Source organism: Sander lucioperca, chromosome 3 (genome assembly GCF_008315115.2).
Source record: "Sander lucioperca isolate FBNREF2018 chromosome 3, SLUC_FBN_1.2, whole genome shotgun sequence".
NCBI classification, from domain to species: Eukaryota; Metazoa; Chordata; class Actinopteri; order Perciformes; family Percidae; genus Sander; species Sander lucioperca.
The window spans coordinates 21,330,541-21,471,266 of NC_050175.1; the positions used below are offsets into that span (position 1 = coordinate 21,330,541).

The 140,726-nt window shown below is 39.4% G+C and overlaps 12 protein-coding genes and 1 long non-coding RNA gene across 28 annotated transcripts in view; 9 read left to right on the forward strand and 4 right to left on the reverse strand.

Annotated features, from left to right (window-relative positions):
* Positions 1-220: 220 nt before the first annotated feature.
* tmco3 (transmembrane and coiled-coil domains 3) lies at positions 221-14,194 on the reverse strand. 2 transcript variants are annotated; one of them, XM_031324386.2, is made up of 16 exons: positions 14,016-14,194; positions 12,645-12,701; positions 11,969-12,062; positions 10,662-10,975; positions 9,344-9,511; positions 8,558-8,737; positions 8,026-8,226; positions 7,719-7,847; positions 7,106-7,198; positions 6,595-6,781; positions 5,342-5,459; positions 5,063-5,258; positions 4,758-4,908; positions 4,567-4,646; positions 4,326-4,475; positions 2,045-2,158 (listed from the first exon to the last, which is right to left on the reverse strand). In XM_031324386.2, exons 4-16 carry the CDS (start codon positions 10,917-10,919, stop codon positions 2,045-2,047), a joined length of 2,025 nt encoding a protein of 674 aa, XP_031180246.1. In that variant the 5' UTR covers positions 10,920-10,975; positions 11,969-12,062; positions 12,645-12,701; positions 14,016-14,194. The 2 variants fall into 2 exon arrangements, with proteins under 2 accessions (XP_031180245.1, XP_031180246.1); XM_031324385.2 differs by lacking the exon at positions 14,016-14,194 and having other exon boundaries at positions 221-2,158; positions 12,645-12,898.
* dcun1d2b (DCN1, defective in cullin neddylation 1, domain containing 2b) lies at positions 12,696-19,504 on the forward strand. Of its 6 annotated transcripts, none has more exons than XM_031324390.2 (7): positions 12,696-12,906; positions 14,913-15,129; positions 15,227-15,395; positions 15,644-15,774; positions 15,916-15,998; positions 16,302-16,398; positions 16,668-19,503. In XM_031324390.2, exons 2-7 carry the CDS (start codon positions 14,955-14,957, stop codon positions 16,742-16,744), a joined length of 732 nt encoding a protein of 243 aa, XP_031180250.1. In that variant the 5' UTR covers positions 12,696-12,906; positions 14,913-14,954; the 3' UTR covers positions 16,745-19,503. The 6 variants fall into 6 exon arrangements, with proteins under 6 accessions (XP_031180250.1, XP_031180249.1, XP_035855366.1 ...); XM_031324389.2 differs by lacking the exon at positions 12,696-12,906 and adding an exon at positions 13,656-13,796; XM_035999473.1 differs by lacking the exon at positions 12,696-12,906 and adding an exon at positions 13,778-13,800 and having other exon boundaries at positions 16,668-19,504.
* A 919-nt stretch (positions 19,505-20,423) lies between these two features.
* adprhl1 (ADP-ribosylhydrolase like 1) lies at positions 20,424-29,630 on the forward strand. Of its 2 annotated transcripts, XM_031324383.2 has the most exons (8): positions 20,424-21,086; positions 22,488-22,652; positions 22,742-22,867; positions 23,056-23,196; positions 23,419-23,546; positions 23,646-23,778; positions 23,869-24,022; positions 25,480-29,630. In XM_031324383.2, the coding sequence occupies exons 1-8, from the start codon at positions 20,873-20,875 to the stop codon at positions 27,605-27,607; spliced, it is 3,189 nt and encodes a 1,062-aa protein (XP_031180243.1). In that variant the 5' UTR covers positions 20,424-20,872; the 3' UTR covers positions 27,608-29,630. The 2 variants fall into 2 exon arrangements, with proteins under 2 accessions (XP_031180243.1, XP_031180244.1); XM_031324384.2 differs by lacking the exon at positions 25,480-29,630 and having other exon boundaries at positions 20,487-21,086; positions 23,869-24,876.
* A 568-nt stretch (positions 29,631-30,198) lies between these two features.
* On the forward strand, positions 30,199-41,133 carry grtp1a (growth hormone regulated TBC protein 1a). The gene is made up of 8 exons (XM_031324388.2): positions 30,199-30,859; positions 32,835-32,986; positions 33,081-33,239; positions 34,855-34,979; positions 36,012-36,108; positions 38,149-38,321; positions 40,128-40,313; positions 40,430-41,133. The coding sequence occupies exons 1-8, from the start codon at positions 30,786-30,788 to the stop codon at positions 40,541-40,543; spliced, it is 1,080 nt and encodes a 359-aa protein (XP_031180248.2). The 5' UTR covers positions 30,199-30,785; the 3' UTR covers positions 40,544-41,133.
* A 224-nt stretch (positions 41,134-41,357) lies between these two features.
* On the reverse strand, positions 41,358-50,931 carry lamp1a (lysosomal associated membrane protein 1a). The gene is made up of 10 exons (XM_031324387.2): positions 50,574-50,931; positions 48,139-48,245; positions 47,824-48,043; positions 46,291-46,452; positions 45,986-46,206; positions 45,740-45,865; positions 45,189-45,255; positions 44,920-45,087; positions 43,254-43,557; positions 41,358-41,791 (listed from the first exon to the last, which is right to left on the reverse strand). The coding sequence occupies exons 1-9, from the start codon at positions 50,626-50,628 to the stop codon at positions 43,418-43,420; spliced, it is 1,266 nt and encodes a 421-aa protein (XP_031180247.1). The 5' UTR covers positions 50,629-50,931; the 3' UTR covers positions 41,358-41,791; positions 43,254-43,417.
* Positions 50,932-52,110: 1,179 nt separating this feature from the next.
* Positions 52,111-62,945, reverse strand: cul4a (cullin 4A). The gene is made up of 20 exons (XM_031324323.2): positions 62,232-62,945; positions 60,885-61,000; positions 60,505-60,608; positions 57,760-57,829; positions 57,597-57,670; positions 57,360-57,522; positions 57,178-57,267; positions 56,908-56,990; positions 56,312-56,379; positions 55,692-55,810; positions 55,373-55,565; positions 55,149-55,253; positions 54,925-55,035; positions 54,620-54,705; positions 54,348-54,455; positions 53,905-54,018; positions 53,717-53,822; positions 53,450-53,622; positions 53,146-53,298; positions 52,111-53,021 (listed from the first exon to the last, which is right to left on the reverse strand). Exons 1-20 carry the CDS (start codon positions 62,371-62,373, stop codon positions 52,926-52,928), a joined length of 2,274 nt encoding a protein of 757 aa, XP_031180183.1. The 5' UTR covers positions 62,374-62,945; the 3' UTR covers positions 52,111-52,925.
* A 1,750-nt stretch (positions 62,946-64,695) lies between these two features.
* On the forward strand, positions 64,696-80,834 carry tgfbrap1 (transforming growth factor, beta receptor associated protein 1). Of its 5 annotated transcripts, none has more exons than XM_031324204.2 (13): positions 64,696-64,964; positions 66,237-66,952; positions 67,625-67,819; positions 70,591-70,745; positions 70,971-71,053; positions 71,861-72,041; positions 72,172-72,332; positions 72,809-72,866; positions 72,960-73,103; positions 73,568-73,711; positions 75,221-75,380; positions 75,749-76,209; positions 77,598-80,834. In XM_031324204.2, the coding sequence occupies exons 2-13, from the start codon at positions 66,256-66,258 to the stop codon at positions 77,784-77,786; spliced, it is 2,628 nt and encodes an 875-aa protein (XP_031180064.1). In that variant the 5' UTR covers positions 64,696-64,964; positions 66,237-66,255; the 3' UTR covers positions 77,787-80,834. The 5 variants fall into 5 exon arrangements, with proteins under 5 accessions (XP_031180064.1, XP_031180063.1, XP_031180062.1 ...); XM_031324203.2 differs by having other exon boundaries at positions 64,697-65,075; XM_031324202.2 differs by having other exon boundaries at positions 64,697-64,968.
* Positions 80,835-81,699: 865 nt separating this feature from the next.
* mrpl16 (mitochondrial ribosomal protein L16) lies at positions 81,700-88,868 on the forward strand. Its single transcript, XM_031276583.2, has 5 exons — positions 81,700-81,948; positions 82,456-82,527; positions 83,111-83,259; positions 84,060-84,353; positions 88,319-88,868. The coding sequence occupies exons 1-5, from the start codon at positions 81,879-81,881 to the stop codon at positions 88,508-88,510; spliced, it is 777 nt and encodes a 258-aa protein (XP_031132443.1). The 5' UTR covers positions 81,700-81,878; the 3' UTR covers positions 88,511-88,868.
* Positions 88,869-89,682: 814 nt separating this feature from the next.
* On the forward strand, positions 89,683-96,969 carry LOC116067797 (centromere protein Q). 2 transcript variants are annotated; one of them, XM_035999477.1, is made up of 8 exons: positions 89,683-90,149; positions 90,262-90,328; positions 90,498-90,606; positions 91,312-91,380; positions 91,703-91,832; positions 94,447-94,566; positions 95,705-95,779; positions 96,198-96,969. In XM_035999477.1, exons 1-8 carry the CDS (start codon positions 90,039-90,041, stop codon positions 96,402-96,404), a joined length of 888 nt encoding a protein of 295 aa, XP_035855370.1. In that variant the 5' UTR covers positions 89,683-90,038; the 3' UTR covers positions 96,405-96,969. The 2 variants fall into 2 exon arrangements, with proteins under 2 accessions (XP_035855370.1, XP_031180238.1); XM_031324378.2 differs by having other exon boundaries at positions 89,686-90,143.
* Positions 96,970-97,071: 102 nt separating this feature from the next.
* Positions 97,072-102,152, reverse strand: LOC116067796 (C5a anaphylatoxin chemotactic receptor 1). Of its 2 annotated transcripts, XM_035999476.1 has the most exons (4): positions 102,047-102,152; positions 100,812-100,949; positions 97,992-98,989; positions 97,072-97,874 (listed from the first exon to the last, which is right to left on the reverse strand). In XM_035999476.1, the coding sequence occupies exons 2-3, from the start codon at positions 100,935-100,937 to the stop codon at positions 98,030-98,032; spliced, it is 1,086 nt and encodes a 361-aa protein (XP_035855369.1). In that variant the 5' UTR covers positions 100,938-100,949; positions 102,047-102,152; the 3' UTR covers positions 97,072-97,874; positions 97,992-98,029. The 2 variants fall into 2 exon arrangements, with proteins under 2 accessions (XP_035855369.1, XP_031180237.1); XM_031324377.2 differs by having other exon boundaries at positions 97,072-98,989.
* A 13,004-nt stretch (positions 102,153-115,156) lies between these two features.
* Positions 115,157-122,701, forward strand: LOC116034046 (ephrin-B2a-like). 2 transcript variants are annotated; one of them, XM_031276631.2, is made up of 5 exons: positions 115,157-115,518; positions 116,418-116,701; positions 117,941-118,033; positions 120,332-120,439; positions 121,231-122,701. In XM_031276631.2, the coding sequence occupies exons 1-5, from the start codon at positions 115,412-115,414 to the stop codon at positions 121,617-121,619; spliced, it is 981 nt and encodes a 326-aa protein (XP_031132491.1). In that variant the 5' UTR covers positions 115,157-115,411; the 3' UTR covers positions 121,620-122,701. The 2 variants fall into 2 exon arrangements, with proteins under 2 accessions (XP_031132491.1, XP_035855371.1); XM_035999478.1 differs by having other exon boundaries at positions 117,953-118,033.
* Positions 122,702-130,345: 7,644 nt separating this feature from the next.
* LOC116067785 lies at positions 130,346-133,229 on the forward strand. The gene is made up of 3 exons (XR_004109313.2): positions 130,346-130,623; positions 132,028-132,154; positions 132,951-133,229. It is a non-coding gene; the product is annotated as an uncharacterized LOC116067785 (long non-coding RNA).
* Positions 133,230-134,899: 1,670 nt separating this feature from the next.
* Positions 134,900-140,726, forward strand: part of gpc5a (glypican 5a) — a 147,846-nt gene continuing 142,019 nt past the window's right edge. The window contains exons 1-2 of one of the 2 annotated variants that reach the window (XM_031324339.2): positions 134,900-135,353; positions 138,800-138,961. In XM_031324339.2, coding sequence (XP_031180199.1) covers positions 135,203-135,353; positions 138,800-138,961 — 313 coding nt within the window. In that variant the 5' untranslated portion in view covers positions 134,900-135,202. Of the gene's footprint in view, positions 135,354-138,799; positions 138,968-140,726 lie in introns of both variants that reach the window. The other variant, XM_031324338.2, reaches the window with a different exon arrangement.

The following is a 140,726-nucleotide window of genomic DNA, read 5'->3' on the forward strand; positions in this document are numbered from 1 at the left end:
AAGTCAGATCATTGACAGAGGTAATTTTACACCAATGAGGACATATTTATGAATGAAGACATTGATTTTAGCTAATAAAATTCTTAAAACACTACACAGTGTACCTTTAAGTCTAAATAACATATGCCATTATTTATTATTTACACGTAGGGTATATTGAGTCATGTCGTTTATTTTTCCAAAATATTTGAGTTTTGGAGGCAGGAGAATAAGAAGGTAAAAGTGAGATTTGTCAGATTACAGCTTTATGGTTGAATGAAGGGAGGTCTAGAAATTCCAGCGAGTTCGGTGATATCCCCGATGCACAGACTTGATCAAGACTGTGACCCTCAATATGAGTTGGCCCACTGACTAACTGGACACAGTTAAAAGCTTCAATCAAAGTAATAAAATAAGATGTGTGAGGAGACATGGATATCATACTCATATCATATAAGAGCTACAAGTTCAGAAAAGTTGAATACAATCAGGAAAATAAAAAGCCCAGAATATCAAAAGTGATGAAATTGCTGAGAAATGTGTATAATTACTAGAGTGACTAGTTTGTTGGAATTGCTTTTGTTTATGAGTTTTACTGCGATTAGAAAATACAATTTCATGTTCTCCAGAGAAAGCACTGCATTCTAAGAACATAGCAAATACAGACTAAATCAAGCAAATATATCTGTGTCATCTTATTTTTAATAAATAAATGAATGAATTCAACAATTAATAAATGTGTGGACATACTGCAGGAAAATGTGAAACATAAAATAAAGCATAACATGTACGTAGCTTATACAGTACATTTACACATTGCACATTATGAAAGATGAAGACATTAACAGCAGGAGAAGCCACCAAGGTCCTCGCTTTTAATGTTTAGTGTTGAGCAGGCACATACATTTGACATTCAATGGTAACTAGTGCAGGTTTTCCTTTTCTGATGAGCATTTTCTGTTCTTGTGAGCTGCTCTCTTACTATTTTTTTTCATCTCCATCACTTACTTTTTACTAATATGTATGAATACAGACTTTGTAACAGGAATTGTTGTAGTTTTTAGGTAACACTGAAGAGTGTCCTCACAGCTTAATTCACAGTAGTACAATGATTACAATAATCTACGAGTGTCATCTATTAAATACAGCAGATAGAAGGTTTGAATCGGACATTCGCAATAGCCTAGCCTCGCATAGCCAGACCTATCTCCACAGCGCTGTGTCAGTGTTTGAGTATGGTCTGGCTACACCTCTAGGTTGTTTGTATTTCTTTAAACCAATCACAATCGTCTTAGGCGGCGCTAAGCCCCGGATGCAGCAACAGTGCCCTTGCATAATCATAGCGGAGATAGCAGAAGGGGCCTGACATCCGGCGATGCACTCTACGTCGGGTAAGTCAGACAAGCAATATCCCAAAAGTCAGTAATAGTAATGTGAGATGGTCAAATGAGGCAATATAAATTACAGAATAATTTCCCTAATAAAAAAAATCCATTTTTTTTACTTCTACATGAAAAAAGAGACAAGATGTGAAGGTAAACCTTTAGATTTGTGATTGTTACAAGTAATCAGAAAAACCTTGGGTTGAAAGTACAGAAACAACTGAGAATCGAAAAAAAAAAAAGGAATTCCACTGAAATTCATTAATACAGACAGTAGAGAGGGAACGTATCGGTTTCTCTTCATAAGTGCATTAAACACATCAGAACTGGAAAGATATCAAGTACTTTTGCGTCTCCACTGGACTGTCGAGCAGGTGTGCTTTTTTATCAATGATTCTTTAAAGTCACAGATAATGTCCAGCTTTTACGAAGAGTGGAGTTCAGCAATGTTGCAATTTGATAGACATTATCTGAATTTATGTTATTATGCGTTATCAAATGAGACCCTATAGAGTATCAGTACTGGGAGGGTCCAGGTTTTATGCCCTTCACTAACAGAAACAGCGGTGGACGGAGTCTGTTAAATGAAGAAGAAGAAGATTTGGTCCAACCTTTCTGAAGGGCCAAATAAGACTCTTTTCGTGGAAGTTACACAGGAACCGTTGGCCTTGAAGCTGGTCTGGTCATGTAATGGTTTTGCGTTCTGTCCGGGAAACCCATTTGTGTGTAGTAACTCTCCACAGCACCGGTGCCAGCAGCAAACTGAGGGTGGTGACGCTGAGAACCAGCAGGTACACCTGAGCAGAGAGAAAGTAGTCAAAAATTGAGAAAATCTAATCATTAGTTATTACTATCATAAGCATTTCCGACCTAAAATGAGCACAATCACTGACACCTACACTGTTTAAATACTGCATATTATACTGTATATGTGGACTATACTTTGTGTATTTGTCTGCTGGGGTCATATTTGATTAAATCTTACTTTTAATAGAAAATAATCATGACTTTTAGATTTTATTCCACGTTGACGACCGTAAGAAGATTTATATGGACATAGGTACACATAAAAAAGAAAATAGAGCTAAGTTTAAAGGGTCTCACACACACACACACACCACACACACACACACACACACACACACACACACACACACAGCCAGAGACGAGGGAGAGCAGCATCTGATAGGCCAGAGAGATACGTCTCTCTTTAACATACTTTTATTTAACGAGGGTTGTATAGAACATTGCTTGCCAAAATTTGCTCAAACTTTTTTATTTAGGCCTGCATGAACAAAACAGGTAGTTTTAAGTAAGTTTACTCGGTCCAGTTCTCCTGATTAGCTCTTATAACGGGCCAGATGGGTAGTGCACTGCCATGAGTCCATGAGGCAAATGTCTGATTACTCCACATTTTACTTGTGATATTTTGTGATTAAATTCGGAATCGGCCATGTTCTCTGTCAGGTAAATGTAGTAGTACAATGCCTCCCTTTGATGTAGAAGTACACAGTAAGTCAGTATTAGGCTATACAGCGGAGTTGCATATTAAGTGGTTTGGGATCCTTCTGTAAGTCATTTTGGGGTACAATTTGGTTTTGAAGAATTCTACAAGCAACAATACCACAGGCGAAGTAATCGGCCCGTTCCAAACAGGCACATTTTCAACGGGCACTACACTAGTACAACATAATTCTCCTTACTTTTATTAGACATCAACTTGATTTTAGATTAAGTTTAAAGGTCTCATCTCACTGTAAACACAGATTTAGTTGTAATTGAACTTTTTAGTGGTCACTACTTATTATATCATATCCATTACTTCATTTACATTAGTTGTTTGTAATAATCAGCTGAAGTATGCAGTGCACAGATCATATTAAGCAGAGATAACTAAGGATCTTAAGTTTCTGCATGGGAGGGGCGGGGGTCATTTGAACTGATCTGTGCTGAAGCGATGCAAAGGCTCATGGGAAAAAAAATGATGTTCTGAACAGTTTCTGTCCTGGTTAAAGTGTGTTTTATTAATGTTCTGTTAATGTTTTGGGTGTGCATTTATGTTTTCTGGGTTTTAGTTTTGTATGGTTGATTTAGTGTTCATGTTTATCTACATTTGTTGTTGCACCATGACTGAGACCCGGGTGGGGACTGATGGGGTCTGGGCAGTGAGGAAGTATATAGTCACACAGATTGGAAGTCTGTATCATTTCCTGAGTGGAATACACCATGCAGAGTACATTGGAAATTGCAATCTGTGCATTGTTATCCTTTCTGTTTTATTAGAACTAATGTATTAAATACATTGTTCTTAAAATATTCTGTTCCAAAGGAACAAAACAACACACACAAGTTTTATTTTTTTAGTTTTGATAAGTAAAGCCTAATGCTTTGTATTTGTTGTATTTCAACATGACTCCAGAAAAAGTAACCTATGTTTACTAATGATTTTTAGTAATGACTACTAATGTAAACTTGATTAGTCTTCTGCATCAACTTACCGCTCTGTGTTAATACAACGTGACCTGTTAAGTTTCACCTTGTGTAAAAACTTAAACAGTTTCAGGCAACGGGTTTTCACGCACATTTCTAGTATTTAAAAAAGATAAAAGCTACAAGGCACTCTTGTGGCAAAAAGTTAAAAATCCTTTATTTAGATGGCTACTTTATGATGAAATTACTAAGACATGTTAAAGTATGTGTGGTTATCTGTGGCTGTTTTTACATAGGCTGGACAAAGAGACAACTGAAAGACTCTGAGCATAAGTATGCAACTAGAAAAGCTTATTTGGGTTACCCTATGGCTAAGCACTTTTATAAAAGTACAATAACAGTAATCCAACCGGAACAAAACAAATTCCAGTAGCGAATATAAAAATGGACTGGGTCACCGACGACCAGCTGAGCCCTTTTCTGTCTGAAGAGTAAAATAACGTATATATATATATATATTCAGTCATCACTGACCTCTCTGGAGATGATGCCAGCACGACGCGCACGGCTGCTCAGCACGAAGGAGAATTCGCTGACCTGAGCCAGACCGGCTGAGACAATCCACCGAATGTGTCGAGAGCCTGGAGGCAAGATGGCCGACAGCACCAGTACGGCCATCACGAACTGGCAGGAAAAATGAGGAGTTAAGTGGAGACAGGAGGGACTAAGAGTGTGGCAAAGGTGAACTGGAGAAGAGCAAAGAAAAGTGCTGTACCTTCATAATGACGAGTGTGAGTGTTAGCACCAGCAGAATGGTGAGTTCATACAGCACAAATGTTGGGAACACGTGGAGACCTGCAGCATCACACAGACACACGAGATGATTCAGTGAAGTCTCACAGGTAATAAAAGTGTAACATGTTAATAAAGCTAGGATCTGTCTTAAATTGACATGTTGGATCTGACCAATAGAGGCAAAGAAGATGATGGCGAGGAAATCTCTGATCGGCTCAATGCATCCCATGACCTCCGTGGTAACCATATGACCCTGTGTGGACAGCAGAGCTCCAGCCAGGAAACAGCCCAGCTCCATAGAAACACCAAAAAACTCTGTCACCTACAGTATCAGTCAGTGATAGAAAAATCAGCAAAAAAAGCTTCTTCACAGGAGGTTTAATAATGCTCCACTGGATGAGAAATATCAGACGTTTGTAGAGAAATGCAGGAAAACTTGGAATAAATAATAAATAAAAAAAAAGCTAAGTGCATACCGTCAGCATGAAAAAGACAAAAGCTGCCATCCCCAGCACCAGGATCTCCTTGTTGCCTTTGCTCTCAGCATGAAGTTTCTTGTAATATGGGCCAATCAGGAATGCTTTGAGTAACAAACACAGAAGCAGCACAGCAGCCAGAGAGACCAGGACCTGGGCCAGGAGGTAAAACACGCGAAGACTTCCAAACAGGAAGCTGTGTTTCACAAAGAGGACAACAGATTTAATAAGCTGCGAGTGTTTTTGGTTGAGGAGAGGACAAAATATAGGCTAACTGACCTGTCCAAGTCTCCACTCTGTGCCTGGATCAGAGTCGGCATGACGGCGACGAAGAGACCGAGCTGAACATCCTGCATCACTAACATCCCGAGGAGAACGCTGCTGTAGTCCAGATCACCTGTCCCAAGCACTCACATTATTGATCATTGTGTCATCACTAAGTGCTCTAAATACAACATGTCTAATGTATGGAGTTATAGTGTGTCACAGCATTTTGTATTACTGATGTAACCTGCTCTACTGTACTTTAAATTCAAGTACTGAGACTAAATGATATTTAACGTTGCTTTAGATGAGATCTAGTCTTCCTATCGTTTAGGCTTGTTAGATAATCACAAATGGCTCCGAAGCAAAACAGATCGAAAGTAGGCTTGGGCGGTATACATTTTTTTTTTTTTATACCTTCATGGAATTTCATCGGGGTATACGGTATATGACAGTATTTGTGTGTAAAAAAACAATACAACTTAAAAGCGGAGCTGCTGGTGATATAAGTCATAGTAGCATGTATGATATTGTCTAGCCTACAATGTTGTATGTCTAATATACAACTAGCAAGAGGAGAAAGAGGAGCGTCTGTATTTTTGGTGGTATTGAAAATCATTTCTAAATACCCTGGTATACCGTAATACAATGATACTGCCAAAGTCTAATCGAAAGTAACAAGAAGTCAGAATTAGAGGTGTTGAAATTAATCAAATAATCGATGCATCGAATCGTGGACATGGACGGTGCTGCATCGATAATCGACCGGGTCATAATCGATTATTTCTGTTTATAATTTAATGTAGGCCTAACAACATTTCTGTTTACATATTCTGTTATGTTTTGCACATTCAGGAAGTGCCATGTGCTCAGTGCTGTAGTTTTATGTATCCAATTTATTTTTGAAGCTTGAAAAGCTATGAATTAAATATCCTATATGGCTTTAATAGAAAAATGTATTTGACACATCATGATGCATCAAGATATCGAATTGAATCGAATCGCTGACATGATAATCGTAATCGAATCGAATCAGGAGATCAGTGAAGATTCACACCTCTAGTCAGAATCAAGCCCCCTTTATCTTGGATATTAACAAGTCTGAATACAAGTGAAATATCCAAGGCAGTTTTCTTAATGTTAAGATTTGTTTGAGAATATGTCATACTGTATAACTGCATGGGAAATACATGCTGCTGTATTACTACTTACTCCTACTTATGCACATCTAAGCATGTTCATTTATGTGCACAGACATACCTACATACCTTCTTTGTCCCCTCTGCTCCCACCTGCCAGGAAGCGGGACACGAGTGGAGTGCTGGACAGAGAGAGGCAAGTGGAAACGAAGACAGTCTGGGTGGGTCGAATATGCAGGACTTGTCCCCACACCAAACCGGCCCCCACCATCAACAGACTGAGGTAGCACGAGCCCTGGACTGATGTCTTCCATACCTACACACACAGCAACAGCAGCATTTGTATGTATCAGGGGTTTCCTTAAAAAAAGTTAGTGTTACCTACAGTTAAAAGTTAAAATCACTATGCAACCATAACATGCGTATTAGGATTATTTAACGCAAAATACTGCCTTACAATCTAACTTGGATTTTTAAAGTCTAAGAGCTTCTGTAACCGAATGCTTTTACAAAAAACAATTTAGCTTCTGAACTGAACATGGCATTATTGCAAGTTGCTTAGTTATGCAAAAACAAGCTTTGATGAAAACTGACGTTGTTGTACAATTTTAATCCTACATTTAAATCCCCCGTTGTTTACCTTTCGAAGTCGCTCAGGTGAGAACTCCAACCCCACCACAAAGAGAGTGAAGAACACACCCAACTCCCCCAGAGTCTCCACCTGGACCATAGACTGCAAGACAGACACTGACATGAACAACTAGCACAGACTGATGCTGCTCGGTAAGTCTGATCTGACATGCTGACACTGCAAAGAAAGAAAGAAAGACAGACAGACAGACAGACAGACAGACACACTTGTTTCACTATCATTGTGGGGACCCGTCATTGACATAATGCATTCCCTAGCCCCTTACCCTAACCTTAACCATCACAACTAAATGCCTAACCTTAACCCTTACCCTAACCCTAACCATAACTTAATTCTAACTCTAATCCTAAAACCAAGTCTTAACCCTCAAACAGCCCTTTAACCTTGTGGGGTCCAGCATTTTGGGCCCCACAAGGCTGTGCAGACCCCACAAGTATACTGTATTCCCTGGTTTTTGGACCCCACGAATATAGTAAAACAAGCACACACACACACACACACACACACACACACACACACACACACACACACACACACACACACACACACACACACACACACACACACACACACACACACACACACACACACACACACACACCTTGATGCTGTTGAGGCCAGAGGGACCAAGCAGGACCCCACAGATAATATATCCAAACATGGGAGGAAGACCGACCAGACTGCAAATCCAACCACAGGGCAGCGACAACATCACCACCGACACCAAGTCCTGCATGTACATGTTGCAAAAAACATGGCAGTAACATTTTGGTACAGTTAAACTCAAAATCAAATATTAGAAACTGCACTCTTCTACGCATTTTTGAGGATTCAAAAGAAATGAATACAGTGTGTCTACTTCTAATGGATTAAATAGGGTCACACATGAGCGGGAGGAATAAAGTGACCTTGATGAAGTGATGGTCGGCTCTTGGCATCGTGGAGTCTCGTGGTTTGGTCAGGACATACTGGTTGTTTTGCGAGTCGATGAGCATGCTCAGTCCCAGGTCATCCTCCACTTCCTTCTGCTTGGACTTATTCTTCCTCTTGCCTCCGTTCTCCTCGTCATCCTCCACTCTCAACACTGCCTCTACATTTACTCCTTTCATCTACACAAACAATGAGTATGGACAGAGGCACAATTTGATCTTTGTCAAACAACAGCAAGACAGCCAGGCTCACCTGGTGCCAAAAAGACATCAAAAGTCTGTTGTGTGTGTGGTGACGGAGACACTGGACAAGTCTGACACATTAACTGGGATCACTGGTCCCACGGGTTGCTATGGGAGTAATTCTCCTAAGGTCAGGGAAGAATTTGACAGGAATAGTCAAACAACCAAGTGTATTTGCAACCACAAACTCATTGGTATCATGACGATTCAGCCTCCAAGTGTCTGAAAAATAGTAAGCAACAAAAGTCTGTGAGTGCTGTTTACTGACCTGTTTGTTGTTGTCAAAGGCGTGCTCCTCAATCTCCTCTTCCAGCCGGTCTGCTGCCTTCCTGACGTCCTCCAGGATCTCATCCAGCATGGACAGAGTCTTATTCTGGGCTAAAGCACTCTTAATAGCTTCCTGCTGGTGCTTCTCAGCAGCCACCAGCTCCACATACTCCTGTTCCTCCTGAAAGGAGAGAGCAAAGCCCGACAGACAGGTGTGTATAAGCAAGTAGCTTAACAGACATGTTAACAGAAATGCCTGTGGCAGCATACACATGAAACTCACACTAAATATGCTTATTCATAGGACATACAATATTACATGACATTACTACCTTTGACATAGGGGTGGACGATGTGGTTGACATCAATATTATTATATTTGTATGACATTATCACATAACACAAAATTACAAATGGGTCTTCAATTGCTTATTTTGTTAGTTCTAAGATTTTGACATTTAATAGACTTAACAATTAACCAATTAACCCAAAAAAATATTGAATTAATGAATGAATAATTAAAATAACCCGATATTGACAACATGTTTCCAAAAAAGTCAAATAAAAAATAATATAGGACGATATGCCACCTCGTGGCATCACCATGCATTCTTTGCCTTTGTTGAGATGTATTTCGATGTACAACATGTAAACATTTATAGACGTATTACTTTGCTTTGTATTAGAAACGGCAGTCTTAGTTCACTTAATTGAATTGAATGCAGCATGTATCAGCCCCTCTCTCTCCTGCACTCTGACTAGTCTCATGACACACTGCAGACCTCACCTTTATGGCTGCCTCCCTGAGGGCCTCCAGCCTCTGTCTGCTGCTCTCCTTCATGTTGACCACATCCCTGTAGTCTCCCTGCAGCGCCCTCTGCAGGCTGTGCACCGCCTGGAACACCAAGTGCTCGCTCTCATTCAGCTCCTTCTGGAAAACTTCCAGAGTGTGAACCTGAAGGCAGACAGGGAGACACCAGTCAGCCATTGAGCTGTAAAATGCTCGGTTTGTGGTTTCTTTAATTTTGAAACACTAGACGAGAGCAATTTAGGTGTCTTCATCAGAAACTAGGCATGATAAATAGGACAAAATAGATGTTACGTAACGTGTTAAAATCGAACAGGCCATTATCTAACCCAGAGTTGAAACACTTAGCCTAGTTGATTAATCAATTAGTCACTTGACAGAAAATCCTCCAGCGACAAGTTAGTTTATCATTTAAAGCTATAGTGCGTAGTTTCTGTCTCCCCCATGAGGAATTCTATGTAATGACAACAATTCTGTCGGCGCGTCCACATGATACAAGCCTTCCGTGATCGCGCACGTGCCCCCACCCCTCCTCTACACAGTTGCTAGCAGCCAAGGAGGAGACGGAGGATTAAAAAAACATGATGGACTCTTCAGAAGAGGTCATTATCTTCACTGGAGCTTCTGCGCAGGAAAGTCACCGGACGAAACAATCGTCTGAACATAGCCATACTGAGAAATACAGAGAGAGTTGTGTGGGGCTGATAGTCTTAATTAGCTTTGTAGCAACTCATTTGGCAATGGCTTGAATGTAACAGACATTAAGTTACGCACTAAAGCTTTAAGCATCAAGAAAAGATGCCAAATATTCTCTTGTTCCAGCTTCTCCAATGTGAGAATTTGCTGCTGTTTTCTGTTTTGTATCATTGTAAATTTAATATATTTTGGTTTTGAGCTGTTGGTTGGACAGAGGGGTTCTGGGAAATTGGAAAAGGCATTTTCCACTGTTTGACATTTTCTAAAGCGCAGGAATAATTGATTAACCTAAAAAACAACTAACTGATTAATGCATAATGAAAATGATTGTTGCAGCTTTAATCTAACCAGGGCATCTCTATGTGAAACCTGAACTGTAAGTATGAAATATGAACAGGTATTATTGTTGAGCTATTGTGTCAACACACAGAGAGACAAAGACCCCACCCTGAAGAGCTGCAGACCTTATGTCTCACACACTACGTACTTCCAGGGGAATAGGGTATACAAAAATAAAGCTGAACAGTCACTAACAAATGGTCGCATTATGATCCAAACAGAGGGTCTTTTCATAATCTGGTATTTATTCTCAGTCCAGTACCTGGAAGAGCCTCTCTGGTTCTGAAAGGGCCCTGTCTCGTCTGACAGCATCAGCAGCGGCTGCCAGTTTCCTGACAACCACATTCTTCTGACGCAGGAGCCCCACCAGCCGCTTGCAGTTGCTGGTCACCCAGCTGTGGCCGTGTGTGGCCCCCTTGCTCCGATAAAGCTTGATGGCGTGCTGGGCCACTTGGTCCTTCTGCAGCACAGCAAGTGCCCCCGCCGTGCCAAGGCACAGCAGCCAACATACAACCTGCATCCAAACCTCTACTTCTGTCTTCACCCGAGTGTGAAGATTGATGAAGAGAAAAAGATCTGGGAAATGGAAAAAAGAAAGGCATGGTTGTTACAAAGATCAACAACAAAAAACAATAAGGAGGAGAATACTATATGTATATACTCAAAAAGAGTTTTAAGGATATGTCTGGTTATCTTTTGTTTTTCTTATTGTCAACAAATCCCAAGAAAAGACCAAACCAACAATGAACTGCTATCCCTAACAAGTACTATCTGTGTATGAAAAGCCTGATATAGCTTATTTCTTTGTGACAGAGAGCTGCATTGTTGTCCAAAGAACTATTAAAAACACATCAGTGAGCCACACTGCTGCACCGCACTGGGTGAGTTGATATCGGAAGCTGGAAATAGTCCTTAATAATAGTCCCTAACAAATACACTATTTACTCCTGTTTGAGCTTTTTTTTATTAAAGTATATATTTTTGTTTTTAAAGGTCTATGTCTTCAGTAGGGACAATGGGCTTGTTGCTGAGAGCCACAGACAGGGTATGGAAGTGGGAAAGCATATTCATGGGATTTATTTATCCCAGAAAGAAAATATAGAAATACAGGAATTGCCAGTCATCCCTTTAAAGCAGAGATAGTGACAATATTTCTCTTAAATTTTGAGATTATCTATTTTTATGTGAGCTACTCTGTGCCTTTGTGCACTCTGTGCTTTTAGTGTCATCTCAAGAGACAGATTCATCTTTTGATCACAGCTGAAGAGCCTAAACAACAGCTGTGTATACTCACCTGTGGCCTGTCGCTTTGAGTAGCTAATAGCACCTTGTAATTATGTGTTACAGTAATATGCTCTTGACTTCACTGAGCATATCACATAGATAAATTCCAGTAGTGCTTTCTATTTTGCCTACACCTAAAGTGACGTTGCATTTAAAGTCTAAAAACTCATACAATTTAAGAAAAATGCTTTAACGTGAACAGCATGCCAACTCGTACCATCTGTGCTTGCTTACACATTAATGACTGAATGACTGCATTCAACTCACACCCAAGCTGTACCGCACCTTTGTGAGCATGAGTCAAGCTGAGTGATGTTTACTTTCCAAACTCCTTCTCTGTCCTTCCTTCAACTGGACTGCAGCCACTCTGCTACTGATGCTAGAAATCAATAGCACAATTCACACACTATTGAGGGGATTAATCAATAACAATGGGTCATATTTTATTAGCTGATCATAACACTGGTTTAACACTGGTTAATCTGAAAAGTATAGCTGTGAAAGAAATGTAATGGTGTAGAAAGTACAAAATTCCTGTTGTAGTAAAAGTAAAAAGTGGGATGAAATGTAACATGTAAAGTACAAGTAACTCAAAACTTTTTAGGTACATGTATCACTTTCCACCACTGATCTGCACTGACGTTTTGACTGGTTGTCAATGTTGGCTACTAAAAACCTGGAGGTTACTCTATACTAATGCATGTTTAAAAAGTATAAATACAAACAGCTGAATGCCAAACATAAAAATGCAATGTAAATGTGAAAGAAACAACTGAAACTAATGAAAATCAAATAAATAATGGCAGCCAAGAGTAACATTATACAAAGCTGAAAACCCACCCCAGGCATGAATGATGTTTCAGGAAACACCGTGAATTAGCTCCATGTCCCAAAACAGATTACTCATTAAGCACATCCATTTTTTTTTTTTTAAAGATAAATAAAGAAAAGCTGCAACTACCTGCGAAATATGTGCACTATCCTGGCTCTCAACTCCAATCCACGACTGAAGGAGAAGCTGAAGAAGAAGGGAACAATCATGCTGTTGTACCGCACCACCACCTCCACCTCCACCGACACCCCTCCTCCCCTGCCACATAGCTGAAGCCAGCGTCGGTGCAGGCGTTCACCGGTGGCGACCAACTTAATGTTTACTTCGACCTCCAACCGTTGGTAACATTATTCGTGCTAGCAAAGGGGGATGCTAACGTTACTTCGTCCAGGTAGGTGCGACTGCTGTTGATGAAATCCCAGTTGAAGTTGGACCAGTTTTTAACGTGTATAAAGGTCAACCTGCTTTCTATTCTGTAACTGGGAGTAAAAGCTAAGTTAGTCCTCAAATTCCTCAGAGCTGTCAGACCAGCTCCACTCAGCTGAGTTCACACACACACTCCTATGACACCAACGTTAAAGCTAACATAGCTAACATTAGCTAAATAAGTTAGCCACATTAATATCAGCAACTTTTATGGAAACAGCTCATTAAGGCGTGTCACAAAAGAACGCCAACATAAACTGTGGCTGAAACTGAACAACGGCTGCATTGTTTTCTTAATATAATCGCGTCGATATAACTTTGATCCATTTTAAGATTACTTCCGAAACATCTTGATCAGCTTTGATATGGGAGTTGTAGTTTTTCAGAGGTTATGTTTTGTTGCTCGACCGTGTCAAGTGCACTCACAGCACAGTGGCAGCTGCTCCCTGGTTATGTGAAATCTACTATGACTTGCCCTAACGGTTGCTTGTAACACTATACAATTGATTTTGAAAACAATACGAAGTTCAGTTCAGAGTTGAGTTTCATCGACTACCATACACAAATTTGATTGAATTAATGTGGCATCAGACTGTTTAATATAAACTTATAATGTGACAATTTCCTTTAAATATATTTCTGTAGAAGCACTTTAACAAATACATATTTTGTCGAAACAGTAAGAGTGAAAGACATAAGCTGAAGGTGTTTAAAACTCAGGGCCTCTGGGATCGCAGTGCTGTAGAACTACATTTCCCATGAACCCAGTGCCCCTACAGTAGCGCAGTTCTTTTTGCGCATGCGCAACAGGGGTAATTGGATATCAAGTGGGCCAAAACAGCGTATGGTAAAATGGTAGGTAAGATTAAAAATGAGAAACCGGGGCAATTCTTTAGCTCAGTTAAACAAGTCCAAAAACCGATAACGGCTGTCACTACTATTAAGGGGACACACCGATACGGGCATCGGGGTGTCCTCAGCCAAGTGTCGCATTGGGGTGATATGTGTCGGGAATATGAGGGAAATGGAAGGTCAGTTGTTGGTATTTTAAGATCGGACACTTGCCGCACGTACCTTTCCCTTTTTGGTAACTCGCCTCGCTTGTGGTGCTGCCCCGGGTCTGGAGAGAGCTTGCAGGATCAAACGTCCCCTTTCCTAGGGAAACTAGGTCACCAAACACTGGCCTGGCTGTCACGGTGAATTTGCTGTTTGATCATCGGGTGGGTCAGCTCTGCAGTTCTGCAAAACGTGCAATCCTCCCGTTGACCGTATAGATTAAATAAACACGGGAAGGTATTTTTTGTAAACTAACGGAACCATGTGCTGGTGCATTTGGAAGTGACAGTGTCGTTTCCCGTAATGCACTTATACTAATATAGTATATAGCTGTTGCACGCATGGTTTTAAATTACCAGATCTTATAGTCACGGCACGTGTTATTTGAATACAATCCACTTCCAACTGTGTTTGTGTGAAGTTACAGATTAAGTACAGAAACTAGTTTCCAGCTAGGAGGTTTGAATGGAAATCAAATCCTTGCACTCTTATTTAAATGTCCAGAAAGTTTAGGCTGTGGGTTGTGTAAATGTTTATGTGTAGCCTCTCCACATGCATCTCTCTTCATCCCATTTACCCAATACTGGATTACCACCTGTCCCAGGGGTCCAGACCCTCAGGGGTCCTGAAGGCCCCAGGATGTGGGTGTAGCAATTAGTTTGGTAATATGCACTACTCTTCTGCATTTTAACATAACTTTAAAGCCTTTGTTAAAATTCTGCTTTAATAATGTAAATAATTAACTTGATATTGTGCTTCCATGGTGCATATTCTTAACAGATGTGAACATGTTGTATTCTCATACCAGGTGGTTTCTGAGTAAAATGGCTTAGGGGGAATATGTGTGTGGGCTTAATAGGCCCTGACATGCGACTCCAGCTCTGCATTTGCCTTGTGTGCCTGCTTGTTTTACAGCACAAGTTGAAGTCATCGCAGAAGGACAAGGTTCGGCAGTTCATGTCCTTCACACAGGCCGGGGAGAGGACAGCCGTCTACTGCCTGACGCAGAATGACTGGAAACTAGAAGTCGCCACAGACAACTACTTCCAGAATCCAGACCTCTACTACAAAGAATCCATGAAAACCTCAGTGGACCGCAAGAAGCTAGACCAGCTCTACAACAGATACAAAGGCAAGAGTTTCAAAGTCAATTTTAGCATAGTTTGCTTGTCTTGTCTGTTACACTGTTTTGGCACTGTTTTGCTCACTCTTCTCATCTGTCTGTGCAGACCCCCAGGATGAAAACAAGATAGGCATTGATGGGATCCAGCAGTTCTGTGATGACCTGACGCTGGACCCAGCTAGCATGAGCATACTTGTGGTGGCATGGAAGTTCAGAGCGGCCACCCAGTGCGAGTTCAGCAGGAAAGAGTTCCTGGATGGCATGGCTGAGCTAGGGTGAGCAACAGTGATATTGAAATCTATTTGATGCCACTGTATTCTCTACACTTCATTATTTGGAAATAGTAAGACGTTGTGAAAGTTGTTGTTTGTCTTGTTTTGTATGAGGACAAATATTGAATGACATATTCTGTTAAAAGTGAGTCCAACAACAACTTATATGGTCAGAAACCTACCAGTCGTTGTGTGCAGTTCGCCACTACTCGTAATAACAGGATTTGTTATTTTCTTAATGTCTCCTCTAGCTGTGACAGTCCTGAAAAACTCAAGGCGATCCTTCCCAGACTAGAGCAGGAGCTAAAAGACACAGGGAAGTTCAAAGACTTCTACCAGTTTACCTTCAATTTTGCCAAGAACCCCGGCCAGAAAGGTTTAGGTAAGCGTTAGAACTAAACATGTAGAACATAAGAACATGTAGGAAAAGTAAATCTTGTCACTTTCAGTTTTACAGGTTCTTATTTTATAAAAAAAAAAAATCGTATTATAAGAAGTTGAAAATCTCTACTTTGTGCCCTAGACCTTGAGATGGCTGTTGCTTACTGGAATCTAGTTCTCACAGGTCGCTTCAAGTTTTTGGATCTCTGGAACTGCTTCCTGCTGGTGAGAGAGCAAATCTTGTGTCAGCAGGATATTACAAACACAAATACTGTACATACTGTACATTTCCAATGGTTCCTAATTTTTGGCATATCTTGGGAAGCAAAACTATTAGAAACACTCTGATAGAATACAGTCAAATACAGCAACACTACAAACAGCAGCCATCTTTGACACATTGCCAACAACAATAACTAAGTTTCACAAAGGTAGTGTTTATTTCCAGACTTGAATTGACTTTTAATGCACAAGACATTCTAATAATGTTTAACTCCCAATCTTTTCCTGTTACTGTGCTGCATTCAGGAACATCACAAACGCTCAATTCCCAAGGACACATGGAACCTCCTTCTGGACTTCGGCAATATGATTGCAGACGACATGTCAAACTATGATGAGGAAGGTGAGGTTATTAAAGCAGGATACAATAATGTGTATACATTTCAGGGGTTAAAAACAACAAACACTCTGACTGAATTATCAGAAATACAACTGTATGTGATCACAGTCACCCTGATTAACTGACTATGGCTAACATCACATCAGAGTAATGCCTTATAACTTGCATTAAAGTGATCTGTATGTTAATACCACTTGATGAACCGGTCCACTAAGTCATTATTGTATTAGATTACATTGATTAATATTCAGTGGGTTTTTTTCTCTCCTCAGGGGCATGGCCTGTCCTCATAGATGACTTTGTGGAGTTTGCTCGGCCGATTGTGACGAGTAAGCGCACCATGACATAGTGTTTGTCTCGGATTCATGCAGCAAATGGAGTTTGTGTTTCTCCCAGTTTTTTTTTTTTTTTTTTTTTGAATGAGGATTTTTATACAAATGAGCCAAAAAGAGAGTACCTCTCAATAAGCCTGTTTGCAGCTTGTCCTTCAGATTGTTCTTCCAACTGCGTAAGATGCCTTGAGGAAAGCAGGAGGAGAATCAGCAGGAGAGAGATTATGTTTAGTTTTTTTTGGCAAGGACAGACTTTGGAATTGCAATATGGAAATGATGGGTATCCTAAAACTCGTCACTCATGGGCAAATCACCAATGGATGAGGCTTCGAACTGCTGCTGCGGACTTGGCTCACTAACCTGCACCCTCGGCACAGTGAGGAGGGACAGTAATGGTGAACCTTTAGCACACGCAGAGGATAAAGTTATAGATGCAATAGGATGTGGCCTCTTACATTGTCAGTTGTGAATGGAACCGTATGTTCAAATCTGCATGTATTTGTCAGCTAGAAGCAAGGCCATGGATGTTGAGGAGAGGGAAAAAGTACTCTACATTATTTTCACTGAGATTGCGAATGTGTAGCTCTCTAACAATCACACTGAGAGCAGAGAGAGAGTGTGTGTGTGTGTGTGTGTGTGTGTGTGTGTGTGTGTGTGTGTGTGTGTGTGTGTGTGTGTGTGTGTGTGTGTGTGTGTGTGTGTGTGTGTGTGTTGGGGGGGGTAAACATATTGCCTCTTTTACAATATAATGTTAATTGTAGCTCATTTGGTTTTATTATGATTACAAATTATGATCACTTTAACTGAGCAACAGTGAAAGAATTCAGATCCACATTTTGAATTCACACAATTGGAAAGAGCAGCATGCTTTTCAGGCTCAGCACCAGCAGAATCACATTTGTTACAGTTGTAAAATGCTATATCAATAGGAAAGGAAAAAAAGAATAGATTTAACTTTTAGAGGAGCAAAAAATGTTTATCCGACAGGTTATGACATTTATAATCATGATTAATACATAAGAAGCATTTAGGATCCTCATTTCACAAAGAAACTGACTCATTGACTGTTTCTATTATCCAGGTGATATATCAACTTTGCAAACTGCACTGATTTACACTTTTTCTGTTGTAGGTTTTATCAGTTAGCACTGTATACATCTACAGAGCTATTCAGTTTACTGTGGGTTCACTGACATAGACTTTTATATATGAACATCTACATCCCAGCTTAGATTTAACTGTTTGTTTACACTGTTTGAAGTTTTAGTCTGTTGCTTTTCATGATTTAGTGGCTGTAGTGCAAGTATCATTGAACTACCACACAGAAAAACAGGTCACTTTGAGAACAATGGTTGTGCTGCCATCTAGGGGTGCAATGCTTTTCCTCCATACCAGATTTAGTGTTGCTCTATACGTGTAATTATAAACACTAAAAGAATCCCCCTTTCTCAGAAGGTATAGCTGAGGTACCAGTCGTCCTCTCCCAGTCACAGTGAGCAGCAGGCAGCTTCCTGCACTTACGTCAGTATTTGCCATCTAACTGTGCTATCTTGTTTTGCCAATTGTTGTCGTAATGACAAAACCTTTGCCATGTGTTGAAACAAGGATGGATTATTTCCCCACATGAAATTTCTCATCCAACTACAGGGGAAATATTTGCCTTTTTTTAACTTCTGTTTAAGTTCTCATATTTATGTAAACAGAGGTCAGTCATAAACTATGGTAGTGTGCATAACTTAGATCAGGATGGGAATTTATTATGATTTCAGTCTTAGATTGAATGCAGATGAGCGGCAAAAAAAAACAGCTTAATTATGACTGTAAAACAGTCACTGTAGCAGCGGGTAAATGTGCCATATTGTTCATCTTTGTAACCTGGCAAGTTGGATATGTGTTATTGGTGGAATTAAATATCCCATATAACTTTCTGACTGTCAAGGGTGTGCACAAACCTATCACAGTCAAGACAGCGAGATGATGTGAAAACGTTTCCCAGTTGATTGTTGTTGACTTTATTATCGGACGTGTGTGGTTCAGGAGCAAGAAAATGTGACATCTTTCAGTATTCTGTTTGATAATGTGGTCCATTCGGTACGTTTTTATTTGTCAAATGTGTGGTCAACTCTTTTAAGTCATGCAGATCGTTCTTATCAAAATAGTATTATTTTTTCCAGCAAGAAAAAAGGTACAATGGCTTCAGAAAGTTTTCAGACCCCTTCACTTTTTATACACTTCATTAGATGGAATTTTAAATGGATAAAATTGGATAAACCATTTTTCCCCGACAATCTACACTTAATAGTTGTGGCATAGAACATCTGTGGAGAGACCTGAAGATGGCAGTTCACAGACGTTTCCCATCCAATCTGATGGAGCCTGAAAGGATCTGCCAGGAAGAATAGGATCAACTTCAGGAGTACAAAGCTTGTGGAGACTTACCCAAGAAGACTCAAAGCTGAAATTGCTACCAAAAGGGCTTCTACAAAGTACTGAATCAAGGTTCTGAAAACTTAGTGAGAGATTTCAGTTTTTAAATTTTTTTTTTATACATTTTCACTTTGTCATTATGGGTTATGGAGTGATGATTGATTGGCAAAAATGGCATTTTCATCCATTTAAAACACACACACACACACACACAAAACAAAGAGTGCAAAAGGGAAGGTCTGAATACTTTCTGAAGCCAATTTATTTACAGAATATTATGTTTTGTCACAGAAGCATACCGTACATTGTTTTCTTAAGCAAGTTGTCAATAAAGCATGTTTTTAACAGACTTGTAAAAGATGTACCTCTGTCTACCAAGTACAGCAGTTAGTTCACAAATGGTTGTTTTGTTGTCAGAAATGAAGATATTAAATGCTGGTCAGCATGATTGTGTTGTGCTGAAGTCAGTATCCCAATATTAATATTTTTCTGAAGTCAATAGGAATCACAACATGTCAAATGTACTAATGAAATATTGCCGCTAAAATATACAACTTGATCTCCAGTGTGACAACCTGTGTTATTAATTTCATCAAACAAAAGTCTTTGCTTATGTAAAACAACAACATTAGCAACTAATCTGTTTAGTTTTTATTTAGAACTTCCTTGGAATAATGTGGAAAAGATGAATAGCCATTTGTGTTACTATGCTATGCTCTATGCAGAAGTTGTTTATGTCCAATGGAGGCCAAGGAGTCAGCTGGATTTATTTTACACCGACAAAACAAAAAAATTAATAAAACAAAAAAAAATCTGTGTGTGTGTGCACGTGCGTTTGAGAGTGTATGTAAACCGTCAGCTTGGTAACAGTAGTCCCTTATCAGGTTGCATTCCAGCTGCATATCATCATCATCGTTGGCTCCTCTGGTAATACTTTGTCTACTGTTACTTTGAGTATGTTTAAAATAAAGAAAGAAACTGAGAGGGAGGGGAACTCTTGGATGCAGTGCACATAACTGGAGAGGGGATTAATAAAGAAGTTTTAAAATAGTGAGGTAAAGATTAGAAAGTTGGGCTTCAATGAAGATGGAGGCAGGATCATGGAGTGGGGATGGGTGGGATGTCAACAAGGTCCAGCACCAGCTGACATGCTTACACTCCAGCACATTAGCATCCCTTCCAGTGTGTCCAGCCCCCCATCACCATTCCACACCATCCGGCTTTTAGGCTTTGGGGCCATGGGGATTGCCTTTTTAGGAGACACCTGATCACAGCTGAACTCCCCACCGCCCAACACAAAGAAGCTGTGGCTGATAACGTGATGCTTTCGTATGTGTGTGTGTGTGTGTGCCCGCTTGCGCCCACCCTTGGTGCTAAGAATGCTTGTTTGTGTGTGAGACAACTGATGAGAAACTAGACGAGAGCTCTGAGGGTGGGAAGGTGGTAGAGCTGTTATGTAGTGGAGACAGAGGTCTGTAGTAGTTCCACATCATGCTGAAGAAATTGTGAGAGCTGGTGAGGCTGTTCGGGATGTTTTGGGGTAAGAGAGTCTGTTCTATTTCCATTCTTCTGTGACCGTGAGTCTGCTGAGGTGGTGAAGAAGAACTATAGCTGGAACGAGTTCATATTTTGGCATTTGTTTGTGCCCGGAGCCAACTAAATCCCGGGAGAGGTGTGACGGCTTCATTCAAGAGAAGATCTTTTTTTAGCCCAGTATTATGGAGAAATTCAAGGCAGCCATGGTTCTGGGTGCTGTTGGTGATGCTTTGGGCTACAGAAAGGGCCGTTGGGAAGGATGCACCTCAGGCAAGAAGATCCAAGAGGAACTGGCCTCTCTGGGAGGACTGGGGGCCCAGAAACTGGACCCAGATAACTGGCCCCTGAGTGATGCAACGCTGATGCACATCACCACAGCAGAAGCACTTGTAACAGGTATGTTTAGGATTGATGGCAAGAAGAATGACAAAGAGGATTTATGATTGTCTAAAAGGCAGATTAGAGAGCAGAAATAATAGCAAGAGTACACACTTATTTCCTTCTTTCTCCTTTTTTGAAATGTTAAATATCAAATCAAAATTCACTTCAATTTTACATCTAACTTCACACAAAACATTTTGTTCTTTATCTGTTCAATAATATAAAGACACAACCTAATATGTCCTTAAAATATGGACACAACATCAAACCTGTCAACATTGAGAAGGACCAGAATAGCTTCTTCTATACAGTCAATGGAAGCTGCTAATCATTGACTGGCAGAATATCTCCTGCTGACATACCATAATCCATAGATCAAAATCTCAGTAGAAGCCTAACTTCAAATCACTCAAATGTCATCTCTCAAGAGTTGCCAGGACAGAAAAGTCCAAAATAGACTACTTTGGAAAAGCTGATCCTCAGCTCTCCTTTACTGAACAATAGCTGGTCAGACCAGACTCCTCCATAATCTGCTGGTATCATGTTTGGCTGCAGATGGGGGCCAAAGCCAATGACAGCAGTCCTGTGAAATGGTGATGACATCTATTCAGATTAGGAAGCCATATTTAGCCACAATCCAGCATGCCCACACACACACACACACACACACACACACACACACACACACACACACACACACACACACACACACACACACACACACACACACACACACACACACACGCACGCACGCACGCCAATAAAAACGTATTCCATTCCACCAATGGATGTTATGAATGTGAGTGTTTGCTTTGTCAATCTTTTTTACCAGCACAAAGAATTACAGTGTGTAAAAGCAAATGTTTTAGCAAAAATACTGTTATCCATTTTTATCTGAAGCAGAGCATTGAGAACTTAAACCAGAAAGACAAGAATTACTATTTTGTAACAGAATCTGAACCATAGTCCAGTGAAGAGGGTGAACATTCCTGTCTTTCATCAAAATCCTTGAGAACTAAATTAGAGGTGACGCTTCTTTGTCAACATAGTGTCTCTCTCCCTCTCTCACACTCTCACACTCCCTCACACACACACACACACACACACACACACACATATACATATATATATATATATATATATATATTACACGCAAACAAATTCTAGCAGGATGCCTGTGGGCTCTGCTCGTGGATCCCAGTTGACCTCATTGTGTGTGGAAGTGACTCAACTCGCTCCGATGGCATGCTGGTCCTAATCTGTGGTGTGGCAGGCTGAGGCTAAACTTAGCCCACCGCTTAGACCACTCATCTCGCCTTGCATGCCAATTATGAATGACTCTTAGTCACTGTGTGTGTGTGTGTGTGTGTGTGTGTGTGTGTGTGTGTGTGTGTACGTGCATGCGTGCGTGTGTAGATTACTGGTGTCTGGAGGATCTGTACCGGGAGCTGGTGCGTCTCTATGTTGAAGCCATGGTGTCTCTCCAGGGCAGAGCCCCTGATCCTGCTACAGTGGAGGGCTGTGTTCACCTCAAACCTCATAACTTCCTGCTCGCCTGGCATACACCCTTCAATGAAAAAGGTCATTGGTGATTCTGGATATTGTTGTTGTTGTTTTTTTCTAACATAACAACAGTATATGAAAATGTATGCACATGTGTCTATGTCCAGGGTCTGGGTTCGGGGCAGCTGCCAAGGCCATGTGTGTGGGTATGAGATATTGGCAACCGGAGAGACTAGGAAGCCTGGTGGAGGTCAGCATTGAGATTGGCAGAATGACCCATAACCACCCCACAGGTGACAATGTTGTCAGTTTCTAACCTATCCAAACAAATCTGATTAAACTACAGGCTGACTATTGTGCTGCTGATAAACTGTTAAGCATATTTAATTACATTACAACATTGATTTAATACTTGCTTAAGGTGAGTTTGAGTTGTCAGTAGACACAATTGTTGCAGTTGTGGTGTCACTCTTGGCTTCAGGCTTCCTAGGCTCCCTGACAACGGCACTGTTTGCATCCTATGCGATCCAGGGGAAACCTCTTGTGACTTGGGGCCGCGAGCTCATGAAAGTCATCCCTCGGGCTGAGGAGTTCTGCAGGAAGACCATACGACACATGTCAGGTTAGACTGTGTTTCTGTTTGCGTTAGTGAGGGGCACATGGTTTTACAACTTGGTTGACTAATCCAGGTCAACTGAAGCTTCTATGTACAAAAAGAGTAATATCAATGTATGTTTGTCAGTATATAAAGTAAGTTTCTGAGTTCGGTATGTACGCACGTGTCTGAGGGAGCATGACTATCAGATGATACCAGTAGTGTGTGTGATTGTGCATTCATATGCAGAGTATCAGGAAAACTGGTTCTACTTTGAGGCCAAGTGGCAGTTTTACCTGGAAGAGAGAGAGATAGAGAACGAAGGACAGAACAAACCTTCGTTCCCTGATCGCTATGATGCTGAGGAGACAGACAAGGTAAATCCTGACTCTCTGTCACACACCAAAAATAAGTACACCAAACACAACCCCTAACAAGAACTGTGTGCTGCTGTTACTCTGTCCTCGCCCATACAGCTGTATAAGCGCTGGAGCTCAGAGGGCCGTGCGGGCCGCAGAGGTCATGATGCCCCCATGATAGCCTACGATGCCCTTCTGGCAGCAGGGAGTGACTGGGCTGAACTGTGTAAAAGAGCCATGTTCCATGGAGGTGAGAAGACATTTTAAATCACAAACAGATCAAACACTGTCTGCTCACTGTGACTTCTGTGAAAATGCTCTGTTTTTTGTTTTGTTTTAGGTGAGAGTGAAGCCACGGGCCTGATCGCGGGTTGTCTTTATGGCCTCATGCATGGCTTGAGTCAGGTTCCCCCAGGCCTGTACCAGGATTTGGACAAAAGAGAGCGTCTGGAAGAGCTGGGAGAAAAGCTTTACAAATCAGCATCTGCAGAGAGGTGCATAGACAAGTAATCCTGCTCTTCACTGGTCCGAACCCTACTGGCTATCAGAGGAACTGCACGTGATTGTCAACTGCTTCCCTTTGTCCCACACTGCCCTCTAGTCGGTCTTGGTCCCCTCCTTGCCTATCTTCCCCTTCTGTCCTTGATTTGTCTATGCCTATCTGTTTTGATTTGGACATGTTGAAGCACCTGTCACTGTAAGCGTGAGGCAGAGGGACATCAAAAGGGAGACCATTTAGGGTACTGAGTTCAGCCTTTGTCTGTCATGAATACTTTCTTGTGAGATCATCTCTCTAGAGCTACATCTGCAATCAGTTTGCATACATTTCATGTTTTGTTGATCGCAGGGAAGAACATCCTGTCTCCACCTAATATTAAATGACAGAACTGTGGGGCAATAAAAACTCTTCTGCTAAACTAGTTAAATTCTCAAAATGAACTAACAAAAGATAATTTCCTTCTATGACCTTTTCCTTTTCTAAAGCTAAACTGTATTAACATGAAGCGCACAGTATTGTTCTTCAACACATTGTGCAAACTTGATGAAAGCCTTACTGACTTTAAGATACTCCTCTCTCCACAGTAAGTTTCAATATTTTTTAATATACATACATGTTGGTGTTTTAATGCATGTAACATGTGGTGGAAATTTTAAAATAATTTTAACTTTTATGCATAACAATATTGAGTTGTGGAATAGTAATCGTTTTTATCTTCTACGGTGATCAATTATTATTTGCACTGTGATGCTCTTATCAGGTATTAGTGCTATATTGTAAAAGCACCATTACATGGTGAATATTAACATGATATGGATATTAAAATGGACCCAGATATATATACTATAATGCATGAAGTGCCTCTCTCTCTTTAGCTTAACTACAACATTTATTTTAAAGAGCGGCTTGTCTCCTATCTTAATTTCCTACCAGATTTCATCGTCTTGCTACACAACCCTCCTTTACAATCCCCCGCACTAATCACCTATAACAAGTTCACACTGCTGGAGCACTCTTCAAGTCTGAACATTTTATCTCCTCTGCTTTGCTGCAGGAGCTGAATGAGTTACAGTATATCCAGTGAAAGAGCTGTTTATTTATTTATTTTTTTAATGCATTTTTATTAGGTAGTACAGAAACCGGTAAGATGGTGTAGTGCCATTATTCCATTCTGTATGGTAAACTCTGTCTAGGCACTTCTATTTACCTACATACTCAAAATAGTGAAAAATTTGAAAGAGAGTACTTCAGGGTTAAGATATAACTTACCCAAACAGTATTTACAATTCTAACAATTATACATCCAGCACAGCCACTATTTTCATGCAATAGTAAATTTACTAATTTGCCAATTATTATTCAACTCTGTTGTCAATATCCATAACTATTCAGGTATGTTTAGCTGCAGATGGCTACAGGGATTCAATTTTGCATGTCCTCTATTCTCCATAGACCAGATTCTCGGAAAACCGGTATCAGCCCTGATGCCAGTAAGTTGAGGAAGTTGGTTAGAGACCGCAACTGCCGTCCTGTGCTCCGAGGGATTCTGGAGAGTCTCCTGCATTACCTAACACAGGATCTACCCAAGTGGACCACCAGAAACAGAAACCCGGAGACCCCAGGGTTAGATATTGTAGTTGAAAGATGCACAGATTGGCCTGATCAGAGAGTTGAGGCTTCAGTGAAGCAGACCCAACATCATACAAGTTGCACTATTGTTCAGCTCCCTGAAGAACATAAAATGACCAGTTTCAAGATCCTTGAAAAATGCTGGTCAGATCCACAAAAAGACAGATTTCCAAGCAGTTATGGAGGAGATAAAAAAGTGGGAGGCTTAATACAACGGCGTCTTACCACATTTCAGCTCCTTCAATCCAAATTCATACGGTCCACACCCAAACCTCCCATCACCCACCAAAGGGAGGTAGGTACTCTGTCCTCCAGCAAAGGAGTGGCAGGTAAAGTGAACCACTGCCAAGACAGTGAGCATGACATTCACAAGAAGGGCCGGACTAGAAGAGAACACGGACTAAAGACAGGGGGCAGTGTGCAAGATATTGTAGCCAAGTTTGCTGTGGCTGAGCAAAAAGAAAAGGGCAAGAACATGCCGAACAAACAGCCAATCAAACCAAGAGTTGTTGGAAAAGGGATCCTCCTATCTTCCTTGATGGAGAGGTTTGAGACCATGGCTACTGTATGTAAAGGACGGGACTTGAAATGTTCACATGAAAAGCCTTCTGGAGGAGTCAAGGTGACAAATAGTATAAAACAGAGGGTAGCCTGTCATGAAAGATGGCACCAACAGGCGCTGGATCAAAGTGTTCACAAACAAAACCAACAGAAGAAAATGAAAAGTAAATCTGCAGAGCAGTTGAGAGGAAATCAAACACATGTGCAAGAACAAAAACCAGAGCAGGCAGTAGATGCATTATCAAAACTAAACCTGGAAGAAAGAAAGAAATTGAAAGCAGAGCAAATGAGGCAAACGGGGGAACGTCATTCAGATCAAAAGTCTAAAGGCCATTGCTCATTAAACCATATAAAAGATCAAACTTGTGATAACGATGTTAAGGATGGGAGGTCAGGGAAATATGATGAAATTCAGGCTACAGTAGAAGAAACTAGTATCATCAGCAAGTTAAAATATGCACATCTAGAGCTAGTCTGTTTAACATCTGTCACTGAGAGGTCACTCCCAGAGCCTTACAGGCTTTTTCCACAGTTAGAAGCCCAACTGAAGTGGCATGTGGCGACCATCGTGACCTGCTCTCCAGTGTGGTCAACATGTGTAGATTCCTCTCCTAAACTATATTATCTGGAACCATCAGAAAGTTCACACTTGGAAATGATACCTAACTTGAAGACAGAAGTTCCTCGTAGAGCCCTACAATACGCAAGCACAGGTGAACCTTCCACTGCACCAAATGAAGGGAGATGCCCTTCAAAGCCCAACGTTGAGGGACTTTCTACACATACAGGCTGCGACCCCTTGGAGAACGGAGCAGCGGAAGAGCCAACCAAAGCTGTTACCATCCAAACAAGGTTGCCCAAGTATGTCATCCCATGTGTTTGCAGATTTGAACAAGATGCCAATGATGAGACTGACTCTTCCCCTCAATCAGCACCGCACCCAGAAACTATGGCTCCTTTGATTGCAATGCCACCACCACACTCTAATACGTCTATGACTGCTTTTAACACTGGATTAGTGACAATGGGAATTGATCTATGTCCTCCTAATAACAAGAAGGCACAAACTCTTATAACAACAACAAATAAACTGGCAGATGGTAAACCACATGAAAAAGACAGGGAGGCCAAGGAGGGAAGAGAAGAACTAACAGCAGTAGACATTGAAGATACTAGTGTGCCGCAAAGTTTTAGACTTTCTGAAGCAAGTGCCAATAAGGCTACATTTGAAGACAGCGAGACATCTGCTGTAACATTACCAAAGATTCAACCTGAGAGAGTCAATGCAAAACAGAGACCAAAGTACACAACAATCAACTATGGGGATCCTTCAGTCAAACAAACATATAAACCCAAAACCATACGATTTACTGACACCTTTACTTTCTAGGTTGCTACAATCTCAGAACTGTTTCCTTGCATGGATACTGTAAGGAATTCAAATCAAGAGTTCAGTTACTCTCACTGTACCATCATACATCAGCAACAATACACAGTTACTGTAATACAAAGTTACAGCTACAAAAACATAGTGGAAGCAACAAGTAAAACTGCTGTTTTTTCATCCATGAGCTAGTACATACTGGACAAAATATTAGGCCGCATTGCTCAGGCAAAACCCATTGCAAACACTTACGGTATCTGTGTATTAATCACAACACTGTTGATCAAAGATTATTTTTCTTTTTAATAGGCTTGTTTTAAAAGTCATTCAGTGTATTTGCATAGAGATTCACAAAATGGCTCTACTGTATCAGGAAGAAGAAGAAAAAAAAAATATCACTGATCGTCCACTTTAACATTTTGTAATAAATAATTCCACTGATAACCTCTCAACAATCTACAACAGTTATACTAACTGGCCAAAACCTTCTGAAGGTTGTTGCAAATAGTGCTGCCAACTTATTAACAAAAATCAGGGTCATCCTCTTTTATACTTGCAACACTTTAAATAATGTTCATGGTGTCAACAATGTTAACGGTAGGCTGGCTAAAGTGGAGCTTAAACAAGTAGAGCACATTTCTGCGTGATATGATATGAAGACTGGGTATTAGAAGACTAGTTTAATTTTAAAAGGTGTATTATAATTGAATTCAGGATAATTATATGTTAAGCCATCCATCTATCCCTTTTCTGCTGCTTATCCGGGGCTGGGCAGAGTTCTCCAGCATTTTCCAGCTCCTCATTGTCAGGTGCATGCTGCTCAAGTTTAACTACAGTGTTATGCATCATGCAAAATTCCTCTTCTCTTTCTCTATAACAGTCAAGATACAGCACAATATTCTTTTTTTAAATAAACTTCTCAACACTTTAACAGCATGCTATTAATGCTGACTCATTTATTCCTTATTGTCACAGTGGAAAATGGTCATTTAGTAGATTTACAAACCATGGATTGAGCTCAAATGTATGAGTACAATTAAAAAAAAAAACCAGCTGCTGTGTATATTGATTATTTTGTGGGGCACTGGCCAAATACATGGTCACAAGGCTTTTTCATGTTCTTCAATCAAATCTAAAGAGGACAAAGTGACGATTGCCTAGAAAAGATGAATGGTTGCACACAGCAGTGCCAAGCATGTCATTGGTTGGAAGAAGCTCATCCTGTTCACACATCCACTCCCCCCCCACTATCAGGATTACACTACTGCTAAAACATGAGTCTGCATTTGGACTTAATCCGGTATTTTCACAAGAGGATAAGAGATCGAAGCCTACATGACCCATCATCTGTCCATCCCAAGCCTTATCCTGATAGGCAGCAGTGGAGACGAGGACTATTACTGAGTGTCTATGTGTGTATATAGGGCAGAAATGCTTAAATCCAATTTTAAGTAATTTAATTTAGGCAGAGTTAAGCATGACTTTCTACAACTTTGAATTTCTGTATACTCGCATTCTGTTAACAGTGGTTAAAACAACATACAACCTAGTCAAATACACACCCACACACTGAATTATTTAGGATATGAAAAAATCCAAAAAGTGTCACATCAAACACTGAACAGTGTCCTTTACTTGACCTCTTGTGAGTGCAAGTTAAACTAACATATTTTCATCCCCACATGACTTTCCCTTTTCTAAATAAGCTACTAAGAAGTGTTTAAAGACAGCCACCAAAAACCCACCAGGACAACCTTAGTGTCACTTTCCGACAGTCCTTCCTGGAAGTGGATGACAGCGCTGGGACACTGTCTGAGGCTCTGCTCCAGATTCTCTCATTAGCACATAATCAAATAGAAATCTGGTGACTTGATCTTAAGTATGCGTCAAATGTTTCCCTACGTGAAGCTGTGCTGATGGTGGGACAAAAAGAGACAGGTTAGACTGATGTTTATTTAGAATTCATCAATTTATTTTCTTAAACACAAGGCCTTAATAAATAAATATGTGTTTTTCTTCACTGTGGGAGCTCTGAATCACCCATGCAGCAGATTGGTTTGAGTCGGTATATTTTACTGGAGCAACGCTGCCCAGCAGAGGCTCAGGTGAACAGATGGCTGCATATGCATTTACCTGTGCTACGTGGCTGCACTGGAGAGGGCGCGGCTAGCTTGCATGTTTGCTACCTTTACGTGTTATCGGACATAGGCTACTATCCGTTTAGTGGAAATGGGAGGACCCTAGGAATTTTTAATCAGGGAGTTGCCGATGTGACGGTTACGTTGTAGGCTGTGTTTGTGTCAGTAGTTGATATTTACGTTTGTTTTTTTTTTTGCAAAATGTGAAATGAAATGAAATGCATATTGCTTCCTGAATAAACAGTCATGTCAGGATTTTCTTATTTTTACCAGCTTCAACACTGGTTACCAGTTGTTACTAGTACATGTTGAAAGAGATATAGCAGCAGAGACATTATGAGCAAAGCCAACACTGAATTACTTAAAACCTCACACACCTCTGACCTTTTTTCTATCCAAAGCGCCTTGAATGCACCATAGGTAACATTTAGCATTCCCATGAAAGCTCTGAAGTGGGATGTTCCGGGAATCCCTCGAAAGCAGCATTAGGTCTGATTGGCGTGCGTCCTGGGACAAACGTCACGAGTCCGAAATCTTCCATTGAGTAGTAGTTGGTCCGGACAAGAGGAGTGGAAGTGACTTGTATTTGGATTACATTGGGTTGCGTTCGTGTAACTGTTATTATAGCTTGGCTAGTTAACGTTAACACTCAGAGGAGCAAGCAGCAGGTGCATGTGGATGGCGATTAAACTCAATGCAAAGTCCGCTCTCTCCACGCGGCGTATCCATAAAATATTGAAAGAATCGAACTAAAAAAAGTACTTGGTTTCGTGAGAAGCGTAAGAATGCATTTCGCGGCTTTCCCCTTTCGAGAATAGCATGTTAAGCCAAGAAAAAGCAGCGTCTTTCCGTCCCGACTCTCCTCACGCAAACATGGAGAAAAGTTCAAAGTGAACGTTAACGGTAACTTACCTCAACTGTGACGTCGACATTCATGTTAGTTGTAAACTTGGTTTGGTCTTTTTTTTGGAGAAAAACAACACGGCGGATACATGGTGAGACTCTAGCACACATATTCTCAGGCTATCACTGGAGCAGAAGAGGCAATGGAGAAGAAGAACAAGGCGACCGATCGGACCCTCTCCCCGGTTGACGGTAGAGCCAAAGACAGAGTGGACAGGTAACGTTAGCACACGTAATGTGCTTTAACGGTTAACTAGCCGGTATATAGCCTGCTAAAACGTTCAAAGCCATATGTTATCGATTTTGGGAGGTTGATAACCTACCTGATAAGTAGCATAGATGTATTAAGAGAAGTAGCAATTCAGTTGACTAACGTTAATCTGATTTACAGTAGCTAACTGTTAACATAAGGTTACTTTCTGTTGGAGTTGTGTAGTGGCCTGTTGATGTTTAACGTTATACAGTTTTGTTTAGCCTATCTCATTAGAAATTAGACAATTTTTCGTATCAAATAAAACTTGTTCAAAATGTACAAATATAATTATAATGTTTGTATATTAAGGTGGCAGTCCTTAAGATTGCAGTCTTGGTTGATTTAGAATGTATTTGAGTGAAAACAATGGAATTATGCTGAAAATTTAGCAGTCTGGAGCATAGAATGATATTCATTCTATTTCTATGGTCTGGAGCATAGACATAGCTAGTTATGTCTATGGTCTGGAGCTTGTTTATATCTATGGTTGATACATGAGCTTCAAGTTTTCAGAATTGTGTGCACAGTTCCATTTTTTTTCAATGGAGAAAAACGGTACAGCATTTTTTCCAGAGATTACAGCTTTAAAGAAAACAACAACAACAACAACAACACAGTTGCCAGGTTATTTGGTACACCTAGCTCAAATTAATGCAGTGTTACAACAGCCTCATAATAAACCCTACCTTCAAGAAGATGAGTATGGTCACCTTTTGTTGAAAGTGTTTTGGAGAGGTGTTGGTCATTTTAGTGGCTGGTTGTAGTTGTGGCTGGAACTTTAGAGGTGTTTTTTAATATTTTCTACACTCCATTTTATATCAATGAGGCTAGACTAAATATTAATAACTACAGCCTCCGAAATGACCATTAAATTAAATCAACGCCTCTCTAAAACAGCTGCAACAAAACTGACTATAACCTTTATAAAGGTAAGCTTTATTGCAGAGCTGTTGCATTTGACTGCCTTAGTTTTATCTAGGTGTACCCAATAAACTGGCAACAGAGTGTGTTTATCGCGCTTGCGTGGAACTGCACTTGAAATAGTGCAGTTTATTCTGTCTACACGTAAACAGAGGCTAAAGCTTTTTGGCTTTGTTGTACATGTTTAAAATTCACACTCATCTCTGCAGTATATGTTAAATACATCAGGAGCCACGTTCACACACCCCACATCGAATGTGTGCCCTTGCTTTTGTTTTGAAAACAAAGTCATTCTCAGATGAGGAACATAATGCTTGCATAATGATACCTTTATTTCCACCCAGTAATTACAGAGCCACATAAGTTGGAACCTGGAATGTGTGTAGTATGCAGTAGTGAAGGGATAAGGTCTGTTGTGCTTGAACATGTTCGAAACAAATGCAGTAGCCAATCCACATTGCTGGTCTCTATGTGCTGTTCTTCTACAAGGATGACATGCTCTTGTGAAAGGGTGAAGTTGCAGGAAGATTATCCTGTTACCTAAGACATTGGGTTGAGCAAACTACTCCCACAACTGTTTCATGTAGAACCAGACTGTAGATCTATGTAATGTAGATACACATGATATAGATCTACAATTATACTGGTTATATGTATATAAAAGATTACGTTTATAAAATGGAACCATTAGTCTTTCTTTTATTATTATTATTATTATTATTATTATTATTATATAATAATAATAATAATAAATTGAATTTGTATAGAGCTTTTCAAGGACTCAAAGTCGCTTTTGTGCTGTAAAGGCTTTATCCAATCTAGTTAGGCCCGAATTAGGTGCTAAGTAAGGGGGCATGACAAGGCTCTAGCAGTTATATGATACTGGACTAATTAATGACAATAACTGTTTTTTACAAAATATGTTTTGTTTTTTTAACATTAAGTTTATGTCACCTAGTAAAATATAATTGATGTGTTTCTTTAAAGTTGTTAATTGTTTCTAACTTTTTTGGCTCAGCGTGGATCCGTATGGCTTTGAGCGCTCAAAGGACTTTGATTACGAGTCATACGAGGAGCTCATGTCTGAGTATCTAGTTGTGCTCACCCGACGATCCATCAAGTGGTCCAAACTACTGAAGGGCAAACGCAAGGTGCAGAAGAATGTGAAACGTGAGTGTGAAAACTGAACACGCCAGTGTCCTCGCGGAATGAGCGTATATGCAATAAAGCTGAACTAAACTCAAATGCGCTTCCTCTCCTTCAGTAAAGCGTTATGTACGTAAGGGGATTCCCAATGAGCACCGGGCTCTGATCTGGATGGCAGCCAGTGGGGCCCAAGACCAGCTAGAGAGGAACCCAGGATACTACCAGTCCTTGCTCCGAGCCGAGCATGACCCCAAGCTGGTGGAGACCATCTGCACAGGTCGGGCTGTCAAAGGCTTCTCCTTCACCCATATGCTCACTCAGACCTCCTTAAAGGCCCTGACACACAACAAGCCAACATCAAAGAATAGGGTTTCCCCTGCCATTATACGGCTTAGGCGCAGTACCGACGCGTTTTGGCGCATTTCCAAAGTATATTAATGTAAAAACTATGTGGAGAGCATCTGGGTGATGAGCTGACACACAGGTTGGGTGTCCGCTCGTTGTCTTCTGCCCACCGCATGATGGTTAGCGTACACAGTGGCACAAACAGTGTTCCAGCCACACACACTGTCCAGGTTGCACACACAGCGGCAGCTGTACTTACTTACTTAAGTAGGGCTGACATTTAAGGTGGGCCAGCTATTCTCATTTCAGTGATATCTCCCTCGCTACGACCGAAAACAACTTCACTTCATGCAAATGAGCATATGACGTCATTTGCACCTAAGCGCTCTAAAAACCAATTAGCATACCCCGAAGAACCAGCCCTAGCAAAGAATCACAGTGTATTGCCGCACGTCTTCTGTTAGAAGTTGCACTTGGGGCGCCCGGATGGCTCAGTTGGTAGAGCGGGCGCCCACATGTAGAGGTTTACTCCTCGACGCAGCGGGCCCGGGTTCAACTCCGACCTGCGGCCCTTTGCTGCATGTCATTCCCCACTCTCTCTCCCCTTTAATGTCTTCTGCTGTCCTATCGAAATAAAGGCTGAAAATGCCCAAAAAATAATCTTTAAAGAAAAAAGAAGTTGCATTTGAACCTCTATCTGACCCCTGATCAGGGGATATAACAGTTTGTAATCCAAAGATCATCATGAACAAAACAAATTAGCCAATTATCTTTATTATTACATTATATATACAAATACATAGTATTATAACAGATTTCATTTGAACACCCAGTCAGAGAATTCTTTCTCTCTGACTGCCTCCGAGGCTGATGCTGTCAGCGGGCTGATTCGGCTGAACGGTTGCTGATTAATGCTGACCATAGCCAACAGTGCCAGACGCACTGCAAACGCCACAGCCAACAGCCCGCCACACAGGGCATACTGATGCCCGACAGTTTGGTGTTTTCAGAGCCCTTACTCTTGACATTGCAGAATATTTTTTTAGCGTTCAGCGTGACATATGCATGGCTTTGTGAGTAAGTGAGACTGTTCTTCAACCAGACCAGCTACCCTGTTGATGTTTCCCTGACTGAAATATTGACTGGCCATTTAGACAGAAAACAGTGCTGTGTTGAAAGAGATATAAGAGTGAGAGAGTGAGATAAAAAAAGAACAATCCAGGAAGGCCAGAGTAATAGATCCAATTGTATGAAGGCGTATACACGCTAAAACACTCCACAGTGGTTTATAATAATTATGACCAAGGACTGGAAAGTTAGCATGGCGACAATCATTTCGTCCTCTGTCTCTGACATTGCAAGGCAAACATTCCTTTACCCTGTAGTACTCAGGTCACCGTACAAAGTAATCTAACAGAAGTGTGCGTGTGTGCGTGTGTGCATGTGCGTGAGAATAATCCCACCAAACAAAACATGCATTAAGGAGTTTTCCTAGCTTTACCAGCACTGAACATGCATGACTTTCTGTGTGGTCTTTTTTCTTTTAGACTTGAACAGAACATTTCCAGACAACGTCCAGTTCCGCAAGACATCCAACCCATGTCTGCAGAAAGCTCTGTACAATGTGCTACTGGCTACTGGCTACCACAACCCAGTTGTGGGCTACTGTCAGGTAATATTACTGCATAGATCCAGCCTAAACTAAATTTATATAATAATACTATTCCTACACCTTTTTCTTACACGTTTGGCAAAGATGTCAAAGATTTATGATAAAGTATTTCATATTGTTTTATTGTTGTTTGTAGTCCTGTATGACTGAAATTTGCAGTGAAGGATTATGCCACAAAAACATGCAAAAGTGACTTGAATGTGTGCGTATTAAGTACAATTCCAGTGAAATGTAGTTCCATCAGCTCCTTCAATTTGGGCATAATTCATCATAAAGCAGAATGTGATCAGTCTTAGGCAGGGTCCTCATTTAGGATCTGAGTGTTATAATAACGTGATATTAGTCACTGCTAGAGGTGCAACGATGAATCGATGAATCGATTAGTTGTCAACTATTAAATTAATCACCAACTATTTTGATAATCGATTAATCGTTTGAGTCATTTTTTTATTAAAAAAAAATAAGATTTCTCTGATTCCAGCTTGTTAAATGTGAATCTTTTCTAGTTTATTCTCTCCTTTGTGACAGTAAACTGAATATCTTTGAGTTGTGGACAAAACAAGACATTTGAGGATGTCATCTTAGGCTTTGGGAAACGCTGATCCACATTTTTCACCATGTTTTGACATTTTTATAGATCAAACAACTAATCGATTAATCGAGAAAATAATCAACAGATTAATCGACTATGAAAATAATCGTTAGTTGCAGCCCTAGTCACTGCACAATTATACAACGTGTATGTGTCCAAAGAAAGGCTGTTTGTGTCTCAGTATAGCCCTACGTTAATCATTTGCATTTGAAAAGCACATTACATTCACCAGGGCATAAGCAGACTGGTTTGCAATTCAAACAGGCAGCAGGGCTGTGGTGATGGCTACATCTCTTACGACATATATCTAGAACCCATCCGTGTGTAATCGCACTCAAGCAGCCTGTTTCAGTTTGAACGTTTTGTTTTATGTGTCCTTGTTTCGTGAGAGGGCTGAAAGATTCATGTGTGACCTAAGTGTGTCTCTCTTTTGTCTTCAGGGGATGAACTTCATAGCTGGGTATCTTCTTATCATCACAAAAGATGAAGAGAAGTCCTTCTGGCTGATGGAAGCACTACTCGGTAGAATTTTACCTGGTGTGTTCATTAATTTGCTATCGTTCAAGTCTCGTGTGTGTGTGTGTGTGTGTGTGTGTGTGTGTGTGTGTGTGTGTGTGCGCGTGGATACCCGAACCGAGCCCGACGGGTCCTGGCGGGCCGGGCCGGGTTTGGACAGATATTTAGAAATTATGGTTGGGTTTGGGTCGGGTCACATCAGCGCGATAAGGCATTTGTTGTAAAATGGAGCTGCGGCTCCTTTAAAAGAGCTCAGTGTGTGTGTAAAGTGTGCAGAAGAGAGATAGAGAAAGAGGAAGCAGACGTGTAGATGCGACCGGAGCAGAGTTGGTGGAATAAGTTTGTTTTGTACACAGTGTATGCGGTGTCCGAAATAAACCCCAGACTGAAAGCCATGTTCATTAATTTGCTCACCAGAAACGGGATTTTAACCCCAACGTTATTCGTGTTATAACGTCGGCCCTGGAGGTAGTCTCCCCTGGTTTTCTGACCACGGTCGGAAACAAAGCAATCAGAAAAGGTTAACACATTGAACATTTTAAATTAAACAGCTTATTAAAGCGTGAATTATACTAGACGCATCCAAGGTGGCGCGCGCCATCGTGACGTAATATCCTGCCGGCGCGCCCGATTTATGGCGCGCAAGCAGAGGTCGCGCACGGCTTTTTTTTTTTCAGCGGTGCGCGCGACAAAGCGGAAACGGGAGGCCTGAACGGGTTCGCCGACAACCGGATGCCAGGACTCTCACAGTGACTGCAAGTCTCTCTTGTAAACATACTGGGGTAAGATGAGTTCTTTTATGGTGAATGAAAGGCTTGATCCGATGAAGTAGGTCATCGAAGCATTGACGGCAATGCTGCTGCCAGTTCTGCCGTTGTTTACTTTTTTCTTCTTCTTCTAGTCCGTAGAAAGAGCCTTTGCTCATTGGCGCCACCTCTGTTCAGGAGAAGACTGCAACTAGTGTCGCGAGCACCAGCGCGGGTATAAATCCCATGACGTCACATTTGCACGCACCAGCTGGGCTGCGTCTAGTGTATAAGAGCCTTAACGTGCGCTTGTTGCCCCATGTGCGCTGATGCGCTCATCTGTTGACATTTCCGAATGCCTTCCTACATAAAAGCGGGCTTTCCACACAAACAAACGTACATGTGTCATTAGTATGAGAAAAAAAATGAGATTTTAACTGTGTCGGGCTCGGACATAAATATCTTAATGCCTGTCGGGCTCGGGGCGGGTTCGGTCACGGCTCTGTCGGACACGGGCCGGGCTCGGACAGAAAAATTCGGCCCGATCCGGACTCTAGTGCGTGTGTGCGTGTGTCCGTCCCTTTACCCTGACCTAGGAATAATCCTGTAGGACAGGGGTGGCCAACCAGTTAGGTATAAAGAGCCACAAAAAAAAACGCACCATAGCAAAAAGCCACACAACACATGCACGTCCACACTACAACCGCAACAGTGTCTTCCAGATGTGATGACAGTCATAATACGTAGCAGTTTCACAATCCTTTTCAGGTCTTGCTTGAACTCGGTTGTGGCCACTCGAAGCGACTCTCTCACTCATCTGTCACTAAAGGGGCTTTCAAACAATCGGATTCAGCAGTGAAAGGGTTAACGAGGAAGGTGACCTGTGGCCGCTGTTTTTCCTCAGGTTGCAGAATCTGTCCTCAAAACTCTGCTGCATTATTTTCCATTTTAAAATAATTGCCAAATGTATTGGCAGTATTGGCAGATGCATTCAAATGTGTTTTTTTTTTACTTATCTGAAATACTGTATGTTTCAGAAAAGTTAAAGACAACAATCAACCAATGACACATCCCCCAGCCACACAGTAAGAGCCTCACAGGAGCAGGCAAAGAGCCGCATACGGCTCAAGAGCCACAGGTTCGCCACCCCTGCTGTAGGAGGTCACATGGTCTGTTTCTGCCAGTGGCTCAAGACCTGCAATACGTTTTTATTTGTGTCTTGCACTCACTCAAACACGGAAATGTCAATATAAATTAGTGTGTGTGTGTGTGTGTGTGTGTGTGTGTGTGTGTGTGTGTGTGTGTGTGGTTACAGACTACTACAGTCCAGTCATGCTGGGGCTCAAGACGGACCAGGAGGTGTTAGGGGAACTGGTGAAAGTTAAAATCCCCGGAGTCTGGCAGACCATGATGGATCATAATGTCATGTGGACCCTGGTGGTCTCCCGATGGTTCATCTGTCTCTACATAGATATCTTGCCAGTAGAGGTGAGTGTATCTGTGTGTGTTTCACAGTGTGGACAGGAGGAAAGTACTGCCATTGTCACTGCAATGTATTTATATACTCTTTATCCTCAGTCAAAATTGCTTTATTCAAAGTTTTAAGCTTGATAACAGACAGTATGGAAAGTCAGAGACAAATTCTCTCTCTCTCTCTCTATCTATATATATATATATATATATATATATATATATATATATATAAATTAGACAGCAAAGTTACAATAAACGTTAATGTTTTGTTGTTAAAGTGTGCTTCTAATTTCTTAAAGAATAAAAGCTCTGTCAAAACATGCTGTTCAACAACACTGTGTATTAAATGCTTTATGCCAGCGCTGCTTTTAGTGGCTTCAGATAAAAATTTGAAAAAATAATGTTTTTTATTCTTTCAATGTGGAATGGCCAGCCCACCATGTAAACAAGCTTTATTGTTGCTAACTCCCTGTGTTCGCCTAGGGAGGGGCGTGGACTGTTATGTTTGTTGGCGCAGACATGGCACTTCACTAGGAGGGCGTAACACATGCAGATGTTGATGCTACTCCCTCGAGATTCCCCACCCACACACACACACACACACACACACACACACACACACACACAGGCAGTAGGAGTTAACCCTTATGTTGACTTTGGGTCACATTGACCCGTTTTTAAATTTTCGTTTTATATCAGAAAATATGGGACGTAGAAATAAGCGCTGAAAATGTGTAGAAGAAAAAGGCGTCGAAAAAAAAGTGTTTTTTTTTTTTTCAAGGTTGAAGGGAAGACAACACAAGGGTTAAGAATACTGCAGCAACACGGACATGATTTCTCACTAATTTCCCATCCCAAGGGTTGCTGCTGCAGTGTCCAAGTTTTTCCTTTTCTCCACTTAGTGATCATATTATGCTCATTTTCAGGTTCATAATTGTATTTAGAGGTTATATCAGAATAGGCTTACATGGTTTAATTTTCAAAAAACATATTTTTGTTGTACTGCACATTGCTGCAGCTCCTCTTTTCACTCTGTGTGTTGAGCTCTCTGTTTTAGCTACAGAGTGAGACATCTCACTTCTGTTCTGTCTTTGTTGGGAGTCGCACATGCGCAGTAGCTAGGTAAGGACTACTAGCCAGTCAGAAGCAGAGTATGAGGGCGGGCCATGCTAGCAGCTAGGCGAGCATTATAATGTGTGTTAAAGTGACACACGTTCGTCACAGAAGTAAAGGCTGGACTACAATAGAGCTGTTTGGAGCAGTTTGTGAACAGTGTTTTCTGTTGGAGATGATAAGTCCCTTTGGGGTGGACTTTGGACTTTTTCACTTTGTAATCCTATAACGTGCACAAAAAAGATATATAACACAATAAAGGAAAGGGACAACGCCAAAAAGCATAATATGAGCACTTGAAAGAAAAGCACCCGAGTTTTAAATTTCTAATTTTAAGGTAGCTGGTAAGTGCAACGAAGGGGAAGGAAGATTAAGAAGAAACATTTGTTTCTCCCTACTTTTTCTTTACAATGCAAAAAGCATTGCTTTTTCGATGCACTAGAAATACAGCAAGTGATTAGATTCTAACAATCCCATGATGATGATAATGAGAGTATACATGCATTTTCATGCATTTCATTTTTTTCTTGGATGTAATTATTCATACAACATACAACTTACTGGTTGTTGATGTTTTGGAGTTTCTAATGCGGTCTCTAACTGTTACACTGCAACTGAGTTGCATTAGATGTTTGTTAAATGTCCTGTTGTGCAACACCGTGCATGTGCTCGTTGGTGTAATTTTGCTTCTTTGTTGTTTCTCTGCAGACAGTTTTGCGGATTTGGGATTGCCTGTTCTACGAGGGCTCTAAAATCCTGTTCCGTGTAGCTCTCACACTGATCCACCACAACCAGGCTCTGATTCAACAGGCCCAGTCACTGCCGGACGTCTGCCAAAACTTCAAGCAGATCACCCATGGGCCATTTGTTGATGAATGCCACACTTTCATGCAGGTAAAAAAGACAAGGGAGATATTCCATCACGTGACACTAGAGGAAAGACCAATCAGTATCAAACGGATGTTTCCTGTCTTTAATCCTCTAATCCTGGTGTTTCTTGCCTTTGCTAGAAAATCTTCACTGAACCAGGAAGTCTCTCCATGGCAACCTTGACTAAGCTGCGGGCGACAATTCGATCTCGCATTATTACGGAAGAACTCGGCCCAACTGATCCTGAAAATTAATACACATTCCACTAAGGATGAGCACCTTATTTTTTTATTTTTTTTTTACTGAACTAATGGCAGTGACTTCTACGGTACATACGGTCGAGTTTGTGTCTTAAACATTTTCCTTCAGGCTATCATGCTGCCCAAGTGTAAATATATGGTGAGAGGAGAATATTCTTAGCAATGTGCTGTATGAGCTGACGATTCCATTTGAAATGTAGTTTCTTCTTCTTTTGTTAAATAATGCACTTTACTCCAGAAAGTCAGCGACACTGTAGAGAGAAAGCTTGGCAGAGGTCAGCTCAGATAAATAATGTGTTGCACAGTGTGAGGACAGCCAGGAGGCCTACTGCATTTCACGTCAAATGGTTGATTGACAAAACTCCATGCTGGCACTACCTTCTGTGAAGTCGAATGTGAATTCTACTGATTACATGACAAGAAACATATTTTGTTAAACAATTTAAAATCGTTGTACTTATTGGTTGTGTTCAGGTTTTGAGCAAATGTAGTAGTTCCTAGTAGACCTCGTAGACCGTTAATTCAAGTGCACTATGATGAAATGATTCTAAGTATAATTGAAAGGGCTGCTCTCTATAAAAAAATAAAAGATCAAATCAGTACAATTTATATTAACATTTATTTAAGGAGAGAGTCGGGAAAAGCAAGACTGGAAAATGAATCCATGCACCTGTTCACTTGTAATGTTGAATACATTTAAGAAATGCAGAGTCACACTGTTTAATCAGCTGAATTAAACTGTGCCTCAGTGGGACAGTCGCCACTGTGGAGGAATATGACTGGAAAGGAGAAGCTTTCCCTTTTTTTAATATCAATGAGATTATCTTATGCTCATGGTGAGCATGTGCAGGTGCAGGAATAAAACTCCACCTAACTTGAAATGTTTTTATTTGCACACACAAGCCACTGTAACTTAAAAAATGATCTTTGTCCTACATTTGACTCTCTCTCTCTCTCTTTAATTGCATGGAATATTAAATGATTTTTTTTTTTAAATATAAATAACATTGCTAAAAACAACAAACCGCAGGCAAGCAAATTCAACCAATTCTTAGAACTTAATGGAACAAGAGTAAACATCCGACGGTGTACTTGCTACATACAGCAAATTCAAACTGCCACCATCCTTGCTTTTGTGAAGGCTCGGTCCTTCACACAAGATGCAAACTATCTAAAACTACCGGGTCTTTGGCTTCTCATCATCTCACAGAAAAAAAGTGAAAGGAAAATAAAGATATCCAGGGGCCTCATTTATAAAAACCTGTTAACGCAAGAAAAAGTTGCGTGAAGTAGGGTGAAATTTGCCGTGGCAACATTCCTCGCAAAAGTCGGGATTTATAAAGAATTCCCACGCGTAAAAACATTCCCAGTTTTCCGCAACCTTTTCACCACGCGTGTGATCGTGTGTAATGCTCCCAAGGTTTTGTAGACTGCGTTTTAGTGAACTCTGATGGTAACACGAAATATCACATGAATAAAGTACTCTGTATGTGAGCACACTCTAAATTTTAATTTAGTTTTCATAACAATCAATTAGTATATTGAGGCCGTCACACACTATGAATTATAAAAATGGATATTTATATCCAACAAATAAATCTATTTAACCCTTGTATGGTCTGGTCTGTGGGACCAGTTTTCAATGTTTGCTAAAAGAAAAATTATGCTATTTATTATTTCTTCTAACTCAAACTCATTGGCCTTGGCTCATTTTCTGTGAAGAACATAACAAATAACTTATTTTTTAATTACTGCACACGGTACAACCCCCTACACATAACTATTACATATGAGGTGTTCGGGTCTACTGGAACCGAGTATAATAATTGTAGGTACTATGAAACTTAACTGTGTCCTCCTCCTAACTGGGCCTGGGCCTGTCCTAACTGTGTGTGTTTCTGTGTGCATGTCTGATTGTAGGTGTCTGTGTGTGGGAATGTTGTCTTTTCTGCACCTGCTATTCCCACACAAAGTTACAAAATTGTTACATTTCAAGCACTTTCACCTGTTCTGATTAAGTTCTAAGAAATAAGCACCAATAATGATCAAAAATGTTGTTTCTATTTTTTACCTTTTTATAACTGAATTTCCTTGTTTTCTCACAAAAAACGAAAATGATCATATGATCATAAATGTGATCTCACAGGTAAATGGCAAATATGAACCATAAATGATGTATATATCATTGGTAATTGAGCTAAATCTGTTAAGTATTTTTAAATAAATTGTTATGGCTGTAGTGATTTAAAAGCCTAATAATGTGGTGGGTCCACCAGACCCGGGAACATTGACTGTGTAACAAAAATATGAACACCACACAAGGGTTAAGGCTTCCAAACAGGATTTTGTTTCGATGTTCTACCTCTGTTAGGAGCACCTCAATCTCACAATCACTGAATCATGTTTTTTTTCCCCATTTTTCCGTTTCATGATTGGTCATCAAGGGCTTCTTTACAAGGCTGCTATATTCATTGATTGATTAACATGGACCGTATTAGGACAAATATGGGACGACCTTGGAGAGGCTCGTGCACGACCGCATAAGGTAACGCACGTCCGTATTCATAACGAGAAGAGTGCGTACCGGTGTGTGCCGCAAGGTGTTATAAATCAGAATTTTGTTTTTGCCTACGAAAATTCTGACTTTGGCGCACAAAATTTTTCAGAATAGAATCTACGCACAGTTTTAAAAATGAGGCCCCAGAGGTTACATAGGATATGCAAAAACATACACTCGCTACAGAGTAACTACTCAATTATTTCATTCACTACTGCTCGTGTCCACAGTCTATTGCTTGCTCGCTCACAAGGTCGGGTTTATCTCTCCACTGTTCAGTCTGTCAGGTTAAAGTAAAATGAAGGGTCCATTCAGATGGTCTGGTATCCAGCGTGGCTCCTCTTCCTGCCTATTAGATATGCAATGAGGACGATCAGCACCAGGCCGGCAAGGGCGGCTCCAACAATGATGGGGATGAGCATCTGGTCTTGGTCCATCCGACACTCCTCCGCTGGAGACACAAGGAAGAGATGAGAAGGTAACGTACAGTAATAGTGCAGAATTTAGAATCTACAAGCATGTAATTTATGTGTGTGTGTGCAGTAGCTTTCTTTAGATTCTTACAGTAAAACCAAACACCTCTTTGCAACCACAGTTTATTCTGGCTGACCACTTTTAGAGGGATTACTGAGGGATGATTCTGAACCCTCGACCTTGTTGATACTAGCATAGGCGTATTTTACAGGGGGGGGGGGTTACAACCCCTGCAATAATCCAAACTGGCCAGTGCAACCCCCCCCAAAAAACCTATTATCAGAATCAGAATCAGTTAAATTGGCCAAGTATACTTACATACACAAGGAATTTGACTTTGGTAGGTGTTAACTCTCTATACATAGACAAACAGTAATATAGACACATACTGTACAATAGAGACAACAATGTACATATAGGCACATATCAACATAATATACAAAAATACAAATAAGACATAATATCAAAACAAGTACACATGGAGTGGGATGTAGAGTGCAAAAAGTAATATTGCAAAGTAGTGTGCAAGATGCATAGTGGAATGATAAGTATGTAACGTGTAGAGAAGTGGGTGAGTGGCCAAAGTGGGGATGACCCCACTTATCTTATCACTTATATGCAGTTCAGCAGAGTGATGGCAGTGGGAAAGAAGCTGTTCTTATTATAATTTCCTTTACATAAATAAAGACATTTGCACCATAAAGTGATTCAGAAAAGGCACAAATTGTTGCAAAAGAATTCACCAGAATGCAGAAAATGAAGTGTTTGACGTTCAAAATTTAAGTGGAGCTCTCAACACCCCCAATGTTGAACCCAAAGTTACGCCCTTGGATGCTAGACTTCTTTGTTCAAGACTGGCGATTTAAATAGTTCTGGTTTTGTGCTCATTGGAGGCCGATACCCAGCTGGGGAAACAACCAAGCCAATAAGAACTTTGTATGTGGCAATAAATGCCCTGTGCCAGAGCCAAATAGTGACGGAGCCAAAAGTGGGGATGAGCTTGATGCAGCTAAACAAGAAATGCCATTTAAAAGAATAGCTTGTCATTTTGGGAAATGTGCTTATTCATTTTCCTGCCCAGAATTAGATGAGAAGCTTGATACCACTCTCATGAGTTACATTATAAAACTATTTCTTATATTTTCACAGACATCAGAGTGATATTAATCTTCTCATCTAACGCTCTCCAAGAAAGCATATTGCCTAAAATGGCAAACTATTTGCTACCTACTCCTACCAAACAAAATAATCACTATTAACATGAAGGTCAGACGAAGACAAAGAGAACATGGGATAAAAAATGGATAACAGCAGGGATCATAAAAGAAAGCACTTGTACCGGTAGCAAACTGGTTGGTAGTGACTTCAAAGGGTTGGACCTGCAGTCTGAATGTGTTGAGAGAGAAGGCTGGCACCACAGCCAGAGTTTGCTCCGCGTTACACATGTAGGAGCGGCCCAGCGTACTCCGCAGGTAGTCCAGACTGGTGTTACTGGCTGTGACGGGAGCTGTGGAGAGAGATGGACCAGTAATAGTTGAATTAAGCTAACCAGAGCCAGGACAAAAAAAAAAAAAAAAAAAAAAACGTTGCTTGTGACAAATGACATACCAGTCGCATCAGACCAATTGGCAAGCAGAGTTATCCCACTCAGGTGGTACTTGTTGCTCGTGGAGTTCTGTGGACAAGATGGGTTTGAATAATCAATTATCTCCACATACTAGGGCTGCACGATATGAGGAAAATATCAAATTGCAATTATTTTAAATTGATATTGCGATTGCGATATGATTCATTATATTGGAGGAAATTATCATTTTTGTATCATGATTCTCATTTTCATTGAAAATATTAAAATAAAAATAAAATGATTATAGTGTGATTTCTGCGAGGATCTGTACCAAACAAAGATTTTTTTCTTTAGTCTGTAGGATACAATTTGTAGGTCGGGACATCTCTGCAATACCACAATACTTAATTTAAAATGGTTTGACACATATTTTGCCTTTAACAAATATTGCGCCCCCTGCAATTTGGATATTGCACTAGTCCATATTGCGATTTCGATAAAATTGCCATTAATTGCGCAGTCCTACCACACACACAAACAAAAACAAACTGACCATGTAGCTAAATTCTCAAAAGACGAGGGTTGATCTTACCAGAGTGAAGGTGAAGTTGAGCGTGATGGTCTGCTCCTGTGTCAAAACCAAGGAAGCACTGCTGGCTTCACATGATCCTGATGCACTTGTCAGATTGGGAGTCAGGTTGACTAATTCTTGGATAGTCTGGCAAAGTAAACAAAGATACACTTTGTTTATTTCAAGTTTGTTATGCAGAATAGACTGAAAACGTATCTATCGATTATTTTACTATGAGTTGTCCTTGCTTGTGAAGCCATCTTTTACCTTATTCTGAGATAGAGAAAAATAGGAGACGTTGAGCTGCAGTCCCATTTGGGCCAGGAGACATACGGTGTTGTTGTTTTTGATTAAAGAGTAGGTGCCCCGCTCAGGTGTTCCTGGAGGGGTTGGTGCTGGGGCTGCAGTTGTTGTAGTACGGGCAGTAGTAGGTGTAGCTGTAGTAGGTGGAGCTGTAGTGCTGCCCTGATCTGCCATACATACGCTTTCTGTGACAAAAGAAATGATAAAGAAACATGTTATCAACCATAAACAAGCAGGTCAAAACAAGCTAGAAACCCAGCCAGTCGTACCTGTTGGACTCAGGTCATTTCCTGGCATGTACGCCTCCAGCCTCATATCAGAGAAAGTGACAGTTGCTCCACCAAGTCCAAAAGTGGTGGGGCTCACGCAGCGGTAGGTGGTATTGCTCGTCGCCCAGATCCCAACTGAATCTGACACCACAGTGACCACATCTAGGACAAATAGAAACATACAACAAATGAGTTATAAATCTGTAATATGGCACTTGTGGAATATGAGCCCATGTGTTGTTTATTGTATATTTACTAGCAAGTTAGAAATGTGTTTTAGTTCTGATTAATTTCTTTATTTCTGAGAAACAATGATCTTCTGAGATACAACACACCTTAACCTATTAAATCATATGGTAAATTCAACAATACACACTAAGACATTTTTGTTGTGCTCCTATCCAGAGGTGGAAAGTAACAAAATACATTTACTCACATTACTGTATTGAGTAGTTTTGTTGTGTATTTTGTATTTTTCAAGTAGTTTTTAAAGTAGTTTTCGGTAATTTAAAATGTACTTGATTACGTTTTGAGTGAAGTATTGTATTTCGCTACATTACAAATCCCATCCATTACTGAGTAAAAAAACAAACTTCGACTAACGAAAACCGAAAGGAAGAAAAAAATAAAATAAAAATCGCACCCGGAACCACTACAGTGACAAATGATCAGCATCTAGGCTGCCTACCAGGCGCCAAGTCTTTCTGTAGGAGATTGAGAACGAGATGGAGGTGGATCAGGCGAGCGACGACGGTTCAGAGACTGTTTCAGTAGAAATGCTATCTGAAACATCGAATTCTGCTGCCCAAAACGACAAAAATCCTTGGCCACATTTGAAAGAATGTTTTTCATTTCAATTCAAGAGGGCCAATAGTATCATCATGCAATGGCAGATGTGCCTGCCAAAGGTGACTGAACCGGCAGCATTCAATAACTACACATCTAATCTGCGGAAGCATGTTTTGGTAAGTATTTCAAACAAAGTTTTCATGACTAATAGCAAATTTCCAATTAGCAAAACAACATGTTTCGTGGCATTGCTAATTTTTGTCTAGCACTAACAACACGTAGGACAACGTATGTAGGACACTGGCTAAATCCACCCGCCCCATTTTACAGGTTTTTTTTTTATGTAACTAAGTAACTTTTACTTAAAGTACATTTTAAATGAACTACTTATTACTTTTACTTGAGTAATTTTTCTGATAGGTAATTTCACTTTCACTTTTCATTTCATTTTCACTTGTACTCACAAGTATTGGTACTTTTACTTGAGTACAATATTTTAGTACTTTTTCCACCTCTGCTCCTATCATGCTTAAGGTCAAATTTTGGTTGCTAGTGGCTAAGTGCTAAATATCTGCATGGAGTCATTTATTCCAAATTCAATCTACCGGTTTCATTTTATATCAATATGTGCTAATGGTCCTCTCTGTGTTGTAATATTACATTAGTGATCTATTCTATTATGCCTACAGTACCTTCTGTTTACACCTTACACTGTTGATATTAGATTCATGTTTTTGTTCTCACCAGAGCTTTTAGCCTCAGGGAAGATGGAAGTGTCACTGAGGTTGTACTGCAGCGTCAGGTTAGTGACACTGTACAGGCTTCCATTGGTTGAAAAGCTCAGCCTGAGTGCGTGGCCGGGTCCAAACACCGCCACCAGCCATGATGATCTGTCGCCTGTGCTACATGAACTGCTGCCTGTATCCACCGTGGTGGAGTCAGGCAGAGGGACCTGCACTGTTCTCTGGGGAAACACGAGTGATATAACCGGTGTTCACAAGGAGGTACAATCAATATTGATGCTTTCAGAGACAGAAATATTGTTGTCGCTGTACATACCGTGCTGTTGGAGGTGTTGTACGTGATGGAGAACGATGCAGAGAGCTCAGCCTTAATGCAGGTGGAGTTCCCATCGTTCACCTCAAGAGTAACAGCCTGAATGCAACCTGTAGATATGGAAAAAAACATTACAATAAAATCACCAAACATCTTAAAAACAAACTCACTCAAAATGAAAATATACTGAGAAAATATTTTCAGCTGTCTTTCTCCCATATTCTGGAAAAATATATGGCATGGTAATTACACTGGAGTGTTCATTTGTGTACGTCATAGCTCATAATAAAAAACTAAAAACATCCCAAAATGATTAACAATAAATATTGATATGTTGCTTAGCACAAATTATTAATGCACATATGTGAACGGATGATGAGTTAAACTAACTTTACTATATTGATATTAGAATACACACTTGTACAGTATATTGAAAAGGTATTCATTATCCGGATCTTCTGGTTAGATAAAGGTTACAGAATGAGTACGAATGATAGCAGTGATGATGATTACAACAACAACAACAACAACAACAACAACAACATAACCAGTGTTACATCATGCCATGCCCTGCATGCAACATAAAGTTCAGTTCACACAAGCCACCAGCAGAGGTCTGCAGACAGCTAAAAGTGAGAGGCCAAGACCACACAGCCACTCGGACTCTATTCCTTCACAGAATTGTAGAGCTACTTGTAACATGTGTAACTCTTCCTCTCCTGAACAGTAGAGTCAGCAGGAGCCATACTTGTTAGCTCGACCATACTGGCAACTTTCACACTTGCATGGTGTTAAAACCGCCATGCCCCGGAAACTGACAACTCATATCAGCTACTCATGTACATACTACTCATATCCTTAAAATAAAAAAACGTTCTTACACATTTTTATAACAACGCAATATGGGAGTTTCACTGCTCTCCTCACATTTCCCAGAATAGTCAACAAATAAGTTTAGGTAGTTTGTGCTGCTTTTGGTTAACTTTCCAACAGCACAGATTCCTATTTACTGTATTTTATGCTATTAAATTAGATTGTGTTTTATTTATCTATTCTGTTCAGTCAGATATAAGTGATAAAGGACTACTGGTCGTAATTTCATAACTCACTTATTACTCAGTCGACTGACTATGCTCTTCCCTTTTTCTAATTCTTCTCACTTCCCTCCATCTTGAGCTTTCCCTATTACAATAATGTATTGATCCTAATGGAAAGAGCACTATGTTTCTAGTCCTGTGTCAGTCTCTGTCAATCACACACTCCTTCCCATGCTGCCTTGCTGAAACTTGACCCTGATGTCACCTCTCTGTTCACCCTGTAAACACACAGCAGACGGTTTACACAACACTGAAATCTGATCATGAGGTAAAAGCGGCTGTGTGTACAAAGCATGAAGCTGCAGATACTGTAGCAGCGTTAGATATTCGGCATGGAGAGGATAACAAAACAGAGAAAAGTATTCTGATTGTGTTGTGAGGAAATAGTGGTGCAGGCAGGCTTGAACTCTAAGGTCACTGGGGTCTTTAGCAGACGTCCTCAACATGTTGCACATGTCTGAACATCAACATGTTAATACAGTAATCAAATGATATATTTGAGAGTATTAACAGAACCATACTGAAACTACTAGACAACTGCATTGGCCTGTTTTCCTGTATCAGCAGTATTGTGTGTGTGTGTGTGTGTGTGTGTGTGTGTGTGTGTGTGTGTGTGTGTTCAGGCCGTTTAAACTGGTCATAAACTAACATTGTAGGCCTCTGCTGGGCTGTGTGCAACACAAAGCCATCATAGTGGTCACGTGACGCTCTCAAATGACACAATAAAGAGGCCTATATCTGCTGGTCAACAACATTCACAAAGCCTGGGTATTATATTAGAATAGAATAAAGTCCAGGGACATCTCCAGTAACTCAGGCCTGTTTTGGTTTTGACACAACTACCTGAGGACAGATGACCCTTTGGATTTTCTATGACAGGTCCGTGCGAAACTTTGAAGTGGCACGGGTCCAACATTCGCATTTTTGGTCAAATGTAGAGGGATATATCCGTTTCCACTGGCCTATCCCAGGAAATCCCTTATTCATATATTATTAAGTCAAGCCATAATGAATATAACCTGTTTCTACATCTTATGTTAATGGTTCAAGACTACTCACCTGCTTTAATAATAGCCTACCTCATACTAGAGTACATGCACATATGACTATAGCTACATTTAGACACCATGCTAGAACGATTATTTTAATTGTCGATTAACCTGCCGATTTACATCTTCATATATAAATATATATATTGGAGGGGGGGGGGTTGTCACAGTTTGATTAAACTCTTATCTAACTTCTTATTAATCTCTTATCAAAATAGTTTCCTTTAATCTTCTGTCGCTCTATACGATTAATCGACTACTTATTTCAGCTTTAAACCGCAAAAACACTCACCCAAAACCGCAAACCAGGCGATGATGAGCGCGGCCAAAGCGTGAGAGAGTTTCATCCTTTTGTCGTCTTCTTGTTGTTCCTGTAGTAGAGATACAAGCCCGGGGAAGCGTTGTGCGGTGTTGTGTCGCCGCTGCAAGCGCAGGTGGGTCTACACGGCCAAATCGCTGACCGTAATCTAAAACTGTGGCGTCACTGTCGTTCTCCTTCCTGTTGTTGTTTACGTTTCTCTGCTGACTGAAGGTAAATTAAACAGTTGTTAAGTAATCCTAAAGCACGTCCTGCTGGTAGAAACTATCAGTGTGCGCGGTTACATGTCTGTCACAGCCACACCGACTGAATAATAAGCCATGCCTGGTCATGTGAACTGGCAGCACCGAGCAGCCACCTGGTCACGTGAGACCGCCCCTCTTTCGTTCACGAGCTCTATTCAAGGCAGTGCTAATACAAGGCGGTGCAAAAAACACAAATATAAACCACAGGGTAATAGTTTACAAAGTTTTACGCTGTGTAACTGCATGCGAAATGTTTGCTGATAGCTAAATGTTGATATTACAGACTTACATAACTGTACATATGCCGGTTGGGTGTAAAAAGCCACCTTATGAGAAAAATGTGCACTTCCAGGAATATTTCAACTCTCCTTCGGGGAACTCACAAGTGAAATATGTCAAGGCTAATTAATTAAAAATGTAATGAGGGTGAATATAGTAATGCACACTTTAACAACATTCACAATGTTTGTTTTTTTTTGTTTTTTTTAAATGCATGTAAAATATCAGCTATGGTATATCAAATGTACTATCTGGAGACCCTTTAGCTTTCTATAAGTGAAGGTAGAATGTGACCATGTGCTGTGCACGCTGCAAAGTGCATGGTGCATGTTTTGTGGGTAGTCAGCTGACACATTCACCAATTCACGAGGGTGTGCAAAACCCTCGAAGGAACGCAGAGGCTGCTTTAATGCCTCAGCTAAAGACTTATCAGGGCCCTGCTACATTCTCCCTGCATAGTTCAACCACGGTTTTTTTTAACTAAAGGCATGTCGTTTTCTTGAGGCTTAAATGAGACTAGGTTAGACATCTAGCTCTTCTTGACACATTTAAGATCTATTTCTTTAATCATACAAAAACTGTACACTGCCTGCTGTGATAGTGAAAGTATTCCAGTACTTCCATCTTCCAGTAACTTGAGATATTAAAATCCTGAATGGATCATTTCTATTGTGAAAATAGACCGAGTGCCTTTCAATCCTAAATTAAAAATGATTTCATTATACCTCAAAATCAAGTGTACGGAAAGAGAACAGACAACTGTCCACTTTCTTATTGTATCATTTGGGGCTGAGTGATACAAATAGGAAATGGACAACATAGTGTTGTGATGTATAACAGACTATATTTTGGTTTAACAAAAGATTAATTTGATGAAATCAGATTAAAGTGAAGGAGTGATGATGAACTACATAGCAAGCTCAAGCTGACAGAGGCAACAGGGCAAGACATGTGTTCCAATAAAAAAAAACACTACCACTAGCTGGTTGTCTACAAATCATTCATTGAATCATTAAATATCCATTTATTCAGGTTCACTTTTCTCACTCTTACATAGAATACAATCTGTTCTACAAAAACGTCAGCAAATGACATTGGACATTTGGGCATTTTGGTCAAAACATATAAGATACCCAAAGAAATACCCAAGTGGCTTGCCTGCATGTCATTTAGCTTCTGTGTTACAAGCAATAACCCCTTCCCTCTGACCCAAACCCATCTGGCCCACATCATCCTTCTCAAGTCTCTTCTTGTCCTCAACAGCTGTTTCTCTGCCAAATAAAGCGACCAACCAATCAGGTTTACACTCAGCAGTTTATGCAGCCATTCACAAGAAGAACGCCTTGAACAAAACAACAAAACAAAACAAAAAAAATCTTAAAACTCAAGACAAACCAACTATGGTAGAAAATAAGTGATTTTAGAACGACGTGATGGAGGAAAAAAAAAAAAATAATCCAAATCCTGGGGAGGAAGAAACAAAAACAAAGGAAAGTGCTAGTCATTTTCAGTTGAGTTTTGCATTAGCAGATTTGTAAGTCACATAAACCAAGCATCAACAACCCGGGCCTCTCCTCCAGCCCCATCCCACTACAGATGACGCAGAGTGGAAACAGCACAGCCAGGTCCCTCTTGTCTCTCTGGAGCTCTGTGTGATCTGGATGCTGCGATCAGCATTGTGGATGGAGGGAAAGATGGGCACCAGAGGAGAGTCGGGTGGCTGAAGGGCTGCAATGCTGTTTTTGGGGGGCCAGCTGTATGCTTGCTGTGAGGAAAGCATGGCAGTAACAGTGGTATCCCTTCAGGCAACATAGTGGTACTGGTTAGGAGTCTCCTTGTCACGTTCCATGTAGTCTCTGTCTATGAGTGACTCGATCCGCTTCTTCAGATCGCCCGGCTGTTGAGATGAAAGCAAATCACATGCTGATGAGCTCTTTGTGTGTGTGTGTGTGTGTGTGTGTGTGTGTGTGTGTGTGTAGAACAATCTAAATAATGAGAATAAGAAGCTTAAAATACGTCACCTTTACAGGGAACTTCAGCTGGTTGTAAAGCTCTGATACCAGTAGGTTGTGACTAAGAGTCTTCCTCATCTTCATGATGCGCACCACAGCTGCATCGATCTGATACTGCCTGTCTTGAAACACACGCTCTGTGGTGCTTACCTGCTCCTCTACCTGTAAGGAAAATGTGTTTACAAAACGGATAAGAACCATCCTTATGCATAGGAAAAACACTTCTAAGTGGTAAGTACAAAACAGCAAAGTACACCCTGGTTGAGGAGTAGTGTGTTCAGAAAGAAAGAAAGGTATATGCCAGTATTTTTACCGTTTCCTTCATCTGGATCTGGTTGATCTTGATTCGGAACAGTTTGTGTTTAAAATCGTTGTTGAAATTGAAGCGGTCTCCATCTTCCACGTCTTTCCCTCGAGGGTTCTTGTTGAGGACGCGCGCCTTTCCGCAGGCCAGGGACTGCAGTGTGCGCTTAAGCTCTCCCTCCTCTGTGCAAGACAAGAGAGATAATGGTGATGTGATACAACAGGTACCTCTTTTACAATAGAATAGCTGTCCCACATGTTTAAAGACGTGTAAAACCTATGCCAGTGGCAGTGCGAATCTCCTCCACGCTGAATTCCTCTCCCTCATTGAACATCAACAGCACCAGCGTCTGGAACAGCGAGACCTGCACCTCCTTCTTACCCTGCAGGAGAAAGTAGTCATTGTAAGTGCATTTTAGACGTTTTCTCTTCTTTATGCCACGTCAGGCTGCGCCATGCCCTTACCTCTTTAAACTCCGCCTTAAGTACAGCGTGGCCCAGTGTGGGCTGCCACTGCAGCTTCCTCCCACTGTGCTTCCCCAGGTAGAACAGCTTGAACACCTCCTGCAGTTTTACCATCTACCAAAACATAAAGAGAGGAAATTTGTACCAACACAGTCGGATAAGGATCAGGTAATGGCCCTGCCATGTTTAGAGAACGCCAGTAGGAAGATACAATCAGTAAAACACAGTTTTCCTCAATAACTTGAGCAGCAACCATGTTGCTGCTCACGTACTATAAATAAGCACACTAAATAAATGAATATATGAATATCGTTTAAACAAAAACCAAAACCCACAAAAATAAGAACCGTTTCCATGACGCCATGTGCTCCTCAAGTGTGTTTGTCACAAGTGCCAAAGCATAGTGTGCACAAAGAGCAGCACAAAAACATAGAAATGCTTACCTCTGGGGGCAAGTGCACCTCCATGGGTGTGTATGAAGGCCAGTGGCCCATAGTGAGGATGTTGACAGTAAGTTCTATGTTGCTTGGCTCGCTCTGGTTCTGTATATACTGCAAAGAAAGAGCAGAACTTTTACAATTATGCAGGCATAATGCAAGCATTAAATGACACAGTACAGTGGAATGCATACACATACTGTAAACATGGCATCAATTCTTTAAAGCTACACGTGTATGTTTTTAAGTGTGTCTACGTGCACAGAGGCAGAAAGTACCTGTTTGAACTGGATCATGATGTCTTTGGACAGTTCCATGTCCTTGAACATCCCCTCTAGCTTACTGGTGAATGCTGCTCCGCATTCTGGAGGAAGTCAAAACCACAACATAGCACAACTTGTCCTCACACCCACGACAGACGATGTGTAACTTCTTACATTAGTGCTTCATCTCCTATAATACTGGGTAGATGCTTTGGATAAAGTGCTACAATGTTTTTACCATATATGCATGAGCCAGATGAGGATTTTGATGAATGCTAGCATTCAACTTGCTTATTCAAGATACAAGACTTTGGACTCACCATGTTTGAGCTTGGAGAGCATGGACTTTTCAGCGTCAACAGAAGCACTCTTGCCAACCAGCAGACGCTTGGCCAAGTCCTTCTTATAAAAAGCTTCGAACACATCTTTCCCTGGATGGAGACAACAGAGGTCAAAAGGTCTCATCAGAGAGTTCCACGCTTCATAGTGGTTGGTAACACGATTTGACTGAGAAAGCAAACATATATGCAGAAGTGTAACTGACCGTGTATGAAACGGAAGATTATCATTATCTTATCCAGGATTCTCTCCAGCTCCTCCTCTGTAGCCTCCTTGTTTCCTGCTCTTAACTTAGAATCCACATATTTAGCTGAATTGGAAGCAATAACCAAGAGATGCGTTATCACATGCTGGAACTGATGAAAACCACATTAAAATACGAATCTGAGTCACAACTGCCATGGCATGTCATGTATTTGCCTGACCCACCAATAAGTTCAGCAGGTTTGTTGGGCCTCTTGTTGATAAAGGCCTCAAAGGCCTCCTTCATGGCGTTGATGAATCCCTCATTGCGTGTAAAGCAGCTCTGTGCGACGTTGTCCATCTTGTCCTTGAAGTCCAGCAGGTCTTGCACCATGTCCTTGTCTTTCTCTGGAGTACATACAATCTCTCCACCGAAGGACTACAACCAGAGAAAGTTTCCACCACGTGAATATGCATTTCTCAGACATAAAAAAAACATGTTTTTCTTGATGGTATTGCTTTGTGTTGTATGTCTACGTATATGTTGGTTGGGCTATGTGTATACCTTTATGTAATCCCTCCAGAACTGCAAAAGTGTGGGAAGTCCTCCCTTCACCTTGCTGAAGAGCTGGTAGAGGAGGACCAGCTCAGTCAAACGATTCCCATCCAGCAGGATGCTCAAACCTGGTACACAAATATTACACTAATACTGCATGTGCATATGAAAGAATACTGCTAATACCCTAACCCTAATATTTTAACAATTTGTGTGTGTTTATGACAAAATTCCATTCACAAATTAAAAAAAAAAAGTAGTAATGTGTACAGCTGTACAAAGAGTGTAGGTAACATCATGGACTGTGCTCTAGTAAATCTGAATCACAACCATTTCATAGCAGGTCACAAAGCAGATACAGTAAATGAGGTGATTACGATTTAAAGCAGCAAAAAAAAAAAGAGTGCACGGTTTATTGAGAAGGTGGGACACCTTACAATGTCATTTAAACCAAATAAAGAACCCCAAAAACTACAGCCTCAAAATCACCATAGAGTGGAATCAATAATCCTCTGGCACAGTTCAACTAAAATTGTACGCAATAAGCCTCACGACTGTAGTATATATTGCCAAACACAAACACGCATGCTAATGTAGAGGACTTATTAAAGTCTTTCACGCAGACGTACCTTTTTGTAGCATTGCAGTCATGTGTTCTCCTAAAAGTTGTTTCTCAACGCAGCTAATAAGTGGTTTCCTGTAAAATATCATGTGAAATAATGTGTTTAAAACTACTGGAACAAGCAAAAGTGTTTAAATTAAATCTGAAAGTATGGCTTTGCATGTTTCGCAGTGTTGATTGTTCTTCTTTTTTTCCAAATAATGAACAACATGTATTGGATGTGTATTGGACATTTACTGAAGAGCCTTTGTACTGGAAATGTAAGCGGTCAGTTGACACTATGATGCACCATTTGTCTATGAAACAAATACATAAGTGTACTGTATTTACTTTGAGTGACACCTCAAAATTCAAACAGGCCCCCAAGGGTATTGTACTGTATAAAAGGTGCACCCTGCCTTAATGTTTGGAAAGAAATTATAATTGATAGATATTGATTGTTTACTTTACTCATTTTTTTTTTATGAAGGTTGGTATGAACATCTTATTTTTTATTGGAGGAGTTAATCATGGAATAATGTCTATTTTGTCTATGTGACATGATTTTTGTCTCAGTGATATGTTATGATAACATAATTGAACTTTATCAACAAAAGTAATTACTGAGTGCTCTGGTCGAGGTAGCTCATGATACGATCATTCTCCTCCTCCAACCGTCGAGCCACATGGTGCAGGTACTCAGGCACCTGGACACATACAGACGCACATATTCAGAGTATTTGCAGATGAGAAACACATCCTTGATGTTAAGTGTATAACAGGTTACTGGTGAACACATCACAGATCCATTAATAAGTCTTTTTGAAGTCTATGAATGACCTATGCTCCCCAAAGAGCAAAATAGTTTCATAGAAGATTGATAGTCTCACTCACATCTCTCTCCTGCATCAGCCGCTGTCCCTCTGCTGCATACAGGCGATTGGTCTCAATCAAAAATCTCTCTTCAAAGGAATCTTTGTAAACCTTATTAAAAGCGAGACAGGAGGTGAACACGATAACATACACTCATTCTATTTTCTACTGGTTCGTTCAGTAATAAACAGGCGATCAGGTACCTGTAGGTCTGACAGCATGCCCAGCAGGCTCCTGATGAGACTCCGGTCTACCGTCTCTCCATTTCGCTCGAGTTCTATCTGCTCCAAAATGCCATCTACTGTGCGCTTCTGAACTGCACTGTCACTCACAATGTGGGTACGAAACAGTTCCAACCCAGTGTCCCTGCAACATATACATAACATCAGCCTCCTAAGTACACCTTAACAAACAAACATTTGCATAAACTAGAACTTTACCAGATGGAGGGGAGTAGGGAGTTCTGAAGCACATAGGTACGATCCAGGAAGAGAAAAATACTTCGGATCATTATCTATAAAGAGAAAAAACAAAATCAGTCTTAAAAGGACACTTTCCTATTAGTGGAACGGTATTGACTGGCATAGCTGTCAAACTACTTACAGTTTGCCTGCAGTGGTCCTGCCAGCAGCGATTCATTCGCTTCAGGAAGGAAAGGTTGTCCAAAGACTCTGTGAGCTCCATGTTAAGGAAAAATCTTCCATTCACTCATTCCACTAAACCAACATTTTGAATGACATTCATATTATACTGTCGCTAGGCAGCACGGATTAAGACCTTGGTCACACTTCTTGGCTCAAAAAAGATTTGGTGTTCAAGTTGGGTGACAGTAATGGGTTTTTTTGTTTTTGTAAATCTGTACTGTACTTATTGGGAGGAAAAACAAAAAACTATATCTTAAGTCCATAAAGCAAGGCTAGCCTGCCTAAAAACAAAGTCTAAAAACAGCTAGTAAGCAGCTGGAGGACATTGAGTATGATTAAATTAATTAAAAGTTCTTTAATTGGATTGCTTTTAATTTGTGACAATTTTGTTAATCAGTGACTTGTTATATCTTACAATATGTCAAGCATCTTTACATAGTCTGCCAGTGACAGCCACTGCTTGTTAAAGCCCCATTTGTTTAGGATTTGGAAATACTAGTGCAGTGCCCGTTCAAAATGTGCCTGTTCCCAACGAGCCGATTGCTTGGCCTGTGGTATTGCAGCTTTCTCCAGAACCATTGTACCCCGAAATAACTTACAGAAGGCCCCAAGAGTGCTTAATATGCAACTCAACTGTATACTACTGACTTACTGTGTACTTCTACTTCAGAGGAAAACATTGTACTACATTTACCTGACAGAGAAATGGTACTGGTTACATTGCAGATTCAGATTTTACTCACAAAATATCACAATTAAAATAGGATGCATAATGCATTATTATTCATTAAACTATCCAGCATTATATTAGCGTTGAAAGCTCCACCTTGGACATATGGTATGTAAAGTCAATTTGAAGTACATTGTGCTGATAATGCCTCTCTTTCACTCTTCCCTTGAAGTAAACATTTGAATGCAGGATTTGTACTGTGTGGGATTAATAGTTTTAGCATACTATTAATAGTTTTACTTCAGAAAAAAATGTTTTTGAGTACTTCTTCTTCCACTGCCAATACTAACATCGACAACTCATTATGAAAAGTCATTACTTTTAGTCAAAATGTGTTCTTCCTGGATTTTATCAGCTTTTTTTATGTAGGCTTATTCCTGTCACAAATATCCTGTCAGATTATATTGAACATTTCAGTTGATCTAGTCTCGCCAAAACCAATAATTTTGTCACTTTAGTCAAACATCTCATGATTATCCGATGAAAAGGGCTGTGGGGATGGCTCATGAAAGCAGCGCCAGGTGAGTTGATTGACACAGCTGGTGCTCATTGACTAATTATATTCGCCCTTTAAATGCAGTAGTCGTCTGGCACACACCAGCGACAGACAGCAACACTTTTTTAATTTACTACTGAACTGTTAGGAGTTTGGAGCAGCACGACTACTTGCTCCAGAAAAGCCAGGCGACAGAGGCGCTCGGTGAAACGGTTGGCAATATGTGTGAACAGATGTGAGAATAAAAAGTGCCTTTGTCGCGTCTGTGCAGGGAGAAGTCACGGTGGCAGCGAGTCTTGCTACAGTAGTAATTACCAAAGACGCGTGCTAGTCACTTGCTTGGACCAATGCTGGTTATAAAGTTATTTTAAAAGGTAGAAAAGTTGCATAAAGTCGCATGGATTTAAATAGCAGAGGTAATGCTATAAGTGTTATTAGTTAGTATGGTAAACAAACACAGTTTGAGTTGCAACGGTGTTCCTGTAGGCTATCCGCTCATGCTCGTTGACTCCAGGGAAATGAAGAGTTTGATTGTAACATTTGTATATCTAGCATCTGCGCTCAGAAACACACATGGTGAAATACACAGCAGAGGTATTCATTTCCAAATAGTTGTCTGTTGCCCGCTGCAGACTGTCACTCACAGACAGAGATTCCTGACTTTATAGATAGATAAAGGCTAGCTGCCAAACTTGTTGTATATTGACCTCTTGTGAGAAAAGACTGCAACAACACCTGATGCGTGCCAGGAAAGCCCAGACCTCGTTAGTTAAGTTTAATGCTCCAAACAAAACAGAGTTTAGAATAGAACTGGGCAATATATTGATGTTATATTGGTATCGTGATATGAGACTAGATATCGTCTCAGATTTTAGATATCGTAATATCGTAAATGGCTTATGTTTAGTCTTTTCCTGGTTTTAAAGGCTGCATTACAGTAAAGTGATGCCATTTTCTGAACTTACTAGACTGTTCTAGCTGTTCTATTATTTGCCTTTACCCACTTAGACATTATATCCACATTATTGATGATTTATCTAAAATCTAATTGTGAAGATATTTTGTTACAGCACCAATTGTCACCCCTACAATATCGTCACAACATCGACATAGAGGTATTTGGTCAAAAATATTGTGATATCTGATTTTCTCCATATCGCCCAGCCCTAGTTTAGAATCACTGTCAAAATAGCAAGTTTGCGATTAAAAAAAATGAGCACTGCACTTAGCTTTGATTGCAGCAGTGTGTTCAGGCTGGCTAACTATCTTCTCCTACTATGAATCATGGGCTGCTTGATCTGAAAAGGACTCCTAAATGAACAGACCTCACTCAACGTTGTATTTAACAGTAGGCTGCGAACTAAATGTAAGAACCCCACAATATGCATCCTATTTGTTCCAACATCAGTAAATGTTTCCACAGGTTCGACACATAACTTGACTGATGTGGTTGTTCAAAAAAAAAAAAAAAAGGATATTCTCTAAACTGTTGGATCTGGGCCTGTACGTGATCTTCACAGACCTGCCTTAGCTGCTTGTACAGCGTGGGGGAGACTTTATACGAACAGAGGTTTTCTACCGCCTTCAAGAAAGAGAGACAAGGAGAAGAGACAAGAGCACAAGAAAAACACTGTATATTACGGATTTTTTATTTTAGATTTGGCCACTGGTTAGATGTTTTAGATGTATTCAATGTGCACATTAATGTACACCAATATAACAATAACACACAAAAGTAGATACTGTTTTGATGCGATAGATTAACTTGTCTCCACAAGTTTATTTTAACCCTGAGCTATGATTTACCATTGGCAACTTCAAGTATGTATTGTATGGGAGAAAAAAAGATTCAGCAAACCTGATAAAGCTCCTCCAGATTGTACTTGATAGAGGTGCTGTTCTGGATGGCACCCACTGCATCGCGTAGCTTCAGCCACGTGTCCTCAGTATAGTTCTCTGCTAGTTTTGGCCTGTCTGTTACAAAAAAATAAATAAAAACAATGTTATATGTTATACATGTTGGGAACCACCAAACAAGCTGACAGGAACTCATTCATGCTTATGAAACAATATTAGCATTCAGAGATAACCTAGTTTGATGTGTTTAACACCAACATGATAAGTTGCACATTTGTAAACTATCAGTTCTGATGGATTACGGTCCAGTGATAGTAAATAAGTTGAGACATTTATTGTTCTGAACAAGTTTGCACATATGAAAAAAGCTTCCAGTTTTGCTGTTGTCAAACAAATACTTTAAACTTGTTTTCTGAGTCTTTATAGCTAATGAAATATATTTTATTAGTATTTGATGCATCAGCAGATGCCTGCTTAGCTGCCTGCCTATATAAAAAGTTACTGTGTTACTGCCTTATATTATATACTGTCTTTATCAAGACCTGAAGTTGTGAGAGGCTTTAAACATCATCACACCACATAAAATCAATGCAGCAAGCAAAAAAAACATCACTGGGAGATGTTAAGCATGTGAAAAATTACAAAAACCCTATCCAAATCGGACATGAACTGATCAGAGCAGTAGGGCTGGGTATCGAACTTTGTAACTTTTAGACACCGACCAAATTGCCTCCATAGTAGCCTATCAAGTATCGAAAAATGCCTTGTCATTCATTACCATTAAATTCCAATACCTACGGAGTACATCGTATCAGCGTCAGTGAGCCAATGAACACGCGGCATCCTTGTACCAAGATCTAATAATACTTGTGATTGGCTGTCTAACGTTACACCTTGTAGAGGCATGCAGGAAAAACAGTTACCACAGATAAGGGGCTCACATGTGTTGTATTTTGAAATGCTTTACAGTGTGCGTCACATATGTTTAAAGGAGCTGAACAATTAAAATAAAAGAGTTGTACCTAATGTAATATATTTGTGTTAAATGGAATGTATATAATTGGTTTCGAAAAAAAAAAGTATCGTTCAGGAACCGGTATCGAATTCACGTATCAACACTGCTTGAACGATACCCAGCCCTACGGAGCAGTAAGGTCAACAAATTGTAACGTTACACTGTGTAACGTTACAATTTGTTGACCTTACTGCAATGTGTAACTTACACAACCCAGAGACAGACAACATACAGTAACGTTATGGTCTAAAAGTTACAACGTTCGCTGTTTAAGATAAATCGTTGTGACTGATGCTGTTAGATAACAAAGGTGAAAACGATGAGCGACAGTACCTTTGAAATTTTTGATCACTAATTTCTTTGAAGCGCCACTTTTGCTTGAGGCCACAGCGGAGGTCCTGGCCATCCCGTTGGTGTTGTGCTCCGGTATAGCAGAGAAGCTGGCTCTCTTGTCCTGCCGGGTGTCCTCTGCCATTATCAGATTAGCGCTTTGGCTTATCGCTGTATGCTTCAAGTGTTTTGCTGAGTTACTGTTTGATTGTTCAATCGCCTGTTTATTTACTGTCAGCAACACAGACTCTTTGTTGTCTTTGGTGGACAGCGCAGACAGTCGCAGTATATTTAAAACACATTTACAAACAAACACTGACTAATGTTGGGTTAATCAATCAGAAAACATAACTACGGTCAGTTAAGTAAACAGATAGTTAGCTAGCTAGCTAACAGTAGCTATGTTATATGAAACTGCAGCACACTTTAGCTAACGTTACCAGCTTTCGTCTACTCCTCAACACTTTAGCTTTTTTTAGGCTAGTCCATGCCAGTATTGATTACTTACAGATTTTAACGAGTTCAATTATTGTATTTCGCAACAGCAAACAAACACCTAAAATTGACATAGTTAGCGTTGATACAACAGACCCATATTATTGGTGGCTTTCTTTACCCACATCATAGCTAGCTAGCACAACAAAATGGCTTTTCGCAGACAGTTCAGTTGGACAGGTGCATCTTGGGTGAAAAGCGGCCGAGATGCGTTCAGAGACAGTTTGGACTTTCACCGTCACCTGTTTCCCCCCTCCTTCTTCTTTTTTTCCCCGTGAGAAATTGTGACAGTTTAGACGCTACTGCGTATTACTGCCCTCATCAGGAAGTCACTTTAACGAACATGTTCTGTTTCAAATTTCCATAATAACCCTGCCTGTGTCATGTAAAAACCAGTCTATCGTAAAACTGTCATTTCCCCCCTTCTTTCTCTTCTTTTGTTTTGAACGGCAGCTTGCATCCTTATTGTTGCACTGCTGCCATCTTGTGGAGTTAGTTAACTCCTACAGTGTCCAGTATGTCAGAACTGCGTAGAACAACACTTCATTTGTCCTGAAAAAGGCAGTAACTTACTCAAAACATGTGAGCCATACATAAAGTGCATCACTGCCACTGAAATGCAATGGTGAAAGAAGTACTCAGAATTTTTAAAAAAGTAACAATACCACAGTGTAGAAATGCTCTGTTATTGTACAAGTGAAAGTCCTGCATTCACAATCTTACTTAAGTAAAAGTAAAGAAGTATTAGCATCAAAATGTAACTAAAGTACCAAAAATAAAAGTAGCCTACTCATTATACACAATGGCCCATTTCAGAATAATATATATTATATCCCTGGATTGTAGTGATGTGTACATCAGAATGTATTAGTTGATATTAATTGAATCTACAAAGTAACTAGTAGGCCTAACTAACGTAAAATGAATGTAGTTGAGTACAAAGTACTATACGGGCTTCCAAATTTTTGTGATAAAAGTAAAGTAGCAAATATACATTATGTATCCGTGTTCTGATTTTACTGTATGTTTTATTCCTTTCTGATTTTACTGTACTGTTGGATGTTTTATTCTTGTTGACGTAAAGCCCTTCGGATACCTGCTAGTTGCTGTAAATGGCTATATAAATACATATTGATTGATTGATTGATTGATTATTTGGAATTACTCAAAACCTTCAAACAAAAGCCCACTGATATTTTGATTCTGTATTTTATTTCTCATTTAGGCTAGACCGACAAACCTTAGTCATAGTAAACACTTAATAGTAACAGCAGTGTAAAATACAAAAACAGACATTTTGACTTGTCAAAGCAGGAAAAGCACAAGTGAAATCAAAAGCATTAATGAATGCTCTGTTGCATGAAGTGTCCCAGTGAGCTATTAATCCAATGAGTCCGTCACAATACCAGGATATCCACTAAGTGGAAAGTAGCCATCAATAATACTATTGAATACACTTGTGCTTTTCCTGCTATCACTTGTCAAAATGTCTAGAGTGAAAACGATCTATTATGAGATGATGTGGAAATGCTCCTGTATGACCTCATCTCAGCAACCATTCCCTTACATCTGAAGAAAGAAAGAAAGAAAGAAAGAAAGAAAGAAAGAAATAAAGAAAGAAAGAACACAAGGCAATTTTACACAAGCCAAATTTACAGGAGTTGAAGTGTATTTCTTCGCCTATCCCTTCTAGATACAACACCAGACGCATTCCCTTTTAAAGGGCTCATAGCACAGGGTCAGCCCCTGGAGCAGTTTGGGGTTTCGGTGCCTTGCTCAAGTGCCCCGGAGGCGAACTGGCACCTTTCCAGCTACCAGTCCACAATCCATACTTGGTACGGTCCATGAACTGAGCTAGCCTACTGCCGCCCCATGAGTGAACAAACCAATGATCATTTGCACTAAACCTTGAGGAAGATAATGTTACAAACATATGTTGTAATGTGTATGAGAAATCCTACAATTTTGCTTCTTGCTTGATGGTATTGAACGCACCTTAGTATCACCTGCAACCAGGCCAGCAGGAGTGCAGCGCAAATGGGTGGCGTGTTATACTGGTCAAGGAAGACCTAACGCTCCTTGAAGCCGTATTTTCCGCCTGTCGGTCGGTGCGGTGCCGACCCTAGCACAATGGCCATATTAATGTCTGACTGTAAATATATGTCGTGGCCGCTGTTTTTTGAGTAGTTCGCCTGTTTGTGGGGATCCGGTGGCCTGCCGTCCTGAGCGCTGTGTGCAGCGGTAGGTAGGTAACGTTAACGTTAAGCTATGCTATGCTAACGTCAACAGCTCCAGGAGGGAGTTAGTACGCAGAGCATCATCTCAAGGGTGGGGAGACCGGTTGAAACCTAGGTTGGTTTTCTTCGGACAGAGACGCATTATAATTAAGCCCTAAATTACTTCAGCCACATTGAAAGTCTATCTCAGCGTTAATTAGCTTGCTAGCATTGGCATCACTGGTGTCTTTAAGCTAACGTTAGCCTAGCTAGTTGGTCCAGAAGCTGCCTAGTATAATCAATTTATATAACGTTATGACCATGACTACCTCACATGCGTAATCTACATTAGCCTGCGAACAAAATATTCTACCTCCAGACAGCCAGTGTTAATAGTTAACTTTGTTTTGCTACCGCCGTTAGCCTCTGTGGGTTTGCCAAGTTAGCTGGCGTTAACGTCGTTAGCTGGTTAGCTGTCACCACTTTAGCTACGTTAACGTTACATGAGCGTATGTTAGCTAATGTTTTCCAGACCTGTTGATAAACCGTAACTATACTTAACGTGAATACTGTTTAGGAAAGAGGACTAACTTAGCTTCAGGAGATATTTGTAAGGATGTGAATAAGCTATTATATAGAGAAGGAGTTATGTTACCATAACGGGACAGACATTGAAGATATCTTTAACATTCATGGCTAAGGAAAGAAAAACACACCAGTAATCAATTATGTATGACCATGGCGGCTAGGCTATTAGTAGTATTTTTATTCAAGTGTCACACACCCCAAAATGCCCAGTACAGTACTCGACTCTACTTGCATCTCAGGGAAAGAAAGAACGAAACAAAAAGCAAGCAAAGCACAATACAGTATGTATCTGTGTCAGATATAAAGTTATTAAACAAACAACACTTTAATGTGGTAATGGTAAGTCCTTAACAAACCCTGAGCTAAGTGATATGCCTAATTTGTAAACATGTTATGGAATCGACAGTCATTCCACAGCCATGCTGGTGAGGTTATAAGGCTGCATTTGGGCATTTTTATGGCTCACACTCATGTGTGTTATTATTTAGAAGTAAATCAGAAATGAGCAAAAGTCTAAAAGCAGAATATATCCAGAGTATTCTCGTGAATGAGGGACACCCCATGCCTCAGTATATCCTATTTCTGAGATTTAGTTTATTGCCGGTGATTTAATAATGTATCATGAGAAAATGTTTTGCAGTATACTCTCAATTTGATTATTTAATTTGTCTGCAGTTTTGTTGATCTCTGTCTGTTTTGTATCATCTAGTGTAGATGCCTTGGCTGAGATGAGTGTGAAGGCTTTTGAGCTTGTCCCCGCTGTGGAGCGAGATCTCCTCATGGGCGACAAGGCTCGCATCAACATCGAGTGCATTGAATGCTGTGGAAAGCACTTGTACATGGGTACCAATGACTGCTTCATCCACCACTTCCTGCTGGACGAGGTCACTTCCTCCAAAGGAAAACTGAGTTACTCGGCTCAGAAGCTGCTGCACAAATATCTGGGCCTCAAGAAACCAGTTGCTGAGCTGCGCGCTGCCTCCGCTTTGGAGCGTTTGATAGTGCTTTGCGATGGAATTGTCTTCCTGGTTGACATGGTGACACTGGAGACCGTGCCCTCGGCGGCAGGAGGTGGAGCCAAGATTAGAGGTGTGACAGCGTTCTGCATTAACGAGAACCCAGTGAACGGTGATCCGTTCTGTGTGGAAATGGGTGTGCTCTCCTCCAAGCGGCGGACGGTGCAGATTTACATGGTGTATGAGGACAGAGTGCAGCTGGTCAAAGAGGTGACCACTCCTGAGCAGCCCTGTGCCGTCAGTGTTGACGGGTACTTCTTGTGCCTGGCCCTGGCTACACAGTACATGATTCTGAACTACAACACAGGAGCCTCCCAAGACCTCTTTCCTTACAACAGTGAAGAGAGGAGACCCATTGTGAAGAGGATCGGCAGGGAGGAGTTCCTCTTAGCAGCACCTGGTGGTCTGGGTAGGTCGGGGCAAAAAAAGGGTCTGCAGCTCTTTAAATGCATTGAATTTGAGTTCCCTCAAAAAAGAGGCCTTAGTAGGTAATACAAAGTCTTAAACATAATTTACAAAGCTGAATATTTTTTCTTGGTATGTCTGTCAACTTTAGCAGAAATTAAATTAACTAATCAGGCTAATATTTCATTGGTTAATCCATCCATCCATTTTCTGCCATTTATTTGCATCTAGGTCACATTGATGGATTAATCATATAACTAAGAATTATTGTTCTTTTACAGCAGGAAAGTACTGACAAAAAAATGTAAATGTCCATAACTTCATGTACTTAAAGATAACCGTAGGCCTTATTGTCCCTACAGGTTCTCCATCATTCTTCGACTTATTAAATACATATTAATGGCGTATTAAAAAGGTCCAAATAAAAATCTAAAAGTTTAAGTTTTATTTTTTTTTTATTACTTGTTAATTCGTTTTTATTTTTTTTAGATTAACGTACAATATTTATCATGTAGTCTGTGTATCGTCAAAACAGGCTAACCTAACTGTTTTTACAGCCTGTGTGCGTCTGCTGTTACGTTTTTGAAAAGCTATGCGTATTTATTGACCCAAGAGAGTGTTTGCATGACATATCCCTGTTTATCTTTTGAAATTGTCTCTCCACATCCCCCTCCAGGAATGTTTGCCAATGCAGAAGGGGTATCTCAGCGGGCTCCAGTCAACTGGTCAGAGAGCGTGATTGGTGCTGCTGTGTGTTTTCCGTACGTGGTGGCTTTGGATGAAAGCTTCATCACCATCCACAGCATGTTGGACCAACAGCTAAAACAGACCCTTTCATTCAGGGATGGACACATTCTGCAAGACTTTGAAGGTATCCTCACATATTGCTTTCTCAAGGATTTTCAACCTATGTCGTCTAATGAAACCAACTATTTACCAAAAGAAATCAGAAGAAGTGATTCCCTAATTGATTCATTTTTGCCATTATTCATATAGGCTGTGACACATTTAATGGTGACAAAAGTCAACAAGGTCCCTTTTAATAATAATCACTTGTGTGAAATGATGTTAGAAGAAGGTGAAGAACTGATATATGAAGTTTTTCCTGGCAGTAGCATTATGTTCACTATGCATTACAGCCCACCAGGTGTACTCATTAACACGCATCAACCATGTCAGACATGTTTTTATATATCCAGTTTTTTAAGAATACTCCACAGATTTAGCATTGCAATCCTATAACACTGTTGAACTCACAATAGACAGTTGCAGTGTATCAGACTTTGTGCAGCTCCCTCTGAAGCCACAAAAAGCTTTGTTTTCTTTCACATATGCAGTAGTCATAGAAATAAAATTGAAGTAGTATGCCACAAGAACTATAAACAGAAGTTGACTTGACTTTTGTCAAACGGCAGAGTTCCCATCCCATATAGATTATAGAAAATGGATATAAATCATGTGTCTTCAACTGTCAAGTGCGTCCTTATTGAATGCAGATCTGTGAACAATGGGATTGAAAAACAGGCCTCTGTTAATAGATGGTCCAGGGCTGGAAAGAGACTTGGCTTTGGTTTGCTGGATTGAGAAACCAAAACCTTTTTACCAGAAAGAGTCTGAAAGCCAGAGAGAGCTGCACACTGGGGCAGGGAGGTTGTAACTATTTTCTGGGAGGTCTGGGGGCACACCACCTCCGGAGAAAGGTTTTGGCCGTATAAGCCCAAATTTGGTGGCCTCTGGCACATTCTAATGCCACAATTCCATCAAATACACTGATCTTAATTATTGCATATTTTAATGAGTTTGCCTCCCCGATTGTAAAAACCTATTGTAAAGGAGAATTAGGCTTCTTGTGTGTTTTAGTCAACACAGTCTCTAAATAGCTGTTCATATTTAAAACCATGGCTATTCCTAACTGATCAGAACTTTTGTAATTAAGAATCATCAGACCTTATTTATTTATTTGACACCTTCAATGTAAGGTTTATTAAGACATGCCACAATGATGGTTAATGTATTGTTTTACTAGAAACATATGCACATTATAATTTATTTCATGATTTGGTAGCCTGGTCCTACCAGACTCTCGTACATTTTATTTGTACAGAGAGTCTGGCCTCTCTCCATTGAGAAGTGTTAACTTCCTTGAAGGTGGGTACTCTGTTGAAGTTTAAAACTATTGGTTCTGCCCAGAGCCACTCTGGATCTGCCATAACCAATCGCTAACGTTTGGTCGTGACGTCGGCTTAGCATCGCTACCGTTCACCTTAGCCAACTCCTTCACCACTAACGGAGCGAGCTGGAAAATCAAACTTTTCCCAAACCCCGTGGGGAGGAGTGCCACAACATCATGGCCACCAACAAAACTCGGCAAAGATAGTTCTTGCTCGAGCTTTAACTTCTGGATATTCAGCAGCGTTGCCACAACGGACCGAATGGCTTCGCTCGCATCTTTCTCCGTCCACTACAACTCTAGCGCACGGCCTCAACATCATCGTTGAGGCCACTCCCACTGTTCGATGATTGGACCGCCAAAAATTTGGCCGGAGAAAACCCAAGACTATACCGCGAACCCAGACGGAGTACTGAAGGGAAATGAAAATTGAGTGGAAGTACGTAGGAGGGCGGAGCCAGGCTAATGATTTGGGACATCTGACATTAGTTTGCGTAATTGGTCGATGGCAAAAAATAGGCTGCAAAAGTGTTTTATTATATATTTTCCTCATGACATAGGCCTGTTACTTGGACAACATTTCCTGTTTTAGTGTGTGTTTGCAATGTGTCTTAGAGATGGCTCAGCAGTAAAAAGATGTAAATAAAGACTAGGCTAATTCATTCATTCATTAAACCCAAAAACGTGTGTGGCATATAGAGAAAATGCAGTGCTTTCAGATGCCTTTTTAAATGCTTGGTCATCGTCAAGTTGCTGCCACCTGTGTTTTGTGAAGTATCCCGTCTAATGAAGATGTTCCCTGTTTGTGCAAGGAGGCTAGAGGTCGTAATATACACACATAGAGAATTCCAATTTGTTAATTTAAACTATTTTATCAGAATCAAAAATTAATATCAAGTAGCCAGCTGGACATACATGGGTAGTTGCTGTTTGGCTGGCAGCCGACGCTTATGGAAAGATTTGCTATATCAATAAAAATCTTTTAATAAAAAAACAGCATGCACACATGAGGAGACATGCCTATCATTTCTGACAATCCCATCACTAGGCTATAAAAGCACATACTTCTGTTGTAAGGAAATATGAATGACAAGCAAATGTAAGCATCAATTCTTAAAAATAAAAAACATTTGGTGCAGTAAAGGGAAGCTGCCGATAGTGGTGCTGCCTCGCCTCTACTTCCAACTTCACATGCACTGGGGTCTTGATTCTTAATGGGATATGTGGAGCACTAGCAACCTTTTCCTATTACAGAGAATCGTTCTCTTCAACAACCGATAAGCAACTTAAGCTGAACACATGAAGCCGTCTCGTTCCGGAACTAAAGATGTTTTTAAAGGTGTAAGCCACAGGATTCACATTAAACCGAGTCTGTTGGTTGTTTATAAACAAGCCACTTGTGATATCACTGTGGCTATTTCTGGCTGTTTGAGAGTGTTGCTATTCTGACCTGTGCGTGTTGTGTGTTTTAGGAAAGGTCATTCTGGCTTCCACTAAGGCAGTGTATGTCCTGGTACCTCTGCCCCTGGAGAGACAGATCCAGGACTTACTGGCCAGTCACAGAGTGGAGGAGGCACTCCTCCTCACAGAGGGAGCACAGCAAAATATTCCCAAAGACAAGTTCCAGGTAACAATGTGTTGTTTTGACTTTATGGCTGAAATATGTCAAAAAGATGACGATATGTCTGATTAATCGACCATACAATGATACTTGTGTCCCTTATATTCAATGATACTATGATTACTTAGTCTGGGCTGAGATCTTTAATGTAAACTATAAAATAATTGTCAGTATATCTCTAAACCCAAAAAGCACTATTGTCTCATATATTGTCACTTTCTGCATGTACAGATTTTGCACAAAAGAATTCTCCAGCAGGCAGGTTTCATACAGTTTGGCCAGCTTCAGTTTCTAGAAGCAAAAGAGCACTTCAGGTAAGAGTCCGAGTCGGTGTTAGTTTGTTTGTTAAACTGCTATGTTTTGTCAGGGGATTAAACTGTCCGGGGCTTGAGTCCAGCAAATACATTCAGGCCCAAGGTTTTCCTAGAAAAGCCTTATGTTACCACATACATAAATATTTAGTATTTTAGTGATTAATATAGCAGAGTGTTTATTTTTGCTTTTTAACTAATATTACTGACCCTCACACACCAGTACATGTTGAGCTGTGGTCATTGTAAGAATTGCACTGAAGTCACTTGGAATAAATTGTTACACCTTGAAAAGCAATCAAGTCACCCCATTCACGTTTTCCAATTCCAATCTGTCGGTCTTTTCATAGCCTGTGAAATTAATTCATTATGACTTAAGCTCCTTGGTAAAAAGACACATGAACTTTCTTAAGACTGAAGGAACCCCTATTTCACTAAACAACCGATTTTGGTTACTTGACCAAAGTTGTTACCCCAAACCCAGCTGTTTCTTCTCTGTAGTCTTTGTAATTACTTTACAAATGTTTAATATTATAGATGCCTCTGCCAAGGAGGTTATGTTTCCAGTTCTGTGTTTTCCTGTTTGAAAGTTTGTCCACGGGCAAAGGGTTTGTTTTTGAGGATTGTACTTCTATGCCATACCAATGCACGTTGAATAAACATTTTCTATTGTAAATATTTTAACAAATGTTAAAGATTGTGCCGCTATGATGTATCGTGTGCGTCCTATGGCTGCTTTCTAGTTCCTCTAGTATCTGGCTTTTAGTTTTTGATTGCTTCACTCAAAAATCACTCAAAATATTTTTGCAGGAAGGGTCAGCTAGATGTGCGGGAGCTGATATCTCTCTACCCACTGCTGCTGCCAGCTTCCTCTTCATTCACACGCTGCCATCCTCCTCTTCACGAGTTTGCAGATCTCAACCACCTGGCACAGGGCGACCAGGAAAAAGTGCTGCGGTGCAAGAAATTCCTTATCAGTTATTTAGGAGAGGTAAATGGAGTAAAAATAATATGTATTTACACATAGTTTTGCAGTGAGTTCACCTGTCAGAAGTCAGTAATCCTGTCCTTGTAATACTAATATGTATAACAATATAATGTGTTTCTTCCTCCACACACAGGTACGAAGCACAGAGGTGGCCAATGGCTGTAAAGAGGACGTAGACACTGCACTGTTAAAGCTGTATGCTGAACAGGATCATGACAGCCTTCTAGATCTGCTAGCTTCAGACAATGCCTGCCAACTAGCAGACAGCCTTCCATGGCTGGAGAAATATCACAAGTGCGTATATCATCATTTTTGGTTTTGAGTTGCTCCTTTTTTAAGATTAAGTTAATATAACATGAAAAACACACGGGAGATCGCTGCATTTGAACATGCAGACATTTTATTGTTTCAGGAGCCTTCACATGTGTAAAAGCGCAATGATTGGAATGGACACACAAATAGAATTAATCTGAAAGACCATCCACACATTCTCTTCATTCTCTTAAAAGTTACCTGCACTGCTTGTAAAGAGTGACTAGGGTAAATTGGTAGTTTCAATTTGATTGTGTCATATCATGATGGAAACTCTTTAAAAAAATTGCAGACACTGGGAATCAGTATATATTTGCAACTGAGATGATTGAGATGGGGCTTTACTTGGTACATTCTTGTTGTTAATTATCACCCTGGTAAAGCTTTAATACTGTCTACTTAAAATAGATTCTCGAGGGAGAGGCTTTGCTTCATTCAGTCTTTTTTCCCCCTTCTAGATATTTTGCACTTGGACTGCTCTATCATTATAATGGTCAGGATTCAGCAGCACTTCAGGTATGCCTAAAATGAGTTATTATTTGTCACAGAAGAACCCACACCAACATAATGTTTAGGAACTTCACGTATTACCTCCTATTTTTCTGACAGTTGTGGATTCGCGTGGTAGATGGGGATCTGCAGGACTCTACAAGATCTGACCTTTATGAGTACATCGTGGACTTTCTCTACTCCTGTTCCAACCTGGACCTCGTATGGAAGTATGCAGACTGGGCCTTGCAGAAGGATCCCACCGTAGGTTACCAGGACCTTAAATTATCTCAAATGACCTTTATTTCATTTAAATTTCACTTATTAATTAAATCACTGCCTACCGAGTAACAGAAAAAAACCCTGCAAATTAAAAAAATGACAATAAAACATGTACCACATAATTATATAAAGTTAAAAACGAGTAACAATTCTCTACTGTCCATGTATCTTTAATGCAAAACAAGACCAGTGCTCGCAAGCCATTTCTTCAGTTCCTTATTATAGAAAAAGAAATTCCTATTGAGCTCCCTCATACAGTATATACCACCATACAACTCCGTTCATGTACGGCTTAAATAGAAGAAGCAGATAGACTTATTGTTTTGCAAAAAAAAAAAAAAAAAGTCTTGTGACATTTTCACATAATTCTCTGGCATAATCGTCTCATATTTTGCATGACGTGGTACTGCTAGAGTGGTAACCTAGCCTTTCTTTTTTGTTCATAGATAGGTGTCCACATTTTTACTAAAAGGCCTGCCCGCAAAGATCTGTCCGAACTGAACCCTGATGATGTCATCACTTACCTGGGAAAGCACAGCCAGGCGCTGCTTCTCTACCTGGAACACCTGGTGCTGGAGAGAAGGACAAAGGTACAATTTATTTATTTAACCTTTATTTTACCAGGGAAAAATCACATTGAGATTAAAATCTCTTTTACAAGAAGGCAGCACATAAAAATACCCTTTAACATACAATAAATAACAATAACATGATCAGCTGTGGCTTTGTGGTTAGAGAGCACTGGGGGACCCTGGTTCAGGTCTTGGTGTTCAACAAGTGGTTTGCTCTGTTGAAGTGTCCCTGAGCAACACACACAATCTGCTGAATTTCCCTGCAGTATCAGTTCTCCAAAGTACTCAGTTGCGGATATATTTACATTGACTGCAACAGACTATGAAGCTGGTCTCAGTGGTTAACACTGTCCCTTGACTTCCTCCTACAAGCCTGACCTGTGAGCTAGGTTGCCTTAAAGAGTATGTACGTACTAGAGATATGGGAAGATTCACCATGATTTGCATTGGTGCGTGGACATAAAAGAGCTTCACATTGGCTTACATCAAAATTGGGCTACCATTTGAGAAAGAAAGTCAAGTAAAAGTAGAGAGAATTCTGATTGATTAGGATATATTAACAGAATTTCTGTCATCAATATATCATCAGATTTTTTTTTCATAGACTAAATATGCTATTAATACACCTTTTAGTGAAAGTGTTTCTGCCAAGTTGTGAAAGTGCAGTGCAGGCTGCTTACCAACACAATTTGTTTGTTTCAGAAGAACTAAAGATATAAAATCAAACTCTCTGTACCATATTAAACTGCATAGCATCATATTATTTTGCATCGCATTGTGTTGAATCACATTGTGTTGAATCGCACTGCATCGTAATAGGGGAGGAATCGTATCGCATCAGTGTTTGCTGCATACAGAATGTATCTTTCAGTATGTATCGGATCGTGTGCATCACATCAGCCTCAGACCAGAGATGCACATCCCTAGTATGTACACCTTCAATTTCTGCCTTTCTTCTCCCAGGAGTCCTGCAAAATAAGTAATTAAGAAAAAGGATGTTTGCATTAGTTTAAAAAAAAAAAAAAATCGATAACCAAGATAATTTCACTTACAGTAGAGCGTTGCTCTTTTTCAGGAGTGCCCTGCTCACACAGTTAAACTGATTCACACTGAGAAGCAGCACAGTACAACCACAGTCTGATCTGTTGGTTACTGAGACGCTCCATTGTAGTAGATAGAGAATAACAGCCTTTCTCACGGACATGTCATTAATTGTTGTGAAGGCTGATCCTGTTGGTATGGTGTCTTTCTGTTTCATGTTCTTTTATGATGTAGTTCTTTAAAGGTGTTCTAAGCGATGTCACGTGTTTTTTAGGTTACAACTTTTTTTGTCACATACAGCAAACATCTCCTCACTATCTGCTAGCTGCCTGTCCCCTCAACACACTGTAAAAAAAAAAACACGCTCTCTGTAGACAGCCCAGGCTCCACAATCGGCAACAAAAACAAACTGCGCCACGAAACATAACCCTCCTAACTGAAGGTTTATTGAATTCAGATTGTTTTCTTCCATGTTTGTGGATGCAGAAGGAGAAGTTCCACACACACCTGGCCGTGTTGTACCTGGAGAGGGTCTTGTCACTGCTGTCGGAGTCGCCAACAGATGAGCAGAAGCTCACCAGAGCTAGAGAGAGGCTCCAAGCCCTGCTCAGGGAGTCCAATCTATACCGTGCACAGTTTCTTTTAGGTGAGTCACAAGTCTGAAAATGTCACTACACTTGAATATCTTATGTTTTAAGATGGATCGATCTATGGATCTATTTTTGCACAAACTTTGAATACTCGCAGCATTTTAACCAGATCTTTGAGGGTCAAAGTGATTTTAATTGTAATGACGTTTAGCTTGATAGAGTACAATCGATAACCGTGTCATCTTAGACTTAACACATCTTGTATGACAGATTGTAGCATCATAAATGCAATGCAGACTTTGGGTCTAGGTTTAAAAATGACTGGAAAATCCTAGATAGCAAGGTGTGATTCTCCAAAGTCACAAAGAGAGATCATTATGCAGAGTTTGACCCTTAATGTGTCATGTCCTTCTGCTTTGTTTAGGTAAGATGGAGAACTGTGAACAGCTGCTGCTGGAGCGTGCAACACTACATGGGAAACTGGAGGAGCATGACAAAGCACTGCACATCTTGGTTCACAAGCTGAGAGACTTCCCATCTGCTGAGGCCTTCTGTACATGGGCCTCTTCTTGTCGGGATTCTGCGTACCGACAGCAGCTATTTCATCTGCTCTTGGGGGTGTATCTAGACAGAAACCTTTCTGGGAAACCCCAGACTGCAGCAGGAGGTGGAGACCTGGAGATGGCGGCAGTGGACCTCCTAAATCGGCACGGCGAGGTGTTTGATGCAGTCCGTGTCCTGCGCATGCTCCCTGAGGGCTGGTCACTGCAGCTGCTGCGGCCCTTTCTGGGTCGAGCCATCAGGGCCAGTATGCATGCCTGCCGCACCTCCCAGATTGCTCTGGGGCTTGCCCACTCTGAAAACCTTCAACTGCTGCATGACCGGGTGAGTCTTTAGATCTTCCTCTAACTGCTGTGCTTGTTAAATGTGTTGTTTAAAAGGCTTGACACCATACTTTTTTTTTTTTTTTTTTTAAAAGGGATAAAACGGCATTAGTTTCACAAAGGGTTGACGGCACTAATACTGATAATGTTAACATAAGTGAGTACTTGTTTTAAAGGTATTGGCAAAGTTATATATCCCTCAAAACTTATGACTCCAATAGATGGAGCAATCCTTAGTAAACCAATTAAATAATCAACAACTGAAGTACAGCTGCATTGATTAGTCGTTTAATAAATATACTGTAGTGATCAACAGGAAATTAATCTGCAACTATTTTTGTTATTATTGAGTAATGGTTTTAGTTATTTTTCCAAACATTTGCTAGTTCCATCTCCTCAGATCAGGGGATCTGATGCTTCTAGTTGTCATAAATGATAGTAAACTAAATATATTGGTTTTGAATACATCTCAATGGGCATGTCTATTTTCTGACATTTTGTTGAGCAAACATTCCTTAATCAACAAATCCAAAAAATAATAATAGGCAGCTTGATTGATAATGAAAATAATCGTTAGGTGCCGCCCTGGACTCGACAAGTCAACCACTTTTAAACTTTTTGTAAAATATTTAACTTAAAGATGCAGTAGGTAAGCCTTATAAAACTAACGTTCTTTCATATTTGCTGAAACTGACCCTATGTTCCTGTAGAACTATATGAAGCAGGTCATTTAAAAAAAAAGATCTGGCTCCTCTGGTACCTCCTACAGCCTGTAGTGAGATTTGCAAAAATCCACAGCTCCCTGTTCAGATGCACCAATCAGGGCCAGGGGGGGGTGTCTAACTGCGTGTCAATCACTGCTCATGCACACACATTCATTCTCCCTTGTGGGGGGAGGGGCTTAGGAGACCTTTTCTGGCTTTAGCGGAAAGGGGGGGAGGGACTGAGAAGTTGTCGATGTTCCAATTTTTTGGCTAAGTCCTGGATCTTCACAATCCTACCTACGGTACCTATAAGTCTTGGAGCTTTCTTTCTCACGATGAATTGAGATATAAAATGATCAAGTATGTCCCCATAATTAGGTGATAAATTCGACATGAATCTTGTCGAATTTATTTTATAATTAGCCAATGTAACTAGGTTTCTCAAAACGATGAAGCAAATTAGGGAGCGAGTGATGTATGTTATCCATCAAAAGAAACCTGTCTTCTAAAATCAGAAGAACAAATATTGTTGGTATTAACACATTCTGAGAAGTAAGCATTTATTGTCTTAACCATATCATTGATTATTCCATTTTCATGTAATTTTAACCCCGGAGTGTTATGTTTGTGCTCATTACTGCTTTTAAGTCACTGTTACTCTACTTTTCATGTATTTTCTCCTCAGTTGAAAGACCGGAAGAAACCAATCTTTGTGTCTGAAAAGAAAGGATGCCACCTGTGCCACAACACCTTCAGTGAGCCTGACGTGGTGTGTCTGCCGGGTGGAGTGCCTGTCCATACTCACTGTGTCGCCCAGAGAGTAAGAGACTCTCCCACAAAGAGACAGTTAACTAATAGCAGTAACCATACGTGAGACTTGACACTTCAAACTATTGGGATCAAAGGCACCAAACAAAAGCAGGACATGCTGAGGACTGTGGGGGATAACAAAAAGCACACAAGACCCATTGCCATTGTAGAGTCTGCTATGGAGTTGATGAGAAACACAAAGAAAGCTGTGCGAGTGTGTACGTGTGGAAGAGTGCACGGGAGAAACGGATGATTTCATCTATATATATTCCTGTGACGCAATTATACCACACTGTCAGACGGCAAGTTTTTTATAACTGAAGTAAGAAACAACAGCTAATTCACCCGGCCCTTTAATCCATTTAAACAGAGAATTAATTAAAGACAGGCGTCTGTGCTTACCTGTGGGTTCAGTGCTGAACCGGTCATTGTCTTGGCTTCAACGGTTTTAAACCTGAATTTGAGAAACTGCTTGAACTACAGAACACACAATATTTGAATGGAAGCATGCATAGTATTACCACTTTTACAGTTCTGGTCTTATCACCTCCATATGGGTATTGTATTAATATTGTCCTAACTTGCACATTGCATTGTTAGGTTTTAATGTGAAATACTACAAAGACTTATCAGTACATGGAAACTTGAGTCTTTTGTGTCTGTCTTTACTCTCTGGGATCTAGTCTCACTGCGGCTTTATTTCCCCTCAGCCATAAGGGCCCTGGATGTTGTGTTCACAGTAGTTCAGTTCAACAGTTTGAACCAAAACTATTAGTTATGATGGTTAGAAACCTTATTCAGTGTGTCGTCTGTGGATCAACAACAGCGTAAAAACACTACATGAAATCTTACACTGCTTTACTAATCATGGGTAACTGGGGATTTAATACTCAAACCTGAGAGACCAATCAAATTGACCCTCTAAAACCTGCATAAATCAAATATTTTTTACTGCTAATGTCTGTTGGCACATTATGAAGAGTATCATTAAATCATGTGAAATCAAGCTCCCCAAATTTTGTGTGGTTTTGAGTAACAAATGAAATAAATCGAGATGGATCTTCACCGCTCGCCTGCTCTCATAGATCCATTTGTTTGGCTAGGGAACAGACAGTGATATTGATAAAGTTAATTCAAATCCTAACACCGCAAAACACATGTCACTCTGTGGCAAACTTAAATAATATTTAGACAAGTCACGTCAAGATTTCTATTCTAAAATGAGATTTGGTCATTTGTTCCAAACCTAAGGTAATTGTAATTCATCATCCTCATTCTGTGGGTTATTAAGTTATTTTTTTCACAGCTTACATATTGTGATGTAAGAGACAACGTGTTCATTTTTATTTAAGCTGTAAAAAAAGTATTTGACCACAAAATGGCAGTAATTTGTCAAATGTTTAAAACAAATGAAATTAACTACAGGTTAAACATAATGGAAATTACTTTATGGTATTCTTTATCATTCTACTAAATGCCCTCACTATGTTTTTTTTAAATAATGGTAATATATATATATATTTATTAAGCTGTTTGGAACAAAGCCTCCAAACCTGTTCCATATTTTCGACACCACACCACAACCCATTAACACATACCCTGGTCTTGGTTAAAAGGAAATGCTGAATGATGAAAATGTACAGGACTGGCATGACAAAGAAACGGGTGATGTGAAAGAGGATGAATTTCTACCACATTCGAAAAGTAACAACGAAAGTAACAAATAACCATCAAAGGACACGGTCTTTTCATAATGCATGATATTGCACTGCCCATAACTCCTAAACTTTTTGTTAATGTTTGGAAATAAAGAGAAACCAAAACCTGTATCATCCACAGCTCAGACTGCCCAAGAACAACATGTGGCTTGATGTGGATACATCTCTGTTCTCATAACTGCTGGAGTTATGGCATTAACCTTTTCACCATGACACCTCTCTTAATAACAGAAACAAACAAAATTATATCACAAAGAAGTCCCATAATTCTTTACAGGTTTGTCATCACAGAACACCGCTCTATCCATTCTGTCTTTTCTGAATTTTGTGTATGGCGAGATAACAATAAAGCTCAGTTTTGACCTCATAAGTGTTTCTCACAGACAGACGTAACTAATGGCAGGTGTATAATGTGTTTGTGTTGCTAAATCGTGTGAACAGTAAAAAAAAAAATTAATCAGGGAATATTCCTAAATGTCTGCTGTGGATGAAGCTTTACTGAAAGGATGTTTTTGTCAAACTATCTCGCTTTGAAAAATTGTTACCTGAGGTGGCAGAATATGTATGAATTTCATAACTGAGCAATGAGAGAAAACCCTGACAAAAACTAAACATGGTAAAGCTGCTGTACACATAATACACTATAAAGTTAAGTCATTGTGTACCTCAATGTTTTCATAACACTTGGCTCTCGCCCTAGAGACGTGCCACTGTCTCTCTCACTGAAGATGCCCATTCAGATTTACAGGTATATATATTAAAAAAAAAAAAGCTTTTGACAGTCCTAACTCTAAGATCAGAAAACGTGTAAATTAATCCTAACTCTTTACACACTACAGTCTGTACAATCTATTCATTCAATTTAGTTCTGAAAAAGAGAACATTGGTCTGTAGCGTTGCCAGTTTGAATAACCCAACAGAAGCAAAAACCAAAGGAACAGAGAGATGTGTCTGTTTAATTTAACTTCCTCCCAATTGTCCAACATTCTTTAACTCATCTGTGCTCATGCTGTGTGTTCTGCTTGTTTCTCTGGTGCCTGTGCTGTTGTTGATGCTATAGCCTTCTGTAATTGCAACACATTTCTGTGAGGGAAATTTTGTGCGCACATGGGACTATTTTTCTAACATGGAGAACTGAATATTGTAGATTCTGTAGGCTTGACTCAGCTTATCCACAGCATCTTTCTGTCTGAACAGTTCAAGTGTAGCTTGCTTAAAAGGCCTCATAACCATCGCTTCAAATAATAATAAAAAAAATACTATTGTATTTTATAAATATATGTATACTGGTATGTATATATTGCATTTGTACTTGTTTGAGCTTTCTAAATCAATGCCATTGTGGATGGAGTGTACAAACTGTAAATCCGTCCCATTTTAATAAACATGAAACTATATCAACTCTGGAGTCTCAGTTTCCCATGTCACACCTAAAAGTAATTCCCACATGTGTTTTGACATGATTATTGTTGTCTTTTCCTCTCTCTTGGCTTGTAGTAATGAGGTAGCGGGGCTGACTGCTATCTCGTCCCTACAAGTAAAAGTCAAATGCAAAAAAATATGCAAATATAAATTCCAAAAATGTCTTTTCCCTAATCCTTGGAAAGCAATTAACTGATATGGTATTTCTCTTTTGATGCTGTAAAGACGTACTAAGTAGTCGGTGAATTGTTCACACAAATTCAATTGAACCCTTGTGGTGTGTTTGTTTTATAGTTTTGATTTTGATTTTAACACTCGAAGAAAAAAATATGATGGATTTTCAAAGATTTTTTTGTCCTTTAAAGTTTAGCCAGGTTATTGCTTTGAATCCATTTCAAATATTAAACCACATTAGTGGAACAGAGTTTACTCTGGTTCTAAGTCTATAAATAATAAAAATAAATAAATAAATAAATAAATAAATAATAATAGATTATTGTTGAGCACTATAGCTCATATTTGTTTATCTCTGTAAGAGCTAATCAAATATGAGATCTGTCATTTGGTTTAAGCTGAAGCCGTTTGACTGGGTAACCATTCGGTAAGGCCAATCAGAATCGAGTATTCAACACGGCTATGAAAATAAATAATTGTGTCTTACCATCTGTCTTACACACTTTATTATACATCCAGACCATGCACACATCGGTCATAGTGATTTCTTATGGCTCCAACGAGTTCTGCTGGCAGAACAAGCTGACATTTGGTCTGGCATTTCAATCATTTAATAAATAGAAAAGATGTAGAGATGACTCTTTTATTGTGAAAAACCCTTACATACAGGAAGTGTCTCTTCTTCTGAAAAGAAGCAAGCAACACAGCAATGGCACCGACCTTGTACAGAGCGTGGTGTTTATAGCAGTTAAATTAGCTAGCTAACCACCTTGAAATGTTCGTACATCGACCACACGAAGTGACAGTTTGGTGTTTATAGTGTCCTTTGTAACGTTAACATCATGTTTTCCTTCATCAAGGCTGCTGTCGGCGGATTGGCCGGTATCTGTAGAACCCACGGTCACCAACAAGGTAACGTTAACGTTAACACAAGTTAGCTAGCTAACAGTTAACGTTATACTGACATTTACTCACATTTTCTGAGATTGCCAAAATTATATATATATTTTTTTTACTTGCAACGGTAGTCTCTGGACATGTTATATAGCTAGTCACCTCAAAAACAACTTAAATTCAATAGGATATCAGCCATCAGCATGTAGAGCAATAATAGTCAATAACTGAACAACAGTCTCAAACGAGGAATAGTAAAACTACTGCCTACTTAAACTGAAAAAAAAAAAACATAATGCAGACTTAGAAAAGTCTTACAACTTTTGTTTACAATGCCACTGTACACCCAAATGGGGTTTATTCTATTCAAATGGAAATACCAGAAAATAACTCATAAAATCACTAGTTTCTCTCTCTCTGCCTTCGGCTTGAAGAGACATTTGTTCAAATTTGCACATTTACATTTAGTAGTACTATATTAGTAGTAATATATGGCAATAATGTATTGTGCCCTGTTGTTCCCAGGTCTTTTACACAGCCACTTGAAAGTCCTAGCTGCTGGCCTGAAGACACATGAAATCCCTCCAGACTACAGTGGTAATCATTCATCTTCTTGTCTTTGTCTTGTGTGTTTTTAAGCAATTTCCAATTTTTTTTGTTTCTATATTATTTTATGAAAGACATACCATTATTATATTTATGCATGTATACAGTAGAGGGGAAGATGTGAGGAAAAACACTCCATATAGAGTTCCTAAGGCCTCTGTCCATGGTCCAGTCTTTGGATTGTTAGAATGTTTGTCTAATTCTGTATGTTGTTTAGATTCGATTAGATTAAATAGACTTCATTGATCCCAAATTGGGAAATTTCAGTGCAACAGCAACAAAATATCAGACACACAGCACACATACAGAATAGGATAGAATACAAGAACAAATATTAAAAAAGAAATAAAGATAAAAAATACAAAGGAAATAATGTACAAACATATATACAAGTTGGGAATAAAAATGTACAACTACTTAAATAATATTTATAAAGATGTAAATTAAAACCATTGTTTGTGCAAGTTGCACTTTGTGCAGTATTGTGATGTATGAGTCTTGTCCTAGTTTTATTTCCTGTGGTAGGAAAGTAGACACCTTTTATGATTCCTCATTCTTGTTTTTATCTCTGAAGATTTGGTGCTGCCAGAGAAACCCAAACTGAAGTTTATGAACAAGGTGCCTAACTTTAAAAAGGCCAAGAAAGAGATGAAGAAGCTACGAGATATCCAAGGCCCAGCGAGGGCAGCAAATGGCTTCACTACAGGACAGTACGCTATTGTGGTGAGTAGGCCTGTAACAATTATTACATAATTGTCTAATCATAATATTTTGCATAATCTCCGTTTCGTTGTTTAACCGCAATTAATTGCTAAAATTAGCTAAGATCCTAAGGGGTATGACTGTTGATGTTTATTGTTGATTTTAAGAAAAAAATACAATGTTTTATGATAATAAAGAGGTGTGGTGTACTTCATAGGCCTTGTACTTGTAACTTATACTTGTAATTGTACATCTGGGTCACCTAACAGTGATATAACCAAAAGATGTATACTGGGATTCATTCAAAAGTATAATATGTCTGAAAATTTGACTAAAAGAGACAAATATATTGTTAATCACAATTATTTTTGAGACAATTAATTGTTCAGTAAAATTGGGAATTGTTGTGGCCAGGATAGCTCAGTTGGTAGAGCGGGCGCACATATTCAGACGTTGGGCGCACATATTCAGACGTTTATGCCTCGACGCAGAATGTCCAGGGTTCGAATCCAACCTGTGACTGTTTTCCTGCATGTCTTCCCCCCTCTCTCTCCCCTTTCATATCTCAGCTTTTCTATCAAATAGAGGCAGAAATGCCCAAAAATAAAAAATAAATAAAAATTTGAATTGTTACAGCTCTAGTGGTGAGTGCATTTATGTTCTGTAAACACTGCAGTTTGGTGATATCTGACAGCTAGTCTGTATAACAACTGTGATTCAACATATTATATATATATATATATATATATATATATATATATATATATATATATATATATAAAAGTGATTTTCCTCTTTCTCTCTCTCTTTCTGATGCTCAGGCCATGGGAGGGGGCTACCTTCATTGGGGTCACATAGAGATGATACGTCTAACCGTCAACCGCAAGATGGATTCTCGGACTACATTTGCTCGCTGGCGCATCAATGGCCCATATAAGCCCGTCACACGTAAAGGTCTGGGTCAGCGCATGGGTGGGGGCAAGGGAGCCATCGACCACTATGTGACACCTGTCCGCTACGGTCGTTTAATCGTGGAAGTGGGAGGAAAGGTGGAGCTGGGGGAGGTTGAGCATATCTTGACTGAAGTGGCAAAGAAACTACCTTTCCCTGCCAAGGTGGGTAACAGTATATACTTAGCCAGTTGCTGTCTTAATTTTAATACATTCTGAAAGAGTTTTGAATAAAATAAATTAGGGATTATGGCCAAAATGATAATCACGATTATTTTGATCAATATATTGATCACGATTAATTATCACGATTATTTGTTGATTTTAACCAAAACAAATGTTATTGTCACATAGGCTAATTATAACTGCTTTCACATCCATATTGTGCTACATTCCTCCTTTGTTGAAGGATACTATGAAGTGAAGTATAAGTATACTATGTAAGGAGTATGCCATTTCAGCTGTTGTGCGACCGCTTTCCAAACATGCGCGTTTGCGTGAAAAGATACAGGCAATGCAATTTTCTGTTCACGTTAACGGTGCATGTTAAAATCCGGTGCCAATAGGGCACCGGTGCCCGGTATCTACCGGACGAAATAGCAACACGGATTACGGTCCCACTTAAATGTCTGCGTTGCGCTCTGATGCTCCAAAACAGACGTTAGAGGCAACAGAAACGTCGCTGCTTGTCACGCTAGTAAACAATAATAACACGTTACACAGCAGGTAATGTTAGCCTACCGTTAGCTACAGTAGTAACTGGATTAAACCATATACTGTATATAAGAATTAAACGCGGCTAAAATGCTGACAGCTAAACGGTGTAGTGTGACTGTATTTCACTGTAGAGGATTCCAACAGCGGGGCGTACAACAGTCTGCTGCTAAAGCTATGAGCTAAAAGACTCAAGCTAGCACTGGTCACTGCTGCTGTCTGAAAAACAACACAGACGGGACAAAATGTTGCGTTTACTAGTAAACTGGTAAACCTCGTGACGACTTATGACCGACTGCTATCTGTTGTGGAATTTTCCTCACGTTACTCTGTCCTCTGTGACTGTCTACATCTAAACTAAGCTGCGCGGTGCAGGGAACAACTCTGATTGGCTCATTGAGGCACGTGATCAGAGAGGGGTTTACGGAGCTTTGGGGAAAAAAAAACTTTGATACGGAGCGTTCTATGAACGGAATGAAGCATTTTAAATATCGCTCGATCACATGAATTTCATCGTGGGAAGCCAAAATCGTGATCTTGATTAAAATTCGATTAATTGTGCAGCCCTAATGTAATTTGAGTATTTTTATTTTTTATTTAACCTTCATTTAACCAGGTAGGCCATTGAGAACGGGTTCTCATTTGCAACAGCGACCTGGCCAAGAAAAGCATAAGTGTGCAGGACAACATACAGTTTCACATTCAGTACAATACAGGAATACATAATACAAAAGGCTACATAAAGTGCAGATTAAGTAGGCATTACAAAGTCGGTGCAAAGTCAGGTATAAGTAAGACGAAGGATATGCGAAAGTGATATGGTAATAACACAATATACATGAAAAGACATCTATAAGACTGCCGAGATGTAGTGAAGAGCCAAAGAAAACTTAACAAAAACAGTTAGTGCAAATTATGATCTAGTTAGTGGTGTTGAATCAGTTATAACGCAATATATATATCAGGGGTGTGATTCTTCCGGATAATTCCGGAAATCCGGCTTTTCCGACCTGAAAAAGAAACTCGTAAATCATGCAAATCCGTTTTTTTTTTTTGTTTTTTTTTGGGGGGGGGGGGGGTATTGGTAAACATAATGACCGGTCACTGCTGTCAACGTTTTTTGTGCCTCTGACTCATGTCTTTTCATGTCACTCCGCAAGTGGTCTATTAATTTGTCACGATGTAACTTTATTCAAAGCAGAGCTCCACCAAAGAGCCTGCAATCGTTGCGGAAGGTTATTTGAATACGAATTTTGGACGTGTGGGGGCGAACTATCTTCTTAGCTGAAGCCGACAACGGGACAATATTATATTATATATATTCGGAAGGTGTTGAGAATGACCAACACCTAATCTTAAACTTAGGGTACTTAATTGACTACGACCCGATCAGAGGTTACTTAAATTGGGACGTTCAGTCAAAATCAAGCACGTCACCTTCAAACGGGATCTCTGTTTGCAGGGTTCAGGCTGGACCCTCCCAGTGATCATGCTGCTCTGGGGGACCGGCTAAACAGTCAGAAGCCGCTGCTGAGGGGCGCAGAGCTCTGCCAAAACTCCGACTGCTGTCTGTCCGCGCGGCCGTCTGACGGCATCAGTATTAAATTGAGACAGTTTCATTAGCGGTTAAAAACGTCTCGTTATCGCGTTAAATAGTAGTCTAATTCGGTACAGTTGGTTTTAACGCCTGATGCGAAGTGTAGGCCTATAAGAGTACACATGACAACTCTGACCAAGCAGTGTCGCTCTGCTCTGTCTTTCTGCTGTGCCCCATTCACGTAGTAGTTTTACACTATGTAGGTTAAACTCTGGAATTAATCCGCAGTTCACATGTATAAATTAACTGTGGTGGTCCATTACACTGTAGGCTCAACATCACTGATTAAGTAGCCTAAGTCAATCCTACAAACAACTGGACTTTAGTGTCAAGTGTTGTCCCGGATGTGAAAGCCCCCTTACTGGAATACTGAATATAATAATGTTCCATTGTATTTTGAATTGTTACCTGCCACCAGAATTTTGTGATTTCCTTGCAATAAATATTGACATTTTTACCATAAATTGGTGCCTAAAAATGTATCAGAATGCAGGAATTGAAGTCTTTTACCCTCAAAATTTCCTGGGGGAGGACCCCCAGACCCCGTCCCCCCCTGCTTTGTGTGTTCCCGCAAAGACAAATTCTGAGCAAGGAAAAACCCTGAAGTATCATCACAGCCATAAAAAACATTTAAATTGCAGAGTTAGAGTTAAAACGGATGAAAAGATGGAGAACCAGACAGACAATATGTACAGTGTCAACAGAGAGAAACACGGACAATCGAACAGACCGTGTCAACATACATACTACATACCTACATACTGTAGAGAATGACAGTAACAGCATACAAACGGCATAAATAAAAATTTGTTATAAACGTGTGCTCTTTAAAAAGTAGAAAGCATTGTTTGCCAGTTACATTAAATGTTTAAAAATCTGTTACATAAGGTACTGCTTATATTATTTCACCATCTGTACACAAATGTAATTAGTGAATGCACGTGTCCGTGGGTGGGGCTGCATGGGCGTGGTAATGTGGGCTGCTGTGGCTACAGTGCCAGGGCTGTCCGTGTGGGTGTGGGTGTGGTAGTAAGGAGAGAGAATGGGAGAAGGAAGTTTGTGTGAGGTGGACTTGGTCACCACAGACCCAAATCTTCTCAGCTGTTGCTACTGTCATATGCTGCACTGTCTCTTCATGTGGCACATTATTTATATTATAACAAGGTAATGCAATGTGTAATCAAGTGATGACTGATTAACAGTAATGTAAATGCTAAATGCCCTAATACCTGTTGATACTACAACAATGCAAAGTATAAGCTCTTAACCTTGTAGTTTTGCACATATCATGTAAGACTCAATTTCTCCATTTCTTTGCACAAAACTCTCCAGGAAGTGCCATTTAATGGTTTATTTTTCAAAAGAATGTCATGGGTGCAGCTTATATTTTCCTGCTTTTTTGTCCTTTGCCAATCACACCTATGATATATGAATAGGCAGTCAATGTAAATGCTGAAATGTAGTGAAAGTCAATATACAGTTAGTGCAAATAGTGGACTAGGTAGTGATGTAGATCAGAAATAACACGATATGCATGAATAGACAGTCTATGTAGATGCTGAGATGTAGTAAAGAGTCAATATACAGTTGGTACAAAGTGTGGTCTAGATGATGATGTAGATCAGTAATATCACAGTATACATGAATAGACAGAATATATATATAAAATCTTTTAACATGTTATTGTTGGAATTAAAATGTTATGCGCAACACTTTATCACTTTAATTTGTTATTGATTTGAAATGGTTGCACTTTTGACATGTTTTTCCTCTTGGTGTCTACACGTTACAATATGTTATTCCTATGTCTTTATTTCAGGTGATGAGCAGAGAGAGCCTAGCAGCTCTGCAAAAGAAGCAGGCTGATATGGAGCAGAATAATCAGAATCCCTGGACGTTCAAGGAGATAGCGCAGAGCAACATGCTGGGTATCAGGAAGGTGCTCAGCCCCTTTGACCTGCACAACCACGGACGCTTCACAGGCAAATTTCACCTCCCATGGAGGGTGTGACAGACCTGAGGGACAGAAACCGACACAGTGTCTTCCTTTAACACCATCCAGACCACACCGGGGAAAAAGCAACCAAAATGTTTAGTTATATTTCGGAATCTTCTTTCATTTTTGTTTTTTAATGCAAACGTATCAGTGATTTTGACATTTGACTCAAGGGATATCTTTTCCTTTTTCTGCTTAAAATATGAATAAACTAGATTATGTATATCGGTTTCACATGGTGGCTCAAGAATTGTGAAAATATTGGATTTGGTCTCTGTCTAATTAGCTGCAACAAGATGTACACAAGTGAAAACAACTCTACAGAATTCACTAAATTAGCAACAAATAAAAAAAACAGAAAATAGTTGATTGCGTAAGTATTTACCCTCTTTATTGTAAATTGTATAATGGGTTGAATGGAGATCCCCGGTTCTATTTAAAGGTGCAATTGATAACATTCCCAACACCTGATTCTGATAACATTCAGCCACTAGATGTGGCACTACCCTCACCCCCCCACCCCACCCCTTTCAATGCATTCACGTTGCCAGACAACTACCCACGTACTATAAACCTATACTATACTATTGGCACACAAGCCTTTTTGGAAGCTGAAACCAAACAGACATAACAATGTTATCAATAGACCAAGTGATTATAGGTTTAATGTGGAATTCCAATCTCTGATTAGTTAATTTACTGGTAAATATAAAGTAATATATATAAGATCAAGAAAATAGGAAAGACAAAAGTCCATAAAAATGAAAAATGGAAAGAATATGGCACAACTGTAAACTACTGTCTACTTAGTGCAGGTTGCTCTTAGAAAGTATTTGTTGCAACAAAGCAACATTTTTACACTTATGTTTTATTCAGAAATGGTTTAGACTAGGTAAATCATGAATAGGTACATTGAGAAGTACCCTAAATCTTGAAAAAAAAAAAAAAACAATTTCACTGTAGTAGAGTCCTCTATGCTAAAACATCCATGCCTCTATGCCCTGCGTTACCTCCAGTGACTTGTATCTGAAAAAAAATTATATATATATATATATATATATATATATATATATTTTTTTTTTCTGCTGTATTTATCGATTCGTTAATTAATTAATAGTTTACTTCTGAACATGGAAGCATTCCTATGTGGTGTTTTTGGCCCTGGTAATGTAATTTTAGCCTGACAGCCTGTCAGGCGCTACTTCGGGTAAAATCACATCTCGGTTTACGCATGCGCATTGTGCGCTAAACTGTTCGAAGACAGCAGCGCGAAAAAATAGCTCGACTGTTAACTTGTCTAACACCTAGCTAGCTATTTTGCGATTTTATTTGCAAAGATGCGTACTGCATTTGTGTCTTAACGTTATATAACTTGTTTTAGGTCTTAAGGTGTACAACAAGAACGCTTCTGTTTATTGTTGCTTCACTAGTGTTGTCTTATTTAGCTACGTTAGTTTAACGTGTGCTACGACGTTACGTAAAAACATTGGGTTACATTAGCTAGCTACTTTATCGTTAACTAAGCTAGCTAACGTTAGCAGATATGAAGCCAGTAAGAGGTTCTAACCGGGCCGAATCGAAAGCACCTAACTTAAAAAACAAGAAAAAAAGAGATCAGACGACGGAACAACAAGCGGCAGAGCATCAGGTAACGTTAAGATAAGGTAAACACAGCTGATGTTGACTTGGTGTCTGCAGAGTTCTGTCAGTCTGCTGTTAACTTGTGACCTTACGTTGCTTCACACGCTTTAATAATGTGTTAATAGGACCCAGCGCCCACTGAAAAAAACCATGGCAAGATCTCCCACCCAAAACCAGCACAGAAGAGGAAAGGTTAGAACAGCTCTTTTTATTACGGTGTCCTGCCTCTTCAGATGTAGCTATACATGTTATATCATGCAAGGAAAGGATGCAGCATGCAGAGTTGGACCACAAAGCAAGCCAACCGCACTGTTGTTACTTTCTGTTTTTTTGTGTTGCTCCTGTTTGTGTCCTGAAAAAGCTGAAGGCTCATCTTCCGTCCCAAAGAGAGTCAAAGGTGAAGACAAGTGGAAGCTGATGCCACGATCCTCAATCACTGCTCTGGAGAACATCATGGACTTGTCAATACTGTGAGTTTCACTGTGTTGATTTACAGTTGAATTCTTTTTTTTTTTATTGACACTGTAAGAGAGGTATTCATTTAATCAAAGTGGATTATTGAGGTTGTAGTTTGCAGTGGTGTTGAACTGGACTGCATTACAATTGTTGTAGTGTTTCTAATTTTGTGCCCACCCCATTTACAAGAGGGGGGGGGGGGGGCTATTAGAAACACATTTTAATAATAGTTGTGTGTGTAACAGTCAGTGAAAAAAACACCACTATCTATGACTTTAGTAATAAACATGCAGTTGAATTAACACCTCTAGCCATTATAAGCTTTAGGTAGAAGGTGAACCTAATACAGTGCACAGGGAGTAAATGTTCTGGCATACGTATGTATTGTACCAAGAGCTAAATCGATAAACCGGCCAGCTGTTGGTATTGGTGTAGCCTTTATGTCGACTGATGCAATAGATTGGAAACAAATTGGGGAAATGTCACCTTTACATGGTCTGTTAACCAGAGAGCACTGCCAAGTTGATGTATTGTTATCAGGTTTAAAACTCCCAAATATTAGCTACTATCAGCCTCAAAAAGCCAGTATGGGTTGGACTGTAATTGTACCCATTTAAGCAGCCATCAGTTTCCCCTCAAAACTAGGAGGCTCTTCAAATGCTGCCGGTGAATAGTAGTCAAAATCAACTTTGTAAGGACGCTTTGTTCTGTTTTACCAGAGCAACTCTTGCTTTGAGACAGAAAGAGAAGAAAGAGATCCAGGAACATCTGAACATAATGAAAACCAGGTGAGCAAGAAGTCAGAAATTACAATGTAAATAAATGGCTTAAACCTGCTTTCTAATGGTTATATCTGTACTAACCCCTCCAGTTACACATTTAACGAGTAAGAGCAGGTGAAAAGATGCCTTGATATGTGATATCATGATAGGATTCCAGTGAAAGATAAGTTGATAAACGAGCATCAATTTATCACCCAACCCTAATCAGTCTGATCTTCAAGTATTGACTCAAACATCATTTTTTCAAAGTATAGAACAGAAAAAAAAACATTGATTGTCAAGGATCATGTCTTAGTTGTACTTTCCTTTTTTGCTTTTTTTTTTTTAGGTTTCTTGCTCAATGTGCAGAGCTCAAAGTTCCCGTGCAGAAACAAAACGATTTGGAGCGATCATCTCAGCGCCGCCAGGAGGAGGCCAAGAAGTCCGTGGTTGGAAAGGCGACTCTGAGCACTCTGGAGGTGAGAAACACTGTAGACAGAGGAGGTTGCTACCGCCGGACTGTGATACAGTCCATGGAGTGCAACTACCTTGAAAAAGGCATAATGTGTATGTAAATCTGTGTGGCGTATCATATCTTTCAAGAGAATACCGGTATCATTTTTTATATCATGATATGATGTGAAAAAAAATTCATATTATGATAATGGCAGTATTCCGACTTGTTGACATAATTGCTTGTCATTTTGGCAACTGTTTAGATGTGCACTTTGTTGTACTATTTATATTTTATAAAGAATCTGAATCCCACTCTGAGTTACTGTTGTTTCCAAACTTAGGAACTAAGAGTTTGTTTTTAGTTCTTACTTAATATTTGAAGGAAACTGTTAACGTCTATGTTGACATATAAAACTATAACACTTGTGTTTTGTTTTTGTATGTTCTTGAAATTAATAATACAGTATTGTTTAGTATTTTGTCATATTATCAAGACAAAGGGACATGAGCAAAAAAAAAATCTAAAGTTTAGTTTCATGTGAGCACGCAAAACTTTTGTGTGAGCACATGAAAGTCATATATTGATGTAGCCTGGGCCATGACGGTGACAGCTAGAGAAATGACTACAGTACAGGAGGTAGTTGCACTATATTTGAATCTAGGTCTTCATTATAAGGACATTGCTGCTTTGCTTGCAAGTCGTCACCATTATATTGTTTCGATGCGACATTTAAAACAGATTTTAAAGTCTTGTAATCTGTTCCGGAGCAAGGGATACAGCGATTTGGATTGGGCAATTACTTTTATTTATGAGTAGGTACAAACATCTGGCCAACTCCACGGATATAGGTGGATGTACACAAAATGCAAGGAGAATGGATTAAACATAAGGAAAGAGGATGTTCGATAAATTCTACGAGAAAAGGGCCATTGAACGGGACATTCTAAAACACTTAACGTGAACAAGCTTAACGTGGTTTAATGTACCTAAACAATGATCAATGATTACCAAATTTCTCTCTCATATTGCTCCTCATAACCACTGAAAACTGTCAAAACATCTAACCCAAAGTCCAATTATTATGGACGTCATCTGACATTAAGTGTTTCTGCTTCATTAGAGCCTATTGTAAGGAAAAAGCTTAACATGGTTTGTACCTAAACAACGATCAATGATCCCCAAATTTCTCTCTCATATTGCTGCTCATAACCACTGACAACTGTCAAAAAATCTAACCTAAAGTCCAATTATTATGGACGTTATCTGACATTAAGCGTTTCTGCTTCACATTTTCAGCAGAAATACCAAACTCCTTCCTCCATACATTGCAAAACGCTTTGTTTGCATCACGTAAAACTGCAGTAATCCAGGGGTATTTCCCTACCCAGTCCTCCCGGTACCTGCAGAGATGTTTTTGCTTTTTAGCTACGTGTTCATCGGGTGCCGGGACACCAGCCTGAGCCTCCATTTCAACATGAATGAATGAAAAATAGCAATGCGTGTTATCATCATCATCATCATCATCATCATCATCATATTCTTTATTCAGGACACAAAAAAAAACGGTCCATAGCACAATATAAAACATAGCAAAAGACAGACAAATACAAGATAAAACACAAACAATAAGAAATGACTACAACAGTCAAAGTTCCACAATACACAAAAAGAGTGTTCAGATAATAGCATATAGACTAAAACGCCAATGGTTCCACAATCTCGAAGTGAACCTAACCGCACTCATTGCACGGTTCACTAGTGTTGCAATTATGCTGTTGAATGACTCAGTTAGTCTACACATACATCTGTACATGAGATTCCTCAATACAGCAGACAGGTGGATACATCAACACTTACAAACATTTGGCTTGCACTGCTCCATCGTGGCATTTTAAGCAGAAGCCTCATGCCATCATTATATACCACATTATTATTTTTCAAATGATTATTTTTCAAATTATTGTCAAAATTCATGACTAATGTTCTATCAGACTATAACTACTCGAGAGTCTGCTCTTGAGACTTTGCTAATTTTCGGGACATTTAGGGCAGGATTCGGGACAACTGCTTGGATTTCGGGACTGTCCCGAATTTTTCAGTGCGTCTGGTCACCCTAGTAGACTCTTATGACAAATTGAAGCCTTTTAGCATCTATATAAACTCGTTTTTAGCCGCCATCCTTTCTAACCAGAGTTCTTTGCTGCAGTGCTGCTGACTGTGGCACTGGCGCTGTTCATAACAGCGCCAAATGGGTTTCAAAGCGGCGCACGTGAAAACAAATCTAAAGTTTAGTTTCATGTGCTCACACGAAACTTTTATGTACGCACATGAAACTAAACTTTAGGTTTTGTGTGCACACATGAAAGTTTCACGTGAGCATGTGAAAGTTTTGTGTGAGCACATTAAACTAAACTTTAGATTTTTGTTTTGCTCATGTCCCCTTAGGGGCTCCGTAAGAATATCATTATCGCTGATATACCCTGAAATATCCTGAGAGAGATATATATATATATATATATATATATATATATATATATATATATATATATAGCCCACCCCTAATCTGCTTTATAAGTAAGCAAATGGTCTCTGTAATTGTGTTGCGTAATGTCTCGTTGTGGCGTCTGGGTTTCCAGGAAGACTTGAGGGCTGTGGTCCGTGCTCTGGAGAAAACCGACGAGCAGACTGTCTCTTTACAGCACGCATCCGGCATGCTGAGAGACCAGGTGGAGGAGGAGGACGAGAAAGCTAAAGAGGTGCAAACACTCGCACGTGCCAGCATGCAGATTTAACAAGAAATGTCTACAACATGTCTTTGTGCCCTAAACTTTTAATATATGAGGTTTATTTTTTTATATCATTATTCCTTTCCTCTATAACTGCTAGTTGATTAGTTAATATGAGGTAGGAGTTTCTTTGTCCGTTTTCAGACGAGCTTGTAAAGGGCTATTTAACCTAATGTTTTCATCATCAAGCATAAAACACAAATGTCTTGTTAAATGTATTGCTCTCGCATCCTCTTCATTCATCCTTCTCCATCCCTCTATTGGTCTACTACACTATCCAAACGATCATCTTTTAAATCCCTCGACACTCAAACATGCAGACATGGCGTGTAAACGCATGTGTTTTTAAATCTGTTTTGGAAGAGAGTGAGTCATTGTCAAAAGGCAAAATCTGCCTTGCCACATTATTTTCACAACGTCGCTTTTGCCAAAACACTCTGGCGAACATGTTTTATTGTCGTAAGGTTTTTAATAATTTCCAAATATTTATTAAGTCTGACAAAAGTGTCTTTGAAATGTTACCATGCTTTACAGGCCGTTTTATCCCTTGTGTTGACTTCGGTTCAAATTGACCCGTTTTCAATTTTTGTTTTATATCAGAAAATATGGGATGTAGAAATAAGCACTGAAAATGTGTAGAAGAAAAATTTAACAATTTTAAACGTTGGAAAAAGCAAAAACAAACTGTGTCAAAAACGTCGTTTTTTTCAAGGTTGACAGGAAGACAACGCAAGGGTTAATACCATAGACATCAGAATTGAGACGACCCAGAAAGAGAAGTGGTGGACTGCATTTCTCCACACAAATATCAGCCTGTTTGCATTAGTGAGTCTACCCACTTCTTGTTGGTTCAGTTGAACAGCATGGTGAAATGTGTCTGCTATGTGGAAGCTGACATAATGGGTGTATTCTTAATAAAATAGGTCTGAGCAGTAAATACAGGAAATGTCTGTTATCAGTTTATATGATATACTTGAACCATATCAAAGCAGAGATTTTCATCGTTCTCACTGTACGTTTTTAAAATTTTACTTCCTTTATTGGATAAAGAGATACATACATTGGTACTTATGCATCTTGTTCTTCCTGTCTGTGTGTGTTCACACAGGTCTTACAGATGGCTGAACAAGCAGATCTCAACCTTCCCCCTCTACCTCCACAAAAAGATGAAACAACATTAGAGGTGAACATGGGTGGTGCACAAAACACACTTACACAAAATCTAGTTTTAACTTGACTTGTCCCTATTGCACAATAGCTGTTTTCATAAGAATTCATACTGTTAAGTTACTTTTCTTGGGAGTAAGATGCAGTCAAAATATCTGAATGGGCACTTTCTATCGAAAGTTACAGGGCAGTCTGAACATGTTCTCTGTTGTGCAACCTTTTTGTAATATTGTGAAAGTGTGAATGGTGAAAACTGTCTTACGAAAGGCACAGATAGAGTGTGACGTGGTTCTGTGTGGTCTTGGTTGATCTTATCAACTACAGCATAGGCTTTGTTGTTGTTTAAGTCTCAGAACATTTTACAAAACACTGTCATATACTTTACATTTACAAAAAATCACACAGCAGTGCTAAACATTTTTTGTGTTCCTCAGACTCGATTGAGAAAAATTATACCAGACAGTGACTCTGAGACCACTGCCCGGAAACTGGGAGAAATCCTGCAGCAACCAGAGGCCATTCAGGATGCCCAGGCGCTGCTTCTACAGGCACGCAGACATGCCGATCAGCTCTTCAACCCGATCAGTGGTGCACCTTGTTCAGACGGGTACCTCACCAAATCTTTGCTTACACAGGTCTGAAATCTTTTTTTTAAAAAAAGGGACACTTAAAGAAGTTTGCAAGTGTGCACACATTATTTGGAGCTTTGGTGTACAGGAAAATATTACTGCAATAACCTGCGATACCCATTTAGTGAAAACATTTGCAGCCACTACGTGAAGAATTAGAAAATGTCCAATTTTGCCGGCAACAATAGTAGTACTAAAAAAAAGAGACACTGGGACAGACAGCAATCGTGGCTCTTCAAAATAGTCTCGGGAATGAACTTGTTTTGGTGGATTATTGCACCCCGCAAAAGAAAACGCCACATACAATATACATTTTTTTTTACAATTTTATTGTAACATTCAGCTACCAGGGTGCCTTTTCAACAGTGTTCTGCCCTCAGTATTTTACAGCATTCTATTTTAGATGAACATTATATAATTAAATTGACTGTTGCACAGTGTGGATGCATTTGTTGTTTTTTTGTCAAAGTTCAGATATCGGACTTCTCTGTCGTCGTTTGACCCTAAATACCAGAACACAAACTACATTAAAGAAATACTATACTTGCAAATAAAGACTAAATGTTTGTAAAACAATAATTCAAATTCATCTGTTGATCCTTGAAGACATGCGTGCATGCTGTAGTTGTACAAGTATGAATTGTGAATGAACAGATGTAATTAAACAGACATTAAAACATTTCAAGAAATTGACTTTGGTCTATTCGTGTTTTGAAGTAGAAAGAAAATAAACGTAAAGTGCTACTTACAGTTTTGTCCCTTTCCTCAACAATGACAGGAAGGTCGTGCATTTATAAACAAAAAGTTAAAAAAAATGTAAAAGTAATAAAGCTATCCGTGCAAGTCTAGTCAGACATAGATGTGGTACATTCACAATAAAACTAAAGAAGGTGCAACATATTTGCTTCCTGTGCAGCATGTTATGCTTCAGTCCTCTTAAGAGCCTATATACATAGATACATTCATTGGTTTAATAGGTACAACTAGTACAAGAGATATAGTTTATTGTTTTGGACATCTTGAGCTTGAGTCCAGCAGATTATTTGATCTGAGTCACTGTTGATACAGATAAGATACCAAGAATTTCTTTCCGTTCCTCGGACCATACTGAGATAATACATTCTTCCATCTGACAAAAGTTACCCTGGGGGCCAGGAAACTAGCACTGACATAATTCTGTGTTCACTTTTGGCTTGTTTACCATGAAGGTGTTCCCTGCCCATGAACTAACTAGACAAGATGATTCATGAATTCATTTTTACGCCCAATTATGACCCTGCCTTCAACGTGCTGCAGCAGAAGCATTTCAAACATCAAACTGATTCAAGCCAAGGATCCTCCATTGGAGATCACTCTAAGTTATGGTCCAATCTGTCAACATTACATCTCTATATATGGGAAATATACTATTAATAATAATCACCTATTTCTCCATTTGCTGTGGCATTTAGACCCATTTGGAAAACACTGGCCTAAATCACATACTTTGCTTTCACACAGCTCACAATTGCACTAATGGAGAAACCAACCAGTCAAAAGTCATATTTAAGACATTTGACATTTTTCAAAAATCAAAGGAATTAATGATTTTAATATAGAAAACGACTCCAAATTTAAAACCATTGTTGACCTCTCCACTACATCTGTGAGTTTTTCAGTGAATTCTTAAGTGACTTCCTTCGTATAGAATCTATGGAGTCATCATTGAAAAGTCTTTCAATAGTGGAGACAACTGAAGCTTTGATAGCACGGCCTAAGCCTCGGGCAGCAAACACATACAGCACCGGGTTAAGAGCACATTTAATGTACACCAGGTACAGAGATATGTATTTGCCACGACGTGCTCCATTATACAGCGTGGCCCATTCAGGTCGCCCCTCGGCCAAGGCCAGCAGGAACCGACAAACAAAATATGGCACCCAGCAGGTGAGGAAGAGAAGCATGGTGAAAAACATCACGTGGTACATCTTGGTCATCCTGCGAGCAGTTGAAGGGGTGAAGGAGGTGGGTGTTGAGGGTAGTACTGCTTGCTGAATGGTGAGCAAAACAGCCAGGTTACTTCCCAAGAACACCAGCAAGGGCAAGATGAAACCTGCTATTGTTTCTGTGACAAACAGCGCCACGTCAAACTTCCCACTCTCCAGGCACTGGTATGTCCCGTTATTTTCAATCAGGCTGGCAGTGTGGAGGTAGGGGGCAGACAAGATGGCGGCCATCAGCCATAGGATGCCACAGGCCAGAGGAACAGCCCAGGAGGGGCGTCGCAGTCGAGCCCACAAAGGCCTCAGCAGACACAGGCATCGCTCCAGGGCCACAGCACAGAGGAGGAAAGCAGAGGCGTATAACCCCAGGCCTCGCAGGAACACAACCAGTTGGCAGAAGACAAGACCAAACGGCCAGCTGTAGCCGTAAGCGACGTAGCCCAACATGAGGGGGCTACGCAGGAGCAGCACCAGGTCAGCCAGGGCCAGGTTCAGGACATAAAGACGGAAACTGCTGGCAGCACGTGTCTCCTCACCACTGCCTCTGCGCGCCAGGTGACGATTATGCCGCATTCCAAGCGCCCAGACCACCAGCCCATTTAGAGGAACGCCCACCTTGAGACACCAAGAGAACCATTCATTCAGGATGCCAGACTTTTAAAGCAATACACAATCAGGGAAATGCACTTATTTGCTTTACTGCAGAAAGTTAAATAACATCGATACCACGCTGTCTGTTAAATAATTATTAAGCTACAGCCAATGGACCTTTTTCACAGCAGACATTTTGACTTGTCTTGACTTAACGATGGCTCAATTCCACCAAGTGTCCCAATAAGCTATTTCAGTGTGTCAGCATGCACAATACCAGGGTCTCTCCTAAGTGGAATGCAGCAGTCATTAATGGTTTTGAATACGCCTGTGCTTTTCCTACTATGACATGTCAACATGTCTGCCGTGAAAAAGGTCTATTAGCTTAGTTTTGAAACTAAGCAAATTGGCTAATTAGAAACTACTAGCCTGACTCTGTCCAAAGGCATAAACATCCATCAACGTATAAAAATGACAAGGTGTGCTTCCATAAGGGAGTTATGTGCCAGACTATTTCTTGGCCAAACTCTAGGAAATCACTGCTCTTGGCCAAGAAATAGTCTTACACATAACACCTGTAAAACCACAGCTTTTTGTTTTTTAAACTACACATTTTGGTGCAGTTTAAACAAACAAGGTATAATGTCTTATTAGTGACATATCAAGGATTTTACCTTTGGAAAAAGACAGGCTAGCCCTCAGCTTCCAGTCATTATGCTAAGCTAACCTAACTGGCTTGTGGCTCCAGCTATATATTTACCAAGAGAGTGGTATTAGTCTTCTCCTCTAACTCTCAACAAAAAAAAATATTATATATTAGTATTTCCCAAAATGTTGAACTATTTTCTTAAAAATTTGTTTGGAGCGCACCCATAGGAAATAATCTGTTGTACATTCCGATGTTGTGAGACTAACTGAAGTTTCTCATTTTTTAATCATTCTGTGCTCATTTGTGTCTGAGTTACTTCTCCTAACGATCCCTATAATTGAGGTATTGCATCCACTTGTTTGGTATCATATTGAGACTCATGTGAGAGCTTGCACTACTCTGATTTTTCTTTTAGCTGAGACTAGAAATGAGACACCAGTAAGAACATTTAAAGAACTCACACTGTGAGTCTGAACCACGCATGTCTCAGAAGTGAGAATTTAGATAAATAAGAAAAATGCACACAAACTCCATTGGTCTTGACTAGTGCTAATTTTTGTGATGTGATATAGGAGATCTAATCTTGAATTTTCCTTTGCAATGGGCATACAAGGACTTACATAAATTCAAGCTGACAGTCATTCAGTGGCCCTAAACAAGGTTGTGTATGTGGCCCTCAAACCTCATAATCAACAGATGATCTCAACTAGGGCTGGGCAATATATTTATATTATATCGACATCGATATATGAGACTAGATATCGTCTTCAATTTTGAATATCGTGATATTACACAAGTGGTCTTTTCCTGGTTTTAGAGGCTGCATTACGGTAAAGTGATGTCATTTTCTGAACTTACTAGACTGTTCTAGCTTTTCTATTATTTGCCTTTACCCATTTCGTCACTTCAGTCATTATATCCACATTATTGGTGATTATTTATCAAAACTCGTGTTAATATTTTGTGAAAGCATCAATAGTCACACTACACAGTACAATATCGCCACAATATCGACATTGAGGTATTTTGTCAAAAATATCGTGATATTTGATTTTGTCCATATTGCCCAGCTCTAATCCCAACTATTATTATATACCTTAACGCAGCCCATTTGTTGACGTTTTCAGCCATATGTGCAGTGATAGTGTACAATGTGTATGGCACAGGCTGGCTCTGGAGCCATAAAGAATTTCTCACCAGGAAGATGAGCAGAGTAGCTGTCATGTGGACTCCTCTGACTGCCTCCCCCTGCCAAGAGCTGGTGGAGGTGTTCGGGCTGGTTAGAAGTCGGACAGGCAACTGTGTCCCATTCATATCGGCCATTGAGGTGATGAGCTGAAACACAGTAGACATTGATATAAGTCACAAAGATCTTACTATTTTCTCAGAATTCTGACTTTAAACTCAGAACTCAATACATTTTTTCACATGTGGCCCTAATCCTCTTCCGTACAGATACATAGATTCTGTGACTATTTTTTCTCTTCTGAAATTGGACTAGAAATATAAAATGAAAGCCTTACTATTGTCAAAGATGGAAAATGTGTAACATGCATGATTGCATATGAATTTCACATGCCAGTTGCCTAAAACGCAGACAGGCAGATGTCCACATTACACATTGACCACAGACTTCCTTCCTTACATTTGCTCGGTTTTGTTTCATTGCTGATAACTATTCTATGTTGCAGCTTATAAATATCAACTGTAGATTTCACTGTAAAGTGTAGCGCTGCAATCTGTCATATCTCTTTGACTACTCTAAACACACTTGTCACTTAACAGGACATTGCGTTGACTAATTTGCTGGAGACTAACCATACCTTAACCACATGTTTACCTTCCCTATACCTAGAAACTCTAATAATTCTAAAACTCTAATTCTAAACACACAAGAACTAGCTTTTTGTCCGCAAATAAATGGAGTCCCCACAAGGTAACCATATTTTTGTTCCCACAACCTTATTAATACAAACACACACACACACACACACACACACACACACACACACACACACACACACACACACACACACACACACACACACACACACACACACACACACTTACAGGACTTGTGTCAGGTGTTGTATTAGCAGTGATTACAGAGAAAGGAATCTGGTATTTCTTCCTGTGGCCCCAGGGCCCTGCCTGAATGTACCTGTTTGTGTGCAGCTGGAATGAGAACAGCATGCATGCAAACACGCCTGTGTTAATGAACACACCTTCAGTAGCAGCGCTGTTAACCTGTGCCAAAATGACTGATAGCAGCAGTTGCGGTTCCCTGATTAAAAGCTCATGAAGTTCCGATTTCTAGAATCTACAGTAACCAAGAAGTTTCGGATTTATGATCTATCTGTGTTTCTAAAGTCATTGTTAAAAAAAGCTGCTTTAAATCATTTGCATGTCAATTCTAAAAGATTGCTTCTTACCTGCTTTATTTGCCTTGTGTGTGGGAGAAATGGAGCAAGAGGTAATGAAAAAAGGAGTGTCTAATAGCTGTTAGAAGAACAACCTCTCTCTCTCTCTCTCTCTCTCTCTCTCTCTTTCCTCTTTCCTGTGTGATTGCAACACACACACTACATCCTTTAAACATATCTATGGACATCAAAAACATTACGTTTTGATCATATTATATTTAAACTGATGAGTGTCATTTCCTCTGTATCCAAACAGCGTTTATCAACTGCTCAATGTGAGTAAACTTTAACCTTATAGTGGCATAAAAGTGAACAAAGTTACGCATTAAACCTCAGAACGTAACTAGTTAAAAAGGTAGAAAGCATTTAAAAGATTTACTTTTAGATTTCTATGATTTTATACAATCTTCTCATCAGTAAGGAACCTAATTACTGTGTTTGCTCCAGTGGTGCATGTTTATGTTCTCCAACTTACTTCTTTGTTCCTCTGCTTGTTTTTCTGGACAAAACTTACTGTAAATAGTCCCACATACCTTCAGCAAGAATCTTTTATTTTAGATTTTTAAGTACTCTTTGGCCACTGCTTGTCTTAATTAGATAGTAAATGGTGAGAGATGTGACAGGAAATGAGGGGAGAGAGAAAGAACGACATGAAACAAAGGCTGTGCTTTATCTGCTTTAATTATTAAGACATACAGTTTTCGGTCTATGTGTTGCTCCATTGTGAATCTGTGGGAGGCTTAAATTGACTGATATCATCAGAGTGAGAAACTGTTTCTAACACCGGAATAAAATATAAACCGTGCAACAAATCTCTAAATACTTGTACTTGTAATACTGTTAGCAACGCGGCGACGACGTGCATTGAGCCCAGGCTCGTAAACGGGAAGGGTAGAGTACGCGCAGCGGGCAAGGAGGCATTTCATTGGTTCTTTCTTCAAGCGGACTGCGAGGCTAGCCTGGAAATCCAGACCCAAATCCGAAAGATTAAGGGTCTGGCATTGAGTAATGAAAATGGCCCAACTCAAGGGGTGGCACCAAGCATGCATTTGAAAATCTCACTGCACACAATTGGATAACACTACGACCAATCACAACAGTACACGGGGTGACGTATCCAGAGCCCCATACACTTAGCTACCAGTTTAGCTAACTGGTAGATTAAACTGTCGTCATCTGTTTAGCTCGCCTCTGGCCCGCCTATATCAGATACACCGATGTGATTGGTGCAGCTCGGCTACAAGGGCATAGTTAATGAGCATCATTACTCAGTGCCAGAGTGACTCGCTGAGCAAGGGGTACTCCAGGGTACTGCGAGGCAGTGATTGGTGGCCATTTTTACAGGATTACAGCAGCTACAGATGAAGGATCTTTTTCGCTCCTTTTTCCAGAGCCCTTAAGTTATTTATTGCTGTCGGGGTGTAAAGACCATTTCAAACAATATATAAATAAGTGTATATTGGAAAAATGATACTAACCCTGCGCTGACATAAGACACTTTTGTCAGTGTTTGCTTTGCTGAGAACTGACTGCTCTGTTTTGATCTGAAGCCACATGTATGAGGTTTTCACAATGATGCTGCAATAGTCGACCTTCACCAGTAGATGGGAGTGCTGCTCATTTGTGAAACAATGAGGGATCTAATCAGTCAGTTCCATCTTGGATGTGGTATTTAGGAATTTTAGAGGGTTTTTTTAAAGGGTGAATTTTTGAAAACTGCTTCAGTCATTATAAGGGATTTTATTATCATATTACACATTGTGATATTTGAAAAGTACGGAAATATATCTTTCTTGAATGTCTGTCTGTGGTTTTCTGGAAAATTAACTTTTAAGACGCTTTTCTGAAGAACATTTTATTTATCAGTCACTTTAAAGCTTTTACAAACTGTATGAAATCAAACAGAATCTAGATGATTAGAATGTATTAAGTATTTATTATTTATTATTAACATTACAGTTTTTTGTTACTGTAATCAGATTGTCTTTGTTCATTTATTGACAGCAAAAAACAAACAAAAAAAACCTGCAATTTCAATGTTTATTTGTATCCTTTTTTGTATCCATGTGTTTGTGCTTTCGATTCATTGTCACAACTATTAATGCCACAATTACAAAATACATGACCAGGAGTGGAAGTATTAGACTATTTCATACAGAACATATCTTCCCAGAAGCAAACAAAGACAATCTTTTACAACTCCAACAGGGTTGGTTTAATAAGGAGCAATTACATTTTTGACTGATATTGCTGCTTGTCACCCAATGTGTGTTGAAGAAGCCAGATTATTTAAATTATTAAGGGTATGTACACATGTTTGTGTTGCTAAAGTCAATTCAATTTGACTGTATAATTTGTTTATTTTTGTTTTAATCATTCTTACATCAGCTAATAATATACATCCATTATGAAACCCTGTTCATAAATTACCATTCAACATTTCCAAATTATTCATTTGTTATGATTACATGTGGGTTTTGCAATAAATGTGAGTATATGAATTTGTTCATGTTTTTAAATACATACATTAAAATATAAACAGTGTATATACACTTAATATTTCTTAGCATTTGGTTTGATTGATAAAAAAGTTCTGGTGGTTGGCGACCAGTGGTGGAAGAAGTATTCAGATCCTTTGCTTAAGTAAAAGTACTAATACCACACTATAAAAATACTCTGTTCAAAGTAAAAGTCCTGCATTGAAAATGTTACTTAAGTAAAAATATGTAAGTATCATTTGGAAAATGTGCTTAAAGTATTAAAAGTAAAAGTACTCAATGCAGAAAAATTCTCACATTTAAAAAAAATGGAAACGATCCAAACAGTTCTGTCAATCAAGTGTTAAGTGTTTAATCAACTAATCATTTCAGCTGGACTTGTAGGCCGTTATATTGTTGGGAAGTTTAATTTATAAGAAAACATTTTATAAACTACGTGTTTTGTGTGCAAAAATCTTAATTTGTAAAGTAACCAGTAACTAAAGCTGTCAGATCAATATAGTGGAGTAAAAAGTACAATATTTTTCTCTGAATGTAATGGAGTAGAAGTAGAAAGTGGCATGAAAAGAAAAGACTCATGTAAAGTACAAGTACCTCAAATGTGAACTTAAGTACACTACTTGAATAAATGTACTTTCACCACTGTTGGCGACCACTAAGAGGAGAAAACAAAACAGCCTTTATTAGTTTGAACTGAAATGTTGTCATGACAACTAATTTCCATGATATCAAAGTAACAAAACCTCATCATTTTCCAAAGCCTATTAAATGAGCAAATATGTATGTTGTATTGACTTTCATTTATTTGGTCTTTTTAATCATTAATTACAATACAGTTTCACATTCTTTGTCTTGAAATCTCATTTAAAGACCGATGTTCTATACAGACATGTACTGTATGTAAGGATCTATATAAACAGAAGAAACATACAAAGCATTGCAAACTGCATTTATATTATATTATATAAAAGATATTTCAAGTAATGCTTTTTAATTATAGTTTCTGAAATAATTATAGAGTTTTGGAAATAAACAAAAATAAACCTTTCAATTTTTAGTGTTTTACATCACTGTGACATCACATGTTGGGGAGTCAAAAGACTTCTCTTTTGTTTCTGTTTGGAGGCAGTTTACAATACAAACCTATTATGTATGAAATATATAATACATTGTGTGGTAGACAAATTCTCTAAAAAGCAACAACTTACACTCACCTAAAGGATTATTAGTAAAACCTGTTCAATTTCTCGTTAATGCAATTGTCTAATCAACCAATCACATGGCAGCTGCTTCAATGCATTTAGGGGTGTGGTCCTGGTCTAGACAATCTCCTGAGAAGAAGAATGGGCCGAGTGATTCCAGCTGATAGAAGATCAACTTTGACTCAAATAACCACTTGTTACAACCAGTGATGGGGAGTAATGGAATACAACCGGCACAACAGAGCCAGGACAGGAATGCCTTTCTATCTTGGAAATTCACATTAAACATTAAGCATTTCACATTAAAGAAAGAGATGGGAGAACGAAATATAACTGTGTAGTGCAACCTCTCCTTGCCAGCAACTAACCTCATTTCAGTGCCCAAATTACTCCACCTCCAACCTAAAGAAGCATCTTAAAGTAAGTTATTTTTTTAATTAGCCAAGGGTAGTCGTCTGCTGTAGTTTTACTGGTCACCTTGCTATTTTATAGTTGACGTGCGACTTTACATTCTCCTACGTGCTGATTTACTAGCTCCAGAGCCGTTGAAAGACTGACTAGCCCCGTTTGACATGCTAGCTAACGTTAGCTAAAATTAGCTCGTGGTAGCTTAGACTGCGGTTAGATTTTTGTAGTATGGCAGTTTGGGACTACAAATACAACAATCTATCTGCTTGTTTAGGTACACATTCAGCCAGTTGGAATAGATGAACACACCAGAATAGGCCTGTTTAGTAAGCTGTATGTGATGGCTGCATTCCTACACTTATAGAATGCAATTCAATGTGGAAGTAATCCCAAGTATTCAGAATACGTTACTCAGATTGAGTAATGTAACGGAATACGTTACAAATTACATTTGTGGGCATGTATTCTGTATTCTGTAACGGAATTTTGAAAGTATCCTTCCCTACACTGGTTACAACCGAGGTATGCAGCAAAGCATTTGTGAAGCCACAACACGCATTGAGGCAGATGGGCTACACCAGCAGAAGACCCCACCGGGTACAACTCATCGCCACTAAAAATAGGAAATGAGGCTACAATTTGCACAAGCTCACCAAAATTGGACAGTTGAAGACTGGAAAAATGTTGCCTGGTCTGATGAGTCTCGATTTCTGTTGAGACATTCAGATGGTAGAGTCAGAATTTGGCGTAAACAGAATGAGAACATGGATCCATCATTCCTTGTTACCACTGTGCAGGCTGGTGGTGGTGGTGGTGTAATGGTGTGGGGGATGATATCCTGTCAATATGGGTCAACATTTCTAAAGAATGCTTCCAGCACCTTGTTGAATCAATGCCACAAAGAATTAAGGCAGTTCTGAAGGCGAAAGGGGGTCAAACACGGTATTAGTAGGGTGTTCCTAATAGTCCTTTAGGTGATTGTATATACACATACACTTTAATTTTTGAAAAAAAGTGACATTTAGGTGTGCACGTATTCCTAGTATTTAAGTTTCAGTCAATGTGGACTCTCAGTTCCAATAACCAGAACAAATTGAGAAGTGTGCATACATTTAAAGTAGTTTGTGGAATTGAATCATAACCAGCGTTGGTCTTTCCACCTCTGAAGCTCACCCACACTTCCTTTAAACCTGCTAATTTTAGCCGCAGGGGTTTTGGTCGGGGAAACCATGAGCGCTTGTATGTTGCTGTGAAAGAGCAGGAATGAAAGACAACTCTCTCCTTAGTTACTAAAAGTGTTTATTAATTGTTTCATTTTGTTTTGGAGTAAAAACAATAGCTGCTTTTGGTCTGAGACAGATGTTGGCAATGATGTAAAAATAAACTATATGTCTCTGTCTAAAAACACATGGCACACTGGATCACATAGACCAAGAGAAGATGACAGCATAGAGAGCTGTAAATGTTATCAGATCATATCAGCTGCATGTCTGTCGGGCCTCTTTCACATTTGCCAGGAATACAGAGTGAAATCAAGCCCTCAGATTGCCCACGTGGAAACACTGAAACAGAGCTCCGCGCTGTAGAAACAGAGAGAAAAAGAAAGTATTTACTCCCTCCCTCCCTTTTGACTAGACATAAATACACCACATGAGATAATTATGCTTTAATGAACAAACTTTCACACTGGCTTTCATTTCTGGTTTCCACAGTAGAAGCTCAAAAAAAGAATCAAAAGTAGATTTTAAAAATTTAGAAAAATTTAAATATGTTTTGTCCCTTCACTTGAACTTTCCCCTTAACATCTAAAATGATGTCAGTTCCTCTTTGAGTCAACAGAAGCACTCTTTCTCTGTATCTTAACATACTTTCACATTATATTACATTTTCTGATCACCAAGACAATGCACAACTTTGTTCAAAGTGAAAAGGGAAACTTTGGTGACTTTATCACTAAATTTGTAATAAATGAGAGAGGGAGGCGACAGAAAGCCACACGGGATTGCGTTTGAAGCCTACTCAGCTGGCATATTACACATTGTGAATTTCCAGTACATTAAGGGGAGGGTCCCTGCCGCATGTCTACTTCTTCCCCCGCCTCCTCATGTACCGTCAACCTTTTCCCTTCAACTACGACACTACCGGTCTGTCTTTTCTAATGTGTTTCCTCTCTAACACACTCACAGGAATGTGATGTACATGACACAAGTCCACTGAATGAGTAAGAAAAGAGGTTTGCATGAAGCCAAAGTGTGCAGCCAGTTGAGTCCAACACAAAATGCTATTCTCAGTGCTGGAGAAGAGGAGGGGGGGACTATGGAGGGATAGATAGCGAGAATGGATGGGGAGGCACCTTGTCTTCTCAGAAACATAGCAGTATGACTTGGTTACTGGGTTACCACAAGCAAACATGCGGGCAGTGAGATTCTGGGCCAGTATAGGCGGCATCTAACGAGGATAGTGTGCAGGATCATAGTCATTTAGTGGTTAGTTGTCTCTTTCAAAATCCCCGGGGGTGACACTCCCATAACTGTCAAACAGAAATCCAATTCATTTCACGACCCTGCACAGTCATAAGGTTCAAATGATTGTACAGGTGGCGTGAAAAGAAATGGATCTGTAATATCTGTGTGAGTAAAGGTGTAAATGTGAAAGTAATATGAGAGTTTTTAGCATCACTGTGACTTCAGTGAAATGATCGCAGACAGAAAATATATTAAAATGTTGTCAGAAGTGTCTATTATCCAAGTTAAAAATCCTGAAGGACAACCGGTTTCCACTACACGCACCACTGCCATTTCTTTGAGCGCCACCACAAGGTTGTCATTTGTGTTTTTAGGAACATATCTCAACAACTATTAAGATTTCCATGAAGTTTGGTGCAGATATGCATGGTTCCCAGACGATGAATCCTAAGGACTTTGGTGATCCATTGATTTTTTTTTTTATCTGGTTTTCACTTATACAGTGACATTTCTTAACATCTCTTGGATTGATTGGCACAAACTTTTATGCAGATATTCACTGTTCCCAGATAATGTGTCTGACTTTTCATCTAGCTCCATCATTAGGTCAAATTTTTGACTTGTCTAACACTTTGGTTTATGACCAAATACCTGCAGAACTAAGAACATTCCTATCATCCTTTGCTGTACTTTGTGTTTAGTGCTAATTATCAATGTTAGCATGCTAACAAGCTAAACTAAAATGGAATAAGATATAATAAACCTCGATTAATCCCCTGAGGGAAATTCAGGTGTCATAGCAACAACAGCATAAAAAGTACAAATAATAATAAAGCAACTGGCCCTAGATATCTACACTGGTTCTCTATATGAGTGAACATATGTACAGTCTATCAATAAATAGTCACAGTCAATCCCTGTCTATCAATGTACATGTAGCCTACAACAACATGAATGAATATGAATAAATATCAGTCCATGTGCAAGTGTGCCAGAGTCCATGCAGGTTTAAAGCTCCAAAGTGAGAAACACAGACAGTGCAGGTCTTAAAAAGTTCTCATGTGGGGGTCAAGCCGTGGTTGTGGAGCCTGATGGCTGCCGGCACAAAGGACTGGCCAAGGTGCTTTGTGGTGCCCTGAGGAGGCGGGGGGGGGGGTCTCCAGGATAGCTTCCTACTCATCCTCTCTTTCGCAACCACCTCCAGATTGTTGTTAAAAAATTAAAAAATAAAAATAAAACACGGCAAAGAAGGACACGACCTGCACCTTCTCCCCTTGGATGGGGATGGGAGTTGGGGGGCCTCTTTTTGCTTTGCCAGTAGTCCACCACCAGCTCCTTGGTCTTTCTGATGTTGAATCTCTCTTTCCAGGGCTCTGTACTCCTCCTCGATGTAATCCGTGATGCATGAACATAGTAAACATATCTGCTGAACATCAGCATGGAAGCATGCTAATGCTAACATTTAGCTCAACGCACCTGCATCTTAAGTACAGCCTCAAAGAGCTGCTAGTATGGCTGTAGACTTGTACGATGTGTCCCAAATCCACACCAAATACCAATTCTGAGCAGGTTTTTAGTATACAGTGTGTTCACACTGGAAAATAAAGTACACTCAAACACAATGCAATGCACAAAGGAAATGAAGAAGCTGTTCACAGCTGGCAAAAGAATCTAAATAAGTTGTGGGTGGTAGTGAGACACCCACTTATTAACTTATCTTCAGAAAAACTTATTAAATCTGAAAGACATTTTGTTTTTTATCTGTGAAGTTTAACTTGCAGTGTGGCTGTTTGATGGATGTCTGACGTCGCACATGTGTCATTTCCTATTAGTTTAAAAAGGTTAAGCACGTTGATAGTTTGCAAACTGCTTAAACTTTTACATTTACTATGAGGGTTAGTATGAAGTACATACTGTATAGTATGGAAGAGGGACACAGCTTCAGTCTTATTTCTTAAGGGAAAGTGTTTAAGTCCTCTTTATTCGTCCAAACATTCTCTTTATTGAGGCAGTAGCAAATGTAAGGAGAGCCAACAGGTTTGGTTCAACTGGAATAGCTCACACTATCATATACGTATATGAAATTTGGTATTATCATCTCATTCATTTAATGTAGTGCTTCCTCTCTGTCATCAGCTGTTTTATTAAATCTCTCTGAATATCACATTAAACTCCTTTCATGTGAGTTTGAAGAGATTCCGTTTTTATACACGTCACTCAAACACAGCGATGGATGTCATCAATTTTCTTTGACGTGTTACATATTTGAACATATAATTGAATTAAAATTCATGATGTCAAACTTTGGCATAACAGTAAATCACCTCATCTGTAGGCAGCATTTACATAAAGATAAATATATAAATATATTGTTCTTTTAATAGTCATTCTGTTAGACAGGGGAATTTCTCAAGCAAGCGTATAAAAGACACATGTAAACCCACATTCTGGTTTAGTGTTCATTTGGGGAGAGAGAGAGAGAGACATACAGAGAGCAGACGGAAGAGAGAGGACGCCAGTTGCTGAAAGAGGAAATGGAGACAGGTACCTACTAACTATCATTACAACATACACACAGACAAACTTACTTCCTGACAACAGCTCCGATCAGATTAGTATCTTGATTCTCAACAAGAGTCGACATTCAACAGCACCTGTTACATCCTGCTATCTGCTGTCTCTGGAAAGAGATAATAGAAACAAACTTAATAACTGATAGTTCCAGCTGCCTCACAACTCGGTGAACACATTGATTTAAAGCCCCGTTAGAGGGTCACAAACATATTTCAAATCCACAGAAACGTATTTTAGATTTCTAATGGTACCAACCACGCCAGGCTGAATTACACGGAGGGGTTCAAAATGCTAAATGTGTATGCAGTGCTGTATTTTAGTTTTTTTTAATTAATGGGCAAATTGTGTCAACAAAGTAAGAGTTTAGAGTCTTTTTCTCTCAATGCCTCTTTTTTAAATATAGGCTAATCATTCTAATTGGATTTTTTTGTTACAAAAAGTAAAAAGAAAAGTGTTTTTATTCAATTAAATGACAGTTTTCTTGTAATTAATTCTCCAATATCTTTGCTGTTGTAGCTGTTACCTAGGTTACCACAACGTCACAACAATGTCCAGTTATTGCCAGGGTTGGAAGAAGTACTCAGAACTTTTACTTTAGTAAAAGTAGCAATACTACAGTGTAGTAATACTATGTTACCGTACAAGTAAAAGTCCTGCATTCAAAATGTACTTGTAAAAGTAAAAGTATTAGCATTAAAATATATAAGTACTTGTTATGCAGAATGGCCCATTTCAGAATAATGTATATCATATTATTGAATTATAATAATTGATGCATTAATGTGCTCACTTTAGTGTTGCAGCTGGTAAAGAAGGGGCTTATTTTTGTATTTATATACTGTTGGGTAGCTTATGAGTTTCACCAAGGAATCAAAAAATATCTTTATCAATAATAATACATCATCATTTATTTGTTGATTACATTCACAAAGTAACTGAAGCTATCAAATACATGTAGTGAAATAAAAAGTGCAATATTTCCCTCTGAATTGTAGTGGAGTAAATGTATAAAGTAGTAGTAGTAGCAGAAATACTCAAGCAAAGCACGAGTACCTCAAAATTGTACCTAAGTACAGTACTTGAGTTAATGTACTTAGTTACTTTCCTACAACATTGCCTAAATGTAGTGAATACTTATGATTGAAACACAAATGATTTCTCAAAGCCAACCAGTGATGTGTCGCCCCCTGCAGGACGTCCTCTACAGCCTGAACACCAGCAGTCAGGTAAATGTGGATGATGAAACAGCCGTCAAATCTAGTCCCAGGTTGAGGTTAATGCTAATCGTGATAGGGGTTGTGCATTACCGTACACCTAACATGTTAGCATTAGCTTTACTTTGGGAGATCTCACATAAAAGCTAACCACTAACAGCTGCATCCAACACCGCCACCTCTGATGCTGGTATACCGGGAGGAAGAAATCATCCCTCTACTGAGGAATAGGATGCACAAACGGACGCAAAGTGAAAGGAGCATGGACTAACACACACACACAAGACTATCCTGCTTCCTGTGAAGATGTCAAGATGCTGCAGTCATGGTACATTTGAAGTTCTTAGCATATCTTTGATTTTTTTTAAAGATAATTTTTTGGGCTTTTCCACCTTTAATGGACAGGACAGCTAGGTGAGAAAGGGGAGAGAGAGGGGGAAGACATGCAGGATTCAAACCCTTGACCTCTGCATCAAGGAATAAACCTCTCAGCATATGTGCACCTGCTCTACCCACTGAGCCAACCCGGCCACTTGATTTTTATTTTGTGCAACACAGAGTTGCATCATGATTTCAAATGTAAACCTAAGTTACTTTAGTTAATCAGACCTCCTTTTAGGCATGTGAAGATTGACTTCTCCCTAACTTCAGACTTCAGAGTTCAGATCACCCAGTATAAACAAATAGCTGCTGGCTTTAAAATAATACATCCTTCTGAAAATCACATGTACTGTATATGTATGACTTATATCGCGGTATAAAGGAACATTTCAGTATTTTGACATTGAAAGCAGCCAGCATGATGAGACACTTGCGTGTCACATGCCCATAAAGACAGAGAGAGTCCATGCAAACACACACACACACACACACTGTCGTCGTCCAAACCATGTGTCTCCAAATTTGGGGATGTTTAATTTTTCAGAAAAACTGAAATAGTTATGTTTCTTTCAACCATTGGCAAACGTGACAATAAAGGCATTGTCACAAAGTTGAAAACTGTTTTTATTAACTCATGTAAAGCTTGATGTTTTGAAGATATATGGCTTTCACAATATGATATTTTACATCGTCGTATTCTGATGTTGAAGTGGCTTTTGATTCAGATTGTGTAATAGATCACAATTCCCCCTCTTTTGGGCTTAATTTACCTATTGTGAATAAATTGGCTCCACCAGAGATAACTGTATATCTGCAACTGCAGCAATTAGAAACAAAGAAGGAAAAACAAAAAAAAACTAAATCTCAATCACAGTTTAACATGTTAGTAATCCTTCACCGTTACACCAAGAACATTTAGAGATTTGTTTTGATTACATTCACTTTATTTCATATTGGATATATTCTCTTTTTTACTGTATGCCTTTTGCTTTTGCTTTGTTGAGAAATGCTTCAGACAAAAGGTGGATGGATGGTACTGTTCCACTGACAACTGAATTTGTGTTGTGTTTGGAATCTGCCTTGTAAATGGTGCTCTGCTGAAACCGGACAATAAAATCAAAGACGAACATCTGAAGTTTGTTTTAGTCTGACCTGTATCATTTTGTGTTTACGTGAGAAAACATCTCTGCGTCTGCTTTCTTCTGTGAAGTCCATGTCAACAAAAACTCAAGGGTTTACATGAATTGATAAATATAAAAGATGTTGCCAGCACTTTGCACACACCTGCAGCTAGTCAGATCCCGACAGAGACACAGACATTTCTGTGCAGTTCAGCCATCATTTTCATCTTGTGACAGAAGCCCTGTCATCTTTTAAACCACTTTGTCATTAGTTCAGATTCTCTGAAAATGAGGGGATTTACAGCGTTGGCTCCTTAAATGCAGACTATACAGGATTTTAAAGAAAATCAAATCATCCCAACCCATCCATCCACTATAATGATTTTAACTATATTGATACACAAAATCATACCAATAAAACATCAAGTTTGGGATACAGTGTGGTCAAATGTTTTTTTTTATTTGAGGAATTTATTCAATGTTTAGAGGTAGATGGACATTTTTATAACCTGATCTCATTCAAGTCTGTGTATTCTGGGTAGAGTAGGTTCATTTAAGGTGATCACTGAGTCATAGCTGATCTTTCTGTTTGTCACCACATCAACAGGGGAGACCACAAAGTGCATTTTGTGTCCCGAACTTCCTCATTTTGTTAATTCACTGAGAAGAATTAAAAAAAAAGTAGCCTATAAAACTGGCCTTAAATGTCTCTGTTGTGTGTGTTTATTATAGATATCAGCTGACTTTGTAAACAATATCCAAACACATGTTGCAGGTCAAGCCATGTAGCTTGAAACAGTATGTAAAACATATATTATTAAAAGCCACTCTTATGATATTATCATGGGAAAAATCATTTATCAAACAGGTTTTCAGATGCACAAAAACTCATAGCCTACTGTATATTTCCCCCACTAAACATTCCCTTATAGCTTAAGCTATCATAAGCAGTCAGTCAAGTTATTTTTTATTTTAAATAAACCATTTATTTGCCTCTTTAATTCAGATGAAAAAAAAACTTTTATCAAGACAAAAACTGTTTAACTGTAAATAAAATCGTTATGAAAGAAGAAGAACTTGTTTTCTTTATAATTTATTTGTAAAAGGTGTTTGAGAGGTTAACATTAACCTCTACCATTTCCACCAAAGAAATACGGCATTTGTATTGATTATTATCTCAGTATGTTAATGTGAAGAAAAACTGTGCCAACCAGCCCCGGTCTCCCCTACGCATGAGCCAGTGTATGGGCGGACCGGTCTGTCAGCTGATGACTGAAATACTCCACACAATTTCTGTCCTCAATACATGGATTTCGTCACACGAATGATTTTCTAGCCAATTACGCACAATGTGGAAAATCTCATGCAGGGGGAAGACTCGCAACTTCATGGGATTTCACTCAGGAATGTGTCCTCTGCGCGCACTTGGAGACATGCAGAGGCAACACATTCTAGCCTGGTTCCACTCTGTTTTATGATACCGAGCCGCGGTGGACCTGCGATTTATTCCTGTGATGGGGAGAATCCCATGGAGCTGCGGCGCCGTGATCCTGCTGGCCATCATTAGCTCATGTCGTGCTGTCACTCTGGAGTCCATCCACTGGAGCAGTTCCAATGCAAAGTAAGAGAGATGCTGTAACTTTCTGCTGCTGCTTTGGCCTTGTAGTGTGACCTAGTTGATCAAGTTAATCACATGAGATCGAACCATTTTACTGCAAGAAACCGTTTTGATATAGGCATATGAGTGGCTGTAGAGCAAAAACGATTAGTCCATTAATTACAGAATAGTTCCATAGTCGATTCATCGTTTTTTAATTCATTTATAAATGCCAAACATTTTCTGGTCCCAGCTTCTCAAATGTGAGGGTTCATATCATTGTACATTGAATAAGGCTGCAACTAACCATTCTTATCATTATCCATTAATGTGCTGATTATATTCTCGATTAATGTTACAATGTCAGTATATCCTGAAGTGCAATATGTTGTCTTCAAATTACCTCTTTTGTTTGACAAAAACTCCCTAACCCAAATATATTCTGTTTGCTGTCACATAGGACAAAGAAAAGCAACAAAGCCTCACAACTGAGAAGCTAAGACTGAGAGGATTCTTTGAATTTTTGCTTAAAAAAAAATCACAAATGATTAATCAATTATCAAAAGAGTTGCAGATTCATTTTCTGTCGATCAAGTAATCGATTAATCACCTAATCATTTCAGCTTTAAGATGTAATATATTTGGGTTTTGGCCTGCTCCTAAAACTAAACATTTGAAGACGTCACCTTGGGCTGTTTTTGCATTTTCCCTATTTTTCTTATTTATTTTTTTTTATGCCAGGAGGTTTTACAGCAGATCTGCAAAATGTTGTTGAAAACCTCACACGCTTCTGTTGGTTAGACATTTTGTGTTTGTTTGGGATTGATCATAAAACGTTGCGGTTCAAACAAAGAACGTGACAATGATGCTTCACTCTGTATCGTGTTACACTTCATCTTTTAACCGTCTTGTCTCACACACAGATTTAGTCCAGGTCTGGGTCTGGTCCTGTATCCTCAGATCGGGGACAAGATGGACATTGTGTGTCCCCGGGCAGATGCTTCCTCGGGGGAAAAGGAGGAGTTTTACCGAGTGTACCTGGTCTCCAGGAGTCAGATGGAGAGCTGCACCATCGATAAGACAGACACGCCCCTGCTGAACTGTGACAAGCCTCACCAGGATGTGAAGTTCACGTTCAAGTTCCAGGAGTTCAGCCCCAACCTGTGGGGTCTGGAGTTCCTCAAGGGGAGGGACTATTATATCACCTGTGAGTCATTGTGTGCAACTCAACAGCTTATGCTCAGCTCAAACATGATATTGGAGTCACCCGTGTTTGTCTCAGTTCATATTATCAGTAGAACAGAAACACGAGCTGCTGGTTTCTACAGGTGGATTTGAATCAATGCAAGCAACTGTTTCATTTTTGTCGTGGGAGAAGAGGAAGCAATCATTCTCGGCTCCCTCTCAATTTGTCAGTTTGTGTGAGAATCAAAAAAATGTGGCCTCGTTATTGGGCCGTGGTCGGTTAAATCAGCATCTTAGTGGCAAGTGATGCATGAGAGAGAGAACAAGTCTGACCATGTAGCCTCATCCACCTCGCCACGCTCTGACAGCACACTTCGCTCTGGCAGGCCAGTGTGATTCCAAGGGCTTACATGCCCCAAATCACACAAGGCTTTTACAGCATCAGGCAGATTTGATGGGAGCTTTCATGGCAACGTGGCTTGTAGACTGTGAGATGTTGTTATCTGACCTAAATGCTGCTAACAAGTCTATGGGTGTGTGTGTGTGTGTGTGTGTGTGTGTGTGTGTGTGTGTGTGTGTGTGTGTGTGTGTGTGTGTGTGTGTGTGTGTGTGTGTGTGAGAGAGTGACGGGGTGAACAAGAGTTCTTAGTGTGTGTGTTTATGTATGAATATATTTAGTAGCCTTTATTGCTGTGTTAGTTTAGGTAAAAAATGTATTTATTAATATTGTCCACCACATATTTTGCATCTAGAGCTGAAACAATGAGTTCGTTCAGCCACTATTTTGATAATGTATAAATAGTTTAAGTCATTAAACATGGAAAAAATGCTAAGCATTCTCTGGTTCCAGCTTCTTAAATGTTAGCAGCTTTTGATAATCTTATGTGATAACAAACAAATAAATATCTTTTGAATTTGGATTGCTGATCAGACAAAACAAGCAATATTAAGACGTCTCTTTGGGCTCTGGTTTTCTGACATTCTATAAACCAAACAATGAATTCATTATTGGTGCAGTGGTGTTTTTACATGTGTGATTAGCTATATACTGTATGTGACATCACAGTGTGTCTGCATTCTCTTGCCAATGTGATGCAAACGTTTTGAAAAATGATTTTGGCAACTGACTTTACTGTCTGCAAGAAAATCATAATGGAACTATGCATTACCTGATATTGCATTATGATGATTGCATTAAATATAAAATGTTAAACAATGCTTAACAACATTTGCCTCCTCTCACTCTCTCTCTGTATGTCAGCCACCTCTGCAGGCTCTCTGCAGGGTCTGGATAATACTAATGGAGGGGTGTGTAGAACCAAAGCTATGAAGCTGGTGCTGAGAGTCGGCCAAAGTAAGTATTGTATGTGTGTGCCAGCATGTGTGTAAAGCTGTGTGTGTGAATGAAAGAGAGACAAACATATCTGACAAACATTGCTAAAGGAACAATAACAATTGTCTCACTCTAGTTATTATATGTGCAATGCAATAATGTCACTGCCTTTCTGGAGTTATTAAGTGGTCAGATAATGGTGATCATCTAGTCATTCTCTTAAAGAGAGATTGTCATCATGAATTATCTCAAATCCTTAATTCAAACCGCTGGCAGCTTAAGGCCATCAGCATTATCCAGCATGCGATCGTTCGGACTGGCTGTGGCAGTCAATAATCTTTTATTTCCCTGTATTAACATCTGAATAGCCAAGTGTCCATTTTTAACATCATTTTGTGCTCTTATCACATACATTAAAATTGAATAAAGCAGATTCTGAACATATTCACTGCCATTATTTTAAATGTCCTAAAGATAAATCACTCTGTAATATGTCATCCACACAGAAACATATTGTTTTTTTTATTTTTTCGACATTCTATATACTATGACTTTTTATCACTTTTTTTCAACATACTATACATACTGTATTATTGTGGTGTAATTTGTCATTTTATTAGGCAAGTAGTCCTATATATGAAGAAACAAGCATTTATAGTTGTATCTTGGTGCGTTATTGGGCTGCACAGAATCAGATAGATTAAACAGATGCTGTGTGTTGCTAAAAACTTTAAAAGCTAAGTCAGTTAAAGCCCCAACATGTACTTTTTTTACCTCAGAAATGCAAAGCATTATTCATATAAATTATTCAAGAATCCGAGATGAAAAATAAGCATTTTGTGTGTTTCTCAAATGATCTTAACTGAAAACATGAGGCTGTTTTCCTGCTGTGTTTACAAACTGCTCCTGATGTAAACAAACCTTTTAACAGCAACAGAAAACATTAATAACTCAGATTTAGCTGTAATCTCTCCAGTCTTGTATTTGGATTTTTGGTTGTCACAACCCTTCTGTTTAGATTTGGATTTACGGATTGTGCATTTTAAAACTGAAACATCTAATCCTTTAGTTATTTTAAACATTCATGTTAAAATGTGGTGTGAGTCAAATTTAATTAACCCTGATGGTGAATGACATACAGAAATGTTGATTAATGTGTGTTGTCCTCATAAATCAATACATTAAATGAAATGAGTGAAAAAGAAAAAGATCCTGAATGAAATCTTCAGAGAAACAAACTCTTTTTCATCCGTAGTTCCCTTAAAGGCCAAAGTATGTGCGTCTACTACTTTTCTTGGTTGTATTTGTTTGGGAAACTGCTCAGTGTCAGTTGCACACATTAGAAAATGTGAACCAATGGTATTAAATGAATTCTTCAGATATTCGGTGATTTGTAAAATGTTGTTTGTGCTTCTTTTTTTGCAGGCATATTTTGAATTCAAACTGCCATCTTACTCCACTTAAAAAAGGGACTTAGCAATTTTAGTATTGCACTTCCATAAAGCTGAGGGACTTGTGAGAGACTTAAAAATAGTGGTGTAAGAAGTATTCAGATACTTAAGTAAAAGTAAAACTAAAGCAATGTGAAAACAGTGCATTACAAGTTAAAGTCCTGCATGAAATACCCTACTTTAGTAAAAGTACAGAAGTATTATCAGCAAAATGCAAAATCAAAGTGACATTAGATTGCTAATACTGATGCATCATATGTGTAAGCAGCATTCTACTGTTGTAGCTGTTTGTGTTGCTACTTTATGTAGTTTGTTTAGTCCTATGGTTCCCGACCCTACAAAGGGGTACTACGAGATAAGAGGTTGTGAGATAATTAATAGGGCAGGGGAGGAACACAAATTTGTATTCATTGTTTGGATTCCCTTCCTGTTTCTGATTCCCAACATTCCCCAAGATTCCTTTTGGAAAAACCCCAGACAAGAATTTGAATTGGCTGCATTCAGTTATGAATGTGTGGGCGGGGAAAGTAAAAGCGTTCGTTTTTCCTGTCAAGAAAGACATGAGAGTCCCTATTGTGACTCAGAACACAACTTGTTGTGGTCCTAATAGGTTAGAATAGGTTAGAAAATGGGTTTTCTCTTTTTCTGTGATGCGTTTTTATCTGAATGACTGTCGGTGCAAAATAATCATTAAAAAAAACCTTCTTCTTGCTTTGATTCTGACACCAAACTACGGATTCAACAGACATCGTAATAGGAACATTTTGACATGACATAACCCCACACACCACCATACAGGGGAAATTAGGAAATGTGAGATATGGTGCTAATAGTTATATGTTGTGATTGGTTTTGTTTTAATTTCCAGGCTCTTCAGATCCACCTTCAACCCTCCAGGAGTCCCCCACCAGATTCCCACCAAAGTCCAAGTCCAAAGACCTCCCTGCAAAAGAACAGGATATAAAAAACAAAACCGGTACGAAAGACAAAGCAAACATATTGCCAAGAAAATATGTACAGGTGTACATCAAGTTTTTTGTATTTCAAATTTTCCTAAACTGGAGGACAGGAATTATACATTAAACACAGTTTTAAAGTGATGTATTTGGGGTAAATAGGCACAAACATGCAGAAACAAGTATAGTCCTATAGTTTACAAGTGGATTTATTTAAATTCCAGCTCACAATTGTTACTGCTTTGCTCCAGAAAGTGAATGATTTTCACCTCCCTCTTATATCTAAGACATCTGTATGAATCTGCATACTGAAAAAAGAAATGAAAAATGTATATAAATTACCCATGCTGATATACTAGGGATCAAAAACCATTTACTGTGTCTCAGATGTAAGCAAGTTTTTAGTATATTTGTATGTATATAGGTGTGTTCACACTGGAAAAGTGACCAAATAAAGTAGGCCTACATGCAAACCAGACAGCATGCAAACTAAACTACTGTAAACGCGCTATTCTCCCACAATGCAATTCACAAAGGAAATAGGAGCTGCTCTTGAGAAAACATTTATATGTCTGTATGTGAAGTTGAATTGGCAGTGGCTTTCCAAAGCTGCAGTTTGATTGACAACCAACATCACACCTATTGTTTCCTGTTTGTATAAAAAGGTAAAGTGTGTTGATTTTGCTAAAACACTATACTACTGTATAGAATTAGAAAGGCTTCACTGTTTCCATATTGTGCCCTATAGTTCACACTTTCATTTCAGTTTCTCCTTCCTTTTTTTCTGTCTCTCCTCTGTTTCTCATAACAGACTCAGGCTCAGAAACAGGACAAACAAACCCCAGTGGCAGCGGTGGCTCTAAGCCAGGATTGTTAATGTGGGTTGTCTGTGGCGGTGTGATCCTCCTTCTGGTCATCATAATTCTGCTGGTCGTACTGTGGAGGCACCGTCCCCGTCGCTGTGTCCCAGACAGTCAGCAGTCGGCCTCCGTTTCCCTCAACACTTTGGCCGTGGCAAAGCGGGACAGCATCGGCAGCGACAACGGCTCGGACCGCAGTGATATTGTCTTTCCTCTGCGAGCTTCTGACAGCATGGTCTGCCGTCATTATGAGCGTGTGAGCAGCGACTACGGGCCCCCTGTGTACATAGTTCAGGAGATATCGCCCCAGAGTCCCACCAACATCTACTACAAAGTCTAATGTTTGCTGCTCTAATGCCTGTCTTTGGCTGATAATCCTAAACTAACACTTCCATTTCTTTAGTTTGCAGTGGGTGTGAAGAAAGGTCACATAAGTGATCATACATAGCCTGAGAGCTGTTGCACTGACAAATGCTGTTGAACCATTTTGTTGTCTTAATACTGTGAGAGGAACTTTATATGTCATAATTGTGTTCAGTTTTTTTCTGGAAGTGGGCAGCAAATACCAGTGGTGGGATGTAACTAAGCACATTTACTCAAGTAGCCTACTACTTAAGTACAAGTTTGAGGTTCTTTACTTAGTATTACCATTTCATGACATTTTACTTCCACTCCACTATATTGTGCTATTTACTCCACCACATTGATATGGCAGCCATACTTTGCAGATTAAGATTTTGCACACAAAACAAGTTTATAAAAGATGTTGCAACAATATGCAACAGTAAGTACTTAAAATAAGCTCCACCTCAACCAACTACAATTAGAATAAATATAGAATAGAATAAATAGCCTAACACTCAAAGGAGTACTTTTACTTTACATACAGTACATTTTGCTAATAATACTCACATACAAAACATATGAAGAGCTTTTAAAATATGATTCATTGCAAGAAATGAATCTACCGAACAGTATAGAAAAATTGACGATAAGTCAATTATTTGGTTGGTTTAAGTCAGTTAAAATTATTCTGACTGTTTGTTGAAGACATTTTTCATGAAAAAACTGTTGAACATTACGTGGTTTCAGCTTCTCCGATGTGATGACTTTCTGCTTTTCTTTGTCTTAAATGACAGTAAACTGAATCTTGAGGATGGATGGACAAAATAAGACACTTGAAGACATCACTCAGAACTCTGGGAAATTGTGATGCATTCCTCACTATTTTCATGTGTTTTACAAACAATTAAAGGATTGAGCAAGAAAATAATCAGCAGATCTTAGATTAGTTGCAGCCCTAAAGGATAGTTCAAAAGTAGCTCCAACTCAAGTGTGTATTAATGCAACTTTTCTCTGCATTGAGTTCTTTTACTTTTGATACTTCAAGTACATTTTACTGATAATACTTACAAACTTTTTACTTAAAGCTACATTGTGTAAGAATTTCTCCCATCTAGCGGTGAAATTGTATATGACAACCAACTGAATTTTACTTTCTAGCCTCTCCCATTCCGATCGCGTTTTAACTGGTACGGTGGCCGAACCCGAAATTATCTCTAAGTATCTCCATTGTTTACACGCAGCTGTTCTAGCCACTCCAATATTAACTTTGGTCTTGTTGCTTTGCCTGTCGCGTTGTTGTTTTAATTCTCTTTTTCGCTTCCCTGGCGAGTAAATTTCCCCCTGTCATTCGTCAAGGTGCGGGGTGCCACTGAGTGTAAAAGGGCGAAATGAGGTATGTCCCTCTTTGGCTAATGTATTTTAAAGATGGAGGCGCAACATACCGGCCGTCATTCGAGCGAGTCGCTCATATATTCTGAATGATTCTGAATGTCAGATTCTACGCTTACGAGAATACTTTGATTAGTTGGTGGAAGTAATTACTCATGAATGAGCACATATTTGTGAAAGAACAAAGGGGTTTTTGCTAAGAATCAACTCAAATAATTACACAATGTAGGTTTAAGTAACATTTTGAATCCACACATTTTTAACTTTGATTTGTAATGGAGTATTGTTAAAGCGTGTAACTGGTACTTTGACTTGGTAAATACTTCCTCCACCATAGGCAAATACTGGTTTGTTTGTGTTTTTTTTTTTTTTTTAAAGAAAATGAATCTGTTATTTCTCACTGCCACTGCACATGGCAGCTTCATTTGTACAGTAAATGTGCATTTTATTTAACTTATTGATACAGCTGAAAAAAAGGATTGATGATAAACTCCAACACACTAAATCTGAGAGGTTAATATACTGTACATTATTCACAACTGAATTGTTTAAACTTTTTTGAAATGCTGTGTGGTCATTATACAGCAAGGGGGCCATGCTTAAAAAAAGTGTAATTAGGCTACTCAACATGGGAAATGTTTTGTAACTTGTGAAAGGTGTGAAAGTTTAAAAAACGGGAAAACAACTTGTCAGTAGTCTCTTCATCCGTGTCTGTCTTCTCTTTCTGCTTTCCAAAACCAACAAGAGCAACAGTGAAAGTGATGGACATGCAGGCAATATAATGGAGAAATGAGAAAATGAATAAGAGTAGACTGCTGATAAATCACAGCTTTCCTTGTGGTTACAAAATGACTTGGCAGCACAATGCGTGCAAAAGTAGCTGCACCACAATTTGCATACAGCTAGTGTTAAGACCCTTGTAGTCCCATTCAGCAATTACAGCCAGTGTCTTATATTTAAAGGACTTGTAGACATTTCCGTCGGTACATGTTTTAGCCGTGGTTGATGTGAAACTAACTTTAAACTCAAAACAGTTTTCTGAATAATTTTGGGTGGGTAGACGCTGCTCAGAGGAGCATGTCTCGTCCTTACTTAATGGTGCTCATGGGATAGTGACTGTCATTCTGCCGTGAACAGTACCATGATGAGTTTTTCTCCATGTCTTATTAGGTTGAATGGACAAAAAAATGGAATAATGCAAAAATACAGTTTGATTCAGTTTGTGTGAAAGTGGAAGCTTCTGGGTTATATTTTGTAATCTCTCCAAATATGAGTATTTACTGACCAGGTCAGTAATCTTGTAGGACACAAAAAGGCCTCTGATTGTTTCTTTTGCAACTTCTTGACTCATGAAGATATTAGCAGTGCCATCTTGGCAATCAACAAATGTGTGCAATCTGCCTGTATGCTATCAAAAACTATCTGTAAACATAATGAAAATCTTATTTCTTAAAATGCTGAGTGTTTATATATATATATATACTGTGTGTATATATATATTATTGTATATATATATATATATATATATATATATATATATATATATATATATATACACACACACACACACACACACACACACACACACACACACTAAAACACTCAGCATTTTAATTGTTTCACAGTGTCTCTTGTGGCTCTGTGCACGGCATCAATGGGTGAACATGTTTCATGCTCCTTCAGCCACATCATGCCGCACATTTTCAACCTGTCAGCTTCCATGAGCTTCCTCTCCACCAGGGACACTGTTGCCTCTGAACGCCAGACTGGAGGATCTTCAGGACATGTGCTCTGTGCATCAAACAAGGAAACTGCTCAGCTTTAATTAAACTGGTTCTATACAGAAAATATGAGTAAACTGGCTTATTTTTTATTTTTTGTGAATTATGGTTATATGTTCCACAAATGCACTACTTTTCTTTTTGGCCTGTAGCCCAGTATATAAACTTATAACAAAGAGCTGCAGAAGACAAGAAGTCGTGGATGGCCTCATTCTTAACCTGCAGCAAAATGCAATTTCCCCTCAGGCAAGTGATGAATTTAAAATATCCGAGGAAAGAATTAGAAAATGTGTCAAAGATAACTTCATTACTATTTCTACAATTGACTTTCTTAATAGACCAACGTGTCTTTGTAATTTAAACCATTCTGGATGTTTTCAATGGGGAAGTACTATACCATTCTGACCATACATTGAGCTATACTCTAATCAACAACACTGAAATTCAATTTTTGATCACGTTGTGCTACGTCTACATGGCTCTTGTCTTGCTACATTGTAAGAAAAACAATATAACACAAACAAGCTTCTGACTCTGAAGCACTGCAGAGCGTGTTTGTTGTCTGTGCATGTGTGTGTGTGTGTGTGTGTGTGTGTTCCCACCCTTTTGCTTGAAGTGATCCTTGCCCTTGTGAGATGTTTTTGTCCTATGTGAAGCTTCAGCTGAATGGGCCGTGGCCGGGCGAGGTGAGTTCAGTTGACCTCAGGGTCACGCAGAGACAATGGTGGCCGGGCTTCTATAGGATGAACAAAACAGAGACCCCCAGGCTCATGGCCCCTTGTTGTGGGAGGGGCTTGGATATGCATGGCCATTTTGGAAAAAAAGGGGCAAAAGTGTTGCTGCATCAGAGGGGATGTTTTGGATCTCAGGCTTAAATATCACATGTGCTACCAGCTTGGTGTTTTAAGTCTTATCTCTGCTCAGTTTTATTGTGCAGAAATAAAATGACTTCATGTCCTTGTTACTGTTTTGTCCATATGTATGACTGCTTTTCCTTTATCCTCATTTATCCCAAATAATACAAACTAAAATCACATGGAAAGTGTCCAAAAATGCTTTTGCAACTGATACCTACATAAATCTTTAACTACCTTTTGTGCAGAGAGCATAGAGCTTTAGACGAGGGGGGGAGGTCTAATAAGGAGAGCTGTAAGCTTTTATCTGACCCCATGGGACGATGTGAAGTCTACAACCTCCATGCATCCCCCCACCCCCCACCTCACTTCCATATGCAGAGGAACTAGCCCCACCACTGGCTTTGTGTAGGGGGTTGGGGGGTCATGACTGAGCTCTCACTGTGTGCCCAGAGATGTGGGAGAAGAAGAAGAGATATTCTGGTATCAGGGTAGAAAGGTTTATATTTGTTGGTCAGTTGGAGGTCTGAGCATTGAAGCTGAATCCAACATTGTTGAAGTGGACTCACACCATGCCTGTCTGAGGACAACCAGGTGTTATTAACAGCAACGTCAGCATGCAGAAAAGAACAATTTCACAGTTACGTAAATAATGGAAAATGTCATCGATCAGCAGCTGGTAACACACACTACCATCTCCTCTCTGAAACTCAATTGGTTGCCTAAAGCTGACTGTTTTAACTACAGAAACTCCAGGAATGGGGAAGTTGTGGTTAGTGCTTCCTCTTACAGTTGAAAAGCAATCATGTCTTTACAGTATTTAGTTTGCTAGTTCCCTCTGCTGGCCAACTACCATGCTGTGTCACAATCAAACAGTATGTTTGTGATAAATTCACAGAATTCAACACATGATACACAAAAAAACACAGAAGGTCAGCAGCAGATTGTACCCTCTTTAAAAGATCAGTAGGTTTCAGCACATCTGCCTTGGAGCAACTCACATTTGTGTAGCTTCTCAAAACAACACATCACTAATAACAATGGGTTGTTGTCATTCCAATGCTTTGTATTGAAATGCAAAAACCCCTGACAGATTTTTGATCAAACCTCCGTTATACTCTAAACAACACAACGGTTGCATTTAATGGGGGAAAATGTGGTTTGGAAGGGATCATCCCCTGTTTCTTTGCTATCAAACTCCAATGAAAATAGACCGGGTGTACTTGAAAAAAACACTTGTTTTTATCATTTCTATAACTGTATTTACATACCATTGGAAGGATTTGTGTTACTTGTTCTGAAAGCTGCAGGGGACCAGTGGCGGCGCCAGAGATTTACTGGTGCTATGGGGCTACTTTTCAGTGAGGGGGCTCTGAAATTTTCCCATTAATGTGCTAGTCACCACAGTTTAATTTCTACTGCAACACCCCCGACACGTACACATTCGCACTACCCCCTCCGCGACAGTTACAATGTCATTCTGTGTTGAACAAAAGGCGAGATATTCAGCTCAAGAGATACAGATGTAAGGTTCAAAATCCGGCTTACTTAAAAACACACCTCTGAATATAACATTTCACACAATTATGTAACGGACAGGGTTCGCACACAAGCAGCAAGCAACAGACACAAGTTTGTGCACATTTCAGCCCCAGATTCTGAAATCATACACACTCATGATGCCAGTTACGAACACCTTGGCCTCGCATTGCCAGGATAGGGGGAAAAAAACACTCTGGGTTGCATTTCTTTAAACCAATTACAATCGTCTTGGGCAGCGCTAAGCTCGCAGAGACGGTGGATCTGCAAAATGGTCTCGTGAAGGAACTTGTTTTGGTCGAATGAAGTTAAGTGTTCACACAATACAGTAACGGGAGCTATTTAAATTAGCTGGGTACACGTAATTTACTCTTACCAGCAATCCTGCCAATCGGTCCCAAAACGTCACAGTTAGATGGAGTCTCCACCTATATGGACTCCACATGCTTCGTTAATGCTAAAGTTTCCAAAACATTGTGCTTTGGCTAGTGGCTTACAGGAAGTAGAAGTTAGGTCAAAGGTTTAATGCGTGCTGCACCGTTTGGCCAAATCAAAATTTCTTGGATGTGCTATGGCTATCCTAAACAGCACCACAAAGCCCTTCCCTGGCACCGCATATGCAGGGGACACTCATACCAGTAGGTTACAGTGGTGGAAGAAGTACTCAAAACCTTTACTTTACTTTACTAAAAAGTACCAATACAACAGTGTGAAGGAAGAAAATATTGGATAATTTGACCTGTTTGGGCTTCAAACAATTATTTAAATTAAACCATGTGAGAAGTTAAGATGGGAAATGTCTCTTTGGTGAAACTGCTAACAACTCATAGGCATCTGAAACATGACATGGTAAAGGATTTTGTAATGCATTTTATATGCTTATTTTTTTATGTAAAATCTTCCCTCTGAAATGTAGTCAAGTAGAGCTTTAAAGTAGCATAAAATGGGAACACTCAATTAAAGTACCTCAACATTGTTAAGTTCAGTAGACTACTTGAGAAAATCTTACTCTCACTGGTACCATATCCAACTGAGAATGGTGCAAACAAAAGGTGAGTGAGGTATGCCACTCAGTTCTACATTTTATTCATTTTAAGTTAAAAGATAGTAACCTAAATCATGCCAACTGGTAAAATGATATTTACCATTTTGTCTTGTAATGAATAACTGTATGTTTTTAATCAAAGTGTAAATTCAAAATCCTGGTCATCCCCATCATAAACATATTAGAAAACACAGAACTTTGGGAGCTTATATATTTAATATAAAAGTCAATTTTGCAGAATGCAGCAAACATCTGAAACATATATTGGAGGCTCGTATTACATTATAGAATATTAGCATATACATATACATATGTATGCATGCTTTTTACTCACTTTAAAGTGTTTTAACAACTCTTTAATTTCAAATATTTATATGAATCTACTGTTAAAGTGCTGTTAGAGGTTTCACTTTTAACTAGATGCAGAAAAAAAGTGAGTCTGGGCTCTACATCCTGTCTGAGGGCCCTGAGTTTGTAGTATTCGACTTCTTCTGTTGTGGTTTGATGGCTTTTGCCTTTTGGTTGTGATGTCTCCACAACATCCAGCTGTTTTGTTTTATATCTGAGAAGAAAGAAAGACGGGGCATATTGTGAGCTCACTGTGGGCATGCAATGTTACAAATATTTTGGTTTATTTCAGTGGGAAAAAAAATCCCCAAAAGGCAGCATAATTGTAAACATTTTATAATCCTAATAAGTTTTAATTACCACCGATTTTTCATGCTGCACAAAACCAAGTATATGTGGTTTAAATCGTTTGGGTTACTATATGAGAAGTACTGGTGTTTTAGGCCTTGACTTTGAAGGCAAAATGCAAAAATATCACTAACAGGCTAATGTTACGTGTTTTACTAACTCAAAACAATTGTTTAAATACATTTTAAAAACTGTCTGTTTGAAAAATCTGTTTCATTTTTATCTTTTAATTATTTGCTTATATTATTATTATTATTATTATTATTATTATTATTATTAATATTATCACCATTATTTCAGATAGAAATGTTGCTTTGAATCAGCTGTTGGAGCTTACTTTTGTAAAACAGTAAGTTTAACAGTTTTTTTTCTGGAATTTCTGTTGAAGTGTTACTCAAGTAAATGTAAGCTTAGCCTAAAACAGATCATTCCAACCCAAAACTCAGTGTTGTCTCAGTATCAATCAATTTCTAATTAGGCTATAATAGAAAACTTTTCAAAAGCTAGAGAATCAACTGTAATCTAATATCACTGTTAACCTATTTTGATTTGATGAACTGAATTTATTTGAACATTTAGATAGAAAAGATAGTGTTGATTATTATTATTATTATTATTATTATTATTATTATTATTATTATTATTATAAAAAACACTTTTGATAGACCTTTGTTTGTAGGTTGTGAACAATAGGATTACTGATCACAACCCACATACTCTGAGTTTATAATGGGTGCTTGATGAATAACTGACTACTTTCTAACATGTATTTTGAATAATATTTGTTTAAAGAAGTACACATACTTCATGTCTTCTAGAGCAGCTCATAACTGATCAATTGTTTTGTCATTGTATCTTTAAAGGTGGCCTAAATTACAATTCACAACAATATGCTAAACTTGTTTGATTTCAGAATGAGAATACAAAAAAACAAACATTTTTGTTCTTCTTTGTATGGGGGCCGACAAAAACTGTAACTAATTTACATGAGCTACAGGTCGATGCGTGTGAAAACAACACACTGTGGGCTGATTTTAATGCATCGTGGATCAGCAACAAGTTGTTTTAATTTGTATTAAACAAACATCTAGCACCTAAAGAATAAAATGTGGCCAATAACGTTATAGATTAGTTTTACTACTCAGCGCTTATTTTGATTAAAATAAAAACCATGGTTTAATATTATATATTTTCATAATGAAAAACTTTAATGGACATAAAACTGTATGACTAAGCAGGATGCTTTCCGATATGCATGCATATATTTATTGTTATACTAAAGGGTGTTGAAACTCGCAGTGATCCCTGTCTGTATCTCTCTCCTACTCTCCTTCCTTCGGAGAGGTGGATGCTGTTTGGTTGAAGATGTGGTCGGAAGTACCGTAGTTTATGTATGCTAATAGGGAGAGTTGGGGGTTGTAGCTAGATATTTACGTTCAGTGGGAGCCGCCCTTCATTCACCCACATGGTTACCAACTGGTCGCCTTCGCGCCACTTTCCTAACCCCACAATCATTTAAACCAGCGTATCTGCGCTATAGATTGACTCACGGTCGGTTCGGATTTCACTTTATGTTTCGCTTTTGTCCGCCGGTAGGAAAGTTTTCGGAATAGTTACGTATTTATTTCTCTCTTTTGTCGGTGAGAGACTACACGGCAGCCCAAGCAAGTGAGCGAAGATGGTGGATTTCGGCTGGTGAGTGTCTACGGAGCGCATGTTTATAGGCAAGGAAGTCGGGTTTTGGGTTCTGTTTTTATCTCCGTTTTGAGAATGAAATCTCTAACGATGTGTTTTAATGTGTCTGAATATCATGCTGGTGGGGATATCCCAACATTAAAACATAAATGATATGCTGGCGATGAAAACAGTGTAACGTGAGGCGCATGGCAGCCCCCTCTGCTCCACCATTGAGGGAATCATGAGGGAGATTTGAAAAGCTGTCCGTAGCTTTCTTCGCTGCGCTTTAGCAACTCGTGGGACACAAATCCGGTCTCCCGATAACAACATCCGAGTTATTATAAACACGCTAGTCAGATATTTGAAAAGTAAGTTTGTAAATGTGGTTAATTTGTTGCTCAGTCTCGAGTGCAGTGGTGTGTGAGTTAAAGTGCCCCCAGAACAAAGCAGCAGCACATGGGGCACTTTTAGGCCGCGCGTTTTAGCTTAGCCTAGCCTAGCGGTATACACTCAACCTAACTGTATTGTTGGGTAAGCACAAACATAACATTATTAAGGCTGGTATAACATTAAGATAAAGATGGTAGATGAATACAGCTAATCCACCGGGGCAGATATAGGTGTATTTTCAAACGTGTACTCGTTTGTTGTTGGCTAAAGGCTAACGTTATTAATCAGTGTCGTCAAAGTCTAAATTTTATTAGTCTGCAAACCACATCTAAAAATGAGCCAACTGTTTACTGAAAACGCCCAAACTGCTCCTGTGCCATCTCCAAGTGTTAACGTTAGATATTGTAACTGTAGTATTAACACGGTTTGCCATGTTTTCACCAAGCTAACACCAGCTCGCAGCTAGCTAAGCTACCTGCCCAACCAGCGCACAGCTGCTGGTTGCTGCTAGCATCTGTTTCTACATGGACGGTTGTCGTGTTTTCTAGGAGGTCCGTAACGGCAAGCCACTTTGTTTTCTCTAAATAAACACGCAATTGCAAATTTCAGCGTGCAATACAACGTTGGCGTTTAGCGTGATTGTTTTAAAGTCGTTTATGCTAAGGTTGGCGCACTTCGAGGCGCCATGTTAAAGACGATGGGGGAGGGGTGAACAACACCGTTCCCTGCGCAGGCGCTCCTGTGTCGCAGGGAACGCGGGCCGCAGGCTGTGCTGCTCATTCATGTTTTCAGTGACCTCGTGCTGCTGCGATAAATCATAACATCTTGTATCACAACACCTAACTCGTGTTTTTAATCGACTAACCAGTTATAGCAAGTCACATTTAAGATGGAGGGAAACGTTTTTAGGTACGACTTTAATTACAAGAAATTGGTCACACATGCGCACATATCAACCTGCGTATGTAACTTGTTGCAATGCCAAAAAGTCGTATTTATTGACCTAATCCTATGTGTCGTTTTTATTTTCAGATCCACCATGAAGTGCAGTACCCCACAGAAAATTGATACCTGGAGCAGTGTGACCGTCGTCCCCATGGTGCTGGAGGCCAGCGATGCTGTAATCAGTCCGTGTATTGTCAAAGTGCTTACAGTGCAGGTAGTTCTATGTAATATCTACTGCAGTGGAGGCACTTACAGCAATACCCTGACACTGATGTTCACATTCTTTGATGTTACATGTCATTTTGAAGTACTGTCTTTGTGCTAAGGTGCATCTAGTGCAGATAGTGAAATAGACTAGCACCTACTGCCCTAAGTGCTCCTTCTGGCATAAGGGGCTGTGATATGCGCCACCAGACCATTTTTAATTTCTAATTGGGCCTTAAATATCTTGCAGTTCTCTGCTAGTTTTGCATAGTTGCACTACAAGAATAGATGAGTTGTGCAAATCTATGCAAAACTGATGGTGGCCTGCTTGCTCTCCACCTGTTTAGATTTTTGGTTTTGGGGGTGTCACATCAAACACAATCTGTTTGCATAATACACACGTAACACTGTTTTAAAAATACAGGAGTATTCCATATCGAGTCTCAGTTTCAGCAGTACTAAAGTGCTTATAGTGCAGGTAGTGTTTTTCTCATCTACTGCAATGTGAGCACTTGAAGTACTTCTAACTAACTGCATCTTTCTGAAGCTCAGATGTTTATAATTATGGGATTGAGATCTGTTAATCATCACTTGGTCAGTTTTGCTGGTTTGCATTCAGCTTTAACTGATATTTGCTGTGCAAATCCATGCAAAACTGACTAGGTTAATGAACTATGTTCTGCCAAGTGGGGTTACTCAGCAAGATGTCTTTTTTTTTTTTTTTACTGCATGGTGGGTATTTGCATGTACTTTTTTTTTTTTTTTTTTTTTTTTTTTGATATTTAGAGATGTCCCTTCCTGTGCAGGTGGGGATTAGTAGCAATGCTGTGTACCTGGAGGTATTGCACTTGTCCCGGCCTGTATAGGAACGAGGAGATGGAGCTGACCTTGATCCTTACCTAGTGTTTATCAGAAAACTGCTGCTGATGTCCTGTGATGCTTTGGTCTGCATATGCTCAAATGATTATTAATGGTGTTTTTTTAAATTGGTTAATTGTAATGTTGCTTGGTATATATTAAATTGTTTACACTTTTTACTTTCTCTGAATGTTTTCTTATGCAAATCTCACAATGGGTTACAGGCATTAAACAATGCCCCCCCCCCCAAAAAAAAAAAAATGTTAAGCTGGGTATTAAGTGGAAGCTTTTGAAAAGGTTTTAAATCATAGTATTGGTATTTTGTAATACCACCTTATGGAACACTGGTTTAAACTAAATGGAATGTGATGGCCAAAGGTGTTTTTGTCAACAAATCTGTTTTTATGGCCAATAACCTGATTCTCACGCTTACGGCATTCTGATTAAACACTTTACCAGTATTGTTTTTAGTTAAGGTGTATTGACCTTGTGTATTGACCACCATGTCACCACATTAAAGGAATCCTTTCCAAACTGAATTTACATGCTGCATGTTCTAATCTATCTTGTAACATAAAGTTGAGCAGCAGTGATGCAGTCTGCAATGAGCACCAGACAGACATTTAAGATTGCAGCGTTGAAGACTGCAGTTTGAACCCAGTAGTCCACGTTCAATAGCAGTACTGGTTATAACTAAGGAGAGAATGATTGGAGTAGTCAGACATCCATTTAGCATAATAAAAGTCCAAACAAAGGATATGCATATGCTCATGAAATGTGAATTGACCATGAAAGCACATGAAGTACTCAATCTGTAATTTGTTTAAGTTTGGCCTTTATGCATTTTTTGGTGGTTGGATGCGGACCCCACAAGTTGTAATAAAAATGTAGAAAAACTAACCAAATCCTTTATAGTTTTACATACTTTTTAATGCAACTCTTCTTAAAATTGGTAAGGATTTACTGAGGGGAAAACATTAATTTCACATTATTTAGGACCAGCAAATTAAAACAACCCTCTAATTCATAACTTTCTTTTCTAATTTAATGAAAATTGACATGATACATTGATGGCTTGCAGTTGTGATGTTAACTATTTTTAAAGTTTTTTTTAAATAAATTATATAAACAAAATGAGTCAGGAGTCATTAAAGTTATCAACTTTCTTAATTGTCTAGCTGATTTTTTTTTGTTTCTTATTTTTTATTTTGAATATTCTTCATAAAACAATATCCTTTACAAGGGGTCATAACATTCACACGCTCTTACGTATATGGTCAAGTCCACAGGAGAATATGTCCAGAAGTAGGCTACCTACAAGGAAGAGAAGAAATACAAAATAATTAACATTGAAAATAAACAATGTAAACAGAACAAACATCAACTTAACACAAAATATGGGTTGTATACAAGTTCACCTGGCAGATATAATCAGTGTTAGTTCTAACGGTCCTCCATCACCGTCATTAATGGTGCCCATCTTTCAATGAAAAGTTCTCTCTGTAATCTCAACGAATATAATTTTTTCCATGGTGTAAATATTTCTTAAAATTGTTAGCCATTCAGCTTGGTTTGGCGACTCTTTTTTAAGCCATTTTATTGCAATTGTTTTCTTTGCTGCTGTCTAGCTGAATTTTGAATAAAGGACATTAAAATAGCTAAATTACTCATGTCTTTTGTGAACCAAACCATGAATAAATCCCTTACAAATCACAATACTAACCATGAATAAACTAATTTAAATGAAACATGATCAAACAAACTGAAGTGAGTTTTTGTTTTCTTAAGTAGCTAATTCACATGAAATTGTCATTAAAAATAAGGTAGGCCTAAATCATGAAGTCTTAAATCAGAGTTGGGGCGGGTCCACTAGATGGCGTTGTCAGGCCGCAGCTCAGCTGTACACCCAGCCGGCCGCTGAGTCCAGGTAACGTTACGGTACCGCCTCTGCTGTCGGTCCAGCGAACTTGGACAACATGCCGCTTTCAAACAGGCTCGTCACACCGCTGCAACTTTCTCTTCGCGAGTCTGGACTGAAATGATTATCTGGAGCGTTTCACCGACACAAACACAAACGCCACATGGTCGACGCTCAACCCTGAAACCTGAGATGTGGACGGGACTCACCTGAGCGGACTAAAGGTTTAGAAGAAACCTTAACTTACAAACAAGCTTCTTTTTTTGTGTGGATTTGATTAAAATGGGTGTGCTGTGGACGAACTACGTTTTCTTCATGGCGTGTTGCTCTGGATTAGGGTTTGGAAGCCCAAACAGATGCGACGAAGTGCGGAAAGTTTTCCAACTCAGACAAATTGGACCAAATCAATTATTGCCGTTAAGCCCCAGACCAGGTATGTTGGAGTTAACCATGTGCAGCTGTGTGTGTGTGTGTGTGTGTGTGTGTGTGTGTGTGTGTGTGTGTGGGTGTGGGTGTGTTTTGTCTGGATAATTCTTTTTGTTTTCCCCTTCAGTTACATTCTCATAAACCAGCCACTAATACAAATCATTATTATAATTATTTATTTTGATAATTTGCATATTTACTTTGATATACATCTTCATAGCAACCAAAGCGTCAACATGCCATTGCCAACCACTGATTGAAAGAAATATCCCTGGGAAGTCATTCAACACCATATTACCTTGCTGTGGAGCTCACTTACTGCACTGTAGCGTTTTAACCTGTCATTTTCTGGCTTCTTGAAGTACTCTACTCTTGAAGTACAGTTTTTACCAAACACACATTTAAAAACACATTTTAGAAGCATGTGTGCAGTCATGATAATAATATAGACAGTAGACCAGGAGAGCCATAGGCGGTTTAAAGTGCATCTTCATGTGTGACTTTTAAATCAAGATATTTAGAAGATATACTGTGTAGGGCTGTCCTTGACTAAAGAAATTCTTAGTCGACTAACACTTATATGATTTTGTCGATTAGTTGATGTAATCGACAGAGCTGTGCTCTTTGAGAGGTGATTAAGACTAGAAAAGCACAATATAAATGTAGTTAATGAACCATCTGTAAAACTGAGTTTCTCCACAATTAATCCTGCAAAAGCACCACTTTAAATCTTGTGTTTACCAGAAATGTGCTCATAAGTTTCTTGGAAATTAGTAATTAAGCATGAATAAGCATAAAAAATGACTCATCAATTAAAGAAATCTTAGTCGACTAAGACCAAAACGACCGATTAGTCGACTAATCGACTAAGAGGTGGCAGCCCTAATACTGTGTATGTGTCATAAAATTGCTGCAAGAAAACCACTCACATAAGTTATTTTAGACTCTTTAGACATACACACATTTACTCTAGTTTATGTTCAGCAGTGTGTCAGGTTCATAAGAAATGTTGAAATATTTCAAATACTCTGAATGCTTAGCAATAGTTACAGAAACATGCTTGGAGATAGATTTTTCCTTGTTTTTGCATAACAAAATAGCCTGTAAAAGGTATCCCTTATTGTTTACTTACACTGTATTACATGGGTTAATATAAAATATGAAACTAGGACCTAAAGCTGCTGAGATTACTTGTTGGTCATGACTGAAAAAGAAACCATACTATGCTCCTTTTCGGCTGTCTAAAGCAGATAAGTGGCTTGCCCGGATAAACAGGAATTATTTTGTGTAAAGTTAGGTAAACTGGGCTTCACTTAACTTTTCTGAACACCACCCATAATGTAATTCCACATGATACTCCTCTACAAGATTTAGGGGGGGAATTATGGGGTGTGGATATTTCATGTGGGCTGTCATTGACTGGACGGCTTGCATGCTGCTCTCTCTCGGAAAAGTAAATCTTTTAATGGTGTTGACTACCATCCTGCCACAAACTGCTCCCTACAAACTTCACCACTCCTTTCCTCTGCCGCTGTGATGAAACTGATTACACTAACAGAAAACCCCCAAATGCCTCCTAAACCTCTAAATAACCCTTATAAATGCCATCACCACTCCTGCCCCTAAAATGAGCCAGAGTGAATCTAAATCTCTGTGCTGTTTCTTAACTGAGTAGTACTTTCTCTGAGATAAATTGTGCGCAGTGGGTGCCTCTGTTAGTAGTGATGATAAGCTCCTGATCTCTACTAACCCTGTAAAAACACTTGCTACTGTTTATAGCTGCACCCCTGTTGACCTTTCTGGCAGCCTCACACACGTCCTCCAAGTCCAAATGCATCTTGACGTTGGAAAGATGTAAATCGTTTCCTTGATGGATTCAGATAAATGAACTGAAATACATCAGATAGTGTAATGGGAGATAGCTAGAGGTGTAGTTGATCCTAGAGCATGCTTTTTTTTTTTATTTTTTTTTTTTTTTTAATAGAAGTTTTCAATAATTGGGCGTGTGGGCTTATGAAAAATAACTTTCAGAAATTCCAGGAATCTTTAGTTTAGGTCAGAACACAGTAAGTCAGAAGTCTATCACCTAGGCCAAAATATGCTGCTCTTTTACGAAATAGTTCCGGGAAGCATTTAGGTAAAAAAAAGAAAAAAAAAAAAAAGTAAGACCTGGGGCTCTTTCAAGAGGTCTTATCTGGGAGAGTTTAAATTCCTCCACGTGTGCCATCGCCCGCTCTGCTCCCTCTCCTTGAACCTCGCATGGAGCTGATAGCAACAGCTCTGGCAACAGCTCGGCACACTCTGTGCCTAGACATGTCAGAGAGGCTTTTGCAGAGTTTTGGGTCTCTTTTAAGATGTTTTGATTGTCCCCTATGTGTGCAGATTGCTTACATTTGTCCGTAGTGGAAAACCTGAGACATCACTTAACGCTTATGCGATAACGCTTTGACTCAGATCTCCTCTCAGGATCTACGTGTTTTGGTTTTCTTGCTCCACTAAAGCATATTTTAACTTGCTAGAAATACGTAACCATTGTGTTATACTACTTTACATACTTGTTAAGATTGTAAGATGTTAACATATGTTTAAGGCATACATACTACCATTACCATCACCTTAGTTTATTTGTGCTACTGTGTGTGTCTCTAGGATGGCAATCTCAGTTTGTTACTCTTTAATTGAAATATATCAACGGGGATTGTTCAGACATTCATGGTCCCCAGACTGACTATGATCATGATCCCCTGACTTTTCCTCTAGCGCCACAGGTTGACCTTTGTGGTTCTGAGTGAAATATCTCCATTGGATAGATTGCATGGCTTTGGACTCTTAGTCTTGTTCTCTTGCGGTTGAATGCTGCTTGCCACTTTGGACAGTTGTATCATGCAGATAATACAAAAGACGGTTAGACGCATTCTTACTCCCCGAAGTAAGGGGGTTTTAAGGTTTAAGGTGCGAGGGTTTAAGGTGTCTAATTCTCCTGACTTGCATGTCTGTGGAATGTGTTTGGAAAGTGGGGCACCCATAGAGAGCATGCAAATCCCCTGCCTCATGTTTATGATTCTCAAGTACTGTATCAGCATTACATTCAAGTCACAGAGGTAAACATTCCTTTCTCTGAAAAATGCAGGTCGTTTTTACACCATGTACCTGTTCTGAGAAAAAATCTTAAATAAAAAGATTCTGTTTGCTGCACAATTTAAACATATGTTTAACCCATATACCAAGTTTATTATCAGTTATATTTGACTATGTTGATGTTACTTTATATTATTTTGTATTTTTCAAGAATATCATGTGTTAATATTTTTCTTTTGAGCAAAAACATACAGTATGTAATTTATGGCTTAAGTGGATTAGGAAATAAAGTTGCAGATTGAGAAACAATTTTAATCCTAGCCCCTTGTCTGTTATGTTTTTAAGATCATAACATTTATTCTCAATGACTCTTAGGTTTAGACCTTCAGGTGTGCATGTCCAAGAACCTGACCTGCTGCACCAAAAAGATGGAGGAGAAGTACCAGGTGGCGGCCCGGAGAGACATCCAGAACCTCGTCCAGACGTCCAGCTCCAGCCTCAAGTTCCTCATCTCGCGCAACGTTGCTGCTTTTCAAGGTAAGAGTTAACCAGTGTGTGTGTTTAGTCATCACCGTCGTAAAGGTTGAACTTCATAAACACATGTTGAGATGAGAGCGCAAATGTTTACATGGGTAATTGTAGATGTTTGTGTGTGTTTCCGAGTTGGAGTACACATTTAGGAGTTTGGGTTTGTGTGGGTGTTGTAAAAACAGTGGATGAGTCAGTGCATGTGTGCGTGCAGTGAGGCTCCACTTCAGAGCAAACAGAGGAGGGTCTGTCCTCCTTCCAGATCTACCGCTACACTCTGATCTCGAGATTAGATAGGTTACCTGTAGGAGACTGTAAGGGTGAATGTCTGTCAGGGATATGTACTGGGGCTTTTACTAATAGCTTCTCTTCCTGTGCAATGTGTCCTGCTTTACTGTGTCCTAAAAAGAGAATCAAATCCTCATATTTAGAGTTCTGGAACGTTGTAAACAGGCTGCCACCCATCCCCACATTTGTTTTCAACCTCTTTCTCTCATTCATTGTTTTCCATTCGTCTCCATCCTTTCATTCAGCAATGACTGACAGTTAACTTACAGGCATCAACGTGCCTCTGTCTGTGTGCTCTCCCTGCCCAGCGTAGGATGTTTCACCCACTCGAGCTGATGGATATCATATGAAAGCTAAAATGAGTGGGAAACAAATACAGAGCTTATGACTTGAATGTACAGTCTCAGACATATCATTAAGCCAATTCTCTTTAACGATGTCTCTCACTTTAAAGACGTGCTGTTATCCTCCTCCTAAACTCAAATGATTTATAGGAGAGTCTCAGCATGATCACAGTGTTCTAGTTGAGGTTTGCAGGGGCAAAGCCCTGTTTGTGTCGTCAGATGTTTGATGTGTCTACCCTGAAGGTGAACGAAAATACTCAGCGTTTATGAAGCATGCCACCTTTTTAAAATACTGATAACTTAAAACAAAGTTGCAAACAGCTTTATGAAAGTTGTTGGACAAGGCTGGCGTTATTAAGTATTAAACTAACAAAAACGTAGATCATCTCTCAATAGAACAAATTTAAAAAATAAAGTTTGTTTACCTAACTTGTTTTTACTTAACTTCCGGGTAGAACACCCCTATGCACGTACATACACTTTAACAACGCTGGGCAAATGGGGGAGAGTTATTTCAATTGTTGGTTTAAAGTGTATACATGTTTTGTTTCATATCTCAATACCATCACTTTTACTAGCGTTAGGTTGGAGACCTAATTTACCTGTTGGGCCACAGACTAAAGAAAATGACAGCCTGAGTTTCCCCAACACAACAACAGCAGCAGTTGATGTTGCCGTTGGGTATATTTAGTTTATCAAAGACCCGAGCAAAGCAACGCATAAAATAAGCAAAGCAGAAACGTCAGATAACGTCGGGCCACCGCGTCTAATTATATATTAACGGGTCACACACCCAAAACATGAAGTTGTTAGCAAATGTTACTTTAAACAGGAATAATGAGTATATTTGTTGGGGATTGTTTCCAGCAGGGGATTATTTATTAATTTAGTGTTCCAGTGAGTATTTACAGCAGCCGGACAGTGTGTGTGTGGGATTGACTCAAATGAAGAACATGTCAACAGTGTGGACCATTTATTTTATTTGTTGGGTTTTGGGACAGCAATGAAGGACTCTGGCACAGAAGAGTAAGCTAAATCAGGCTTTCGCTACACAGACAATACTACTCTCGTAACAGTCTAAGAGCTGGCTGGTTTGTTCGCACAGGACAAGTCAAAACTGCAGAAGCTGGAAGCCCTACTCA

What these genes read in the sequence shown, in the direction of transcription:
- tmco3 (XM_031324385.2), bottom strand. Translation starts at nt 10,919, where the DNA reads ATGCAGGTTGTATGTTGGCTGCTGTGCCTTGGCACGGCGGGGGCACTT. An exon ending in CCTTTGACAACAACAAACAG is followed by an intron (nt 8,227 to 8,557) that starts GTCAGTAAACAG and finishes TTGTTTGTGTAG; the next exon opens with ATGAAAGGAGTAAATGTAGA. An exon ending in CCGACCATCACTTCATCAAG is followed by an intron (nt 7,848 to 8,025) that starts GTCACTTTATTC and finishes ATGTACATGCAG; the next exon opens with GACTTGGTGTCGGTGGTGAT.
- dcun1d2b (XM_031324389.2), top strand. An exon ending in GATGGCATGGCTGAGCTAGG is followed by an intron (nt 15,396 to 15,643) that starts GTGAGCAACAGT and finishes TGTCTCCTCTAG; the next exon opens with CTGTGACAGTCCTGAAAAAC. An exon ending in GTCAAACTATGATGAGGAAG is followed by an intron (nt 16,399 to 16,667) that starts GTGAGGTTATTA and finishes TTCTCTCCTCAG; the next exon opens with GGGCATGGCCTGTCCTCATA.
- adprhl1 (XM_031324383.2), top strand. Translation starts at nt 20,873, where the DNA reads ATGGAGAAATTCAAGGCAGCCATGGTTCTGGGTGCTGTTGGTGATGCT. An exon ending in GACCATACGACACATGTCAG is followed by an intron (nt 23,197 to 23,418) that starts GTTAGACTGTGT and finishes ATTCATATGCAG; the next exon opens with AGTATCAGGAAAACTGGTTC. An exon ending in AAATCAGCATCTGCAGAGAG is followed by an intron (nt 24,023 to 25,479) that starts GTGCATAGACAA and finishes TATTCTCCATAG; the next exon opens with ACCAGATTCTCGGAAAACCG.
- grtp1a (XM_031324388.2), top strand. Translation starts at nt 30,786, where the DNA reads ATGGAGAAGAAGAACAAGGCGACCGATCGGACCCTCTCCCCGGTTGAC. An exon ending in GCCAAAGACAGAGTGGACAG is followed by an intron (nt 30,860 to 32,834) that starts GTAACGTTAGCA and finishes TTTTTGGCTCAG; the next exon opens with CGTGGATCCGTATGGCTTTG. An exon ending in AATGCCACACTTTCATGCAG is followed by an intron (nt 40,314 to 40,429) that starts GTAAAAAAGACA and finishes TGCCTTTGCTAG; the next exon opens with AAAATCTTCACTGAACCAGG.
- lamp1a (XM_031324387.2), bottom strand. Translation starts at nt 50,628, where the DNA reads ATGAAACTCTCTCACGCTTTGGCCGCGCTCATCATCGCCTGGTTTGCG. An exon ending in CGCCTGGTTTGCGGTTTTGG is followed by an intron (nt 48,246 to 50,573) that starts GTGAGTGTTTTT and finishes CCATATCTACAG; the next exon opens with GTTGCATTCAGGCTGTTACT. An exon ending in ACAACACCTCCAACAGCACG is followed by an intron (nt 48,044 to 48,138) that starts GTATGTACAGCG and finishes GTGTTTCCCCAG; the next exon opens with AGAACAGTGCAGGTCCCTCT.
- cul4a (XM_031324323.2), bottom strand. Translation starts at nt 62,373, where the DNA reads ATGGCAGAGGACACCCGGCAGGACAAGAGAGCCAGCTTCTCTGCTATA. An exon ending in GCTCTCCAAGCTCAAACATG is followed by an intron (nt 54,706 to 54,924) that starts GTGAGTCCAAAG and finishes GACTTCCTCCAG; the next exon opens with AATGCGGAGCAGCATTCACC. An exon ending in TTAAGGCGGAGTTTAAAGAG is followed by an intron (nt 53,823 to 53,904) that starts GTAAGGGCATGG and finishes TTTCTCCTGCAG; the next exon opens with GGTAAGAAGGAGGTGCAGGT.
- tgfbrap1 (XM_031324204.2), top strand. Translation starts at nt 66,256, where the DNA reads ATGAGTGTGAAGGCTTTTGAGCTTGTCCCCGCTGTGGAGCGAGATCTC. An exon ending in CCTTGCAGAAGGATCCCACC is followed by an intron (nt 73,104 to 73,567) that starts GTAGGTTACCAG and finishes TTTTGTTCATAG; the next exon opens with ATAGGTGTCCACATTTTTAC. An exon ending in TTCAACTGCTGCATGACCGG is followed by an intron (nt 76,210 to 77,597) that starts GTGAGTCTTTAG and finishes TTTTCTCCTCAG; the next exon opens with TTGAAAGACCGGAAGAAACC.
- mrpl16 (XM_031276583.2), top strand. Translation starts at nt 81,879, where the DNA reads ATGTTTTCCTTCATCAAGGCTGCTGTCGGCGGATTGGCCGGTATCTGT. An exon ending in AACCCACGGTCACCAACAAG is followed by an intron (nt 81,949 to 82,455) that starts GTAACGTTAACG and finishes TGTTGTTCCCAG; the next exon opens with GTCTTTTACACAGCCACTTG. An exon ending in CAGGACAGTACGCTATTGTG is followed by an intron (nt 83,260 to 84,059) that starts GTGAGTAGGCCT and finishes TCTGATGCTCAG; the next exon opens with GCCATGGGAGGGGGCTACCT.
- LOC116067797 (XM_035999477.1), top strand. Translation starts at nt 90,039, where the DNA reads ATGAAGCCAGTAAGAGGTTCTAACCGGGCCGAATCGAAAGCACCTAAC. An exon ending in ATCATGGACTTGTCAATACT is followed by an intron (nt 90,607 to 91,311) that starts GTGAGTTTCACT and finishes CTGTTTTACCAG; the next exon opens with AGCAACTCTTGCTTTGAGAC. An exon ending in CTGAACATAATGAAAACCAG is followed by an intron (nt 91,381 to 91,702) that starts GTGAGCAAGAAG and finishes TTTTTTTTTTAG; the next exon opens with GTTTCTTGCTCAATGTGCAG.
- LOC116067796 (XM_035999476.1), bottom strand. Translation starts at nt 100,937, where the DNA reads ATGGCCGATATGAATGGGACACAGTTGCCTGTCCGACTTCTAACCAGC. An exon ending in CTACTCTGCTCATCTTCCTG is followed by an intron (nt 98,990 to 100,811) that starts GTGAGAAATTCT and finishes TGGTGTCTCAAG; the next exon opens with GTGGGCGTTCCTCTAAATGG.
- LOC116034046 (XM_031276631.2), top strand. Translation starts at nt 115,412, where the DNA reads ATGGGGAGAATCCCATGGAGCTGCGGCGCCGTGATCCTGCTGGCCATC. An exon ending in TGGAGCAGTTCCAATGCAAA is followed by an intron (nt 115,519 to 116,417) that starts GTAAGAGAGATG and finishes TCTCACACACAG; the next exon opens with ATTTAGTCCAGGTCTGGGTC. An exon ending in GGTGCTGAGAGTCGGCCAAA is followed by an intron (nt 118,034 to 120,331) that starts GTAAGTATTGTA and finishes TTTAATTTCCAG; the next exon opens with GCTCTTCAGATCCACCTTCA.